The following is a 144,179-nucleotide window of genomic DNA, read 5'->3' as shown; positions in this document are numbered from 1 at the left end:
GCCACGGCAAACTGGCTGACACTGACGGCGGCGGTGCACAAATGCTGCGCAGCTAGCGCCATTCGACGGCCAACACCGCGGTTCCTGGTGTGTCCGCTGAGCCGTGCGTGTGATCATTGCTTGTACAGCCCTCTCGCAGTGTCCGGAGCAAGTATGGTGGGTCTGACACACCGGTTTCAATGTGTTCTTTTTTCCATTTCCAGGAGTGTATATTGTGTTCGAACATTATGAATTACCTAGAAGAAAACAGTCTATTGACACACAGTGAACACGGATTCAGCAAAGATCGTTCTTGTGAAACACAACTAGCTCTTCACTAGCGTTAATTGCTGTTGACAAGGGATATCAAATTGATTCCGTATTTCTAGATTTCCGGAAGGCTTTTGACACTGTGCCATACAAGCGGCCTGTAGTGACCTTGCGTGCCTATGGAATCCCGTCTCAGTTATGTGACTGGATTCGTGATTTCCTGTCAGAGAGATCACAACTCGCAGTAACTGACGGAAACTCATCCAGTGAAACAGAAGTGATTTCAGGGGATCCCCAAGGCAGTGTTATAGGTCCTTTGCTGTTCCTTATTTAGGAGACAATCTGAGCAGCCGTCTTAGGTTGTTTGCAGATGTTGATGTCGTTTATCGACTAGTGAAGTCATCAGAAGGTCAAAACAAATTGCAAAACGATTTAGAAAAGATAACCGTATGGTGCGAAAACTGGCTCTAAATAACGAAAAGTGTGATGTCATCCACATGAGTGCTGAAAGGAATCCGTTAAACTTCGGTTACACGGTAAATCAGTCAAATCTAAAGGCCGTAAATTCAACTGCATACTTAGGAATTACAGATACGAACAACGTAACTCGGAAAGAACACACAGAAAATATTGTGGGGAAGGCTAACCAAAGACAGCGTTTTATTGGAAGAACACTTAGAAAATGTAACAGATTTACTAAAGAGACTGCCTACAATACGCTCGTCCGTCCTCTTTTAGAGCACTGCTGCGCGGTGTGGGAGCCTTACTAGATAGGACTGACGGAGTACATCGAAAAAGTTCAAAGAAGGTCAGAGCGTTTCGTATTATCACGAAATAGGGGAGAGAGTGTCACTGAAATGATACAAGATTTGGGGAGGACATCATTAAAACAAAGACGTTTTTCGTTGTGGTGGAATCTTCTCACGAAATTTCAATCACTAACTTTCTCCTTCGAATGCGAAAATATTTTGTTGACGCTAACCTATGTAGCGAGAAATGATCACCATACGCCGACCTGTGTAGGGAGAAATGATCACCATAACAAAATAAGGGAAATCAGAGCTCGCACGGAAAGATATAGGTGTTCGTTTTTTCCGTGCGCTGTACGAGATTGGACTAATAGAGAATTGTGAAGGTGATTCGATTAACCGTCCGCCACGCTCTTAAATGTGATTTGCAGAGTATCCATGTAGATGTGGATATTGGTAGATGCGCGATACCTACAGCGCAGCGGTACATCGACGATACTCTACGCTCGTTTTGTTGCCCTTCATGGCAAGCTATCCTCACCTTACAGTTCAGCAAGAATAATGCCAGCCTGCACACTGCTTGTCTTCGTGCTTGCAAACTCTACCTTGACCGGTAAGGTCGCCAGACCTGTACCCTATTGAGAACGTCTGGAGCACTATGGGCACAGTCCTCTAACCAGCTCGGGATTTCGAAAATCTAGCGCACAATTGGAGAGACTCTGGCACGATATCCCTCAGGAGGTTATCCTGCAACACTGTCAGTCAGTGCCAAGCCGAATAACTGCTTGTATAAGGGGCAGAGGTGAAGTCAAATTGCCGGCCACGGTGGCCGAGCGGTTCTAGGCGCTTCGGTCCGGAACCGCGCTGCTGCTACGGTCTCAGGTTCGAATCCTGCCTCGGGCATGGATGTGTGTGATATCCGTAGGTTAGTTAGGTTTACGTAGTTCTAAGTTCTAGGGGACTGATGACCTCAGATGTTGAGTCCAATAGTGCTCGGAGCCATTTTTTAGAGTCGAATCGCTATTGGCTCGCTCATTTTTTGAAGCTCTTTCTCTTGAATAACTCATCGAATTTTTCTGAATTTGTTTGTCTGTACGTGTACGTCACATCTACTGTTTTCCGTCACATTCGAATAATTCCTTCGCGGTGCGACCCGATTTTCTTTTTATCTTATAGCGTACATCGTGTCGCAAATAACATACTCGTGACGTGAGAACCTAAATGTCGTCGCACTCGTACTAACCTGTAGAGCTGATGATGCAGCGTGTAGGGTGGAGAGTTTTGTTTTCATTTCCATGTTATTCAAATCTCTGTGAAGTGTACAAAGAGCTTTGATTTTTGGAACACTTGAGAAAAATGGCTACGTCCCGAAAACAGCTGATAATGTCACCAGGAGATAGAGTGTACGAGATCTGCGATTAGACAAACTGCTGTAATATACCTATTTGTAATAGCTGTCTGTAGTGGCCCCGCCCATGTGCGATAGTAATTATCTTCTTACTGCAAGGGCTCGTCTACTCCTCCCGTTCAAAGTACGCGTCTGCTACCAAAGAACCAGTCTCTGTTCTCATACTGGTGGTGACGAAGCGGTTGTTGTTGTTGCGTCTTCAGTCCCAAGACTGATTTCATACAGCTCTGATACTGTACCCTGTGCAGTCCTATCCATCTCCGAATAACTACTGCAACCTACATCCATCTGAACCTACTTACTGTATTCATCCCTTAACCTTTCTCTACACTTATTAAAAAGACACACAGATAGGTATACGCACACTTCTCTCCAATACAATATTGATTTTTCCTTGATTCCTCAGAATGTGTGCTATCAAACAATCCATTCTTTAATTCAAGTTGTGCCACAAATATCTTTTCTCTTCAATTCTATTCAGTACTTCCCCATAAGTCATCTCATTAGTTATTCGATCTGTCCATCTGATGTACCCCCTTATTCTTCTACAGCATAACATTTCGAAAGCTTCTATTCTCTTCTTGTGTGAGTTATTTATCATCCAAGTTTCTCTTCTGTAGAAGGTTACACTCCAAAAAGCCACCTTCAGAAAAGATTTCCTAACACTTTAATTTATATCGATTCTATCAAACTCCTGTTTTTCAGAAATGCTTTCCTTGCTATCCTCCGTCTGAATTTTATATCCTCTCTGCTTCGGTCATAATCAATTATTTTGATGCCCAAATAACAAAACTCTTCTACTAGTTTCAGTGTCTCATTTCCCCAATGTAATTCCCTCACCATCGCCTGATTTAATTCGATTACTTTCCATTATCTTCGTTTTACTTTTGTCGGTGTTCACTTTGTAAGCTCTTCCGCCGGCCTGTGTGGCCGAGTGGTTCTAGGCGCTACAGTCTGGAACCGCGCTGCTGCTACGGTCGCAGGTTCGAATCCTACCTCGGGCATGGATGTGTGTGATGTCCTTAGGTTAGTTAGGTTTAAGTAGTTCTAAGTCCTAGGGGACTGGTGACCTCAGATGTTAAGTGCTCAGAGCCATTTGAGCCATTTTAAGCTCTTCCCGAGACACTACCTATTCCGCTCAACTGACCTTCCAAGTCCTTTGTCGTCTCTGATCAGAACATATCATCGGCAAACTCAAAGTTTCTGTTTATTCTCTCTGGACTTTAATTCCTTCCCCAGATTTTTCTTTTATTTACTTTCCTGCTTGCACAATGTACAGGGTGAATAACGTAACTGATAGGCTGCAACCCAGTCTCATTCTCTTCTCAGCTACTGCTTCCCTTTTGTATCATTCAACTCTTCGAACTGCTGAAAGAGAAATACCGACGTTAGCCGCATGAGAGCTTTGAAACAACTCTTTGACGACAAGCGAAAATTTGCGTCGGACCGGGACACAAAACATGACTTCCAACTTTACGCGAGCGTTCGCCTTAACCGATCCGGCTATCCAGACACGCTCCCCGACCGATCCAAATTCTCAACTTGTCGCTCACTATTTCCGAAGTGCTCTCCTGTCCACCATCCGCATTGCTCACAGAATTTTGAATGTTTCTCGCAAGAGGTCGGCTCTTGAATCCACACTGAAGATTTGTTATGAAATGCCTTCGAGACACATAGACATTACTACTATATGTGTGATGTCCGCTCATTTGCACATGTCCGAAGGAACAGACACCACACATACGAGGGTAATCCCAAAAGTAAGCCTCCAATTTTTTTATAAGTACAGAACTCTGTTTGTGTGGCAGTTGGTCACACTGTTATGAAGAGTGCTTCATGCGCTGTGTGTAGAACATGCGCACGCCGCGCTGAGGCGCTCAGTTTTGGCTTGGCAGCCGTTGAGAATGGAGTTCCCATTGGATGTTGCCACCAAGTGCGAATTGCGCGCAGTTATTCAGTTTTTGAACGCAAAGGGAACTGCGCCAATTGAAATCCATCGCCAATTGACTGAAGTGTATGGTGAGTCGTGCATGGATGTCAAACATGTTCGTAAGTGGTGTAGAGAGTTTGCAGCTGGTCGGACCGAATTCACGACGAACAAAGGAGCGGGAGACCCTCAATTTCTGAGGAGACAGTGTTGGAGGTTGAGCAAAGCATGCGTGAAGATCGGCGGATCACCCTGGACGATCTCTGCACGTTGGTCCCTGAGGTTTCCCGTAGCACTGCTCACAGAATTTTAAGGGAACCATTGAACTACCGGAAGATGTGCGCAAGATGGATGCCACGCATGCTGACTGAGGACCACATGCGGCAACGAGTTGATGCTTTCCGCTCATTTCTTCACCGCCTTGCAGCCGAACAGGACAACTTTCTGGACAGCCGAACAGGACAACTTTCTGGACTCAATTGTCATAGGTGACGAAACCTGGGCATACCACTTTACACCTGAGACCAAGCAACAATCACGCCAGTGGCGGCATCCCTCTTTGCCAAAGCCGCGGATATTCAAACAAACACAATCTGCAGGTAAAGTCATGACAACCGTTTTTTGGGATCGGAAAGGGGTATTGTTGGTCGACTTTATGTCCACTGGGACCACAGTTAACACTGACAGGTACTGTGAGACTCTGAAAATCCTCAGACGGGCAATTCAGAACCGGAGAAGAGGAATGTTGAGCAAGGGCGTACATATTCACCATGACAACGCTCACCCACACGTCACTCGGCAAACCGTTGCTCTCCTGCAACAGTTTCAGAGGAACATAATCACCCACCTACCCTATAGTCCTGACCTGGCGCCCTGTGACTATCATCTGTTCCCTAGGTTAAAAGAACATTTGGCCGGAAAGTGATTCAGCTCCGACGACGAGGTGAAAGAAGAGGTTCATAACTTTCTGAACAGCATGGCAGCGATCTGGTATGACATGGGCGTACAAAAACTGCCACAACGTCTACAAAAATACATCGACAGAAATGGTGATTATGTCGAAAAATAGCTGAATGTTCAAGCTGTAAACTTATGTAAACCATTGTAGAAATAAACAGGTCTATGTACTTGTAAAAAAAATTGGAGACCTTACTTTTGGGATTACCCTCATATAATAGTCATATAAATGGGGTCTGGTTTCTCTGCAAACTGTGTATAATCTTTCGCTCTCTATACTTTATCCCTACCACCTTCAAAATTTCAATGAATGTATCTAATGAACACTCTCAAAAGAGTTCTCTAAGTCAACATATGCTATAAATGTAGTTTTGCGTTGCTTTAACCCATCTTTAAGGTAAGTCGTAGGGTCAGTATTGTCTCGCGTGTTCCTACAAGACCCTGAAACCAAAATTAATCTTCCTCGATGTTGGCAATTATCAATTTTTCCATTATTCTGTAAATAATTCGTGTCAGTATTTTGCAACTATGACTTATAAAAGTGACAGTTCGATAATATTAGCCCCTGCTTTCTTTAGATTTGGAATTATTAGATTCTTCGTGAAGCCTGAGGGTATTTCGCCTGTCTCATATGTCATCCACACCAGGTGGAGTAGTTTGCCATGGCTGACTCTCCAAGTGACTTCAATAAATCTGACGTGTTGTCATCTACACTCAAGGCCTTCTTTCGACTTACATATTTCTGTGCTTTGTCAAATTCTTCTCGAAATACCGTATCTCCCATTTTATCTTCATATACTTCCTCTTTCCTTTCTATAATATTTTCTCTAAGTTCATATTCCTTATAGAGTCTCTCTACATATTCCTGCCACCTTCCAGCTTTCATTTCCGTGCTTAGTACTGGCGTGCCGTCTGAGCTCTTGATATTCATACAGTTTCTTCCCTTTTCTCGAAAGATCTCTTCAATCTTCCACAAGTTTCTCCTAGTTATAGATGCTTCTGCTTAACCATTTTTCACTTTCTGCCAGCCTCACTTTTTCGTCGTCTGTATTCCCTTTCGTCTGCTTCGTTTGCTGCATTTTTATGTAATGTCAAATAAAGTCAGTATCTCTTGTGCTGTCCAAATATTTCTCATATGCCTTATCTTTTTATTAATTTGATCCTCTGCTGCCTTCGTCTCTGAAAGCTTGCCATTCGTCTTCTGCTATGTTCATTTCTTCTCTTTCAGTGAAGCGTTGTCTAACTATTCCTCTGAAACTCTCAATAATATCTGGTTCTTTTAACTTATCCAGATACCATCTCCTCATTTTCATTCCTTCTGGAATTTTCTTAAGTTTTAACCTAATGTCCATGGCCAGAGCTCACATCCACCCTGAAAACATCTTACAGTTTACAATTTAGTTTCGAAATCTGTTTTATTATCATATAATCTGTTCATATCTTCCAGTATCCCTATGTCTCGTCCACGTATACAGCCCTCTTATATGATTTTTAAACGAAGTGTTAGCAATGATTAAAATACAGTGTGTTCAAAATCCTACCAGGCGGCTTCGTTTGTCATTCCTTTTCCCCAGTCCATCGGCACTCCAGCAATATTTTTCTAAGCGGATCTTGAAAGGAGTCTTGTCTGGTTTCCCCCCCCCCCCCCCCCTTTAATCATTTTGCATGTCTTTACAGCTGACAAGCTTCGATGCTGGGTCAGTTTACTCCTTGCTACGCTATGCGGCAAAAACAAGGAGTTGACCGTTACTACACTACTGGCCATTAAAATTGCTACATCAAGAAGAAATGCAGATGATAAACGGTTATTCATTGGACAAATATATTATACTAGAACTGACATGTAATTACATTTTCAACCAATTTGGGTGCATAGATCCTGAGAAATCAGTACCCAGAACAACCACGTCTAGCCGTATTAACGGCCTTGATACGCCTGGGCATTGATTCAAACTGAGCTTGGATGGCGAGTACAGGTACAGCTGCCTATGTAGCTTCAACACGATACCACAGTTCATCAAGAGTAGGGACTGGCGTATTGCAACGAGCCAGTTGCTCGGCCACCATTGACCAGACTTTTCAATTGGTGAGAGATCTGGATAATGTGCTGGCCAGGGCAGCAGTCGAACATTTTCTGTATCCAGAAAGGCCCGTACAGGACCTGCAACATGTGGTCGTGCATTATCCTGCTGAAATGTAGGGTCTCGCAGGGATCGAATGAAGGGTAGAGCTACGGGTCGTAACACATTTGAAATGTAACGTCCACTGTTCAAAGTGCCGTCAATGCGAACAAGAGGTGACCGAGACGTGTAACCAATGGCACCCCATACCATCACGCCGGGTGATACGCCAGTATGGCGATGATGACGAATACACGCTTCCAATGTGCGTTCACCGCGATGTCGCCAAACACGGATGCGACCATAATGATGCTGTAAACAGAACCTGGAGTCATCCGGAAAAATGACATTTTGCCATTCGTGCATCCAGGTTCGTCGTTGAGTACACCATCGCAGGCGCTCCTGTCTGTGATGCAGCGTCAAGGGTAACCGCAGCCATGGTCTCCGAACTGATAGTCCATGCTGCTGCAAACGTCGTCGAACTGTTCGTGCAGATGGTTGTTGTCTTGCAAACGTCCCCCTCTGTTCACTCAGGAATCGAGACGTGGCCGCACGATCCGTTACAGACATGCGGATAAGACGCCTGTCATCTCGACTGCTAGTGATACGAGGCCATTGGGATCCAGCACGGCGTTCCGTATTACCCTCCTGAACCCACCGATTCCTTATTCTGCTAACAGTCATTGGATCTCGACCAACGCGAGCTGCAATGTCGCGATACGATAAACCGCAATCGCGGTAGGCTACAGTCCGACCTTTATCAAAGTCGTAAACGTGATGGTACGCATTTCTCCTCCTTACAAGAGGCATCACAACAACGTTTCACCAGGCAACGCCGTTCAACTGCTGTTTGTGTATGGGAAATCGGTTGGAAACTTTCCTCATGTCAGCACGTTGAAGGTATCCCCACCGGCGCCAACCTTGTGTGAATGCTCTGAAAAGCTAATCATTTGCATATCGCAGCATCTTCTTCCTATCGGTTAAATTTCGCGTCTGTAGCACGTCATCTTCGTGGTGTAGCAAATTTTAATGGCCAGCAGCGTATTGCATTACTGTTACAGTCTGTCGTAACCCGCCGTGGGTTGCGATTTACATTAGAAGCTCAGATCAAAGGTGAAACAGGGTTTTTGGTCATCTGCTCCTTGATACACGAGTGGTTGCGTACAGGAGTGAAACAGTAGTGGGTTGAAGCTAAAATTTTTCAGGTCCCTGTGGGTGGAGACAGAACAGAATGACTTGAATGGTAAGCTAAGAAGGTAGATATGGAGATGATAGGAGAAATGAGATCCTGGGTTGGCTTACTGGTTTGCCTCTTATTGCTTCTTCACGTGTCAGCAAGGGACATGCGGAATGGCACAGACACTGTTTTTATAAGAACGTAGATGATGCTTACTAGATTCTCAAATCAGTTAGCAGAACGAATGGCCACCCCGGCTTATAACTTAGTTAAGGATCGGTTATACACAGTAGTGCATGGCACTGTAGCCATCAACCATGGAAGTGCTGCATTCTATTGTTCTAATCGAACCCCTTTAGATTCAAGTACTCGTCACAATCTAGGAGACATTCAGACAGAGGTCCATGAAGTCAAATGTACGACGGAAACCAATACGCACAGGAAAGCTTTGCAAGTTCTCCTTAGTGCACAATGTTAACTGAGCTGTCTGCTAACTTACGTAGCATCTGCTGCAAGCTCGTCCATTCGAGGCCGCTGTCGCTCACTGGAACTCCCGAACTCTACTGAACTCTGTCTTGCTTGGCGTTTGTGGGTCTCTAGACACGGCATCTGGGATTGTTTGCTTATACAGTGTGATTCAATATTAACTGTACACACTTCGTGGTTTGCGTGTCGCGTTCGCCTGCATATCGACTGATGTTTTGTCGACGGTGTCCTGTGCATTTCAGTCGGGAGGCAAGAGACTACCTCAAAGGATAAGTGGACCGGTCCTGGAGGACCAGTTGCTCGGCCTGCCAGATCTCCGGATCTTAACCCACAGACTTCTACCTTTTGGGCTCTCTCAAGGAGCTCGCGTATGGTGTTGAAACTGAGAATGTAGCTCAACCACATCAGCGAACTGAAAGCGTGCAGAATGAGATGGACGGAGCATGCATCGTTCCGAGAGCGGTAAGAAGTCGAGCACGCCTCTGTCTTCTACTACATGGACATCATTTTGAACCTGTCGTGGGGTAAACGTACGGTACGTAGCTAAGTTGAATTTCGGGTCCCTTCGTGTCATTGCTTTCTGAGAAGAATTGATTTTGTGTTGTTTGTGTTGCTCTTGTGGTCTACTGCAAGACCCCGAAATAAAGCAATTTCAGACAAAACTTTATTAACGTTTTACTCTTATTTTGACTCATGCATTACACTAACGAAGTGCGTACAGTCATTTTTGAATCACACTATATACGATATGTGATTGCGTCGCTTTTTACCTCCAATTCACAATCGGAGCGCGTGAAATCATCAGTTACTCTATGTGTATGGCTTCTTGTTGGACTGACGAAAGCGGCTTGCACCGTGCCCCTCTACATAAGTTACAAGGCTTACAGCTAATATTCGTACTTTGGTGATTTTTTTTCCCTGGAAATCTATCATGATTAAGTCATTGAAAGTCTTCTAGGATTCATGGACGAGACTTGGTAGATAAAGTGTAGATGAGGAACCCATATGCAACATGTACCTTTCGAATATGAAATAAGTTTGGAGGTAGGATCACTTTCAAGTTTCCCGCCTCATGTTACGCACACAGCAGAGACAATGAGCTCTAGCTGTTGTGGTCTTCGGAGATCGTTGTCTTGGTCTCTTCTGCGTGATTAAAGACGTCCCCTTCAAAGAAGAGAGTGCGACTTGTTCACAGAACACCGCAGTTAACCATCCTAAGATGCGAACGTATTTGTTTCTCATAGTGCTACATCTCCCACGAGGAGATACTTGATAAGAAATAATAAGACACAGGTAAAGAAGAACAGGGGTTTTATTACGACGGTAGTAGAGAGACTTAACAACCAAGTAAAACTCTTCTCAGTCAAAAATAATACAGCTTCTCAGAGACTAACAGGCATACGCCTGGAACACGTAGTGAATAAACGTAGTGGGACGTGAAAACTATGCCAGTGATAATTCCTAACGATGGAAGTTGAGTGCCTTGTACACATGCAAACCTGTGATGCTTTACTGTCTGAGGGGTTGCTGACGCCTTTAGGCGAATTGTGTGTACAAGGCACACAACAGTTGTAGTGGGACGAAAATGGCATGTGATGTCATAATTTTCTACAGAAGCTCGAAATTTAACGTGGAATTCAATGCGAGATGCTTTTAATAGTTTCCACAAGAAAACTCTGTCTCAAAAACTGGCAGAAATTCGAAAAAGATTCTAGTCGTATATAAACTACACTGGGCGATAGCAATGGCAATGTTACCCATGACAGTGCCACTAAAGTGGAGTTACTGCACACTGTTTTCCGAAATTCTTTCACCAAAGAAGATGCAGTAAATATTCTAGATTTAGAGTCAAGAACAGTAACCACCATGAGTAACTTACAAGTAGAAAGCCTCTTTGTAGCTAAGCAACTTAGGTCACTCAATAAAGACAAGTCTTCTGGTCCAAATCGTATACTCATTAGTTTCCTTTCGGAGTATGCTACCGAAATGGTTCCATTTTTAGCAATTATAATCAACAGTTCGCGCGACGAAACATCCATACGTAAGGACTGGAAAGTTGCATAGGTCACACAAGAAAGGAAACAGAAGTAATCCGCTGAATCATGGGCCCATATCACAGAAGTCGATTTTCAGTAGGATTTTGGAACATGGGGAGTCGGCAGGCCGTAGCCGCCAGCCATCTCTCATTTTACTTTTACTCACAAGATTGTCGTACAGGTTAATTTTCGTTTTATTTTCTACTTCGTTCGATTTATCAACTTGAATGACCACAAGATGAACATACTGAGGATTTAGATTAACGATTCCTTACTTTACTTTACTTTCTCATAATACAGGGTGCCTCTAAAGTCACTATCAATTTCCATTAAAACCCTAATTCTTTTTTCTTGTCCCTTCAGATACAGCTACCTCAGTGTGTGTGTCTCGTCGCTATCCATTTCCATTAAACGCTAATTTGTTTTTCTTTACTCTACAATACTGGTACGGTCGTGCAAGATGTTTTGCACAGAAGAACGGATTGCCACTGCTTGTGCACAGGTACACAGAATGTCATATGAAGACGCCAGAGTGGAATTTACACGTTAATTCCACAAACCAGCCCCATCAAGGGCACACATTCGTCTGCTTGAGAAGAAATTTTAACGTACCGTCAGTGTGTGTGATGAGGCACGTTATGGAAGATCACGCGTATCGGCATAAACGGTGCAGCAGGTTCAAATTGCCAGTGATAGGAGTCCGAAGGCATCAACTAGACCCCTCTGTAGGAAACTGAATGTCCCTCGCAACACAGTGTGGAAAATCCTTCCCTTCACTCTGCGGAAACGTTCTTATCACATTCGGGTTCTGCACCATCTCGCAGACGAGGCTTTCGCCTGTCGTCGGGCAATGTTTTATGACCTCCTGGAATCTGTAGAGAACGAGAATTTAATTGGTAACATTTCATTCTCCGATGAAGCCATATTCCACGTTTCTGTCAACATCCATAGGCACAACAGCTGAATATGGGCATATGAAGAGCCACATGATATATCGGAATGGGAACGTCATACACCGAACGTCCATGTTTGGTTGGGTAGACAAAAAAAAAATTGTATGGCCCATTTTTCTTTCCAGAAAGATCAATAACAGGTAAAGCTACCTCGACATGTTAGAACTGTTCCTTGAACCGCAGCTTCAGGATGATGGCATACGGTATACAGTTGTGTTTCAGCATAATGGTACGCCTCCACATTTTGCACACATCGTCTGTGATTACCTGAACAGAACCTTTCCAGGGAGGTGGATAGGCAAAGGGTCACCTCCGCTGTGGGTTCCCCGTCCACCAGACCTTACTCCTTTAGACTTTTTTGCATGGGGTACATCAAGTCCAAAGTGTACGCTAGCAAAGTGAATGGTCCGTCTACGGAATCGTATCAGGAAAACAGTAGGCTACATTACGCCTGAAATGTTAAGGCCTACATTTCGTTCACCTACTGAAAAATGGAGTATGTGTTTTGACACAGATGGCGGTCATGTAGAAGAGCAGTACAATGTGTGTACAACTTCACAATAAAATTGATTTTTCAATCGGTGTCTTCATTCACTGACATGGATAGTGACTTTAGAGACACCATGAACAATCAGACTTACTACAGTCATTACGTTCACATTATTTACCCTTAACTCTACTGTGGGGAAACAAATACGCGATGCGGTTCTGCACGCAAGCCTCTTGGGAAGTCCTCGCGTGCCCTCTGCTATGTCGAGAACCGAAGCTACCGTTTGTGGTGATCAAACTAATGCTCGCACAGCGGTCAAACGACTCGGAGGCCAACAGTGTACGGTAGTGCCTGTGAGTAGCCCAGCTCTACGGCTGGACGTTCCGTTAGGCAGCAGCTGTTTCGAAACGCCTGGGAAGTGGTTATCTGGAGGATACGATACTATCTTTCAAAACATTCTTGGGAATCACAGCCCAAAGTTTCCTGTTACCTCTTACACACCTTTTGCGGCGCACTCGGGATATTCCGTAGCGTGTCAGAACAAAGTTTCGGGGCTCTTTCCACTTCACCTAGCTTCTGGATTGGCCTGTGCATATTTTACAAACCTGATGGGAGCGAAAAGTTACTATTACAAATCTGCCATTTCAGAGACGTTCGCACCATGCTCTGCAATTGGGCATAGCAACAGGGAGAGAATGTCTCAACAAAGTTTAGGAGGGAAGTTTTAAGGGAAATTCGGGAAGGCACTCTTCATTCAGTCTCGGCTCAGTGAACACACAACTATTTCACACGTACTTGCGCTGGTTCCAGAGGGGCGAATTTCGCTGATGAGTCGTGGAGGCATAGCGTACATTAGTCCTGCTGCCACGAATGTGACGCGAGTGTTTGGTAAGGCTGCGGAGCGATGGTAACAATACCAGCGAACTTTCTGACAGTTCATTTAGGACAAGTAGACAAATTTCACGTTGTCGGGTCATCTGAGATGTACCACAGGCAGGGGAATCGCTCACACAACCTGCCACATTCTTCTTTCACTGGGTAATTATTCAGGTGGTCGTCCACGTTGTCTCTTAACCTAAATGCGCTTGTGATCATGTTTCGTAACAATCTTTCGATCTGTCGAATCTAACGCATTTCGGTTTGTCTCTGATATTCTCCCCGTTTTCTTTTCGCTTTTACTCTTTTTTATTTTTTTATGCAGCTCCAGTTGCCCTCTTTTGTTAATTCAAGTGGAATTCTATGTCATCTTCACTGGAAACGACGGAATGCGTTATCTCACTGGTGGTGACCCAAATGTTATTCTTCTTATTCTTTCTTCTTTTTATCGTACAAGCTTAAAATCAATCCAGTGTCAATTGTGTTTTTCAGTAATCAGTCCCATCGGATTAGCGTTAGTAAATACATTTGTGCCAGATCAACCCATATCATATAACACCCAGAAGTTTCACCTTGTCAAATCTTAGCAACGTGTTATCTCAGCCAGACTCCGATGTGTTATGGCGAAACAGATGTTATCCAACGCTCAAACAGTGTGCAATCGCACATCATCACATTCGTGGGAACGCCCTGCTGTTTCACTAGATCTGGAGTGGCACTGATTAGCACAAGTTCTCTTGTACGTCCACGAGACATCTCGTAGGGAAGCTGACGAGTCAACCAGCATTAGGCATAGTTTCACCATTCTCTTACACACACGCGTCCCTGACTCTCGCAACATGTGTTGTGTTCGAACATTGTGAAAAACCTCGAAGAAAGCGATCTACAGTGTGACAATTACTGAACTATATAAAATAAAATCGCCATAACTTCTGAACGGTTTGCGTTAGGACGTTCAAACTGCACAGTTGGCTGCGGGGCATGTGGGAATTAGTATGCGCATTATGGTTCGGTTTAGAGACGAAGACCACTTTCATTTGAGTGGGTTCGTCAATAAGCAAAATTTGCGCATTTTGAGGACTGAGAATCCGCATTTCGCGATGGAGGAGCCTCTTCTCCCTCAAAGGGGGAGTGTGTGGTGTGCAAGTCCAGTCACAGAATAATCGGTGCGATATTCCCTGATAGCACGGTCACTACGAACGATCCCATCAAAGCAGAAGAGTGTTCGATGTCCTGGAGGAGCACTTTGGGGACGGCATTCTGGCTCTGGGGTATCCAGAGGCCACTGGCATGGACCTCGACTGGCTGTCATATTCTGCGAATCTGAACATGCGACTCCTTTTTGTGGGGCTGTATTAAAGACAAGATGTACAGCAATAACAAAACCATTGTTGAGTTGAAAACAGCCGTTCAAGAGGCCACCAACACCATCGATATTCCGACACTTCAGCGGGCCGTGGAGAATTTCGCTATTCGTCTGCGCCTCATCATCGCCAATGATGGCAAGCATAGAAAACATGTCGTAATCTAAATGCGAACATCTGTAGCGGCATTTACATGGTGAATAAAGTGTGTTCATGCTGTAGTTTCACATATTTAAATAATTTCACCCTGTATTAACACACAGAAAATATCGTTCTTCTGAAACACAACTGGCTCTGCATTAAGACGAAGTGGATCTCAAGTCGATTCGATATTTCTAGATTTCCTCACAAGCGACTTTTAATCAAACTGCGTACCTATTGATGAGTATCGTCTAAGTGCTGCAACTGCACTCGTGATTTCCCACCAGAAAGATCACAGTTCGTAATAACTGAAGGGAAGACATCGAGTCGAGTGAAATAGATGTATATGTGATGTTCCCAGGGAAGTGTTATACGCACTCAGCTCTTCATAACGGTTTAGGAACCAATCTCAACAGCCGTTTTAGATTGTTTGCAGATGATGACGTCGTTTGCAGTCTAGTAAAGTCATTAGAAGATCAAAACTAATTGCGATATGACTTAGACAGGCCATCTGTATGGGGTGCGAAAAATGGTAATTGAATCCTAAACAACAAAAAGTCTGACGTCCTGCACATGAGCACTAAAAAAATCCATTAAATTTCAGTTATACAGAGAATTACGCAAATTTAAAGGTTGTAGATTCAACTAAATATTAAAGGATTACAATAAAGTACACTTCAAATTTGAATCGTCACACAGAAAATACAATTCAAAGAACAATTCAAATTTGAATCGTCACACAGAAAATATTGTGGGAAGACGAACCAAATGTTGCACTTTATTGGCAGAACACTTCGAAGATGCAACAAATGTGAGAAAAAGGCTCGTCCTCTTCTGGAGTATTGCTGCGCAGTATGGGATTCTTACCAGGTAGAATTGACGGTGGACATCGAAAAAGTTGGAAGAAGGGCGGCTTGTTCCGTATTATTGGGGAATACGTACGAGAGTGCCACGGATATGATACATGAGATGGGGTGGCAATCAGTAAAACAATGTGTTTTTCGTTGCGGCGATATCTCATCACGAATTTTCAACCACAAACTTTCTCCTCCGGAAGCGGAAATATTTTGTTGACTCTCAGCTACATTACCTAATCAAAAGTATCCGAACACCTATTAGTGGCCTTTAATATGGGGTGAGTCCAACCTACGCCTTTACGACACCTTGGACCCTGCTGGGAACACTTTCAGTTAAATGTCTAAATGTGAGGAGGAACGACAGCCCATTCTTACTGAAGAACCGAAACCAGAGAAGAAGGCGCTGGGGCCTGGAGCGTAGTTGACATTCTAACCCATCCCAAAAGTGTTCCATAAGGTTCAGTTCGCAACTCTGCGCTGGTTCAAAAATGGTTCAAATGGCTCTGAGCACCATGGGACTCAATATCTGAGGTCATCAGTCCCCTTCTGCGCTGGTCCATTTCAGGAATACTGCCTCACAGGTGCTGCCTGTGGCAGGGTGCATTGACATGCAAAAACAACTATTGTCTCGAAACTGTTTCTCTACCGTACGCAGTACACAACGCTGTTACAGCCACCCTCCGCAATGCTCGTCTTGTGTGAGGTCTGTCCGGTCTTGATTTAGCTGAGGTTGGTCCTTCGCGTTTCCACTTCACAATTACATCACCAACGCTCAGCGTGGGCGGGTATTGAAGGATTGGAACGTGCCTGATGGATGTGTCATTCAAAGTAACTCTCATGACATCACTTGTCAACACCACATTATATAGGTTCTATATTCTGACATAACTGTCTGAAGGAGTGTGACCAAAATATAACTTAAATGTTTATTTGACACTAAAATAGTGAAGCCATAGTCCCAATATATAACATTTTTTTCTTAAAAAGGAAGGAGTTACATTGTCGGTTTCGGCGAACTAGGGTCGTCATTTTCAAATGTAAAGCATCAGTTGGAGAATATATAATGGGAATTACGACTATACATCTGACAAAAATTACGAGAAATAGTGAGACCAGGCAACCGAGGCAATGGTGGCACAACCAAGTCACTACAAGTTATGCCCAAGCTTGCCCAAACGTTCATTCCATGTCCTAATGTAGAATAGATATTTTCGTATTACGGAAGTATAATTACGAATTCCACCAAACACAGCACGTTAGTTTCCGAAGCACTAAACTCCAGATTGCGATCTGCTTCTGTCAGCCAGTCATAGCTCACGTCTTGTTATCTACCCAGCAAATGAAAACAGATATTCAGAACATAGGACACCTGGCGTAGTCAGCCAATAGCTACATCACTGTTAAGTAGAGCGGAAACACAAATAGGAAAAGTTTATGGTTTACTTTAATATACATGTAGTATAGCTACAACAAAAGCTAAGCTTTCACATACAATACTTTTTTTTGTGTGTGTTACACTTTCAGATGTATCAAACACAAACATGCCAGTAAAATTTTAAATGACGATATAATTTTTTTGTCTTCTGGGTCCGAAATTCTGCTAACAGTAAGTAACTGGTCCTCAAAGTGTTAAGTTTTGAATGAGAGTCAATCGCTCTGTGATATAGGAAATTCATCGCACATTCTCACACGTAAAATAATTCATCTTGCGTAAAAGGAAATTTACTTTGAAAGTAACGCTTCCCAAACCACAATTTTTCCGCGACCTGTCAGAAATGTTAAGTTTTGTGACGTCACGCTCATCGAAAGCAGTTGTTATGAAGTATTGCGTGGTCTTCGTCCTCAAGCGTTTGATACATTTTGCTGTTGGTGAACACTTACGTGCGCACTACGTTTTGTTGCAAGTTTTACATTGTTGTTTCTTCCTCGTTTATCTTTTATTGCCGCAGTATTATTCTACAGTAGCAGGCTAAAGGAAGATTCTTTGTTAGAGTATCGGTTCTTACCAGTCAAAATTACAAAAATTTAACTCAAGAGGAAGACAATGAAAACTTCCTGGAATTTTAAAAAATTCCCGGGTTTTCCTGGTTTTCTCCCGGATTAAAAAATTCCCGGGTTTTTCCTGGATTTCTCGGTTGTCCCGGGGCGTGATAGGGGGAGAGGAAATAGAGCAATAGAATAACTTCAATTACTTGGGAAGTGTAATAATGGGTGATATGTATTGCTCAACAGAATTTAGGAAAAGAATTGCAATGGCAAAAGAAGGATTCAAGAGGAAACAGAAATTACTTTGTGGACCACTAAACAAAGATCTCGGGAAAATACTTGCCAAATGTTACACCTGGAGCGTTGCACTATATGGTGCGGAGACCGGACATTGAGGAAGAAAGATGAAAGAAGATTGGAGGCACTAGAGATGTGGATATGGAGAAGAATGGAAAAAATGAAATGGGAAGACCGAGTAAGGAATGAAGAAGTATTAAGAAGAGTTGGAGAAGAAAGAAACATGCTGAAAGTCTTCAGAAAGAGAAAACAGAACTGGATTGGACATTGTTTGAGGACGGTCTGTTTATTGAAGGAAGGAATAGAAGGAATGATGGAGCGAAAAAGGGGAAGAGGAAAAAGAAGATATCAAATGCTGGACAATATCAAAGGAGACAAATATTCAGAAATGAAAAGACTGGCTATGGACAGACAAAAGTGGAAGAGGCTTAACCTATGACAAGATCTGCCGTAAAGCAGAATATCATACTACTACTACTACTACTGCACTGCAATTTCCGTTGAGTTGCGCTTTTGCTAAAACTTTGTTGAATGACCAATGGGGACCTGCGTGTCTAGCTGGGGATTGATCACAGACACATAGAGTACAGGGAGAAACACACTCACATCGAACTGTGTTGAATTAAAGCTTTTTCTATTTCGATCTGACGATTTTCTCTAAACAAATGCCACTTTTGTACTCAATGTGATTCCTTTTTCTACTGTTCTGTAACTAATCACTTCTTCAGACCAATGAAGCACTTGGTAGGAACTCATGTGTTTTCCACCGGTTCTTGCCCTCATATTGTTGTGAGAGGTAGTGTAAGATAACTTGGTCCGTGTACAGAAATGCATTCTCGTTCTCATCGCTCGGCGAGTCCACCCTTCTGTTCCGAAAGCGTGGCCGCCTTCTGTGCTGTGTGCTCCATCCGTTATGAACGAACATTGTCTGCAGGATTCGCCGATACTGCGGAAATGGAGGTAAGCGCATGCCTGCTGTTCTACAATCTTTATCAAACGGTTTTAAAAAAACTATTTGATAAAAAAATGATTCTCTCTCATTTAATAGGCGCATTCATAAGATGCATGATTACCTGCCTATCGCTTAGTTAATGGTCATATTTATTTCGATATTTGGCATTATGTAAGGTACTGCGAGAAACGCGAATAGTTTGCAGTGCAAAATAGGAGTCGCTATGGGTTAGCATTTGTCGCATATTATGTCATGTATTACCGCGTACGAATTGGAGTTAACGTACTGAATTGTAGTTTTAAGTTGATACTAGCACTGTGTCTATCTCCAGTGTCCAGAAAATAAATTGTATGTAGTGCACTCACTTCCGATCGTGTTCGTAAAAGATGGAGTGAAAGTGAAGTATTCATATGATCACTCATATCTCATAAACGATTCGAGGTACCGAAAAGAACTCTTTGGCAAATGATAGCATGCAAAGTGGACAGTATTTTGCATAGAGTTAACATGTGAAACTTTCTCTACTGCGATACAGAATGAATACAGATTTCTTCACTGAAATAATGTAATTATTTCAAGGACCGTCTACAGCTGGTAAAATAATAATTGGTTGGTAACATTATAATTACAGTTGGACTCTCTCGTAACGACATCGATTACAGCGGCGACTCGGCTATAACGTAGTGATTTCTGAGGTACGGCCATATTCCTCGTAAGGAACATACTTCTCATCCTTGATTAATACGGCAAATGAACTACATCTACATCTACATTTATACTCCGCAAGCCACCCAACGGTGTGTAGCGGAGGGCATTTTACGTGCCACTGTCATTACCTCCCTTTCCTGTTCCAGTCGCGTATGGTTTGCGGGAAGAACGACTGCCGGAAAGCCTCCGTGCGCGCTCGAATCTCTCTAATTTTGCATTCGTGATCTCCTCGGGAGGTAGAAGTAGGGGGAAGCAATATACTCGATACCTCATCCAGAAACGCACCCTCTCGAAACCTAGACAGCAAGCTACACCGCGATGCAGAGCGCCTCTCTTGCAGAGTCTGCCACTTGAGTTTGCTAAACATCTCCGTAACGCTATCACGCTTACCAAATAACCCTGTAACGAAACGAGCCGCTCTTCTTTGGATCTTCTCTATCTCCTCCGTCAACCCGATCTGGTACGTATCCCACACTGATGAGCAATACTCAAGTATAGGTCGAACGGGTGTTTTGTAAGCCACCTCCTTTGTTGATGGACTACAATTTCTAAGGACTCTCCCAATGAATCTCAACTTGGCACCCGCCTTACCAACAATTAATTGTATATGATCATTCCACTTCAAGTCGTTCCGTACGCATACTCGCAGATGTTTTACAGAAGTAACTGCTACAAGTGTCTGTTCTGCTATCATACAATCATACAATAAAGGATCCTTCTTTCTATGTACTCGCAATACATTACATTTGTCTATGTTAAGGGTCAGTTGCCACTCCCTGCACCAAGTGCCTATCCGCTGTAGATCTTCCTGCATTTCGCTGCAATTTTCTAATGCTGAAACTTCTCTGTATACTACAGCATCATCCGCGAAAAGCCGCATGGAACTTCCGACACTATCTATTAGGTCATTTATATACAGTGTGAAAAGCAATGGTCCCATAACACTCCCTTGTGGCACGCCAGAGACCACTTTAACGTCTGTAGACGTCTCTCCATTGAGAACAACATGCTGTGTTCTGTTTGCTAAAAACTCTTCAATCTAGCCACACAGCTGGTCTGATATTCCGTAGGCTCTTACTTACTTTGTTTATCAGGCGACAGTGCGGAACTATATCGAACGCCTTCCGGAAGTCAAGGAAAATGGCATCTACCTGGGAGCCTGTATTTAATACTTTCTGGGTCTCATGAACAAATAAAGCGAGTTGGGTCTCACACGATCGCTGTTTCCGGAATCCATGTTGATTCCTACAGAGTACATTCTGGGTTTCCAGAAATGACATGATACGCGAGCAAAAAACATGTTCTAAAATTCTACAACAGATCGATATCAGAGATATAGGCTTATAGTTTTGCGCATCTGCTCGACGACCCTTCTTGAAAACTGGGACTACCTGTGCTCTTTTCCAATCATTTGGAACCTTCCGTTCCTCTAGAGACTTGCGGTACACGGCTGTTAGAAGGGGGGCAAGTTCTTTCGCGTGCTCTGTGTAGAAGCGAATTGGTATCCCGTCAGGTCCAGTGGACTTTCCTCTGCTGAGTGATTTCAGTTGCTTTTCTATTCCTTGGACACTTATTTCGATGTCAGCCACTTTTCGTTCGTGCGAGGATTTAGAGAAGGAACTGCAGTGCGGTCTCCCTCTGTGAAACTACATGCGTGTGCCTCGAATATAACGTCATTTTCAGCCTCAATTAGCAACAAGATGTTACAAGAATCAATGTACTATGGAAGGAAATCTGTTGTTGTAATATGACAGCCTGGCGTATTCTTCTCTATGTCCTCCGTCAACAATAGGTGTATTATAGACTCCTCACTTCATTGTTACCCTAGCGCATTCATACTACAGTAAGGCTGACAGTCACAGAAGTCGTAAATACTACACGTAATGTCAGTTTCCACGATAATTTGTTACGAGGTGCATGCATGTTAGAACAGCATGGCCAGTAACGGAAAAGTTTTAACGGTGGAAGAGAAGGTTAAAGTGATTCTTGAAATCGAGAATGGAGCTAGAAAGGTACGTGTGTCGTCAATTTGGCTTCGTAAATTCCACAGTCCAAACGATTTGGAAGAACAAGCATAAATTTTTTACAGCGTTTGAACAAAATGGATCTTAAACGAAGCGGTTACGAAAATCTGGACGGAGCGACGTGGATGAAGCGCTGCTTAAGTGGGTTAAGCAACAGAGAAATATCATTGTACCCATTAGTGAACTTCTCCTTATGGTGAAAGCAGAATAATTCTTCAAGAAATTAAAAGATGAGGAACCTCAGTTGTTTAATAATACACTGTTTCGAACCTGTCGCAATTGCAGTACATTATCGTGTTAGTGAGGATGAACTGTGTAAACCCCACTCTATCTTGGAAAAAGAAGCTAATTTTAACACGGCAACAAGAGAAAGAAAATTAGGTGTATATTACAGAGTGAAAATAAGTCGGTCCTTCTGCTGCAAATTCAGCATAATTGTGTAACCCATTTTGATCTTAATAATAATCAGTTGAGTTGCATCTTAATAACAAACTGTTGAGTTGCTGAGTTATTGGTTGTACTAGCATAACATGTTGATACGAATGTTTGCAGACACTCTACCTGTAGCTTAGGAGTTCTGCGTGATAGGCGTTCAGTCGAAGAACCTTTACCGCTGTCTCCCCCGCGAGAGTCCCCGCAACACTCTGATTCCCTATAGCGCTGTCATCACAGCTAGCGACCAAGTAATATTATACGCACTCTATACGAGAATAAAAATATTTCATACAGTTTTGAACTATTGTGGCACAGCTCTGTATTATAAGTAATTGGTTCTCAATTTGTCAGTCAGACAAGAAGCGGCATGCTCACGATGCTCATCTGTCAAATAACACAATAAACTTGCAACGTATTTTACACCTCGTATCGTCTTACTATCCCTATTTATGTACATTACCTCCTTTGAGTTTCCATCATTTCGAAGTGACTTTATGTAAAGCAAAGTAACTACAGCTATATATACAATTCGTGATGAGGTCTGGTGCAGAGGCTCCCTCCTATACTCTAAGAAAAAGCTAAAAATAGATAAAGCAGGATAGTTTCAATCTACAAGAAAAACCATGGAATTGAATTTTCCATTACGGTAGAATCTTCGAAGATCAACCACGTTTACAGATATCTCTATGGCTTCGTCGTTGTCGTACGGGGCAACGCCCAATCATTACGTACCGCCTCTTGTGAGTGTCCGATCCTCATCCGCGTGGTGATGTCCGCCACACTTGATCGACCGGCGTTGTGGGCAAGCCGGGTAGTGGTCTACTGCTGCTCAGAATACGCTCCACGTTCAATATATGCTGCTAGCCATTAAAACAACAGAAATAACGATGTTTTACTCGTTGTTCGTGCACAGTATAGTAGGAAGAGTAAGTGATTGACTTTGTAGGGCTGTAGATGACGCGGGGAGAAAACAGGGTGCGAACTTATTTAGTACACAGTGCTACCACCATTGGCAGCGCCAGTGACTCTAAGCGGCCGAGTGTCTATAGGACAACCCAAAAATTCGTTAACATTTGAAAATGCAATAATTCGCGGAATAATGTAGTAGAGAGGTAAAAATTGACAACGCATGCCTAAAATAACATTGGGTTTATTGAAAACAAAAAGAGTGCAAAAACTGGCCAACAGATGGTGCTGGACAGCAACACGACAGGCGCCGCATGGGAATCGTGTATAACATGTGCTATGGTGAGAGGGGGTCAGATCATACTTCGCCTGGCTGATAAACGCCTGCTGGAAGGAATGACTGTTATGCAGGATGGCGCTCCAGCTCCAGCCACATGTGAAATATATCCTGTGCACATCGTTTGGTGATAATTGCATGGTGAGCCGCCACGTCCATCACGCTTGGCCTCCCAGGTCCCCAGACAACTATTGCTAGTGGAGTTACCTGAAGTTGCAAGTCTACGGCGTTCCTCAGATCTGATTAGGGATGCTAAAAGACAACATCCGACGGAAATTTCTCATCGTATCTACCCGTGTGATAGTATCTTGTAACAGCTCCTTCCTAAGACTGCAGTGAAGACCTCAACGATAGTGAAGGCGGAGGGAATAGTCCTCGGTACGGCGGAACTAGCGAAGGAGGCAACCAAAGAAAAAACTCCTCTTGGTGGCTAAGTGGTCAGCGTCTGTCCACCAGTGGTGCGGCTGGAAACCGTTCCTCGGAGCTAACAACTTCGAGTAGAATCCTTAGGGGACTTGTTCCCCGAACCCAACAAAAAAAAATCAACAATGGATACGCACCTTGTAAGAGATTTTACCCCAGGGAGTAACCAATCTCCAATTTCTAAAGAAATTAAAAGTAGGCATTCGGATTCTGGGGGCCTACAGCAATGTGCAAAGGATGAGTCTGAGCATCCTGAAACCTGCCTTAAGCAAGCAACAAATAAAATTAAACACAAAAATATAAACTACTTTGGCAACTTTCAACGTAAACTCACTTCTAAAAACAGGAAAACTTAAAACGTTAAAAAATTTATAAAACAGAAAAATATAATGATAACAGCACTCCAAGAAACAAGGTGTAATGATGAACATTCATTGGATTCAGAGGGATTCAGAATCTTCAAACGGAAGCCGGGGAAAAGAGTTATGAAGAATATACCCCAATTTGGAACAGGATTCATTGTAAATCAAAATATATTAAACTCAATAGTAGAATTTAAATCTATCAGTGAAAGACTTTCAACATTAACCTACAAATCAGTAAACAAACTGCATACCATTGTGAATACACATGCACAAACAAATGAGAAAAACAGAACACAAAAAGAACAAACAGAATTTTTTTTGGCAGGAACAGTCAAACACCTTAGACCACATTTCATCCAAAAACACAATAATATTGCTGGGAGACTTTAATGCTCAAATCGGCAAAGAACATCATCACTGATCCATAGTAGGCAAATTCCATGCACATAAAAGAACCAGTGCAAATGGTGAAATACTTATTAGTTTATGCAGAGAACATGACATAGCTCTAAAATATACATTTTTCAAAAAACTCTATAGGAAAAAGCTACAAGAGTATCCCCGAATCCAGTCTGTGGAGAAAAACACCTTGACCATGTTGCTATAAGCAGGCAGTCTACATCAGAGATGCTCAATTTAAAAGTTGCTAAGAGTGCAGGTTTAGAATCAGATCACTATCTATTTATCGTTAAATTCAAAATTAGGCCAGTACATAAAAGAAAGAGCCAATATCAACCTAAAAAGTTTGACACTCGGATTTAACTAAGGAAGATAATTTCAGGACACTTTTGGAAAAGAGAACACCTAAAACATGGGAACAACTTCAAAAAGACATAGCACAGACAGCAGAAGAAATCATTCTCCTTACCAAAAAAATGGAAAATTACCTGGTGGAATGATGTGTGTGACGAACTAATCCTAACAAGACAACGAGCTTGGAACATATGAAATGCAAATAAAAATGATAAAAATAGGAACTCCTTAAAGAAGCCCGGTAGCAAGCATCAAAGGGCCTTAAAAAGGTCAAAGCACTATACATGAAAGACCAACTAGCATCAATAGACTACAATTTCAAACAGAACAATGCTAGAGACTTTTACAAAACTTTCAAAAGTAGCTTAAAGAAATACACTCCGCCTAGTCTATTTTTCACGGACCCAAAAACGCAGAAAACTGCGATCAATAGCATAGAGAACGGTAGAATACTTGCCGAATGCTTTGAAGAACTACATAACTGTGATCCACCGAAAGAAAAAGTTAATTTCGATATTGTATTCGATATTGTAAATCCAACACCACCGGACTAAAAGCCGCCAACCACAGAAGAAATAAAAGAAATCATGAGACGTTAAAAATAATAAAGCATCTGGAGAGGATAATATATTTGCTGAACTATGGCAGTACTCTAGATACAACATGATACAATGTCTATCAGAAATACTCAAAGAAATCTGGACAACACACAGCTTACCACCAGAATAGACATCTGCACTAATACACCCACTACATAAAAAAGGGAAGAAAACAGACTGTAGCAATTATAGGGAATCTCCCTCTTACCAGTGACCTATAAGATCTTGTCTAAGGCGCTTTTAAAAAGAGCAGAAGAAATACTTGACAAGCAACTAGGAGAGTATCAGGCTGGATTTAGGAAGGGAAGGTCATGTGCAGAACAAATATTAAACTTGAAGAACATAATAGATACGAGGAAAATCAGGAACTTAAAACATGTAATTACTTTTGTGGATTTTAAAAAAGCCTATGATTCAACTGACAGAAATACACTGCTTGATATCTTAAAAGCATTGGGACTCGATACTAAAACAACTGAAATAATAAAAGCAACTTTGACAAATACAAAATCGAAAGTACAATTTAGGGGACAGTTTTCAAAATCGTTTGAAATAAAGTCAGGTGTCCGACTGGGAGACGGTTTGTCATCTCTGCTTTTCGATTGTGTGTTACAGAAGTGTAGTTCGAGAATGGAGGAAGGCCATCAACACTAAAGGAATTCAACTAGGAAGAAATCCAAACCAGATCACTGTCTACTGTTTAGCCTTCGCAGATGACATGACATTGATTACAGATTCGCTAGATAATGCCCAAGAACAAATAAGAGAACTGCAAAACAAGCAGCTAAAGTAGGACTACAAATATCCTTTGTAAAAACAAAGCTCATGACAAACATTGTGATGCTCCTCAAAATATTGCAGTTGACAACAATACAATACACAAAAATGATTCCTTTAAATACCTAGGAGAGTGAATTACACACAATGCAAAAGAAAAGACAGCTATAGAAACTAGAGTGCCACAAAATGGAAAGAGTGTTTCATATGACCAAAAACGTTTATTACAAAAAAAGCCTTGTCCTGGAACACGAAATTAAGACACTACCAAACAGTGGCCAGACCTGAAGCTCTGTATGTGGCAGAAACACTTAAAGTAACAAGAAATCGAGATCTTGAGAAACTAAAGAAGGCTCTTAAGAAGAATTTTAAGGAAAATACTGTGAGGTAAAAGAAACGATGATGCTGAATACTGGTTAAGAGCTATACTTGAAAACTGAAAAACTAACTGATGTAATAAGGAAGAGAAGACTACAGTTTTTTGGGCATACATTCAGAATGGATAACAACAGACTAACCAAGCGGATATTCACATTACTCAATAGCTACAAATCGAAGCCCGCATGGTTCATAGGGACTGAAAAGGACATGGAAAACGCTGTAATTACAATAGACACAATAGAAAACAGAACACATTTCAGAAAGGCAGTTAAAAAGGCAAAATTTCAGGAGAGAAAGAAAACAACTAGACGAAAGTGGTCTCAAGAAGAAAGGGAACAACACTCTAAAAGGATGAAGGATATTTGGAAACTACGGAAATCTAATACAATGAAGAGTAGTCAAAGTTGATTCATTGTACCCTCCACATGGGTTATTCGAAAGAAGAAGAATGCTAATTATTACTTCTGTATCATGCGAAAAACCATCTGTTGGTCATCTTGTGCACTTATTTTGGTTTCAGTAAAACCCCACGTCATTTCAAGCACATGTGACTATTTTTACCTCCCTACTTACATTATTCTGTAAAGTACTGAAATTTTCAAATGCTAACGGAGTTTTGGATCACTCTGCATATTACTAAACGACTCCACCGGAACCTGGGGTACAGTACCATAACCTATTTGCAGATTGTCTTTCAACGGCTTCCAGGGGCAAAAAAAAATTGATTTTCAATATTAAGCGCACGAAAATGTTGTCACAATCTGTTCATTAAGAGGGATAATCTTAGGTTAAAAGTTTAACACAATTAACCAAGTATAACAGTTAGAAACTATGTTTGTGTCGAGGCAACTTAACTGACGATGAGCAAAAGCTGGGACATTACTCATCCATTATTTGAGAACGAGGGCACTTACCAACTTCCAACAAACTTTACACATAATTTAAAACCTTTTCGAAACTTTATCTCGCTGACACTTCTCACAAAATGATGAGAGGAAAAAAAAAAAAAGATTATGGCGTCCTGCATTTTCGCTTTTCATGCAGTAAAACGGCAGAATAATTTATTACTTCTTTAATACCAACTCTACTTGCAACACATTTTGCAAAAAGTATCCACATACACCATGCAAAACTACATCATTGTACGACATATCGTCCAGGAGATCATCATCATCATCTTGGACTGTTTCCAGCCTCTGGCCGAGTCTGTATGGAGCAAAGGCCTCTCCATCTTCTGTCTTGCCACCATCTCTCCGTCTTCACCTTGCTCCAGTCTCCCACAAGTCCAGCACCTCGTCCAAGTCAAGGTAGATGGGCAACGGCATAAAGTAGGGGATTGCCTGTAGGAGCGAGGTACAGTGGGGACTGTGTGTGCCCCAGGACTGCTATGGTAGCTGTGAAGGTCCTACAGGAACACTGAAAAGTGATGGCTAACGGGGCTCTGGTGAAGCTACGATAGGCCCAGCGAGCCATTAGTGGATTATGATATCTGCTTTCAAACACAGGACGGGCCTTGGGAAGGACGGATTTAATCGACGACGAACTGACTATAAACAAGGACTAGGTTCAGGAGATATGACGTCATAAACACTGAGTTGCCTGATAAACTAGCTTTTTCTCAAAATGTAGCGCAAAATACTCAGTCCAGTATTTCTTAATGAGTGCATTTAGCGATTTATAACAAACTTTACGCATAATTTCAAACCTTTCCTAAACTCCTTCATGCTTGAAGTAAATATTTCATTTCATGCTGCTTCAGCTCAACGTTAGGAGTTCCTCAGTCATAATGACTGGCGAGTGGTTTTGTTCCAGCCTCTCCGAAACCCATGGGCAGACGTTTTCTCAGCGGGTGAAAGGTGAGGAGATCGTGGGGGTGAGAGCAACACTTAAACATGCACTGTATGTAGTTAGGTCAAGACGGCACAGGAAACATGTGGTCTTCCTTTATTTAGTTGAAAGACAAGTCACATAGACCTCGGTAATAGGACACGACCACCCACCTTAACACGTTTGAATGTGAAGTCTGCAGTCCAACTGATCGGTTATGCCGGTGATCACCAAACTCACTAGTCAAAAGAGATAAATATTAACAGTACAACGATTGAAATTTCTTTTCAGAGCAAAGCTTTTAAAAATTTAAACTAGATTAGTGGTTGCATCATTATTTACATAGTTAGGGCCTTTCATGAAACGTCGACAAACTGAATGAGGTACTTTTGCTGAGGTCGATCCATTCCAGACCTCCCATGAAACACTCGTATGCTTGTTTTTATCTCCTTTTATTCATCCTTTCTAAACGTCCAAAACATCTCAACATGCCTTTCTCATCACTCCACAACTCCCCCTAAAATTAACTTAATGAACTTTATGTAAACTTTTAAGTCTCGTTAAACTTTACGCACATTGACTAAAAGTTGATATTATTTATTGATAAAATTAAATTGCAAGTTACCCATAAAATTAAATCATAACAATAACTGACAAACGGTAGTGTGACAATGGCGTTGCATCTCCATGATTTTCGTACGTTGTTTTTAATTTTAGGCACGGTTCCAGGTTCTCATTAGTAAGATGACTTCTCCATTTACTCCAGATGAGGTTCATGCTTGAAAATGATTGTTGCTGTTGTGGTCTTCAGTCCTGAGACTGGTTTGATGCACCTCTCCATGCTACTCTATCCCGTGCAAGCTTCTTCATCTCCCAATACCTACCGCAACCTACATCCTTCTGAATCTGCTTAGTGTATTCATCTCTTGGTCTCTCTCTACGATTTTTACCCTCCACGCTGCCCTCCAATACTAAATTGGTGAACCCTTGATGCCTCAGAACATGTCCTACCAACCGATCCCTTCTTCTAGTCAAGTTGTGCCACAAACTTCTCTTCTCCCCAATCCTATTCAATACTTCCTCATTAGTTATGTGATCTACCCATCTAATCTTCAGCATTCTTCTGTAGCATCACATTTCGAAAGCTTCTATTCTCTTTTTGTCCAAACTATTTGTCGTCCATGTTTCACTTCCATACATGGCTACACACCATACAAATACTTTCAAAAATGACTTCCTGACACTAAATCTATACTCGATGTTAACAAATTTCTCTTCTTCAGAAACGCTTTCCTTGCCATTGCCAGTCTACATTTTATATCCTCTCTACTTCGACCATCATCAGTTACTTTGCTCCCCAAATAGCAAAACTCCTTTACTACTTTAAGTGTCTCATTTCCTAATCTAATTCCCTCAGCATCACCCGACTTAATTCGACTACATTCCATTATCCTCGTTTTCTTTTGTTGATGTTCTTCTTATATCCTCCTTTCAAGACACTATCCATTCCGTTCAACTACTCTTCCAAGTCCTTTGCTGTCTCTGACAGAATTACAATGTCGTCGGCGAACCTCAAATTTTTTATTTCTTCTCCATGGATTTTAATACCTACTCCGAATTTTTCTTTTGTTTCCTTCACTGCTTGCTCAATATATAGATTGAATAACATCGGGGAGAGACTACAACCCTGTCTCACTCCCTTCACAACCACTGCTGAAAATGATTGTTCGCGTGAATATGTAGGCTTGAATAAGGAAAGAACATCAAACGCAAATTTTTCAGCTGATTATGAGACAGGAACACTATTCTTGGTGTTAAAAACCTTATCTTCGTTTCAGAGCACTCGCCTAAAGATAAAGCCACACCAACTAAATGCGTAAAACTGCAAATAAGAAAGGCAGTAATATCTACAAGTAATTTTATTTCTTATTACACATCCTTATATTTCTTTGTCACTATCATCGTCTGTTTCACTTATACAATAAAAATCATCGCATTTTGTTAATTTAACATACAGCTGGAAATGTTGCAACTGCTGTTATTCGATTCATGTAAGTAGATTGGCCAGATATTGTTTTTATCACACGAAATTACATCAGCTACGCTTTTCACAGTTTTGTTAATTAGAAGCTAAATAATTTAGATAAAGCAGCCCTATCATGTTTCCCATGTTTGGATAAACAGATCTTTTATCAGTATTAGCAGAAGTTATGACAGGTAAATGGAAGTTTTAGTCGTTTTTTTATAGTTCATTACACAATAATTCGTAACATGTCATAACTACTCCGATAGTTAGTGCCGCCAAATAGCTGTACACAAAATAAGCTAACCTTTGCCTGAAGTATTTTGGCTTATTTCATAATCTGCTAGTTACAACAGAATGTGGCAATTTCAGATGTTCCTTCCAATTACCGAGTTCCATAGATTTAGTGCATTGCTGTTTCAAGATCATATACAGCTTGACAATTATTGAACTATATGAAAAAAACGTAAATTAGTTACAAACTACGGCGTGCACTTACTTTATTCAACATGTAAACGTCTCTACAGATATTCGGATTTAGGTTATGACGTGTTCGATATGCCTGCCATCATTGACGATGATGTGGCACAGACGAATAGCGATATTCTGCATGATCAGCTGAAGTGTCGGAACATAAATACTGTCGATGTCCTCCTGAATGGCCTCTTTCAGCTCAGCAATGGTTTTGGGGCTGTTGCTGTACAACTTGTCTTTAATACAGTCCCACAAAAAGAAGTCGCATGTGTTCAGATCCGGAGAATATGGCGGCCAATCGAGGTCGATAAAAGTGGCCTCAGGGTACCCCCAGAGCCAGAATTCGGTCCTCAAATTGCTCCTCCAGGACATCAAACACTTTCCTTCTTCGATGGGGTCGAGGTCCGTCTTGCATGAACCACATCATGTCGAAAACAGGGACACTTTGGAAAATGGGGATGAAATCATGTTACAAAACCCTCGCATACCATTCGGTAGTCACCGTGCAATCAAGGAACGTCGGACCGATTATTCCGTGACTGGACATTGCATACCACACAGTCACCCGTTGAGGGTACAGAGACTTCTCGATCGCGAAATGCGGATTCTCAGTCCCGCAAACGCGCCAATCTTGCTTATTGACGAACCCATCCAAATGAAAGTGGGCTTCGTCAGCAACCAACCATATTCACATACTAACTCCAATCATGCAAGTTTGAATGTCCTAACATAAACCGTTTAAAAGTTATGACGACTTTATTTCATATAGTTTAATAGTTGTCACCCTTTGAATTATTATCATTCACGAGGTAGGGATTACTGGAACGAGCATTGTACTTACACTATAATTATACTCTTAATTGGAATCTGGGTGATTACACACCCTAAATGAACTAAGGGTTGTTTTATCGATTGGTGCAGTAAGCCTCCTAAACTGGTCTGTTACTTATGGAGTGGCAAACGCACATGGTCTGAGTCACGTATACCCCGCCTAACGCCACTTCTTCAAAATGGACCCGCACAGGCCGAAAACTGAGTTCAGCGCATGGGCCACCAAGTTTCTTTCGCAATGTGGGAGCTATTTTCTGGAAGAGCCACACTCATGGGTCCAAAGAGCCGCACGTGGCTCGCAAGGCGCGGTTTGCTTACCACTGGATTACGCGAACCAAAGGTGATCTTCTAATGTACCTAATGGAAATTGGAAATTTGTGGTGAGTTCTATGGGACCAAACTACCGAGGTCATCGGTCCCTAGGCTTACAAAGTTTACGCTAAGGAAACACACACACACACACACACACACACACACGCACACACACACACACACACACACACACACACACACACACACACACACACATGCCCAAGGGAGGACTCGAACCTCCGACGGGGGAAGCCGCGTGAACCGTGGCAAGGCGCCCTAGACCGCACAGCTACCCCGCGCGGCATGTACCTAATGGCACGCCACATCATCGCTCTGAATCTGGGCCATGGTTCCAACGTCCATCGTGATATACGCATAACTGGAACTTATCTGAAAAGACAACGTGGTGCCACTCCTCTGTCCAGCGTAGTCATTGGGTCCACCTATCGGTACGCCTCAGTATGATGCCGCGATAATCATGGTGGTGTTTTTTGTCACTGCATGAAGCCCTGAGTGTCGCCGTCATTGGTATTAGGTCGATACATTCCGAGCTATCCTTGTTAATTTGGCTCTACTGGTTTGTTTTACGAGGGTTGCTCAATTAGTAATGCAACACATTGTTTTCCTGAAAGCAGGTTGGTTTTATTCAGGATTCCTTTGGCTACAAAACTGTTTTTCAACATAATCTCCATTCAGTGAGACGACCTTACGCCACCTTACGTGGAGGAACTGTATGCTCGCGTGGTACCACTCTACTGTTCGAAGTCGGAGCCAGCGTCTTGCTGCATCACTATTCTCCCAATCATCCACGAACTGCTTGCTGTGGAGTGCCTCCTTCATTGGGTAAAAAAAAAAAAAAAAAAAAAAAAAATGGAAATCGGAAAACGAGGAAATCAGTGGACACACACATTTGAGTAGTCCAGCTGTGGACGAGAGTGACAGAGCTACCAACACAGACTTCCAGTTGAACAACAGAGTGTTTGACTGTGATCCGTCAGTCACCTCGAATGAGAGTGTCCACGCGTTCCAACATTGCAGGAGGTTACATGTGTGTACGGCCGGCCCGGCCAACACGCCGGAGCTATAGTCTATTCACCGAGAGCTGGGACGAAACATAAACAGTGTCACGTGAGCGACTACGCTCGTTTCCAGAGAAAGCATTCGGTGTTCACGTGATACGTAGGGGGTGTGGAAAATCCTTGGCGCACGCTTTGCAGCTGGCGGCGTTCGGCTGGCTGCCGAGCTGTCACAGCGGACCGTGAGAAACCTGGTCAACAATGTACGAAATAAATTTAACAGTACCGTTAAAATAATGTGAAACTGAGCTCATTCTGTCGAAGCAGATTTATTTTCATTCAGGTTGCTAACAAAACGCTCCATTCAAACACAATTAATTGTTAATTTTATTAACGATACCAGTAATAATAATGATAATGGACGAAACAAGGTTCACTCTGTCGAACTTGAACTGTTTTCATTGAGTTTTATAACAAACCGCTCCTCTCTCCCCTCTATAATGCAGTCTAATTTGCACATTTGAGTTTACACTTTTTCTACGACATGGAGGACGCACTTGCTCCAATCCTCTGCAGTCACTGTTCTTACTGCTTCTTCTAGCAGTACTTTAACTTCCGCCATATTGTATGTTTTGTTTTTCGCTGCAACATAACCTTTGATTCTGGCCCACACTAACTCGATGGCGTTTAATTCACAGTGGTACGGAGGAATTCTGAGAACAGTTTTCCCTGCATTCTTCGCCATTTCATCTATTGCGTATTCGTTGTGCGCTGTTCTGTGATTTTTAACTATATCTGAAAGTTCTTTCTTCAACATACCGTCTTCGAAATCGATGTTTTTAGATTTTAGCCGCTCTGATATTTCTTGCTTATTGCAATTCGCATTGGGAACTTTTTCTTTTCTCCGAGAATGGTTAGGCGCGTTATTAAGAACAATAACTGCATTTTCCCGAAGCTCAGGAAGAACATCTTGAAACCACTTCTCGAAGGTTTCGGCGCACATCTCCTCATGATAATCTCCACTTTTCTTGGATTCGAAAGTCTACAAACATCCTTCAACGAACACTGTTTTGCTGCCAATGTGTGCGATAGTCAGACCTTTCCCTTTACCTGATGGGCCCTCGCTTCCGGTGGTTAATCCAGACAGAAACGCTTGTTTTGAGGAATTTATAGTGTCATCTACCCAGACGTAACTGCGGGTATGTCCTGCGTTCACCCACGTCTCGTCCAAATAGTAAATGGGTCTGCCTTCATCTCTCAACGGTTTAATGGTTCGAAGATAACGCCGCCTCCATAAAATGATGTCATTCCTGTCTATTAGCATGCTACCGCGCTCACGCCGGACATATTTGAAATTCATTTCTCTCAATAACTTATAAAATGTAGCTTTCCGAAAATTGCCCAGATCCGCATCTTCGTTCACGACTGTAAGCACTTTGTCAATTGTTGGCAATTCGTTACGAAAAAAAAAATTCGTGTGCTTTCCTCGTATCGCAGTTCTATCGAAGTCATCAACACTTTCAGAAAGTTTCTGTCGTAATTTTCCTTTCTTGGGGACTTCCACGAGTGTGTGGCCTTGTACTCACTTATCACACGATACACTGAAGAACGTCCAGCACCTGCAGCTGCAGCTGTTTTCGAAACAATGTCACTCATCGACTGCTCTGGATGTAACAGTCCCGTTTTATACACATTAAGCACCATGTGCTTCTCAGAAGAACTAATGATTTCTTCTTTGCTCGCTTCTTTGGTGGACTCAGAACTAACACGTCGACCTCGCTCGCTGAATCCGTGGATGACATAATGAAGACAGCCGTATGTGATGCTAATGAAAGAAGTGAATATATAAAGTAAGAAACCATGCGATGCTATTGGATGCGCACATAAACAGTGAATGCTCAGCGTGACTACAAGCACATATACTTACTCTAATAATCAACAACTAGTCTTTCAAGCGTCTTTACAGATAAGATATCCTGAAATCGCCGCTGTACAACACCCACTAACGAGCTCACACCTGCAACTGAGACAGCCACACTGGCTGAGCGCCGCGCCTGCGAACCGCACAATGTATCGCTCATAAAGGACAAACGGTTGCACCCACCACATTCGAACATACTACAAAATTAAATTCAAACCTTTCTGAAACTTTTCTCGCTTACACCCTCACAAAAAATTTAAAGGGGAAAAGTTTGTCGCTTACTATATTTCGGATGATGATTTGGTAAAAGTCCTGCATCAGACGTGAGATTTTAATTTATTACTTCACTATCACTGACTCTACTGGGCAGAAAATTTGCAGACGTCATCAACATATAGTACTGAAGGTAATTACAAAATTATTTTGCTGTGCGACACACAGTTTAGGAGATATGGCGTGATAAATTTAGAGTAACGCGAAAAACAACTTTTCCTGAAGGCTTAAATATTTGTCTTTTTCAGTGACAATAAATTTTAATGTAATATAAGAAAAGGTGTCGGAAGGTAGTTCTCGGATCACTTTATCATGTTCAGGTGCCAAATTATAAAAAACGCGACTTTCATTTTTTAATTTCTGACGCTCCTGCCTTGTACACCCCTCGACGGCAGCGCTGTGGTCACGCACCTTGCCGTGTTTACAGAACGTCTCTTGTTTCGGTGAATGGAGTGAACAGGTTTGTGCGACCTTGTCGCCTCGTAAGACGACTCATCGTGCTTTTGTTCACGGCCACGTCTCTGGAGACATTCTGCGAGCACCTATGAAAATCTGCGATGCTGTGGTTTTCCGCCAAAAGAAAGTCAGTGCCAGCTCTGTCCTTGGAATGCACCTCTGTTACAGACGTCTTAATTTTTAAGGCTACGTACGGTGCCGTCATCTACCGGAACTTCATGAAAATTTAGGAGCTGGAGAGAGAACATTGCACCAACAAATTCCACATCTTTTTCAACGGAAATAAGTGGGGGAAAATAATGTGTAGCATTACTGAACGCTCCTCGTATATTCGTCGAGTATGAAGCTGCGCTGATTTCAACATTTAAAATTAGACTGAGGTTATCCGCGTATGTCTTTACTGCTACCTTCATCTCATGAGTAGCAGCATCCGAGCAGAACAATCTGAGTGATACAGATTCTCCTGCTATCGAACAGACGGAAGCCAACGATGAGCAACTCTGACGGAGAGCTTCCCGTGATTATTGTATCTGCTTCAAAAGATTATAATTAATCTTGATTCGAGTGCGTGCATTGCAAACGCATACAAAGACGATCTCGGCAAATTTTCTGTTATAATCCCTATTATTCGTAATTATTTCTAGGTAATCATTTTTCTATTTCATCATATAATTTATGGAAATAGAGAAATACAATCCGCTCCGCAAAGCTAGACACACTTCCCAAGAAATATGGATGAGGTCTCGATAGTTCTTCAGTGTAACAGTCTTCCACAGTCCAACACCGCAGTGTTTTTTTGTATACTGTCTTGAAAGACTCCTGACACTAGTCTCACCAGTAACTTGAAATGCAGACGGTCCTTTGTAGTTACTATTTACTAGACCTTATTAAATAAAGATGTAAAAACAATCAGCACTCACTAAGGCAATCAGTCGTTTATTACCGGATGCAGTGGTTTAGATTTTTCGAGAGAGAGAGGGGGAGGGGGAGAGAGAGAGAGAGAGAGAGAGAGAGAGAGAGAGAGAGAGAGAGAGAGAGAGAGTGAGAGAGAGAGGGGGGGGGGACTATTACAAAATTTGTGAATTCCAGCAGTGGTTCTTACGCCTCGCAATATTTTATTGTATGTTTTCTCTAATGTTGCCCCAAATAAGTATCAGAACTCGCTACAAAATTCTACCGGAAAACCATGAGACCAGCCGATTAATGCTTTGACGACTTTTCAAGTACGTCATAAATCTCGACCATATGGTACGCGTCCATTTGATTCCTATTCTGCTATTCGGTAATCTTAGATATTGCTGCAGTAATAATGCTTCATTAAGTGGGAGTACTACATTTTCAGTAGAATACAAGAAGGTGAAATATGGCTCTGTAGCCAGTTTGGTGCTCTGTCGTACAAAACAACTCCATCATCCGTCCGAACATTTTTTTCAAGATGCCTGTGCGCTGATTTGAGCTCTTGAGCCTGATGTGTGCGGTTTCTAATGTTGGCACATATCATTTTCTTCCCTGGCCTTGACGAAATAACCTGTTGAGCACCCCTTTATCAAGCTAATAATTTTGACCTTAATGCATCTTATCGTGACAATGTTATCTTGTGTGGGCGTGCTTGCCTCGCGTAACTGTCGCTTTGTTTTTTGCCAGGTAACCTTTTCCTTAACATACGAGAGGCTATACTAACAGAAGTCTGGGTTAGATTGTTTTCCGATCTTGAAGTGAGCTGCAATTAAGCTGCCATATCCCTTTACCCTGTGGACCTTCTGTGGTACATAAGCAATGATGACATTATATGCAGAATTATTTGAAACGGCTGTGTTGCCAGAATTATGCCGGATATATTTCGTTTATTAGTTACTGTGATAAGAAAGTAGTCTATCCGACTTGTGGCTTTAAACCGCCTTATATTGGTACTTAAACCTTCAGGCTTCAGAAAACTGAAAGAGGTTGTACCTCGCTCTAACATGCCTGAATTAAATAACAAAAAAAAAACCTACGAGTCTGATTTGAGGGCGAGTACATCTTGAAAATCCGGCTATATCTGTGGTGAGCTGCTTGTATTTTTGATTAGCGCTATGTTAATAATCTGGATATCTAAAATGTCATCTGTGATGCCGCACCCCGATTCGATAACCGTGGGCGAGCATGGTAGCCCTTCTCGTACTAATACTGCCAGAAATTCAATATCGCGTCATATCCAGAATACCCACTAATTTAGAGGCTGTAATTTCTTACATTATAATAATATCAGCGTATGCACCACTGATATGACTGTTGAAAACTTGTTATCTTAGTCGCTGGTTCGATTCCGCTAAACTTGATTCGTCCAGTTTGGGCTTTGATCGAGATCAGGTGGGTGCTTATCTCATTTTTGATCCCTGTTTTTCCCTGGTTTGCTTGGTGACATTGGTATCCTTTTCCCTGTTCGGCTTACTGGTCAGTCTACTTAGAATATCGCTTAAACTGTAACTGCCAGGATGCATACTCATGGCGAGTTTGGTTTCACGTGTTCTGACTGTCTCGTTATAATCAGCCTCTGTCGTCCCTTTTAGAGACGTTGTCTGCGATAGTCCCTGTAACTGTTCGGATTCGTTTGGATCTCCAATTACTCGAAAGCCTCTTCATCTCTGCTGCATCCTTCTTACTACAGTTAAGCCTTCGTTTCCCTCTACACTTTTTACCTGCACACTTCATTATCAGATCGACTGTTCACCAGGATGAACCCTGTTAATCAGTCCCTTCTTTTTAGACACCTTCAGATAAGATATATTTTTTCTGATTTTCTCGTCGTGTTAATTTCCGAAATGTATGTGAAAGGAAGTAACATGTTGCCGGACTCTTCGTGGGCGTCTGCTCTCAAAATTTTAAGAGTAACCCTCTCTGTAATACACAAACGCCTTTCTCGTTGTCTCTGCCATTTCGATGCGCGATGTATAGGGGGTAGACAAAATAATACGAACGCCTGCACTTACTTCAAAAAAGGTTCAAATAGCTCTAAGCACTATGGGACTTAACATCTGAGGTCATCAGTCCCCCAGACTTAGAACTACTTAAACCTAACTAACCTAAGGACATCACACACATCCATGCCCGAGGCAGGATTCGAACCTGTGACCGGAGCAGCAACGCGGTTCCGGACTGAAAGTACTTACTTGGGAATGGATTATTAATAAGGGGTTGAACCCCTATTTGCCCGTAATACAGCTGCGATTCTTCTTGAAATACTGGCATTTAAGGATTGTATAGTCTCCAGTGGAGACTTCTAAATCCCGTAGCAACGAGGGAGGACGAAATCTGCTCTGGAGCCTGCGCTCCAATAACGCCCACAAGGGTTCGATTATGTTCAAGTCCGGTGATCGTGCTGGCCAGGGAAGAAGCTGCAGTTCAGTTGCATGCTCCTCATATCACGATTGTACTGCCCTGGCTGTGTGAATGGGTGCATTATCATCCTGAAATGCGGCATCATTGTTGGGGAACAACATTTGAATCATGGGGTGCACCTGATCACCTAAAATGTTCACATAATCGTTGGCTGTAACATGGTCTTTGAGAGTAATGATCGGACCAGCAGAATATCATGACATGTCTGCCCACACCATCACACTTCCACCTCCATGCTTAGCCGTTGGAATGAAGCAATCAGGATTGTAGGCTTCTTTTGGCGTTCTCCAGACGTAAACCCGGCCCGATGCTGCAAATAACGAAAACGTTGACTCGTCGGACCATGTGACGTGTTTCCACTGATCAGCCGTCCAGGATTTATGCTCCTCACACCATATTTTACGCTTCCATGCGTTGGTTGTCGTCGCTAATAGTTTCGGTATAGCAGCTCGTACATGAATATTCGCTTTGTGGAGTTCTTGGCGGACGGTGGCTATTGAGCTCTGCAGTCCTTAAGCCGCCGTAGTTTTGTGTTGTTTTGACACAATTCGTTTCAGCGTACTTCGATCTCTGTCATTTAGTTTTGATTTGCGCCCACTATTACGTTTACACGATGATGTCTTTCCACGATTTGTTAAGGCTGTCATGATTGTTGAAACAGTTGCTCTTGAAACATTTAATAAGTTGGCTGTTTTGGTTACTGACGCTCCAGGTAATCGGGCCCCCACAATCTGCCCTATTTGGAATTCTGTTAGGTCTTTCATTGTACGTCGACATCGGCCTCTGAATGCAAATACGAAGTGTGTACTACTGGTAAACAACCTGCACTGATGCCTAGTTCGTACTGAACACGCACAGTACAGCGCGATACGTGCCTTACCTGCGTTGTTGACCCATTACTACCACTGTTCATGTTATTTTGCCTATCACCTGTAGTTTCAATCAATGCAATTTGCTGAGCATCTCCGTAACGCTCTCGCGCGTGCTAAACGAACCCGCGACGAATTGCGACGCTCATTGTTGTATTTTCCCTATCTCTTCTATTAATCTAACTGGGTAAGGATCCATGACTGGCGAACAGTCCTCAAAAATCGATCGGACAAGTGTTTTGTAAGCCACTACTCAATGGATGAATTAATTTTCTTAAGATTCTTTCAATGAACTCCTTGTACAATACCTGAAAAAAAAAAACGCAACGCCCTCAAGGACTCTGTTCAGTGACACCAGCGTATAATATATGCGTAAAGAGAGGCTGTAGCGTTACTATTCATTTGTCACGGTACTGGACATCAGGTGGCGCTAAAGAGGCCTGCTGTGCACTCAGTTTTGATATTGCAGTTAATTACTATGCTGAGTTTATGGTACAACCATGCCCCGCCGACGAGTAGGCTACAAACCGCTGTTGAACAACTTCAGCCATTCGAACAGGGACGCATTGCGGGCTTCAAGAAGCTGAATGGATGTATCGACGGATGTCATATGTGTGCACAATGTATCGGTGGTATGCCTCTGCTTTCGCTAGTCATCTGTGGAGCGTTCCAACGTCTGTAGAACAGGTTTTGGACGTTCGTTTAGTACAGACGCATGTTGAGATGGAAGCATTTTGCGATTAGCGGTGACCGACCGAATATCGTCTAGGGATGAAACCTAGTCAAATGTCGTACTTGCTGCGTCATAGGGACCACTTCGCGCCGTCTGCTTGCAGCAGGACTAAGAACACGTGTGAATCTGATCAGACTACCAGTGACAAAACGATACAGCCAATCGTGGCTACTCATGTGTCGTGAAAGAGTTAACTGGAGAGTGGATTGGTGCTCTGTTGTCTTCAGTGCTGAGAGTAGGTTCTGTCTGTATGCGAGTGGTGAATGCACGAGTGTATGGTGTAGAATTGTTGAGCTGCTTATTTCGGAGTGCATCCGCCTGCGACATACAGATCCAATCCCAGGTTTCATGATGGGGGGGGGGGGGCCTTTAGTTACAACTCGCCGTCACATCTGGTGTTTCTGTAGGGTAAAGTAACCAGTTCCCTCTACACTGCACAGGCTGTTATCCCCGTGCTACTGCCGTTTAATCGACAGGGGGTGATGCGCTTTTTCAGCATTACAATGCACATCCACAAACGACTGCTGCAATGCTACTGCCCTTCGCCGCGTTCAACAGCTTCCTTGGCCAACAAGATCACCAGAACTCTCACCGACTGAACATGTATTGGTATTACACTTAAAACGCTTTCCTAATACCACTTTCAGTATTTTGACCCTGTCTTTGTTGCCATCCAATTTGATGCCCATATGACCACTTATTGACTAAATAGTTGATTTTGATTGGCTTACTGACTTTACTTAGGACCAAAATTTATGAAGATATTTGTTCACATTGATTGCCAAAATTTTGTTTTCGAATTAATTGAAAGCCTCTCACATTGCTCTCCTTATGTTCATTTTGGTTTCGCTCAGCTTTTGTTTGTCAATAAGCCTTTGACTTCACCTAACTCTGTGCTGAGGCTATCTGTGCTATCGTTGGAACATTCCAGCATGGCTGTTGACTCACAGTCCAGGCAGGCAGCTGCTAAAGAGGTCCAAAACTCACAAGATTCTCACATCAGGAAAGCAAATAATAATGTTACCGTATTTAACCAAAACATTGGTGGATTAATGAAAAAAGGAGATTCTCACAAAAGTAAAGTAAAAAATTATGTTACTATTTTTCACCAAAATATTCCGGGATTGAAGAATAAAGTAGATGAGCTCCTGGTTTGTTTAGATGACATTGAGTCTGATAATGTAATAGATGTACTATGCCTCTCTGAGCATCACATTGTGTCTGATATGGAAAAGATAAATATCAGTGGTTATAAACTATCTGCACATGTGAGTTGAGAGGATAAGGTGTGAGGAGGAGTTGCCATATATGTTAAAAGTTTTCACTGTGTAAAAATCTTAGATACAAAAAAGTTTAGTCTAGAGCAACATATAGAAGCATATGCCTGTCAACTTAAACTGAAGAAGAGCTCTTTTATAATTGTAACAGTATATAGGTCCCCTTCAGGAAACTTTCATTTATTCCCAGAAAACTTGGATGTTTTGTTGTGCTATCTGTCAGAGAGGGGAAAGCAAATTTTTATTTGTGGGGACTTCACTGTTGATTCACTGAAAGAGTGTAATAGGAAGAATGACCTGGAAGTCTTGCTCAGTTCTTTCAATTTGACATCTGTCATTAATTTATTTACTCGGGTAGTAAAGGACAGCAGCACATTGATAGATAATACTTTTATAGACCAAGATAAGTTTAAAAAACATAAATTCTTGTCCTGTTGAGAATGGCCTTTCTGATCATGGTGCTCAACTAGTTACAGTATATGACATAGCTCCATTCAGTAATTCAAATCTATCTGCCAAAGTTGTGTGTTCAATTAATGACTGAACAATTAGAAATTTCAGAGAAAATCTTCAGCAGTTAGACTGGGATGAGGTGTACAAGGAACCCGATGCTAATTTAAAATATAACTTATTTAATTATACACTTGTAAGAGAATTTGAAAACTGTTTCCCCAAGAAAGTAGTTAAATCTAATTATAAGAAACCATGCAAGAAACCTTGGCTTACTAAAGGAATAAAAATATCTTGCACCCACAAAAGGGAACTGTATCTAACAACAAGAATGAGAAATGATCCAAAAACAGCCAAATATTATAAAAATAACTGTGCTACATTAAGAAAGGTTATTAAAAAGTCCACAAGCATGTGCATCATGTCTGAGATTAATACCTCTGATACCAAAATCAAAACAATTTGGAATATTATTACAAGGGAGACAGGGCAACCAAGAGTACAGGATGACGGATTTACCATGAAAATGAATGGAAACTTGACAAACAACAAGCTGGAAGTCGAAATTATTTTGAATAATCATTTTTTAAATGTTGTACAGAAAATAGGATCTACATGTTCATTAGAATAAGCAAGGCAGTTAATTGGAAGAGGCCTTACCCACACCATTTGATACAACTGAAATTCCACCCACCTCTCCTTCTGAAATTAGGAAGATAATAAACTCTCTCAAGAATAAAAGCTCACATGGAACTGATGGCATTTCCAGCAGGATAATAAAAGCTTGTTCCCAAGAGATAAGTGGGATTCTTAGCTCTCTGAAGCAGGATATTTTCCCAGATAGACTGATGTATGACATTGTTGAACCACTGCATAAAAAAGGGGATACGTCTGATGTCAACAACTACCACCCAATCTCTCTTCTGACTGCCTTATCCAAAATTCTTGAAAAAGTAATGTATTGTAGAGTAGCTTCACACCTTTGTAAAAATAAAGTTTGAACAAAATGTCAGTTTGGTTTCCCAAAAGGTTTTTCAACGGAAAATGTTATATATACTTTCACTAATGAAATATTAAATGCTCTGAGCAACTGGAAGTCACTCGTTCGGATTTTTTGTGGTCTCTCAAAGGCTTTTGATTGTGTAAATCATGGAATACTTCTAGATAACCTCAAGTACTGTGGTATGAATGGGACAGTGCTCAAACGGTTTAAATCATACCCAACTGGAAGAGTGCAGAAAGTTGAACTAAGCAGTTCACATAATATGCAAAAAACTGGTGATTTCTCAAACTGGCGAACAATCAAGAATGGAGTGCCGCAAGGTTCGGTCTTAGGTCCTCTGCTGTTCTTAATATATATTAATGACTTGCCAGTCTATATTTACGAAGATGCAAAGCTGGTACTTTTTGCCGATGATACAAGTATAACTATCACACCCAACAGACAAGAATTAACTGGTGAAATTGTAAACGATGTTTTTCAGAAAATCATTAAGTGGTTCTCTGCAAATGGGCTCTCATTAAACTTTCACAAAACACAGTACATATAGTTCCACACAGCAAATGGAATGACACCATTAATAAATATAGACTTCGATCAGAAATCGGTAGCTAAGGTCGAATATTCAAAATTTCTAGGTGCATGCATTGATGAGGAGTTGAACTGGAAAAAAAACACTGAAGATCTGTTGAAACGTTTGAGTTCAGCTGCTTATGCTATTGCGTCATTGCAAATTTTGGCGATATACATCTCAGTAAATTAGTTTACCATGCCTATTTTCATTCTCTGCTTTCGTATGGCATCATATTCTGGGGTAACTCATCATTGAGTAGACGAGTGTTCATTGCGCAAAAGCGTGTAATCAGAATAATTGCTGGAGCTCACCCAAGATCATCCTGCAGATACTTATTTAAAGAGCTAGAGATCTTCACTGTAGCCTTACAATACATATATATACACTCCTGGAAATGGAAAAAAGAACACATTGACACCGGTGTGTCAGACCCACCATACTTGCTCCGGACACTGCGAGAGGGCTGTACAAGCAATGATCACACGCACGGCACAGCGGACACACCAGGAACCGTGGTGTTGGCCGTTGAATGGCGCTAGCTGCGCAGCATTTGTGCACCGCCGCCGTCAGTGTCAGCCAGTTTGCCGTGGCATACGGAGCTCCATCGCAGTCTTTAACACTGGTAGCATGCCGCGACAGCATGGACGTGAACCGTATGTGCAGCTGATGGACTTTGAGCGAGGGCGTATAGTGGGCATGCGGGAGGCCGGGTGGACGTACCGCCGAATTGCTCAACACGTGGGGCGTGAGGTCTCCACAGTACATCGATGTTGTCGCCAGTGGTTGGCGGAAGGTGCACGTGCCCGTCAACCTGGGACCGGACCGCAGCGAAGCACGGATGCACGCCAAGACCGTAGGATCCTACGCAGTGCCGTAGGGGACCGCACCGCCACTTCCCAGCAAATTAGGGACACTGTTGCTCCTGGGGTATCGCGAGGACCATTCGCAACCATCTCCATGAAGCTGGGCTACGGTCCCGCACACCGTTAGGCCGTCTTCCGCTCACGCCCCAACATCGTGCAGCCCCCCTCCAGTGGTGTCGCGACAGGCGTGAATGGAGGGACGAATGGAGACGTGTCGTCTTCAGCGATGAGAGTCGCTTCTGCCTTGGTGCCAATGATGGTCGTATGCGTGTTTGGCGCCGTGCAGGTGAGCGCCACAATCAGGACTGCATACGACCGAGGCACACAGGGCCAACACCCGGCATCATGGTGTGGGGAGCGATCTCCTACACTGGCCGTACACCACTGGTGATCGTCGAGGGGACACTGAATAGTGCACGGTACATCCAAACCGTCATCGAACCCATCGTTCTACCATTCCTAGACCGGCAAGGGAACTTGCTGTTCCAACAGGACAATGCACGTCCGCATGTATCCCGTGCCACCCAACGTGCTCTAGAAGGTGTAAGTCAACTACCCTGGCCAGCAAGATCTCCGGATCTGTCCCCCATTGAGCATGTTTGGGACTGGATGAAGCGTCGTCTCACGCGGTCTGCACGTCCAGCACGAACGCTGGTCCAACTGAGGCGCCAGGTGGAAATGGCATGGCAAGCCGTTCCACAGGACTACATCCAGCATCTCTACGATCGTCTCCATGGGAGAATAGCAGCCTGCATTGCTGCGAAAGGTGGATATACACTGTACTAGTGCCGACATTGTGCATGCTCTGTTGCCTGTGTCTATGTGCCTGTGGTTCTGTCAGTGTGATCATATGATGTATCTGACCCCAGGAATGTGTCAATAAAGTTTCCCCTTCCTGGGACAATGAGTTCACGGTGTTCTTATTTCAATTTCCAGGAGTGTGTATATATATATATATATATATATATATATATATATATATATTTATTCACTTATGAAATTTGTTATCAACAATCCGAACGAATTCAAAAGTAATAGCTGTGTACGTGGCTACAACACTAGGAGAAAGGATGATCTTCACTACTCAAAGTTAAATCTAACTTTGGCTCAGAAGAGGGTAAATTATGCTGCCACAGAAGTCTTTGGTCACTTACCTAATAACATCAAAAGTCTGACAGATAGCCATACAGCATTTAAAAGGAAATTAAAAGAATTTCTTAATGGCAACTCCTTCTACTCATTAGGTGAATTTTTGGATATAGTAAGTGGATAGTTTCCCCAACCCCACCAAAAAAAATAAGTGTCATGTAATATTTTGTGTAATGTAATATTTTGTAGAGACACCTTTTATTAACCTGACACATTCCACATCATTACAAAGTGTCGTATTCATGATCTATGGAACAAGTAGTAATCTAATCTAATCTAAACAGTGTGTTTTCTCATCCCTTACAATCTTGCACAGCGCATGTTGGTCTAAAACATTTTGTAAAATTCTGTTGAAATTTATCTATTTGTGCTCCAAATCTTCATATGCAGAGCTGAATGTATTATCTTGGTTGCCTAGATATCCTGTAAATTTATGTCCTGTCAGTCAAGCAAAGCATGGATATTTTCTGATCATTTTTCACTTTTCTTGTATTCACCTGTAGTCATTAAGCTATTACCGTTTTAAGTGCAATGATGCCCATCTCACATTAACTGATTCGAAAAGCTCATGTACATTTGCTGTTAGAAGCTGTAAGAAGTCCCCTCATGAAGCGGTTTTAACTAACTGCTGGAAGTAGTTTTCAGAAAAAAAAAACGTTCGAACTGTCTCACGCGCATTATTTGCTGTGACACACTTAACTTCATGCCTTTTGCATTCTATAGCTAGCAAATTATTCTCCCCTACTACAGTAGCTTAATCATGAAACATATCTATAATACCTCATAGTTTTTTTCTGAAGAGTTCTGGTAATTCAGGTTCTGAGACACGTGGTCTATAAAAACATCCAACTGCATAGTCATTAAGTTCTCCAACATGTCAATACTTGTTGATGCAGAATGTGACAAATGGTTGGTATGGCAAGATAAAAGATATTATCCTATAATGTTTCCCTATAATGACAGCATATCTGTAATCGATCATAAAATAAGGGAGATCTAGCCGCTGATACCCACTGTCAAGTTATGGGACAGTCGCAGCCACTGGCGTTAAAATATAGTTTTAAGATATAGTAGCTGACATCACCTGTCAGGTTATGGAGCACACACCGTCAGCTTCTGGTGTTATGATACTATTTCAGTACTGAACGTCTATTTGTTTGTTACAACTATCACTGCTTAGCATGTTATTTTGTTTAAAATTTTCAGTTATCCACTGTAACTTGACATGGGGAAGGAAAAGGAAAAGGAGAGTCTCAAGTAAGAAAATTAAATTCTTCACGCTTTGAAAAGTGTAAAAAGTTGAATACCCATAGCAGATGCTAGTAAAGTGTACAAAGCTCCCAGAAGAACTGTGACATATAAAAATTCTGAAGAATAACTTGTTTGAAGATAGATAGGCCCTCCTGTAGAATGAGCGAAAATTTTGAAGCTTAGTCAGTTAAGAGGATCTTGAAGAGTTAAAAGAATAGATTCCTTATTAGTAGATGTCAACTCATTGAAGACGTCCACAAACTAGTTTCATAGTTGAAGATGGACATTCCACTCAAAGATGGGACACTTGGCAACAAATGGATGGAATTATTTTTGCCTCAATATTCATACATTATACAAAGATTCCAGAGATAATTACTCCATCAAGATGTAGTGTTACTTAAAAAAGCGCAAGGAGAGAGCATGTACCATATCTTATAAGTGCTTACAAAGATGATCAGCAAAAGAAGGATACTACTGGGGATCTACGAAAAATCACGAAAAATAAAAAATATTGCACTATTATTTGCGTAAATGTATATGCACTAATCAATAAAAATAAATCACTTTAAAGATAGTAAGTGTAACCCACGCCTGTTTGGTACTGTCTCCAAGAAATTTTTGCATATTTTGATAAATAACATAGATAATTTTTTGATTTCTTGAAAGTGTAGTACAATGATTGAACTACTCACATTGGCAAATTAATTTTAAAAGAGTATGTGTATTTTGCACTGCTATAGAAGAAAGCTCATTGCATCTTGATAATTAATACAAACAATTTATTTGTTTCCTTAAGAATGGAACTATTCTTGTTGGCAAGCACACTGCAGGATGTAAGTTAGATTGGCAAGAGTGCAAGACTGTTCAGTAATATTACAAAAGAAACGTTTACATTTTTTGATAAATAATACAATCAATTTTTCGTTTCTTTAAACAATGGTACAAAGATCCAACTAAGCATGTCGACATGTGCAGCTTAACCTGTAAGTTGTATCGGTAGTGTCAACATGGAAGACTTGTGTATTTTTTATATCTCATAGAACAATTAAGTTACGACAGTAGTGTCACGTGTCCTGAGCTCAAAAACGTTACACATTTTGATAAATAATAAGACAATATTAATTTGATGCGAAGATTGAATTTTTATTCACGGTCAACGATCTGTAGTTACACTTGTGTATTACAATACGCAACCTGAGTGAGTTTTGCACTCATAATCTTTACATACCAAGATCGTATTTTCGAGATATCGAACTTTCCTCTCAGTGTAGAACCTTGTTCCATCATTGTCTTGGATGACATTGTGTTTACATTTCGTGTGTGGTGCGTTATGAAGCTAACTTTTGTATTACGAAAATATGTAGTTTAAGTGATACAAAGCAATGGTGGACTAAGGAAGGAGGGCGGAGGGAGCAGCCCACCCTAGGCATCTGGTCCTGGGAAGTCTCCAAATTTCAAGGGCCTTGAGATTGGGAGGCCTCCAGGACCAGACACTTTTTAATCACACACTGATAAGGTCAAAATATATTCAATAACTAAGAGGCAGATTGGAGTTCCAAGGCCCCAAACAAATGCAAAATATGAACATAGGTACCTACTTATCTGTTATCAGACCATGCCAGTTGTCAGTGGGTGTGTTTAGAGTTTTTAGATTTTTTGTAAAATGTTGCATGAAACTTAAAAACTGTTGAATTATAACCAACTTTCTGTTAAAAAGCTGCATTTATTCAACAGGTGTGCTATAGGTACAGTTTCAAAATATGTGCATAAGTGCTGTGAAGAGCTTACCAATGATTTATTAATTTTTTTAAAAACGTATTACATTGTAAAATTACTTTTTTAAAGATTATACACATTTATCATGTAGTTTATCTTATGAATACGATTATCCAACTAGATGAACTAGAGAATATGTCAAAAGATATTCAACAGCAGCTGGAAAAATGGGCCGCATATTATGTTCATTAGGGCCAAAGGCTATGGAAATGCCGTGTCAATATCAGGTGTATCTGGAAGAGTGCTACAAAACATTCGAGAAGTTTATCCGAAAGCTTTGTTCAGTCCCTGTACTAGACATTCCTTAAATCTTTGTGGAGTTCACGCATTGTTATGCATTCCCTCTAACGTTACCTATTTTGGAATGGTGGATATGTTAAAGCCATTCTTCTAATTTTCTACATATATATGGAAACTAGGGAACGCATCACAATTGTTAAAAATGAATGGGAATTGCATATACATCCTAAATACCTGGCATCCTCTCTCTCTCTCTCTGCCAACTTTTTTCATCCCCTTCTCTCTCTCCACACATCTCCTCATCTCTCTGTGCATAACATCCCCTCTATCTCTATCCATCCCCACTTCCCCTTCTCTATGTCCATTTCTACCCCAAAGTTCAGCAGAGTATAATATAAAATTCTGAAGTGAATCCGTCAAGATATTTTCGAGAATTTTGGTAGGAACGTTTCCCCTTTACATTTTTCATATGTTATATATAATATATTACAAAAATATGTAGCCTATATATGTCTGAGTTATCACTGAAGTATCATATAATAACAGGAAGTAAATCAGTCACGAACTTTTCGAAATCTGTAGTAACAATGCTTTCCCACTATGTATTTCATAGATAAGAATGTATTACATATATTACAAAAATGTGTAGTCTATATTCGGTTGTATCTTAGTTCGATCCTTGTGTAAAAATCTGAGGTAAATCAGTCAAGAACTTTTCGAGATTTGTAGTAACTATACTTTGCTTTTATGTATTATGTATATATTATATACAGTAGAAAAATATAAAGCCTACATCTGTCCAAAAATTCACCAGAGTGTAGCGTAAAAATTTGTAGTAAACTGATCATGAACTTTTCGAGATTATCGGTGGCGCTTTCCCTTTTGTATTACATTTGTAGTTATATATGATATATATATAGCTGTCAAACTGATTTTTTGTTGAGAAAAATGTGATGGCAGAACTGTCAAAATGAATGCAAAATTTTTTTACCATCCACAATTACAAAAAAAAGAATGAAAAGAAAAGAAAGAAATCAGGCAAATCGGCCAAGCCGTTTTCAAGTGACGATCTTTCAGATGTGATTTTAATTTTCGAATTTTTCTGGTCGATTTTGCAAAAAATTTCTTTAATATAAACCTAGTCCTGGCAGTTATAAACATGACAAAGGCCAAAATCAACCAAATCTGTCGAGTCATTCTTAACTGGCGAAATTTCATACAAGTGGCAATTGATGTTAATTTTCGACTTTCCCACTGAATTTTCCACAAATTTTCTTTTATACAAATCTTGTACTGACAATAACGAACACAACAAAAAAATCAACCAAACTGGTCACGCCATTCACAGGTGATGTCTTGCACACATGCAGCAACTGATTTTTATTTATGTAGATTACTTGTGGAAAAAATAGGAACTAGTTTGAAATGATTGTCTAATAGTCGCCGGAGTGCTCATTACAATTCAGTCAAAGCTACAAAAGAAAATGTGGAAACAATTGTGAGCACTATGCACTATGAAAGATATGCACGATCCAGCCAAGGCAAACCTTGATACAAGATCTGGAGCAAGCTTTGTTCTTTCCAGCTGTATGCTATTTTACCTTTTTGGTCCACTTCAACTTTTGGCACATGATACTGGAGGATGTAAATTTAGTTCAACAATAATTGCAGTATGCAGTTAAATGAATGTGGATTGAGGACTCGCGAAATTAAAAACACTGACTGTGTTTTTGTGACAGAATGAACTACACTTATAGACAATGCTGTTACTTTTGGCACTAAAAAATACAATGATATGGACATTAACACTGACCAACAAGGAAAACGGAGGGTAAATAAAACAATGCCAAGTGAAGCAGCTTATGATGACAGATTGTCGAGTCAGGAAGTAGTTTATTGATCAGTGTTTGAATCCATAGACTGATTTATATCAGAACTGTCGCACTGATACTTGGCCCTGAAAGTAATTACCAAAACTTTCAAGTCGTTGAAACAAAATTTGTGCTTGAAGCTTCTGATGATGCTCTGGCTATAGAAACGGCGAATCTGGTAGAAATTTACGATGAGTCTGATAAGAAGTATGTGCCGCAAGAAATAGGAAGGTATCATAGCTGTCTATGTGCAACTGATACGAATACAGACGCTGCAGAAAAGAAATCCTTCAGTTTATAATTAAATGGAACTTCAGAGAATCATTACCCTGTACATCACTTATAATCCAATACTTCTTAATCTCTTGTGTCTCTGTTACATGATGCAAGGGAAGTTTTTCTAGACTGAAACTAACAAAAAATTATCCTTCCTCGACAATGAATCAAGAATGACTAGCCAGTGTGTCCATTTTATCAATTGAAAGAAATTTTGCAAATGAAACAGATTTCAGTGACATTATTGAGAATTTCAGCAAAATAAAGAGTCGAAAAGACTTAATGTAATAATATTAATAATAAATAGTATTTTGTACTAAGGTTACAAAACTGATATTATAATTGTACACGCTTTGTTTCCAGAGATACAAAATGAAAAGTAATTTTTTTATTCTATTCTTCATTAATTCTATGCACTTATCTGAGGGTTGCTGTGCTAAGTGCTGATTTGTATACTAAGCTGCTCACCTATATCTTTAGGATATGTATTACAATTACTAGAGTGTGGAGACACACATTACATATACTCGAATTTTTGGCAGCCATTTCATCTACATTATTCATTTTTTATGAAATGCGCACTTCAAATTCCTCAGTTTCTAAACAGACTGTGGACCTCATTCAGTTTCGCTTCCTGGGGCCCCTTTTGGGCTTGGTCTGCCGCTGATACAACACATTGAAGATCTCGTTAAAAAAACAGCATTTTGTATGGTTTGTTTTGTTAGAGTGACGGAAAAGTTGACTTGGTGTATAAATATGCTAACACAAAAATGTTCAGAACCAAAAGTAATAAAAATAAAGCTATATTATCCAGTCAGTAAAATTGTTCGCCCCCCCCCCCCTAAAATGGTTCCTGGTCAAGTTTGTTTTTCTGTATGGCCTCATTTAGGCCTAAGATGGAATTTCAACTGCTTGCTTAGCATATTATTTTAGCAGAGCAATAGCACTGAAGCACATAATTTGAGATGCCACAGTGATGTTTTAGGCATCAAGTGTACAAATGCACTCTTCCAGTAGCTGGCACATTATTGTAGCTAACATTAGTTTTATTGAACAATAACACCAACATTTTAGAAATGATAACATTGGCATAATCATTTTGTATATGGGTGTGCTTACATAATTTTGATAAATAATACATTTGTTTATGTACTACCAGAACATAGCCGCATTTAGGCCTATGGGGAACTGTCAAGTATTACCACACCATGTTATTTTAGTCATCTGTATTTTTTACTATTATAGAACAATTTGGACACGGAAATATTTAGTCTAAGGGTCCATTTGGACCTTACACTAAATGTGGTACAGTAATCAAACTATGTCTGTTGACAAATGCAACTCAACTTGTTTTTTAGATCAGCAGTAGTGTCCTCTGTATTCTGATAAACAATACAGACATTTTAGACACGGAAATATTTAATTTTAGAGCCCTATGTTCCTTGCATTAAATGTAGTACAAAGACCAAACTACGCTCATGACAAATGCAACTTAGCCCGTTAGTTACACCCTTTATGTATTTTTGAGAAATAATACAGGTCGTTAGAAAAATATTTGAACATGTCGTCCAATTCAGCTTGTGTGGATACTTCTATATGTGCTCAAGAAGGCGGCTCTGGAGCTACATTGTGACTGTCTTTTTCATTGTAATGACCAGTAAATTATTGGGATGATTGACTGTTTCATTTTAATGGCTGATAAAATATTGGGCTATGATTGCAAGATCTAAATGTGGGTGCGGAAGTTCTCTGATTGCCCTATTTCTAAGGAAGTGGAGCACCGTTTAGGAGAAGGGGTCGTGGCTTATAGCTACCTTGGAATGTGAAATCATTGCCCTGCCCCTTCATGTAGGCAACCTAGAGATCAATTTGTATTTCGAATCCCCACTGCAATTCTACTAACTTTCCAGTTCCTGAAGCATCACAACAAGACGTGAAAATATCCGTCAGGAAGGTGGTTCTTGGTATGACATCACTCTCTGTAGAGTTCCTCTGCCTGAGTAACATTACACCTAGCTTCTGTCGTAACAAAAGAAAATTTATGATGCGGTTTTTAATCAAGGAACGCCTTTACTGTACACAAAATATCGATTAAAACTACTGCAGTACTATACTACGCGTTCCAATAATGTAATTATGAAAGCATTACTGCAATTACTGTCCTGCTGACCTACATTCTCTACAAATGAGTAGCATTTCTACCGTCTCTTCGTTAGTGTACATTGTACTCACGCAAACTTTCAACTGAGGACGTTTGACTGAATGATGGTGTGCATTTTCCTTGCCTTTCCATTTGCTTACTGTCAGCTCCACCAAGGGGACAAGTTATCTACAGTGTGTGCTAGCTAGTATTGGAGAGTCAAATGGTACATTGTGATTCGTTTTTGAACAGATATTGAGGAGGAGAAGTGGATTACTGAATAAAAACTTCTGGGCTTTATTTAAAAAAAAAAGATTTATTGCTGTTCATATCTTCATAACGAACAAAGTTATGAAAAAGATAGTCATGCTAGTTAATGCCTCCTGGTAGCTAAACGACATTTACTCGATTCATTTTTTAGTTTGCTTCTGGAGAAAAAGTTATTTAGCATCGTCAAGACATCGGACACACTGCATACATACTTGCTGCATTAGAAAAATTGTACTGATTGACAACAATACTATATTCTGCATAACTGGCTAATGTGTAAACTGCCAAAGCCACTCTCTCTTTTAGTGGCAGAGACTCTTGGATATAATCAATGATTGTGTACGGCATGAATGTGAATGTTTCTCAGATGGAGAAGCCACTTCAAGTTTCCAGAACGTTGGAGTACAATTATCTTCCATCAGTGATCGTTCATACTGTTTACCACAAAATGCATAAGTGAGGTGGTTTAGGAAGACAGTTTCGAACACATTAGTTGGTGTGGATAAGATTTTTTAATGTCTTTTCTTGAACATTCCGTCGACGTCCTCCTCATGAGTTCACTGACTTTCATAAGAAAATTCTACCCTCTCTCTTTTAAAAATATTATTTGTTTACGCCACTTCACGGTGAAGGTGAAATCAGAAAGTTGATTTACAGAAACTTCTTCCTTTCCTAGCGTTTATCCATTCGTGTGGGGTCCATTATTACACTCCTGGGAAAAATTAGTACATCCTTTTAGAGGTTTCCAATTCACTCAAGATTTACTGTTGCAACAGTGCACATGGCATGGATTATATGAAATGATTACCCATACAGATCAATCGCGCAGGTGGTTCTGAGGTATCAGGTACCGAGCAAAGCTGAAACACTCATATTAGCAAGTGGTGTAGCCTCCATAGGCATCCAGTCGTTCGAATAGATGGCGAATACCGTCCTGTTACATGTTATGCCACGCTTGTTGACTTTTTCACGTAGTTCTGTAAGAGTTACCAGTCGCACGAGTCACTTCTCGTCCCATCACATCTCACACGTGCTCGATTCATTACAAGTCCAGAGATTGTGACGACCAGGAACGTTGATGCAAGTCTTGCAGTGCACATTGAGTTTCACAGGCAGTATGTGTGTGAGCATTATCCTGTTGAAACAGCACATCACCTTCCTGTTGCAAGAACGACAAAAGAATGTGTCTCAACATTCTGCACGTACCAAGCGATTGTTAGCGTCCCCTGAAGAACCACCAATGGTGAATGAGAGGTGTGGCTTATCGCACCCCAGACCACAAGGCCTGGGATGGAGCCAGTATGTCTTGGACAAATGCACTGTATGAGACATCGCTCTCCAGGTCTACATAGTACATTCAAACGACCATCACTTACGTGAAGGAAGAATCTGCTTTCATCGCTGAAGACCATGTCGCGCCATTCCATCGCTCAAGTGATCCTCTGACGACCCCATTCGAGCCGCGTACGTCTATGCGGTGGCGTGAGTGGAAGACGAGCTAGAGGTCTGCATGCCCATAGTTCCATTACTAGTAACTGGCTCGCAACAGTTCTTGTTGACACGTCCAGGATCACAAGCCCTCTTACCTGTGCTGTGATAGCTGTAAGATCTGCTACTGCTGCCCTTACAATACGACGACCTTGCGAGCATCTGTGCTCTGTGGACGTCCAGAACCTCGTCTATGGGTGTGAGAATGTTTATGTGACCACTGATACATCATTCCAGAACTGACGCAGCACATCCAACTTGGGTGGCAATTCTTCGAAAGACCTTGCCATCGCTCGGAAGGCCACAATTTGACCCCTTTCAGACTAGCTTAGTTGGCTGTATGAAGCATGAAAGCATCTCTGTGCATGGTTGCCTGCTTGCTTCACACGTTTGCACAACACTGAGCCTTCTGGCTGTGAGCATTCCCTATTAAATGGTAGATACAGATGGGGATCTGGTAGCTATGCCGCTATCTGTCGGTGGATGACGTTGAAACCATTATCAGTACATCTACTGTCCCCCAGGTGGCATATGCTGTCACCAAGTATTTTCGTAGATGTAAATTGGTGATCAGCCCAGCATTTGCCTAAACGAGATTGGAAAACCACATAAACTGCAAACACAGGTGGCGTATGTACCACACCAACGGTCGTTATTCAACCATGTGGATTCAATACTGATCTCACTCACCTCCCTGTCTCAGAAGCCAATGTGCTGTGCATAAGTTGTACGGTAGACACAGGTGTCAGCAGAGGGGAGAAGGGGCAAGAGGGGGCGCTTTTTAAATATTTTTTTCTTTAGTCTTCAGCCATCAACAATTACACTGTTTTTCCTTCAACGATTGCACTATTCGGCCATCAACAATTACAAAAATAATTTTTTGAAAACATATAATTGTACAAGTTACTTAAAAGATTGGCCCCTCTTGGAACCTGATTCAACACTGCTGAGTGTGCTGTAAAATACTGTTATTTTTAAAGTTTATTTCTGTTTCTGCACTTAGAGGGGTAATAACTTGTCATTTTATCTGATTAGTTTTGCTGTTAACCGAAAGGATGTACTCAGACTTAACTATTTTTTTCTTTTTCAGATTTTCAGTTATCAATTAAAACATAGCGCAATTGGTACATAAACAAAAAAATTTCTTGTGAATAACTCGTTGAGTACTATGGATATCACAAAATGGTGATGGCATGTTCGATATGCCTGCCATCATTGGCGATGATGTGGTGTAGACAAACAGCGATATTCTGCATGACCCACTGAAGTGTCAGAACATCGATGCTGTTGATGACCTCCTGAATGGCTGCTTTCAGTTGAGCAATGGTTTTGGGATTATTGCTGTACACCTTGTCTTTAATATAGCCACACAAAAAGGAGTCGCATGTGTTCAGATCCAGAAAACGTACCGGCTAATTGAGGCCCATGCCAGTGACCTCCGGGTACCTGAGAGCCAGAATTCGGTCCTCAAAGTGCCCCTCCAGAACATAAAACACTCTCCTGCTTCGAAGGGGTAGAGCTCCATCTTGCACGAATCACATCTTGTCGAATTTAGGGCCACTTTGGATAATGGGGATGAAATCATCTACCAAAACCTTCATGTTCTTTACGGTAATCACTGTGCTTTCAAGGAATATTGCACTGATGATTCTGTGACTGGACATTACACACCCCAAAGTCACCTGTTGAGGGTGAAGAGACTTCTCGATCGCGAAATGCGGATTCTCAGTCCCCTAAATGCACAAATTTTGCTTATTGATGGACTCATCCAAATGAAAGTGGACTTTGTCGCTAAACGAAACCACACAGACCCTACTAATTCCCATCATTCCCCGCAGCCAACAACCAAGCAGTTTGAATGTCCTAACGCAAACCTTTCAGAAGTTACGACGATTTTATATCATATAATTCAATAATTGTCACCCTGTATGAATGAAATATACCAACCATTTCAGTATCAAAGTGATATATTAAAAAAATAAAATCATTAATTGGATACCTGTGAATCATTTGAGATACTATAAGTTTTGTGTAAATTTAACTTCTGGGTCACTATTCACCCATTAAACCACCAAATCAATTACAGTGTCTACAAATATTAATGTACCAATTGCCATAATCTGAATAAACACCTTGGACCCACTACAAAACTTGCTGGAAGAGTGTCAATGAGGTCCTGGAAGGTATCGACATGCTTGTGAAGCTATGTTGACTCCAGTGCCAAGGCCAGGTGCACTAGCCTTCCCGGCTGAGAGTCCATGGCGCATACAGCCTGATTGAGGTGGTCCAACAGGTTCTCGATTGTGTTTAAATCTGAGTAGTTTGGTGGCCAGGAGAGTATAGTCCTGTTGCTCTTCAAACCACACACATACACTGTGACATGGTTGAAATGTTCGGCTGTCTCACTGGTAGATGCCATCGTGACGAGGAAAAACAAATTGCATCTATGGGTGGACATGGTGCCCAACGATAGATGCATACTTGTGTTGATCTACTGTGCCTTCCACAATGAAGAGGTCATCAATTCCCCAGACCACAGCGATCCCTCCTTCGTCCTGAACCCTTCCAACGATTGTTGCAGGGTGTTTGCTTTCAGGTGTTTCATGCTGTACTTGCCAGCGACCATCTGTCCGATGGAGCATAAAACATGATTCATCTGAAAAGGCCACCTGTCGCCACTCATTGGGCGTCCAGTTGCACTAATGGCACGCAAATTCCAGCCTTTGTTGCCAATGAACAGCAGTCAGCATGGGAGCACGAACCAGACACCTGCTGCGGAGGCCCATGTGCACCAACATATGCTCAACAGTCGTCGTGGAGACACTGCTGGTAGCCCCTTGGTCTTGGCGCTCAGGTGCTCAACAGTTGCACGCCTGTTTGCCAGTACACATCTCCGCAGCCATTATTCACCGATCATCCATGACCCCTGGCACACCCAAGTTGGCTCGCCGCCAGTTCTTGATAGCGCCATTTTGGCATGAACGGTATACTTTAACCACAGTGGCATGCGAACAGTTTACAGAATTAGCCATTTTGGAAATGCTTCCACCCTTGGCACAAAAGCCAATGATCATGTTCTTTTGGACTTCAGATAAATCACTCCATTTCCACATTACGACAACAGCTGCACTTTTTTCCGTGTCCCACCGGCAAGCTTCATTCACCCTCGCTAGTGCTACCAATCTGTGAGTGGTTACTGCACGTTGGCATCAAACATAGATGGTGTCACATTAATATGACAGGTCTGTGTATTTAAAAAACGGCAATCCTCTTGGATAAATTTACGAGGGCACCCTTGGGGGTTGGTCAGTTAATTCACTGAAACTATTTGTGTAAACAACTGAAGTTAGCAAAACCGAGATTTGATCACGCTAGCAAAATCGATTAGGCCTAACAGTGAAACATGGCAGTGAATAACAGTTCCTGGAATCCGTTTTCGTTCTCTGGAAGTTTCTTACCTTGTAAACATGATGTCAGATCCAAAAATGAAGCTGAAGAACCTCTTCATTAATTGATTTATTAAGCATTGTCTAGTATACACAGAAGAAACATCAAGAGGTTGGAATCCATAATTTAAATTATACTATTTATAGAACAAAATCTGAGTTGCAACAGGCAACGGAAATGACACAGCGAATGTTCAGGCCTTGAGCTTCTTCTTGGGGCGGAGGTCGGCGTTGTGGCCGCACATCCTGTTGCGGCAGTTGGTAGCCCTGGGGTGGAGGCGCGCGTAGCACTTGCGGCAGATGAGCTTGTCGCAGTTGTACTTCTGCGCCAGTAGCCGCAGCGAGGGTTCGATCACGCCGCCTCGCAGGCGCAACACCATGTGCAGGGTCGACTCTGCCAAATTACAAAGACCTCTCCGATTTCCCAGCACCAGTGTTTGTCCGGGTAGTCTAGTCTACGCTGGGGTGACAAAAGTCGCGGGATAGCGATGTGTACATATACAGACGCCGGTAGTATTGCGTACACGAGGTATAAAACGACAGTGCTTTGGCGGAGCTATTCAAATGGCTCTGAGTACTATGGGACTTAACATCTGAGGTCATCAATCCCCTAGAACTTAGAACTACTTAAACCTAACTAACCTAAGGACATCACACACATCCATGCCCGAGGCAGGATTCGAACCTGCGACCGTAGCGGTCCAGACTGAAGCGCCTAGAACCGCTCGGCCACCAAAGGCCGGCGGCGGAGCTGTCATTTATACTTACGTGATTTGTGTTTCCGACGTGATTAACCCGCACGACGGGAACTAAGAGACGTTAAACACGGAATTGTTGTTGGTAGTTCCATTTCGGAAATCGTTAGGGAATTCAATATTAAGGGTTTTGACAGTGTCAAGAGTGAGCCGAGAATACCAAATTTCCTACCTCTCACCATGGACAAAGCAGAGGCCGATGGCCATCTCTTAACGACCGAGAGCAGCGGCGTTTACGTAGAATTGTCAGTGCTAACAGATAAGTAACATTGCGTGAATAACGTATGACGAACGTATCCGTTAGGACAGTGTGCCGGAATCTGGCGTTAATGGGCTATGGTAGCAGACGACAGACGTGAGTGCCTTTGCTAACAGCACGACATCACTTTCAGCAACATCACCTGCAGCACCTCTCCTGGGCTCATGACCATATCGGTTGGACCCTAGACGACTAGAAAACCGTGGCCTTGTCAGACGAGTCCCGATTTCAGTTGGTAAGAGCTGATGGTAGGGTTCCGAGTGTAGTGCAGACCCCCCGAAGCCAGTACCCAGGTTGTCAATAAGGCACTGTGGACGATGGTGGAGGCTCCATAACGGTGTGGGCTGTTTTTAGATGGAAGGGACTGGGTCCTCTGATCCAACTGAACCTCTTGGAGACCATTTTCAGCAATTCATGGGCTTCAAACGACGATGGAATTTTTATGGATGAAAATGTGCTATGTCGCCAGGCACACAGATCTTCGCGACTGGTTTGAAGAACATTCTCGACAATTCGAGCGAATGATTTAGCCATCCAGATGGCCCGACATGAATCCCATCGAACATTTATGGGGCGTAATCGAGTGGTCAATTCGTCAACAAAATCCTGCACCAGCAACACTCTCGCAATTATAGACAGCTACAGGGGCTGTAAGGCTCAACAATTCTGCAGGGGGCTTCCAACAACTTGTTGACTCTGGTTGCTGCAATACGCCGGCCAAAAGGATGTTCGACACGATGTTAGGAGGTATCCCCCGACTTTTGCCACCTCAGTGTATAGTTTGTTGACAACGTTCTGAGTGAATTCTCAGGGAGATTACGGATTGCAGAAGATACAAGCGCCTCCCACCGACTCCCTGCACATTACCAGCCAAAGGCGGTGATACAACACGGGAGAACAAGCCGCGCAATCGTCAGGCAGTGCTGGCACTACACTCTTGTGCTTTTTTGTTTGGCATGGCACGGCAAGATAATCACTTCGAAAGGCCTGAAGTAAAGACTGCTTGTGGCTGGACACAAAATACGCTACTGGCCATTAAAATTGCTACACCAAGAAGAAATGCAGATGAAAAACGGGTATTCATTGGACAAATATATTATACTAGAACTGACATGTGATTACATTTTCACGCAATTTGGGTGCATAATTCCTGAGAAAACAGTACCCAGAACAACCATCTCCGGCTGTAATAATGGCCTCGATACGCCTGGGCATTGAGTCAATCAGAGATTGGATGGCGTGTACAGGTACACCTGCCCATGCAGCTTCAACATGGTACCACAGTTCGTCAGCAGTAGTGACTGGCGTATTGTGACGAGCCAGTTGCTCGGCCACCGTTGACCAGATGTTTTCAATTGGTGAGAGATCTGGAGAATGTGCTGGCCAGGGCAGCAGTCGATCATTTTCTGTATCCAGAAAGGCCCGTACAGGACCTGCAACATGCGGTCGTGCATTTTCCTGCTGAAATGTAGGGTTTCACAGGGATCGAATGAAGGGTAGAGCCACGGGTCGTAACACATGTGAAATGTAACGTCCACTGTTCAAAGTGCCGTCAATGCGAACAAGAGGTGACCGAGATGCGTAACCAAGGGCACCCTATAACATCACCCCGGGTGAAACGCCTACTAGTATGGCGATGACGAATACACGCTTCCAATGTGTGTTCACCGCGATGTCGCCAAACACGGTTGCGACCATCATGATGGTGTAAATAGAACCTGGATTCATCCGAAAAAATGACGTTCTGCCATACGTGCACCCAGGTTCGTCGTAGAGTACACCATCGCAGGCGCTCCTGCCTGTGGTGCAGCGTCAAGGGTAACCGCAGCCATGGTCTCCGAGCTGATAGTCCATGCTGCTGCAAACGTCGTTGAACTGTTCGAGCAGATGGTTGTTGTCTTGCAAACGTCCCCATCTGTTGACTCAGGGATCGAGACGTGGCTGCACGATCCGTTACAGCCATGCGGATAACATGCCAGTCATCTCGACTGCTAGTGATACGAGGCCGTTGGGATCTAGCACGGCGTTCCGTATTACCCTCCTGAAACCACCGATTCCATATTCTGCTAAAAGTCACTGAATCGAGACCAATGCGAGCAGCAATGTCGCGATACGATAAACCGCAATCGCAATAGGCTACAATCCTACCTTTATCAAAGCCGGAAACGTGATGGTACGCATTTCTCCTCTCCGACCTTTATCAAAGCTGGAAACGTGATGGTACGCATTTCGCCTCCTTACACGAGGCATCACAACAGCGTTTCACCAGGCAAAGCCGGTCAACTGCTGTTTGTGTATGAGAAATCGGTTGGAAATGTTCCTCATGTCAGCACGTTGTAGGTGTCGCCACCGGCTCCAACCTTGCGTGAATGCTCTGAAAAGCTAATCATTTGCATCTCACAGCATCTTCTTCCTGTCGGTTAAATTTCGCGTCTGTAGCACGTCATCTTCGTGGTGTAGCAATTTTAACGGCCAGTAGTATATTAACGAGCCGAAGTTGACCGATTTCTGCAGACTTCTGCCGATCCAGAACTAGGCACCTGCTTCAGGACGCTCCAAACTTGCACTCAGTAATGTATAAATATTTCCACCACTTTTTCACTAGATGAAGTGCAACGTACGGGGTGACGTGGTTTAGACAGGCGTTCAAGAAACGCGTCCACAACGAGTAAATACGTCGAGTGTCGTTTTCGCTAGCTGCAAATTACACATTCACAGAAAAAGCTAAAAAAAAACACTAAAAACAATAGGCACAGGAACGCAAAAATACAGCGAATTCATGAAGAGCTTTTGGGAAGAGAAGAAGTTCAGTCGAGCTCTTTAATTGGCATTACGAAGAAAAAAGAAATGCCGATGGGAGATGAGCAGTAGAAAAGTGATAAAAAGAAGCACATACTCGCAAATTAAAGAAGTCAAGGGAACGCAACGTAATAAGAGTAAGCTGCCATAGCAACCTTCCGCGTGTGTCACTACTAGGATTGCCGTACCTACACTATGTGATCAAAAGTATCTGAACACCCCCAAAAACGTACGTTTTTCATATTAGATGCATTGTGCTGTCACCTACTGCTAGGTACTCCATATCGGCGGCCTCAGTAGTCATTAGACATCGTGAGAGACCAGAATCGGGCGCTCCGCGGAACTCACGGACTTCGAACGTGGTCAGGTGATTGGATGTAACTTGTGTCTACGTCCGTACGCGAGATTTCCACACTCCTAAACATCTCTAGGTCCACTGTTTCCAAAGTGATGCTCTGTTGACTGACACAGACCGTCGACAGTTGAAGAGGGTCGTAATGTGTAATAGACAGACATCATCTATCCAGACCATCACACAGGAATTCCAAACTGCATCAGGATCCACTGCAAGTACTATGACAGTTTGGCGGGAGGTGACAAAACTCAGATTTCATGGTCGAGCGGCTGCTCATAAGCCGCACATCACGCCAGTAAATGCCAAACGATGCCTCGCTTGGTGTAAGGAGCGTAAACATTGGACGATTGAACAGTGGATAAACGTTGTGTGGAGTGACGAATCACGGTACACAATGTGGCGATCCGATGGCAGGGTGTGGGTATGGCGAATACCTGGTGAACGTCGTCTGCCAGCGTTTGTAGTGCCCACAGTAAAACTAGGAGGCGGTGGTGTTATAGTGTGGTCGTGTTTTTCGTGGAGGGGGCTTGCACCCCGTGTTGCTTAGCATGGCACTATCGCAGCACTGATCTACATTATTGTTTTAAGCACCTTCTTGGTTTCCACTGTTGAAGAGCAATTCGGGGATGGTGACTGCATCTTTCACCACGATCAAGCACTTGTTAATAATGCACGGCCTGTGATGGAGTGGTTACATGACAATAACATCCCTGTAATGGACTGGCCTGCACAGAGTCCTGACCTGAATCCTATAGAACACCTTTGGGATGTTTTGGAACGCCGACATCGTGCCAGGCCTCACCAACCGACAGCGATACCTCTCCTCAGTGCAACACTTTGTGAAGAATGGGCTGCCATTCCCCAAGAAACCTTCCAGTACCTGATTGAACGTATGCCTGCGAGAGTGGTAGTCTAAAACACCCTGTGTAAGAAAGGTGGATCTAGTTTGTTAAGGAAACCGTAAATTCTGAACGAAATGGCAGCTGCTAAATTTATGCGAGTATTTGTTTCCTATTCCCGCACAAAACGCCACCGTAGAAAGAGTATTTTCGTTGATGCCGAGAGCCAGTGGACTAATGAAAGAAATCGGCTTTCGCAAGCGACTGTGGAATGAATCTTATAGTGGCAGTTTAACTACAAGCAACTACTTTCTGTTTAGAACACAATTACATGGAACTTGTTGCGACAGAAGTAGTTAGTACACCACATCTTTAGGAAGATTTCACCACTTTCAGCAAGTTGTTTCCCCCTTTTACGTATTTATAAAACTCCATGCAGGTACATTGAGTTTTATAAACACGTAAAAAGAAAAAAAGACCTGCTGAAAAGATGAAATCTTCCTAAAAATATGGTGTACCAACACGTTCCACGTAATTTTGTTCTAAATAAAAATTAATTATATTAAACAAATCTTTTATTGCATTTCTACAACCCCATCCCAGAGTGTCCTGACGAGGTCCCAGCTACACTATGTCATCAAAAGTATCCGGACACCTGGCTGAAATGACTTACAAGTTCGTGGTGCCCTCCATCGGTAATACTGGAATTCAATATGGTGTTGGCCTACCCTTAGCCTTGATGACAGCTTCCAATCTCGCAGACATACGTTCAATCAGGTACTGGAAGGTATCTTAGGGAATGGCAGCCCATTCTTCACGGAGTGCTGCACTGAGGACAGGTATCGATGTCGGTCCATGAGGCATGGGACAAAGTCGGCGTTCCAAAACATCCAAAAGGTGTTCTATAGGATTCAGGTCAGGACTCTGTGCAGGTCAGTCCATTACAGGGATGTTATTGTCATGTAACCACTCCGCCATAGGCCGTGCATTATGAACAGGTGCTCAATCGTGTTGAAAGATGCAATCACTATCCTCGAATTGGGAACCAAGAAGGTGCTTAAAACATCAATGTAGACCTGTGCTGTGATAGTGCCACGCAGAACAACAAGGGGTAGAGGCCCTGTCCACGAAAAACACGACCACACCATAACACCACCGCCTCCGAGTTTTACTATTGGCACTCCACACGCTCACAGATGACGTCCACCAGGTATTCGCTATACCCACACCCTGCCATCGGATCGCCACTTTGTATACCGTGATTCGTCGCTCCACACAACGTATATCCACTGTTCAGTCGTCCAATTTTTACGCTCCTTACACCGAGTGAGGCGTCGTTTGGTATTTACTGGCGTGATGTGTGGCTTACAAGCAGCCACTAGACCATGAAATCCAAGTTTTCTCACCTCCTGCCTAACTGTCATAGTAGTTGCAGTGGGTCCTGACGCAGTTTGGAATTCCTGTGTGATGTTCTGGATAGATGTCTGCCTATTATACGTTACTGCCCTCTTCAACTGTTGGCAGTCTCTGTCAGTTAACAGACCAGGTCGGCCTGTGCGCTTTTGTGCTGTACATGTCCCTTCACGTTTCCACTTCATTATCACATCGGAAACAGTGGACCTGGGGATGTTTAGGTGTGTGGAAATCTCGCGTAAGGACTTATGTCACAAGTGACACCCAATCACCTGACCACGTTCGAAGTCCGTGAGTTCCGCGGAGCGCTCCATTCTGATCTCTCACGATGTCTAATACCTAATGAGGTCGCTAACATGGAGTACCTAGCAGTAGGTGGCAGCAAAATGTACCTAATATGAAAAACGTGTTTTTTGGGGTGTCCAGATACTTTTGATCACATAGTGTATCTCCTAGACCTACAGAGAGTGGATCTGAAAACTCTTTGAAAAGAAGTTGTCTCCGTATTATCGGAGTAAGACAGATGACTTACCCAAACATTAATCACCAACGTTTATAAGAGCAAAGTAATCACAGCCTTCATACGATTGCCTGGTTTGAAAAAAAATCATCATCAATGAACTTCTTAAAGCAATCAATTCTTGAACTAACATCATTCTGGCGAACGTCTGTTAGGCTGCCCGCAAGATGAGACGCAGGTCCGTGAGGTGGCGCAGGGTGACTCACGGTGAGTTTTTGCGAACCACACAACTGAATGGTCCCGCGCACGTTAGAGCGCAGCGTGACGTGACGCAGTTCCTGCACTTGGTGACCCTGCGGACCCCACTCTCCTGTACGCAGTTTACTGCGAGGCTCATGGTGGTTCTGGCTGTTGGTAGTTCGAAATGGAGAAAAAGCTAATTGAAGCCGTACGTGTTCGAAAAGTTCTGTATGATACAAGCCATGAAGATTACTTGAAAACGAAGCTGAAAGCTGAGAAGTGGGAGGAAGTGGCCAAGGAAACGGACATACGAAATGGTAAGTTGCATTGTAATTCGTTGTTAACATTCTACATTGACATTGTTAAAACTCTGTAGCATATTTTCGTGATGTGCTCTGTCCCGGTTAAATGTTTATCAAAAAGATGCCTAGGTTCCTTACAATATCATTCCTTACTGGCGTGTAGCCCTCCATATCTACCAGTGAAAACGGAATAGATGGATTTAATCACGTCTTTGATATCAATATAGAATCGAAACTATCGTCCGAGTATATATATATATATATATATCACACCGTTTCGCACTCAAACTCGGAATCCGATTCTGAACTTATATCTATTAACATAGCAGAAGTAGTTGCCATCTCTGCCAGAGCCAAAGTTCCTCAGCAAACTGCGACCCAACTTGCGATGATTGTCGCCGTGACACACGCTGCCGTGAGGAATTTGGCGTGAGCCCCCCCTGCGTCACCTCACGGGCCTGCGTCTCATCTTGCAGCCCGCCTTACTCAAACGTCAATGAGCATGAGACTGTGGCGGGAATCACACACGACCAGAAACAGCATCGAGTTAATGTTTTTCCAATAACTCTGCACAAAGTCAGCTGTCTTGACAACACCTACATGTTTACCATTTGCAGCCGCTACATTGTAGGGTATATTGGCGGCCTAGAAAAGCTTTAACTAAACTTCCTTCCAGAAACAGTGGCATCCAGGGTTTACTTTTCAATTGCACTTTTTCATTTTCCTATTCAGTCAGAGAAGTCATTAATATGGTAGACACTATGACGAAATCGAAACATGGCGCGTCTGCAGCAGCGGATCAGAAGGGGCGCAGCGCTACGAAAAAGGAACCGCTATTTTTTCCAGTAGCGCCCTGTGGATGTTCGGTAAGGCTTAAACGGATCGGTAATGACACCACTAAATACACTGACAGAAAAGCAATCGCAATACCAAGAAGGAGTTGTGCGACATAAAGGAAAGTTGGTAGACGTATTTCTATTTCCGAAAGATGATGTCTGTTCAAATTTCGTGCCAGTAACATAAGAGTGGCGCTAATAGCGCCACTATGAGGTGAAAAGCAAATTTCCGTTAAATTCACGCTGCAATGGTTATGAAAGTTTGTTACCTTTGTCCTTGTACGTAGTGAGTTTATGGTGGTCAAGCATTTAAGGCGACAGAGACGCCATTATTAACACCACACTGAGCGCCGATACACGATCCACGATGGATCAACGGGGTTTGAACGAGGTCGTGCAGCAGGGCTACGAGAAGCGCGATGTTCCTTCTGCGATATTGCAGAAAGACTTGGCAGAAATGTAGCCACTGTACTTGATTGCTGGCAGTGGTGGTCACGCGAATGTACGGCAGCAAGAAGACTGGGCCATGGACGGCCACGTGAAAGTACCAAGAGGGAAGACCATCCTGTTCAGCGTATGGTTCTGTCACATCGTACTGCATCTGCAGCGCCAATTTGAGCAGCAGCTGGCCCCACAGTAACACAACGACCTATTACAAATCAGTTACTTTAAGGACAGGTCCGAGCCAGACTAAACCGAAACCACTGCAATTTGCGCCTTCAGTGGTGTCCAACGAGAACTCATTGGAGGGCAGAGTGGAGATCTGTTGTGTTTTCTGATGAAAGCTGGTTCTACCGCAGTGCTAGTGGTGGCCACGTGTTAGAAGGATACCGTTTGAAGCCCTGCAACCAACCGGTCTTCATGCTAGACAAACTGGACCTACACCTGGGGTTATGGTTTTTGGGTGCGATTTCGTGATAGTAGGAGCACTCGCATGGTTATTCCACAAACCTTGACTGCAAACCTGTGGGTCAATCTGGTGATTCGACCTGTTGTGCTGCCATTCCTGGACAGCATCCAGGAGAGTTTTTCAACACGATGACGTTCGCCCACATACCGCTGTTGTCAACTAACATGCTCTACAGATTGTCGACATGTTGCCTTGGCCTGCTCAATCACGAGATCTCTCTCCAATCGAGCACGTATGGGACATCATCGGCTACAACTCCAGCGTCATCTACAGACAGCATTAATCGTCCCTTTACTGACCGACTAAGTGGAACAGGCGTGGAGCTCAGTTCCACAAACTGACGTCCAGTACCTGTACAACACAACGAACACACGTTTGCACGCTTGCATCCAACATTCTGGCGGTCAAACTGCTTATTAATGTACCAGTATTTCACATTTGCAGCGGCTTATCTCGCGCTTATCTATGATCTCGTTATGTTAATCACTTAAATACGTTACCCAGACAAATATATTCCGGAAATTTCATTACCCTACATTAGTTATTTTCTGATGTTGCGATTTTTTTCCAGAAGTCTATCAAGATATCCCATGGAGGTCAGGATGTTTGGCAATGCTATGTTACGTTTGTCGGAGGATTTAACCCTGTGTGTGATTTGTGATTTGTCCTTTTAACATCGGGGAGGGGGGGGTGGTAGGATTCCTAGTCCGTTAGTGTTTTATGCCCCCCCTCCCCGATAGTATATATATATATATATATATATATATATATATATATATATATATATATATATATATATATATATATATATACCAGATGGCGTACGCAAGCCGTATTCTTTAGTTCTATGTTTCCCATGCACTTTAGAGAGAGCAAGAAGAGTTGCCCCGTCACTGCTGTTCAAAGGAGAAATGCGCATACCGGCGAACCTCCATCGAGCTGTGCCGCCATGTGCGCGCGTTTTCCTCCTGTTTCCGTTCTGATAAGGTCGCGTGGCCGTCTGTTTTGTAGATCGAGTCAGGTCTTACAGTCAGACAGGTAACAGCTACAATGTACTCCACCGAAGACTACACCGATATGATACTGATCTATCGGGAGACGCACCGCAATGCACCTCAAGCCCGAAGGTGTCTGCACAACCTTCTCCAACGCTACGTCATTATTTTAGACGTACAGAAATGCGTTTAAAAACCGAGGAAGATTTCCAGGTACAATGCATCTTGGAAATACGAATCTGTGACACATCCGATTTTGTCCGGAATGTTACTGAGCATTTTGGAGCTCATCCCACGCACGGTAAGCATAGCTTAAATGAAAATAAGGTGTACATACAATGCTATATAAACGAAAGTGTTACAATGCTAATGCATTTAGATGCAGTATTATTTGTACCTATAATAATAATAGTAATAATAATAATAATAATAATAATATTAATAAAACCCGTGGAGGCCCGGGAAAAGAATAGGCCTCCGGTATGTTCTGCCAGTCCTAAAAGGCGACGAAAAGAACAAACCACTAATAGGGCTAACCCCCCTTTTAGTGTGATTAGTTTGTTCAGGACAGAACTAATGAAGCCTCGGACAAGCGCTGTCATGGTCGGGGACGACGCTTCAACCCTATGCCCGTCCACAATGGTAATGACACTGCTAGCCACATGGAAAATGATTTAAATCCAAATAGAGGTGTTTTGCAGGATATGCTTCCTGCAACCGCCCTAGAAGGAAAACAAAGACAGAGGATGAGATGGTCAGATGAAGTTAACCGACACCTCATGTTCTGTTATTACCAAGCAACAAACTTAGGAACCAACACAACTGGATACAGATCATATGTATACACAACATCTATTGCCAGATACCCAGAATTAAAATTCTTAACAGAACAACAACTAGCTGATCAGATCCGTGTAATAATAAAAAATAACAGGATACCCCAGTCAGAATTAGAAAACATCAAACAACAAGTACAACAAATACTGGAACAAAATAATGTGCAATCAGAGGAAGAAGAAAATACAGTAATGGACTCAAACATCCCAGAGCATACAAACAAAGAACAACACGCATCAATTAAACAATCAGAGGAAAACGAAATTTTAAGACAGCCACCAGAACAAGCACAAATAGAACACGAAGTGACACACATGTTAGATATAGAAGAAAAATTTCAGCTGACATATATAGAATACAAAGACACCAATACAGACATTAGACCATTCTTGCATAGACCACCAAATAACCCACAAGTCGAAACAACAATAACAACTATCAACACAATCATACACAACAAAATAAATGAAAATACAACTATGGAAGAGTTACAAGTACTGGTTTATATAGGAGCACTCACTACACTAAATATACACACTAGGCAGAGATCAGAACCAACCAACACACAGAAGAAACCCACAAAACCAGCAAGGCAACACAGGCTACAGATCAGAATAGAAAAACTGAGAAAAGACATCGGACAGCTAACGCAATTTATAAGAAATGAAATGTCAGACAAAAAACGAAAAAGGTTAGGTAAAATCTCACAACAAGAAGCGATAGAGCAATTAGATGAAAAGAAGCAGAAATTACAAACATTGGCCAAACGACTTAGAAGATACAAAAAAAGTGAAAATAGAAGGAAACAAAACCAAACATTCAACACAAACCAAAAGAAATTTTACCAGACAATAGATAACACACACATTAAAATAGACAATCCACCAAACATAACAGACATGGAACACTTCTGGAGCAACATATGGTCAAACCCAGTACAGCATAACAGGCATGCACGGTGGACACAAGCAGAAACAGACACATACAAGACGATACCACAAATGCCTGAAGTGATAATTTTGCAACATAAAGTCACCCAAGCAACTAATTCTACTCACAATTGGAAAGCCCCTGGAAAAGATAAAAGAGCAAATTTCTGGTTAAAGAAGTTCACCTCAACACATTCACATTTAACTAAATTATTTAACAGTTACATTGCAGACCCATACACACTCCCTGATACACTTGCACATGGAATAACTTATCTGAAACCTAAAGGTCAAGCAGACACAGCAAACCCAGCTAAATATCGCCCCATAACATGCCTACCAACAATATACAAAATATTAACTTCAGTCATTACACAGAAATTAATGACAGATACAACACAGAACAAAATTATAAATGAAGAACAAAAAGGCTGTTGCAAAGGAGCACGAGGATGTAAAGAGCAGCTGATAATAGATGCAGAGGTGACATATCAAGCTAAAACTAAACAAAGGTCGCTACACTACGCATACATTGATTACCAAGAAGCTTTTGATAGTATACCCCACTCATGGTTACTGCAAATATTGGAAATATACAAAGTAGATCCTAAATTGATACAGTTCCTAAACATAGTAATGAAAAATTGGAAAACCACACTTAATATCCAAAGAAATTCAAATAATACCACATCACAACCAATACAGATTAAGCGTGGAATATACCAAGGAGACTCATTAAGTCCTTTCTGGTTCTGCCTTGCTCTGAACCCACTATCCAACATGCTAAATAATACAAATTATGGATACAATATTACTGGAACATACCAACACAAAATCACACATTTGCTATACATGGATGATCTAAAACTACTGGCAGCAACAAATCAACAACTCAACCAATTACTCAAGATAACAGAAGTATTCAGCAATGATATAAATATGGCTTTTGGAACAGACAAATGTAGGAAAAATAGCATAGTCAAGGGAAAACACACTAAACTAGAAGATTACATATTGGCTAACCACAGCAACTGCATAGAAGCGATGGAAGAAACAGATGCCTATAAATATTTAGGATACAGACAAAAAATAGGAATAGATAATACAAAATATTAAAGAAGAACTAAAAGAAAAATATAGAGAAAGACTAACAAAAATACTGAAAACAGAATTGACAGCAAGAAACAGGACAAAAGCCATAAATACTTATGCTATACCAATATTGACCTACTCATTTGGAGTAGTGAAATGGAGTAACACAGACCTAGAAGCACTCAATACACTTACACGATCACAATGCCACAAATATAGAATACGTCACATACATTCAGCAACAGAAAGATTCACATTAAGCAGGAAGGAAGGAAGAAGGGGATTTATCGATATAAAAACCTACATTATGGACAGGTAGACAATTTAAGAAAATTCTTTCTAGAACGAGCAGAAACTAGCAAAATACATAAAGCAATCACTCATATAAATACATCGGCTACACCACTGCAATTTCATAACCACTTCTACAAACCTTTAGATCAAATAACATCAACAGATACAAAGAAAGTAATTTGGAAAAAGAAAACACTACATGGCAAGCACCCGTATCATCTAACACAGCCACACATCGATCAAGACGCATCCAACACATGGATAAGAAAAGGCAATATATACAGTGAGACGGAAGGATTCATGATTGCAATACAGGATCAAACAATAAACACCAGATATTACAAGCAAGCATATTATTAAAGATCCCAATACCACAACAGATAAATGCAGACTTTGCGAACAACAAATAGAAACAGTAGATCACATCACAAGCGGATGTACAATGCTAGCAAATACAGAATACCCCAGAAGACATGACAATGTAGCAAAAATAATACATCAACAACTTGCCATACAACATAAACTAATAAAACAACACGTTCCCACATACAAGTATGCACCACAAAATGTACTGGAGAATGATGAATACAATTTATACTGGAACAGAACCATTATAACAGATAAAACACCACATAACAAACCTGACACCATACCCACCAATAAAAAGAAGAAATTAACACAACTAATCGAAATACCCATACCCAATACAACGAATATACAGAAGAAAACAGGAAAAAAAAATTGAAAAATACATCCAACTGGCTGAGGAAGTCAAGGGCATGTGGCATCAGGATAAAGTTGACATTATACCAATTATACTATCAACTACAGGAGTCATATCACACAATATCCACCAGTACATCAACGCAATACAGCCACATCCAAACATATATATACAACTACAGAAATCTGTAATTATTGATACATGTTCAATTACCCGAAAGTTCCTAAATGCAATGTAACATATACTGTACAGTTAAAAGGAAGTCACGCTTGATCAAGGTCCGCGTCACTTTCCATTTTTAACCAGACATAAGGTCTGAGAAAGGAAAGAAATAATACTATTATGCTCATTATTATTATGATGAAACTCATTAGATCTCGCCCAGTAATTCCAATTTCTCATCGTAATTAGGACAAAGAAGAGCTGCAGCGGACCTGGGGATATCGAGGTCTTCAGTACAAAGGATTGTGGAGGAACGGAAGTGGCATCCCTTTAAGGTGCACCTATACCAGAAACTATATGGAAACGGTTTGCAAAATCAGGTGTCTTTCTGTGGACGTCTCGTAAATAAAGTAACCGTAAATCCGGGTTTCATCAGGCAGATTTAATAGGGAGATGAATGCTATTTCGCCAATGACGCCACTGTCAATAGGCACAATCTACGAGGGCTATTCGGAAAGTAAGGAACAATACGTCGTGAAATGGAAACCACAGTGAAAATCAAAACTGCTTTATTTGCAACGGTTAGCTACACCTTCCAACTACTTCTCTGCACAGTGGCCGCTCAGACTTAGACATCTGTGGTAGCGTTGCACCAACTTTTCACCTCCCTCGTTATAGAAGATAGACGCCAGTGCTTTTCGACAATTTTCTACTCTGCACTGCAGCTCGCTGTCTGTGTCAAAATACTGTCTTCATAGCCAGCGGTTCATTTGAGCAGAGATGAACCTCAGGGGTAGTCAATTAAGGGCTGTATTGTGGGTGATCAAACACTTTCCATCGAAAACGCTGCAGGAGCATCTTCACTGCCACTGCAGAGTGCGGCTGAGAATTGTCGTGTAGAACGAACTGCATGACAGTTATGTTATGTGGATTGCATAGCTTCAGGCGAAATCTTTCGCCAGGCCCTCATACTTGGTGGGAGGCGCTAATTTCTAGCCATCTTCACATTCTCACTGTGAGCTCAGAACTTATCCCCAAACGGTGGATAAGTCGTGATGTTTTATTCTATGGCCAGAGAGATCGCCTCATGTAACACCCTTGGATTTTTTCTTATGGGGTTATATCAAAACCAGGATTTACGAGACAGAAACGGAAAATTCACATGTGTTTAAGGAAGAATACATCATGCTTGCACTTCAGTATCTGCAGAAATTCGCATTCGGGAGGACGACGGTTCAATTCCATCTCTGGCCATCCTGATTTAGGTTTTCCATGATTTCCCTAAATCGCTTCAGGCAAATGCCGGGATGGTTCCTTTGAAAGGGCACGGCCGATTTCCTTCCCAATCCTTCCCTCACCCGAGCTTGCGCTCCGTCTCTAATGACCTCGTTGTCGACGGGACGTTGAGCACTAATCTCCTTCTCCTCCTCCTCCTCCTCCTCTGCAGAAATGTTAAGAGGTGCCATGCTAATTACTGAGAGGCGCTTCTTACATCAATGCCCCCAACAAGGGGGACATGCATTTGAACGTTTGTATTATGAAGAATGCAATTATAAAGACGTCAGTTCATAACATAGGTTTAAAGGAACATAATTTATGATATTCATTATATTCATCGTTCTTTATTGCAATCAAAGATGTTACACCGTTTATGCTATACTGCCAACTGTGAAGCACGCATTGATGCATTATGTATTGTTAACAAATTAGCTGTCATATGTTGATATGACTTTAAACAGGTGATTAATACGCTTCGGCCCTTGTGCGTATTGTTTTGGTAAAGAACAATCACTCTTCTACAGAGACACATTTCTTGAGCCCAGGAATCCTTCCTACGCAAGCAAGTTTTCGAGCGACGAGCTATAGGACCTGTTATAGCTGTAAAGCGTTTGTTTTCGAGCACTGATCGTAAATTTCGCTGGGTCTGCTCCCTGTCGGTGTGGCACCCCCTTTAATGTTCTACTTAGGCAAATCTTTCGGTGTCTGTGGTATCCGGGATTGACTAATGGCAACAATTCGTGGCGAGTTATTTGTTTTCGTGTTTCAAAAGCTTTTGTATACTCGTCAGTTTCTTGTTTTGCTTTGAGAAATCAAGAACATTGCACTACAATTAAGTCCTTGTATAAATAATTACGCAGAAGAGCGACAGCACATTTGTAAGATGCAAGCTTGTTGATGCACGATCTGTTGCGATAGTACAAGATGGTTTAATGTTATATTTTTCGAGAATTACTAGCAGTGTACTGAAAATACCTTTTCCTAACCAAATTTCTAATTCAGTAATATAGAGAAAAAATAATTGCAAGTAACTCTCTCGAAGAACAGACATACATATAAACGGTGATTCAAAAAGAAAGAACAGATTTCAGTTGTTTTTTACGACCACCTATAAAAGACAGAAACATATTGCCCATATCACTGGATATGCAGTCGTTTCAGCGAAAAGTCCCCTCTGCACAGGCAGATATATGACTGGCACAAAACGTTCTTGGAAGTTTGTTGCATAGACAGAGGGAAGAGCATTGGTCGGCCAAACACGTCTGATGAAAATGTCGAGTGCATCCCAGATGCTTTCACACGGAGCCCTCAAAATTCCACAAGACTGGTAGGCCAGGAACTTCGACTTCCTCAAATAACGGTGCTTATGAAGTCCTACAAGTTGTAGTTACTGCAGTAATTGCGTCCCGGCGACCATAACAGAAGGTACGAATTTCCCATTCCAGTTCTCCAGGATATGGCAGAGGATACTTTTTCTGTACGTCTCATGTTTTCGGACGAATCGGCGTTTCATCCATCGGGTAAAGTAAACACCCATAATGTAAGAATTTCGGGGTCACAGTATCCTGATGCCGTCGTCGAGCATGAAAGAGAGTCACCGACACTGAATGTGTTTTGTGCCGTTTCTGTTCACAAAGTTTATGGACTTTCCTCTTTTGTGGAGAAAACTGTGACAGGAATGTCATACTTTTCGGATGTGCTGCAAAATTTGTTGTTACCTCAACTGGACAAAGATTCCAATGATTACACTTTTATGCATGATGGCACCCCACCATGCATGATGGCATCCCACCTCATTTTCACCTTAAGGTGTGGCGTTATCTTAACAACACCGCCCCACATCGTTGGAATGGAAGAGTTGGACAACAAGACCTTGTTCATTGCTTTTGGACTTTGGGTTACCAGAACTCACATCTTGCAATTTTTCTGTAGGTGTATATACAAGACAAAGTCTTTGTCCCACCTGAGACAGCTACTCTGTTCCTGGTTCTGAGAAATCGAATCATTGAAGCTGTTGATTCAATAAACAGGGACCTGTTGAGATGTGTGTAGAATGAAATGGGGTTCCGGTTTGATGTTTCTCGAGCAACACACATGTTGACTGTATAGTATAGTGTCTGTGCGAACATAAGACTTTGAGCCTTCCTCTATCCAGTGACAGGCGTAATGTGTTTCTATCTTTCACAGTTTGTCTATAATAAAGAATTGAAATTTGTTCTCTCTTTTTGAATCACCCTGTATTGTGAAACAGGTTTTATTGGAAATCATTGCACTTTCCTCCATCATGATACTATTGTCTGTACTTGATTGTAAAAACTAAAAACAAAAAGTCAGTAGGCTTAGATGAAGTACCAAAGTGTGTACTGAAACAATGCATAGAGTTTATACAAGGCCCCTTAACAAATATAATAAATGAATCCTTCACATCAGGGACATTTCCACAGCAGTTAAAACAGGCAAGAGTTGTATCTTTGCTTAAGAAAGATAATGTAGAAGACGTAGAAAATTATCGGCCCAATTCCCTGCTGTCACCATTCTCAAAAATAATAGAAGCAATTATGAAAGACAGATTAATGAATTAACTGAATAAATACAATCTTTTAAGCAAACCACAGCTTGGATTCTGAAGTGGCAAAAATACGGAGTCACCCATAGTAGAATTCACAAAAGTTGAACTTAATGCTCTTGACAAAGATGTGTGTGTGTCACACACACATTTTTGGATCTCTCTGAGGCCTTTGATACACTCTACCACAAGATTCTATTAAATAAATTAGAAGCATTACGAATAAGAGGTATAGCTAATGACTTGTTTCGATCATACCTAGCAGACAGGGTACAAAGAGATAACACATGCTTCAAATAGATCTAAACATTCAGTAAAACACTTATCGGAACCAAAATACATTAATATAGGGGTTCTGCAAGGTAGCATATTACTACCAATACTGTTCCTGATATACATCAATGACTTTCCCAGTAGGCCCATATAAAAAGATACTCGTCAGAACTGAGCTTCTTCTTTCTTCTTGTAGACAAAGTGAACGGCTTGTCTGGCACCAAAGTACCATATGGAACCTAAGCAAGAAGTCTCTCATGGTGAAAAAATTCTCTTCATTGATGGCAGCAGTATAACAGTCACTGAGAAAACAAGAGAATTCCTTGCAGAGAAAGCAAATGAAACTCTCAAGGAAGTTTACGATTGGTCAATAAGCAATAAAATGACATTGAACCTAAAGAAAACTAATGCCATGAATTTCAGTTTGAAGAGGGGAAATGACAACGTTAAATTAAATGTAGATGGCACCTCTATAGATTGTGTAACATATGCAAAATTTCTAGGAATCAATGTTGATTCTGAGTTGAAGTGGTGTGAACACACAAAGGTACTTGCAAACAGAATGTCTTCAGCATGTTATGCCCTTGGAATCCTATCATCAGTGTGTGACATGCAGTGTCTTTTAGTTACATACTATCCATATGTACACTCAATTCTTAGCTGTGGAATTCTTTTTTGGGGAATAAATGCACAAAATATGAACACAATTTTCAAACTCCAGAAAAGACCCATGTGAATAATAACTAAAATAGTACTTGAGATCATTGTAAAGATCTGTTCAAAACACAGAGGATTTAAACTGCTCCATGTGATTACATTCACCAGTCAGTTGTACACATCAAAAATAACATTGGTAATCACTGCACAAACAAATCTGTCTGTGACCATGGAACAAGAGCTAGACTCAACTTACATTTACCAAGAAAAAATAAACACAAAATTCAAAACAGCATTTTCTACCAAGGAATAAAACTGTACAAAAAATTACCATAAGAGATTAAATAAATCGTAAAAATACACTTATTTAGAAAGGCAGCTAAAAAGTACCTGATGTGCAATACATTTTAGACATTGAAGTATTACTTGGATAAAACAGAGTAGGGATTTGGTAAAAAATGTTATACAGGTAAATAATAATAATGATTATAAAACATCCAACATTCCACATAACACCTTCACAATATGTTATTTCCTTCTTTCTTCCTTTTCTAGAAAAACTTATCCCCAAGCTATGGATAGCACAACACTAACACCTCTTCCTCTTCTTGAGCTCAACATTTCACTCATTATCGAGGGATGCTGACTCAGTTTTTCAGGATAGCAAACGGGAAGTTTCATACAGAAACTGGCCCAGAAATCACCAGTGTGTGTTGTGTGTGAAGTGTTATGAAACAATGTGTATATAGTACGTGCAGTGACTGATGGTGAGATATGAGTGAACAGTGTGGCATTACATTATTTAATAAGTTATTTGTAAAAAAAGTATTGTATACCAGTAGTAAATCTAATGATTGTCTCTAACTAGGAGTCTGTAAATGTATGCTTCTATGAATTAGCTTATTTTAAAATGATCTAAGCTTGTAAATACTTTGACATGTCCTATATCCTTGTAAAAAGAGATCTACTGATGAATAAAGCTACTACTACTACTACTACTACTACTATTACTAAGTAAATGAGTGAGATTCTATCTCATTTCTTCTCCTATCAACATAAGATATTTCGTCATGCATTGTTAGATTGAAGCATATTACCGATTAATAAATCATTAAAGTTTTGTAGCTTGATTACTGTGATATGATTTGAATGATTATTTCTGTTTAGCTATCAAATATGCAGATTTGAACAACAAAGAAGTTGTGATTCCTTTTTTTATGTTGCTTTCTCCACAAATTTTCACTTTCACTCATGAATTTTTCTAAACTTTGTCTTTCTTCGCTACGAATGATTTCTATGCGTTTCATGGGTGATATGCACTTCGTATGAGCACCAATTTTATAATTTATTTTTTTGGTACAATTAGCAGAAACACCAACTAAACTCGTGTAATCAATAAACAAACGTCCCTTGCTTTTCACCTTGAGTTCACAAACTTATGAACACACTGTGCATATTAGCAAGTTTTTGTCATTTGCAGACAGCTGCGGCTAAGCCTTTTGACAGTTTTGAAAATGTAATAAAGCAATGGAATTTTCCCACTATAATTTTAAGCCCACTGTTACTCCCATTTCTACCTTGTAGACTTCTTATAGTTTTTAGTCTCCGAAGATTCACTATATGTTTCTTTGTTAGCACCAGGCCCTGATCTAGGGATTGGGGGCGGAGGGGCGGGGGGGGGGGGGGGTATCTGCCTCGGGCGGCAAATACAGGGGCCGCCATATTCGCATTCTTGATACAACCTTGTTTCACAAAGCGCCTAGCATCCAGCGTACGTTGGTCTATCGATTAGTCATATGATTTTAAAAGGCATCCTTGTTGGTTTCTGAACATTTTTGAACATATTCTAAGTTGATTTCTGAATGAATCATAAGTTAATTTTTGAAAGCATGCATAGTGTACGTGATGTCTCTGCTAGGGGAATCCCCGTCACATCTAGAAATAAAAAAACTTTCCCGCAGACAAAAGGGGATGAGGCTATACGAGATGAGCCCAATAAACCCAAAAGGGTTGACTGAATGTGCGAATGATCGGTCTTGTTATAATTATTAGCGGAATCAACAGATTCAGACTACCAGAGTGAAAGTAAACGGCTAACAGGAATAACAGGTAAGAATGATAACATATTATCTGCTCGGTGTATCCAAGAAAATGAAATTTTGACAGATTATTTTTGCCAGAAGGCTACACTACTATGGGCCAGTTGTACAGTCAAACAGACTGACTGGGAGCAGCAAAGGCACCACAGGACATTTTAATTTCCACTTTCCTTAATATAGGTTTGATAGCTTTCATTACAAAATATACTTGTTTAATTCCTCAGAGCGAAATACAGTGACGTGCAATAGAAGAATGCTTTTTGTGAAGAGGTGTGACACTGCACTTTGGCACGCTTAAGACCAAATAACATGTCTTGCACTTCCTCAAACATATATGTTTTATGTATCAAACTCCTCAGAAAGATATGTGCTACAAAATGAACTTATTTCTGAAAAATGTTTTTTTTTAATTTTTTACCATCCTATCTCAAACACTCGAGGGTTTTTTGCCCCGGTTCGGAAATATCGTGGATCCGGGACTGTCTAGCATCATCATTACGTTTTTTTTATTCATTGTCTATTTTAAAACTTTAGCACCAATGCTAGTATGCTGTCAAAGTCTGCATACGTTTTCGGTAATGCTCTGCTCTTGAGGAATAACGAAATTATGCTTAGTTTGAAAGAAATGTTGGAATTTTGTAGTCCTTACAGGCCTGCACGCATCCAACTTGCTAATAATGCTACTTCCTAACTAATGTCGCGAGCTTAGATTAAAGCACCAACGGCACCACGAGAACGAAGGTTCAGCCTGAAATGTTTTGAAATGTTTATCGGTGTACGGCTTCACAAATTTAAATAAAAAATTTATTTTTACACATCCAGTGAGCGGAAAACAAATTCTGTGGTTGGGATGGGTAATTTACAGTCAGGGTATGGGATGGTCTGATACAGAGGCGGGGAGGGGGGTCACCCGTCGCATCTTCCCCCTGCAAATCACACACTGGTTTAACCAGACGCAGGATTAATGTCACATTGCTCAGCACCAACATCTACCCTCAGATCTAAGACTAAACTATTTTATCGTAAGACGGTTTTTACTCAATAAAAATTTATTAATCCTGTTCTCAGGAGAAGCAACATAATAACATACTGTTATGTTGTGGCTATGGTCCTAGTGTTCAATTGGAAATCACACAGTACCAGAAATTGGCGGATCAAAAAACATAAATAATTTTTTGTTGAGTAAAAACTGTCTTGCAGGAAAAAAGATTTAATTTTATAACTTTGTCATGGCTGTGGACCTATGCATAAAGGAAAATGTTTCTGCAAAAAGGGTTATTTAAAAACCACATTCTATTGCACATAGATCCCATAAATAACAACAGAAAGCCATTTGGAAACGGCCAAATATTTATAGTAACGGAAACATACCATTCTGAATATTATAGTCCGACAATGTAGAACCTTCCTCCAGTTCTCTTCCCCCAAACAGCAGCCTCAGTTGATCCAGAGGTACACCATCCTTGTACTGGATCTTTGTTTTCACACCTTCTATCGTGTCTGAATCACTCAGGTCAAGTGTAATGGTTCTTCCATTTAGCGTCTTCACAAAAACCTGCATTACGAAGAATCTGAAATGATAAAAAAATACACTGTTATTAGTTCATTTCTGTACATAAAAAAGAACACTTCACTGTTGCTGATTTTTAAAAATGTCGTATACTTATGACCACCAACAGTGAGCAACATTGATTAGGGTAAAAGTATCTTCTCGAACGACCTTACTGGGTTCGGATTTTAGTAGATAATTATATCACAAAAGACTGCCGATAAAAAGTAATACGGGAATGAGCCATCTCGTAAAAATCTAACTGGCTTGCAAATAATAAACAAGGATCGCTTTTTAAGGAAAGAGATTACTTAGAACTGTTATCTTTCAAAAGCATCAAGTGGTTCAAACGGCTCTAAACGCTATGGGACTTAACATCTGAGGTCATCAGTCCCCTAGTCTTAGAACTACTTAAACCTAACTAACTTAAGGATGTCACAACATCCACGCCCGTGGCAGCAGTCGAACCTGCAACCGTAGCAGCCGCGTGGTTCCGGACTGAAGTGCCTAGAACCGCTCGGCAACACCGGTCGGCTCAAAAGCATCATTGAATTTTCTTGATACGCCTTCATTTGCTACATTGAAGATTTAATTTGAAGACGATGTGTGATTCTAAACAATAACATTTTTCGGGTTATCAGTCTTGACGGGTGATTAGAATACCTTTATATACAAATGACCTAGCAGTGGATAACGTCGTAAGCTTCATGAGGCTGTTCGAGAATGGTGCTGTGTGTAGAGAAGTCATAAATGCAGGAAGACCTGCAATGGGTCGATGCTTGGTGCATGAACTGGTGATGATCCTCGTTACAAACAAATGTAACTTATTAGGTATAAATAGGAGGAAAGACCCATTACAGTTTGATGACACGATAGTCGAACAATCACACATCCATTAAATACCTGGAAGTATGCTTATGGAGCGATTTAAAGTAAAGCTAACCATACCACATAGAGACTCATTGGTAGAATCCTCAGGGAACGCCATCAACCCATGTAGGAGATATCTTACAATACTTGAGAACTGCTTCTCAGTGTGGTACTACTACCAGGTAGGGCCGATGGAAGAAACAGCAAAATTAGTTTGTTTGAAAGCCAAAAACTTTATGAGGAAATTTGCAGGGAAATGATCTGAAACTCCAGCAAAGGGCTACTTTTACTCATATTAGCTTTATATAAGCTTTTCACGCTATTAAAGCGTCAAATACGTGGCCGCCACAGGTACTGCCAGCACTGAGGTTGACCTCTCACCCATGGTCGAGCAGGAGGTTGTTTCAAGATGTGGCTGGCAGCGAAAGATTTACCAGAGGACGATAGGAGAGCCTCCCTGATCCGTCTAATGAACAGGTTTCGGGTGCTGGCTGCGGCTGAGAAAGTCCGTGAGCCAAATGAAGTAGATCGCCCTGTTCCAGAGGCAGCCTCTAGGCACATAAGGTCTGGGCTTCATATAGGATGGGATTACTGTTAGTTGGGAGCGCAAATGTTATCTGCATAGAGGGGCCGCTTAGCGATGTGGCTCTGAAGGAAGGGAAGGAATCCAGTGTGCAGTCTGCATGCATACCGGGAGGAGTCATTCCAAATGTGGAATGGGTGCTCCTGGGTACCATGAAGAGCACAGGGTGAAGCCCATTGCAGGTGGTAGTTTATACAGGTGTCGCTCCCGACTGGAAGAGATTCTCTCTGGTTTCGGGCGGCTAGCTGAAGTGGTAAAGACTGCCAGTCTTGCTTGGTAGATGAAGGCAGAGGTCACCATCTGTAGCATCGTCGACAGAACCGACTATGGTACAAAGCCTAGCAGAGAGTCTGAATCAGAGGCTCAGGCACTTCTGTGTCCTTGTGTATTGCAGCAGATTCCTCGACTTGTACCATAGGATGGTGGGTATCTGGCTTCCTCCAAATAGTCACGGTTCCACTACACACAGGAAGTGGCTACGCGGATAGTGGGGATCTTGTGATGAGGACTGGTCGGTCTTTTAGGTTAGAAGGTCTTGGGAAAGTGCATAAAGTGCTTCAGTTTCAAAGCGTGCAGGACAAACACTGGTAGAGGTTACACATGGCAACAATCAATATTGTAGTTGTAAACTGTCCTATCTCTGTTGGGAAAGAACCAGAGCTCGAAGCACTAATAGAAAGCACTGAATCTCAAATCGTTATAGGTAAGTAAATCTGGCTAAAGCAAGAATCTTTTACCAATGATCTAACTGTGTGCAGAAAGAACAGATTAAATACAGTTGGTGGTGGAGTGTTTATTGCTATCAGAAGTAGTTCAGCTCATAGTGAAGTTGAAGCAGGTAGTTCCTGTGAGTTAACACGGGCAGAGGTTATACTTAAAACTTAACTCCGTCCGAACAGGCCTTGGAACGTCCAGCGGTACCGACCACCCGCCATGTCATCCACAGCCCACAGGCGTCACTGGATGCAGACATAGAGGGGCATGTGGTCAGCACATCGCTCTCCCGGCCGTATGTCAGATTAAGAGGCCGCAGCCGCTACTTCTCAGTCAAGTAGCTCCTCAGTTTGCCTCACAGGGGCTGAGTCCACCTCGCTTGCCATGCGGGATGGTAACCCATCCACGTGCTAGCCCAGCCCGACAGCGCTTAACTTCGGTGATCTGACGGGAACCGGTGTTACTACTGCGACAAGGCCGCTGGATCAAAGTTTATACTTGACAGCCGGAATAAATAAATAATTGGTTCCTTTTATCGACTCCCCAACTCAGATGGTTCAGTTGCTTAACAGTTCAAAGAAAACTCGAGTCTCATTCCAAATACGTACGCCGTTCATATAATTATAGTTGTGATGAATTCATACCCTCGTCGTGTTGTCGAAAAAGTCGATGGTAGGCATAAAACGACGCCCGGCCTCGTACTGAATGCTTTCTTAGAAAATTATTTTGAACAATTATTTTAGGAGCCTACTCAAAGTGTAAATGGTTTCAAAAACATACTTGACCTCTTAGCAACAAATAATCCTGACTAAATAGGGAGCATCATGGCAGAAACAGGGACTACTGGCCACAAAGGGGTTGTAGCTAGACTGAATACCGTGACATCCAATCCCACTAAATATTAACGCAAAATACATATATTTTTAAAAAAATCAGGTAAAGATTTGCTTTCCACATTTCTAAGAGACAGATTCCATTCCTTCTGATCTGACTATGTAAGCGCAGACCAGATGTGGTTTGAATACGAAGAAATGGTATCGACGACAACTAATTGATATATACCCGATCAATTAATAAGATATGGTAGTGATACCTTATGTTACAAATAATAGGTTAGAACAATGTTGTAAGAGCAACGAAAAAAGCATGCCAAATTTAAAATTACACAAAATCCCGAATATTGACGAAGTTTCACAGAAGTTCGAAATTTAGCACGAACTTCAATGAGAGATGCTTTTAATAGTTTCCATTAAGAATCTCTCTCTCGAAATCTGACAGAAAACCCAAAGTGATTCTGGTCGTACGTAAATTACACCAGCGCAAAGACGCAATCATTACGTTCACTGAGCGAGAACGATGGTCATATTATTGATAACAGCGCCACTAAAGCAGAGTTACTAAATACGGTTTTACGAAATTCCTTCACAAAAGGAGACCAGGTAAATATTCCAGAATTCGAATCAAGAACAATTGCCAACATGAGAATGTAGATTTCCTCGGTGTATCGAAACAGCTTTAAACAATAACGGCCAGGCCTCGGCCCAGACTGCATACCAGTCAGGTTCCTTTCGGATTATGCTGATACAATAGCATCGTACTTAGCAAACACATTCAACCGCTTGCTCGCAGAAAGATCCGTACCCAAAGAGCGGGAAGTTGCACAAGTCATGCCAATAGCCAAGAAACGAAATACGAGTAACCCGCTGAATCACAGACTCATATCACTAATGTCAATTTGCACTAGGATTTTGGAACATATACCGTGCTCGAACATTATTAATAACTCAAAAAAACTACTTATTGACAAATAGCCAACACGGATTCAGAAAACATTGTTCTTGTGGAACACAACTAGCTCTTTATTCTCCCGAAGTAATGAATGATATCGACAGGGGACGACAAGTTGATTCCACATTTTTAGATTTCCAGAAGGCTTTTGACATTATTCCTCACGACAGACTTCTAATAACATAGAGTGCCCATGAGAAATCATGTCATTTGTGTGACTGGATTCGTGAGTTCCTGTCGGAAAGGTCACAGTTCGTAGTAATTGACGGAAAGTCATCAAGTGAAACAGAGGTAATATCTGGCGTTTCCCAGGGAAGTGTTATAGGCTTCTGCTGTTCCTGATCTATACAAACGATTTAGGAGACAATCTCAGCAGCCCTCTTAGATTGTTTGCATATGATGCTGTCATTTACCGTCTCGTGAAGTTATCAGATGATCAAAACTAATTGCAAAGATATTGAGACAAGATATCTGTTTGATGTCAAAAAAGGCAATTGACTCTAAACAAAGAAAAGTGTGAAGTCATCCGCATGAGTACTAAAAGAAATCCGATAAATCACGCAAAATTATTGTAAATTTAACTAAATACTTAGGAGTTACAATTACGAATAAATTTAATTGGAACGATCACATAGTTAATATTGTGGGGGAAAGCAAACCAAAGACTACAATTGATTGGCAGAAGACTTAGAATGCGCAACAGGTTTACTAAAGAGACAGCTTACACTACGCTTGTCCGCCCTTTTCTGGAGTACTGCTGTGCGGAGTGGGATCCATATCGGATAGGATTGGCGGAGGACATCGAAAAACTTCAAAGAAGGTCACCTCGTTTTATATTATCGAGAAATAGGGGAGAGAGTGTCTCGGATATGATACACGAATTGGGTTGGCAGTCATTAAAACAAAGGCGCTTTTCTCTGTGGCATGAAATTTCAATCACTAACTTTCTCCTCAGAGTTTGAAAATATTTTGTTGGCACCCACCTACATAGGGAAAAATGATCATCATAATAAAATAAGACAAATCAAAGCTCGCACAGGCAGATTTAAGTGTTCGTTTTTTCCAGCACGCTGTTCGACAGAGGAACGATGCAGAAGTAGCCTGAGGGTGGTTTGATGAATGCTCTGCTAGATACTTAATTGCGAATTGCAGAGTAATCATGTAGCTGTACATGTAGAATGCATAGCATTTTGGTACACTGCTGTATACAATTTTTTCAATAACATATTCTACATCTACATCTACATGGATACTCTGCAAATCACATTCAAGTGCCTGGCAGAGGGTTCATCGAACCACCTCACAATTCTCTATTATTCCAATCTCGTATAGCGCGTGGAAAGAATGAACACCTGTATCTTTCTGTACGAGCTCTGATTTCCCTTATTTTATCGTGGTGATCGTTCCTCCCTATGTAGGTCGGTGGAAACAAAATATTTTCGCATTCGGAGGAGAGGGTTGGTGATTGGAATTTCGTGAGAAGATTCCGTCGCAACGAAAAACGCCTTTCTTTTAATGATTTCCAGCCCAAATCCTGTATTATTTCTGACACACTGTCTCCCATATTTCGCGATAATACAAAACGTGCTGCCTTTCTTTGAACTTTTTCGATGTACTGCGTCAGTCTTCCCACATCACGCATCAGTATTCTAAAAGAGGAAGGACAAGCGTAGTGTAGGCGGTCTCCTTTGTAGCTCTGTTACATTTTCTAAGTGTCCTGCCAACAAAACGCAGTCTTTGGTTAGCCTTCTCCACAACATTTTCTGTGTGTTCCTTCCAATTTAAGTTGTTCGTAATTGTAATACCTAGGTATTTAGTTGAATTTACGGCTTTTAGATTAGACTGATTTATCCCGTAACCGAAGTTCAACGAATTCCTTTTAGCACTCATGTGGATGACCTCACACTTTTCGTTATTTAGGATCAAATTGCCACTTTTCGCGCCACTCAGATATTCTTTCTAAATCGTTTTGGAGTTTGTTTTGATCTTCTGCTGATTTTATTAGTCGATAAACGACAGCGTCATCTGCAAACAACGGCTGCTCAGATTGCCTCTAAAATCGTTTATATAGATAAGGAACAGCAAAGGGCCTATAACACTACCTTGGGGAACGCCAGAAAACACTTCTGTTTTACTCGATGACTTTCCGTCAATTAGTACGAACTGTGACCTCTCTGACAGGAAATCACAAATCCAGTCACATAACTGAGACAATATTCCATAAGCACGCAATTTCACTACGAGCCGCTTGTGTGGTACAGTGTCAAAATCCTTCCGGAAATCCAGAAATATGGAATCGATCTGAAATCCCTTGTCAATAGCACTCAACACTTCATGTGAATAAAGAGCTAGTTGCGTTTCACAGGAACGATGCTTTCTAAACCCATGTTGACTGTGTGTCAATAGACCTTTTTCTTCGAGGTAATTCATAATGTTCGAACACAATATATGTTCTAGAATCCTGCTGCATATCAACGTTAACGATATGAGCCTGTAATTTAGTGGATTACTCCTACTACCTTTCTTGAATATTGGTGCGACCTGTGCAACTTTCCAGTCTTTGGGTACGGATCTTTCGGCGAGCGAACGGTTATATATGATCGTTAAGTATGGGTCTACTGCATCAGCATACTTCGAAAGGAACCTAATTGGTATACAGTCTGGACCGGAAGACTTGCTTTTATGAAGTGATTTAAGTTGCTTCACTACTCCGGGGATATTTACTTCTACGTTACTCACGTTGGCAGCTGTTCTCGATTCGAATTCTGGAATATTTACTTCGTCTTCTTTGGTGAAGTAATTTCGGAACGCTGTGTTTAGTAACTCTGCTTTGGAAATACTGTCTTCGATAGTATCTCCATTGCTATCGCGCAGAGGAGGTATTGATTGTTTCTTGCCGCTAACATACTTCACATACGACCAGAATCTAAATGGTTCAAATGGCTCTGAGCACTATGCGACTTAACTTCTGAGGTCATCAGTCGCCTAGAACTTAGAACTAATTAAACCTAACTAACCTAAGGACATCACACACATCCATGCCCGAGGCAGGATTCGAACCTGCGACCGTACGACCAGAATCTCTTTGGATTTTCTGCCAGGTTTCGAGACAAACTTTCGTTGTGGAAACTGTTATAGGCATCTCGCATTGAAGTCCGTGCTAAATTTCGAGCTTCTGTAAATGATCACCAATCTTGGGGATTTTGCGTCTGTTTAAATTTGGTATGTTTGTTTCGTTGTTTCTGCAAAGTGTTCTAACCCGTTTTGTGTACCAAGGAGGATCAGTTCCGTCGTTTGTTAATTTATTTGGTATAAATCTCTCAATTGCTGCCGATACTATTTCTTTGAATTTAAGCCACATCTGGTCTACACTTATATTATTAATTTGAAATGAGTGGAGATTGTCTCTTAGGAAGGCTTCAAGTGAATTTTTATATGCGTTTTTGATAGGTATATTTTTCGCTTGTTTTTCAAGGACTTGTGAATTACAATGTTCAGTCTCGCTACGACAACTCTGTGTTCACTGAACCCTGAATCGGTTTTGATGCTCGTTATTAACTCAGTATTATTTGTTGCTAAGAGGTCAAGTGTGTTATCACAACAGTTTACTATTCGCGTGGGCTCATGAACTAACTGTTCCAAATAATTTTCAGAGAATGCGTTTAGGACAATTTCGGATGATATTTTATGCGTACATCAGGAATTAAACATGTATTTTCGCCAACATATTGAGGGTAAATTAAAGTCACCACCAACTATTATCGTATGAGTCGGGTATGTGTTTGAAATCAAACTCAAGTTTTCTTTGAACCTTTCAGCAACTGTATCATCTGAATTGGGAAGTCAGTAAAAGGATCCAATTATTATTTTATTCCGGTTGCCACCAATGACCTCTGCCCATACTAACTGACAGGAAGTTTCTACTTCAATTTGTTGACAAGATAAACTACTTCTGACAGCAACTGCCGGCCGCGGTGGTCTAGCGGTTCTAGGCGCTCAGTCCGGAGCCGCGCGACTGCTACGGTCGCAGGTGCGCTCAGTCCGGAGCCGCGCGACTGCTACGGTCGCAGGTTCGAATCCTGCCTAGGGCATGGATGTGTGTGATGTCCTTAGGTTAGTTAGGTTTAAGTAGTTCTAAGTTCTAGGGGACTGATGACCATAGATGTTAAGTCCCATAGTGCTCAGAGCCATTTGAACCATTTTTTTGACAGCAACAAACACGCCACCGCCAACCGTGTTTAGCCTATCCTTTCGGAACACCGTTAGGTTATTCGCAAAAATTTCGGCTGTGCTTATATCCAGCTTTCAGTGCCTATAACGATTTGAGCATCAGTGCTTTCTATTAGCGCTTGGAGCTCTGGTACTTTCCCAACACAGCTACGGCAATTTACAACTGTTATACCAATGGTTTCTGTATCTACGTTCTTCCTGCGTTCAGCCTGCTTCCTTTGTGACTGAAGCCCTTCTTGTGTTTTTCTGAGACCCTCTAACCTAAAAAAACCGCCCAGTCCACGCCACACAGCCCCTGCTACCCGTGTAGCCGCCTCATGCGCATAGTGGACACCTGACCTATTCAGCGGAACCCGAAACCCAACCACCCTTTGGCGCATCTCGAGGAATCTGCAGCCTACACGGTCGCAGAACCGTCTGAGCCTCTGATTCAGACCCTCCACTCGGCTCTGTATCAGAGGTCCGCAATATTGATCTCGAAATTGTAGGTGAATAGGTGTCCAACATGGAGAAACACGTAGGCGTAATGTATTGTTTTCTGACGACCATGTTGTCTTAGCTGAAGACCGAGAAGGTATTGACAATATTGCGAGGAAACGTATGGAAGAACATACAAGTTTTAGTCTGGAAATAAACATCGGATAAACAAAATACTGGGCCGTTGGAGACCTGGGAGAATATTTGATAACAAGCATACGAGAAATAAATAAACGAGTTGAGAACTGGGGATCACAACAATAACAATGGGAACTGATGAAAAAGACGTGCTCTACAAAGTGGGACTAACATAAACGATAACACAAGAGCTGAACTCTGCCTTGTTGAATATTAGCATAAGATACCTATGGATTAGAAGTGTGAGTTCTCAACAAAAAAACGTTAAAATTAAAAATAGGCCTACGCATTTTAGAAACCTGATTTGGAGCATGATGCTGGGGAATTTCTTTATGGGATAAAATTAGAATGACAGAAATTAAGATAAACATGGGAACTGATAAAAACCTATGTATGGTCACAAAAGGAGGTTATTGGAGGAGATACTATCCAGTGAACAGATAGGAATGAGATAGACCAAGCATAAGATGAATCGAGGTATTAGCATAAGCAGAAGTTTATTCAACAGGGGGGAGCTATACTCTCAAAATCTCATTTTTGTATAACTGAGTTGAAGAGTTCTGATACGAGTCATTCCACAAGCAGTAAATTTTATTTTCATTGTTACTATCTTCTTGGAGATATGGTTCATCTAAGCAACTAAACAGAAGCCTTTCTGTTTTTTATACCATATGCGTTTCGTTTCCTTTTGTTACTGCCCACTGAGGAAATGTAAATAAAATGGATCAAAACGTGTAATTAGAAATTTTTAAGTGTGAATGTAAGAAAAGCTGGCCTTAATGAGAGTTTCATTTTACAGGATACCATTTTCTCTATTGGAATGAGTGGTGCACAGGTTTCGCTCCTTTATGATTCATTCTCCCTGCCATGATTTTGAACTCGGTGCTTTGTTTCTGTGCCACGAACACAGGGAGGCGAGGAAAAAAGCCGTTCTTTTGTGCCGTGATTGTCATTTCCAACATGCTGTTGCCAAGTTAACTACGAGGTGTAGCCTGAATGTTGGGGTAATCAATTCCCCTTACAGTACACCGACAAATCAATTTGTAGAATATAGCATAGGACCTGCACCCTATGTGTTTTTTCTAAACTGTGAGTTTTTTACACACTCAAAGAAGACCCTCGGCAAGTTGGCTGACGAGGAGAAATAGGACTGCAGTGGCATCGAATCAGTGGACCACTTACTTGGATGTGAAATGCATGGCTATGAGCGTTAACTGACAGACATCCACAGACATTTTGATTGAGTCATAGAGGAACTAAAGAATATTTACATATAGTATATAATTATAAGGACATTTCTGGGGAATACAGTAAATCCAAGATGTATTCGTCTAGCTACATATTTGGAAAAAAAGGGTCTATGACACATGAAAAAAAGTGAATACAAAATCCGGAGCCAATCCTGTGGAAAGTACCTTAGTAAATCATTTTTACTCAAAAACCGTGAACAAGCTCAAAAAATGTGATAACAAGGTTAAAAAAACGGAACATTTCATGCAAGAGTTTCCTCATAAAGTAATCGTCCACTATTTGAAGATATCTAAAATTCGCACTCCGGGACGAAACTTTAATACTGACCTACAGCACACTCTAGCGTCAACCGTCCGCAACCACAGTCTGCCTGCCACCTGTTGTTTTGAGCGGCGCCCAGCGAGTGCAGTTTGTAACATGGGCCGTAAGGGTAGTGAGACGACCATAAATGAAATAAAACGCTTGCATAATCAGTGCAATATTGCTAAAGTAGTTGGTAGGCCTAGATCAACAGTTCGGTCGACAACACACTGACGTAACATAAGTCATGGGTTAGCGAAATGCACATATACAGATGACAGTAGCATCGCGAACACAGGGTAAAAATACCAGTGCATTGGTGGAGCATTTCCAATCCAAAGCCCACAACCGCCTCCAACTCCTCAAACTCTTCTCTGGCCAGACATGGGGTTGCACCCCTCTACAATCCTCCACACCTACAAATCCTTAATCAGCCCCATCCTCTGTTATGCCAGTTCCACCTGGATATCTGCCCTCCCCCCAAATTCTATAAGTCCCTCCAGATCCTTGAGCGTCATGCACTCCGCCTCGCCTTCCGTATATGCCTCTCGTCCCCCACGCAGATCCTCTATGACCTCATTCCTTTCCCCCATCTGCTCCTATTCCTCGAACATATCCGCATCCTCTACACCTCCCGCCGCCTTGATTCCCCTCACCCCCTGGTTGCTCCTCTCCTCTACCATCCCTGCCCCCTGCCACGTCTTCACTGTTGTGTCCCCCCTACCCTCCATCTCTACACCCTTCATCTCCTTTCCCAAGATGGCTTCCATCAACTCCCCCTCCTGGATGATTCCCTCTCTCCCTCAATTCATCCCTCCTATCAACTCTGATCCTCACCCTCCCTCCTTTCCTCCATCCTTTCCCTGGGCTCCCACTTCCCCCCCTTCCATCCTGTGTTTTCTCCCCACCTAACCTCTCCCTACCTCCCTTCTCCCCCCCCCCCCCCACAAGTCCTTTTGTATTCCCTCCTCTGCCTTCCCCGCTCCCTGTCGCGTCTGCTCAGCACTCCCCACCCCTCTTATGGGTCCTCATCCTCCATTGGCTCCTTTCCCCCTCCCCCCTTCGCTTTTCCTCTCCTTCCCCCCTTTTTTATTTTCCCATCATCTGTCCAGTTTTCCCCCACCTGCTCTCGGCTGTGGTATGTTATATTTGTGCCAACTTTTTAGTGCAGTGTTTAAGTGAGTGTTCAGTGTTGTGCGTCTATCCAAAGTGTTGCGAACAGAAATCATGCTGTCGCTGGATGTGAATTTTATATCTCTTGTGAAGAGACACCAGACTGTCGCCGATTTTTCTTAATTGTCTGTCTATTATTTTTCTGCTTCCTGTGTGTTTTATTATCACCATCAACTCTTTGTTTTATGTTTTACGTTCCACAATTTTCCGCCATTGTACCTTTAAGTCACCGATTTTATCGCCAACTTTTCTTATTTATTATCTTCATCTTTTTAAAACAAATTCTGTAGGCTGAAGAGCGGCGTAATAAGCTCCTGCCAGCCCGCCTCCTTCAGGGGGAATCAAAACTCAATAAAGAAAAAAAAAAAGCGGGGGCAGTCATTGGAACTCAGGTAATTCATGTGAAAAGGTGTTCGACATGATTATGGCCGCACGATGGGACTCTGAACGTGGAATAGTATTTGGAGCTAGATGCATGAGTCATTCCATTTCAGAAATCGTTAGGGAATTCAGTATTATGAAATCCACAGTGTCAAGAGTGAGCCGAGAATAACAAATTTCAGACATCACCTCTCACCACAGACAAGGCAGTGACCGACGGCCTTCACTTCATGACTGAGAGCAGCGGCTTTTCCGTAGCGCAAAAATCAACGTGCAACGTATGACGAACGCTTCCATTAGGACAGTGCGCCGAAATTTGGCGTTAATGGATTATAGCAGCGGATGACCGACGGAAATGGCTTTGCTACCAGCACGACACCGCCCGCAGCGCCTTGCTTGGGCTCATGACCATTTCTATTGGACCCTACACGACTGGAAAACTGTGGCCCGGTCAGATGAGTCCTGATTTCAGTTGGTAAGAGTTAATGGTAGGGTTTGAGTGTGACGCAGATCCCACAAAGCCATGGACCCAAGTGGTCAACAAGGCACTGTTCAAACTGGTGGTGGTTCCATAATGATGTCGGGTTTGTTTAAGTGGAATGGCCTTGATCCTCTGGTTCAGCTGAACCGATCATTGATCATCTGCAGCTATTCATGGACTTCATATTCCCAAATATCGATGGAATTTTTATGAATGACAATGCGTCATGTTACCAGGCCACAGTTGTTCGTGATTGGTATTAGGAATATTCTGGACAATTCAAGCGGACGATTTGGCCATGTAGATCGCCTGATATGAATCCCATCGAACATTTATGGGACATAATCTAGAGGTCAGTTCGTGCACAAAATCCTGCGCCGGCAACACTTCCGCAATTATGGACGGCTGTAGCGGCAGCATGGCTCAATATTTCTACAGGGGACTTCCGACTTGTTGAATCAATGCCACGCCGAGTTGCTGCACTATAACTGAGAAAAGGAGGTCCGACACGACATTAGAATGAATCCCATGACTTCTGTCATCTCAGTGTATATCTCTTCTGTGTAACCAAAACGCTGAGAAACCAGCCACAGACTGGACATGCTCGCTCACAGACTGATGCGGGCGTGGGTTTATCATGAGGGAAATCATGAAAAATCCTAAAATCAGCACTCCCAATTTGGCTTTTGAATTAGAGTCGAGCAAACGGCAGGCATCTGCCTTCATGGTCACAAATACCTCAAGAAGTACAGATATACATATATATACATATAGATATGTATTGGCAGGATAGCTCGGAAGAAATTCTGGGTCAGTGGACAGAATCGAAGGAGTCGTCTTGATTTTGCCCAGGAACATAGATTCAAGAAGGACGAGTTCTGTAAGGGAGTTATCATAAAAGTAAACATAGCATATGGAAGGCGAATGGTGTGATGTAAGAAAAACATGGAGATGCTGCCGCAGAACTTTGTGCCCACAGTGAAACATGGTGGGATTCCCTGATAGTGTGGAGGTTTATGAGTGCAGGTGTTGAAAAACTACATTTTATAGAGGTTAAGATGGATGACAAATTATATATCAAATTGCTAGTGTTGAAAAATTAGGTCTCCAAGGAAATTACATCTTTCAACAGGTCAACGACTCGAAGAATACGGCTAGAAATACGAACTCTTCAAGAAGAATGGGACGAAATTCATTCTATCTGACAGCAAACTTAGCTCTATGTCCAGACGACTGCAAGAAGTAATAACTCCACAGGGAAACACCACTAAATACTGATGCTTGTAATTTAAAGCATGTTTCCAAGCTCTAAATGTCAAGAAACTTGGGTGGACTAGTACTTCATGAAGTAGCGTTTGTATGAAATTTTCTATTTTGTTAACCTTGTTATCGCTATGAATTTATTTTGTTCCTTGGTTTTCAGTGAATATAGTTTCTGAGGTACTTCCCATAGGATTAGCTCTTGAGATTTTGTATTCGCTTCTTTTCACGTGCCACGGGCTCACTTGTTTAAAAAATATACTGATGGACGAATACTTTTTGGACTCACTGCTTTGTAATTTAGTACAGAGCTATAAAAATATTGTAGTTAACACATTCCGTTAATCATTTGATATAATGATTGCCTTTCTAAATGCCGAACGAGTAAATACATAAATAAATGACTTCAACTGTTCTTAACTGATTTCTGACCACTGCTTAAGTGAACTAGTACACATCGTTAGGTGATCTACGTGTACGAAAGCAGAAGTGACATGCTGATTTAACAATCGATGAAATGTTGTGTGTAACTGATTATGGATCATCTACTTCATTGACATGTTAGACTCACAAAACACATGTTTTCGGCTCTCTAAAGATGGTCGGAAAGGAGTCAATACCAATTACTAGCATTTAATTCAATCGATGCAGCTACATCCATCAGTCACCAGGGTGTTCAAGTACTATGTTCGTATACTACTGATATACGAAAATGACATGTTGTCGTGGTTTTCAGTCCAAAGACTGGTCTGATGCAGCACTCCATGCTACTCTATCCTGTGCAAGCCTTTACATCTCCAAGTAACTACTGCAGCCTACATCCTTTTAAATCTGCTTACTGTATTCATCTCTTGGTCTTATCCTATACACCTCCCTCCAATACTAAATTGGTGATCTCTTGACGTCTCAGAATGTGTCCTATCAACTGATCCCTTCCTTTAGTCAAGTTGTGCCGCAAATTTCTTCTCCCCAAATTCAGTATTTGCTCATTAGTTGCATGGTTTGTCCATATAATCTTCAGCATTCATCTATAGCACCACACTGCAAAGGCTTCTGTTCTTGACTTCTGTTCTTGACTGTTCTGTTTATTTCCCACGTTTCACTTCTGTACAAGACTGCAAGCCAGACAAGTACCTTCAGTGAAGACTTCCTAACACTTAAATTCAAATAAGACGTTACCAATTGCTGTTTTCAAAAATGCGTTCCTTCCTATAGCCCGTCTGCATTTGATATCCTATCTACTTATGGCATCACCATTTATTTTCCAGCCCAAACAGCAGAACTCAACAACAACTTTTAGTTTTTCATTTCCTACCCCAATTTCCCTTAGCACCACCTGATTTAATTCGATTGTACAACATTACTCGTGATTTACTTTCGTTGATATTCATCTTTTAATCTCCTTTCAGGACACTATCCTTTCTGTTCAACAGTTTTTTCCACTTCCTTTGCCATCTCTTGACAGAATTACAATGTCATTGGCAAGCCACAACGTTTTTATTTTTTCTCTCTGAACTAATTCCCTCTCCAGAGCTGTCTTGGATTCCTTTACTGCTAGCTCAATGTACACACGGAATAACGTTGGGAATAGGCTGCAGCCCTGTCTGACATACTTCTCAACCACTATTTTCCTTTCATGCCATTCCCTTCGACTCTTTTATTACCAATATCTGATTTCTGCGTGAGTACTTAAATCAGATACTATGACGTAATAAAACAGAATTTCTTTTGCTGAAGTATTGCTTCGAACCCACTTTCAGGACTTCAGAATAGATTAACGAAGATGCAAGGTACTAGCAGTGCCCATTCAAGTCAGAGGCCAAGACGAGACCTAATCCTTAGGCTCTGTATGAACTGGCCTGTATAAACCACTACATAGAGCATAAAAAACATTTACTAAAAAACTGCAATAAACTATTTACAACATTTATAAGGTGGCGTGGTCTCCCGACCTTCATTTCTTACACATTCCGATCTCACCATCGTATTCTGCGTATCAAGACGTTTCATTCGAGCCCAAACTAGACAGGTTAGAGTCAATTTTAATATTTCCATTTAATCGATATGCATACTAATATATGAATCGCAAGTGCGCACCGAGATTAAAAAGTCGAGGCTGGCGTACACAAATATTCAAGACACGACAGCCACAGGAGTTTTTGTTCAGCAGAGGCAACCAGCCCGCTGGAAAGTCTCTAGGAAAGTGAGTTAGCACGCAGCTGCGCCGGCCAGCCGACCGCTCAGGGACCAAAAGAGTTTTTGGCAGAGAAAAGGGATAGTGGCCTGCGTGCTCCCCTTAAAAGCAAAACCCGCTGTATTGTTTGGGAGAGCCCCAGCATACGCATTTGTGACGGACCTAGTATGCAGTTTCAGAGTTATCACAGGTGGACAGTAAACGCCTAACGCAGATGCTGTATACACTACTGGCCATTAAAATTGCTACACCAAGAAGAAATGCAGATGAAAAACGGGTATTCATTGGACAAATATATTATACTATAACTGACATGTGATTACATTTTCACGCAATTTGGGTGCATAGATCCTGAGAAATCAGTACCCAGAACAACCACCTCTGGCCGCAATAACGGCCTTGATACGCCTGGGCATTGAGTCAAACAGAGCTTGGATGGCGTGTACAAGTACAGCTGCCCATGCAGCTTCAACACGATACCACAGTTCATCAGTAGTAGTGACTAGCGTATTGTGACGAGCCAGTTGCTCGGCCACCATTGACCAGACGTTTTCAATTGGTGAGAGATCTGTAGAATGTGCTGGCCAGGGAAGCAGTCGAACATTTTCTGTATCCAGAAAGACCCGTACAGGACCTGCAAAATGCGGTCGAGCATTATCCTGCTAAATGTAGGGTTTCACAGGGATTGAAAGAAGGGTAGAGCCACGGGTCGTAACACATCTGAAATGTAACGTCCACTGTTCAAAGTGCCGTCAATGCGAACAAGAGGTGACCGAGACGTGTAACCAATGGCACCCGATACCATCACGCCGGGTGATACACCAGTATGGCGATGACAAATACACACTTCCAATGTGCGTTCACCGCGATGTCGCCAAACACAGATGCGACCATCGTGATGCTGTAAACAGACCCTGGATTCATCCAAAAAAACTGACGTTTTGCCATTCGTGCACCCAGGTTCTTCATTGAGTACACCATCGCAGGTGCTCCTGTCTGTGATGCAGCGCCAAGGGTAACCGCAGCCATGGTCTCCGAGCTGATAGTCCATGCTGCTGCAAACGTCATCAAACTGTTCGTGCAGATGGTTGTTGTCTTGCAAACGTCCCCATCTGTTGACTCAGGGATCGAGACGTGGCTGCACTATCCATTACAGCCATGCGGATAAGATGCCTGTCATCTCGACTGCTAGTGATACGAGGCCGTTGGGATCCAGCACGGCATTCCGTATTACCCTCCTGAACCCACCGAGTCCATATTCTGCTAACAGTCATTGGATCTCGACCAACGCGAGCAGCAATGTCGCGATACGATAAACATCAATCGTGATAGGCTACAATCCGACCTTTATCAAAGTCGGAAACGTAGTGGTACGCATTTGTCCACCTTACACGAGGCATCACAACAACGTTTCACCAGGCAACGTCGGTCAACTGCTGTTTGTGTATGAAAAATCGGTTGGAAACTTTCCTCATGTCAGCACGTTGTAGGTGTCGCCACCGGCGCCAACCTTGCGTGAATGCTCTGAAAAGCTAATCATTTGCACATCACAGCATCTTCTTCCTGTCGGTTACATTTCGCGTCTGTAGCACGTCATCTTCGTGGTGTAGCAATTTTAATGGCCAGTAGTATATTAGCGAGCCGAAGTTGACCGATTTCTGCAGACTTCTGCCGATCCAGAACTAGGCACCTGCTTCAGGACGCTGCAAACTTGCACTCAGTAATGTATAAATATATATATATGTAGAATGTGCTAGCCAGGGAAGCAGGCGAACATTTTCTGTATCCAGAAAGACCCGTACAGGACCTGCAAAATGCGGTCGTGCATTATCCTGCTAAATGTAGGGTTTCACAGGGATTGAAAGAAGGGTAGAGCCACGGGTCGTAACACATCTGAAATGTAACGTCCACTGTTCAAAGTGCCGTCAATGCGAACAAGAGGTGACCGAGACGTGTAACCAATGGCACCCCATACCATCACGCCGGGTGATACACCAGTATGGCGATCACAAATACACACTTCCAATGTGCGTTCACCGCGATGTCGCCAAACACAGATGCGACCATCATGATGCTGTAAACAGACCCTGGATTCATCCAAAAAGCTGACGTTTTGCCATTCGTGCACCCAGGTTCTTCATTGAGTACACCATCGCAGGTGCTCCTGTCTGTGATTCAGCGCCAAGGGTAACCGCAGCCATGGTCTCCGAGCTGATAGTCCATGCTGCTGCAAACGTCATCAAACTGTTCGTGCAGATGTTTGTTGTCTTGCAAACGTCCCCATCTGTTGACTCAGGGATCGAGACGTGGCTGCACTATCCATTACAGCCATGCGGATAAGATGCCTGTCATCTCGACTGCTAGTGATACGAGGCCGTTGGGATCTAGCACGGCGTTCCGTATTACCCTCTTGAAACCACCGATTCCATATTCTGCTAAAAGTCACTGAATCGAGACCAATGCGAGCAGCAATGTCGCGATACGATAAACCGCAATCGCAATAGGCTACAATCCGACCTTTATCAAAGCCGGAAACGTGATGGTACGCATTTCTCCTCCTTACACGAGGCATCACAACAACGTTTCACCAGGCAAAGCCGGTCAACTGCTGTTTGTGTATGAGAAATCGGTTGGAAATGTTCCTCATGTCAGCACGTTGTAGGTGTCGCCACCGGCTCCAACCTTGCGTGAATGCTCTGAAAAGCTAATCATTTGCATATCACAGCATCTTCTTCCTGTCGGTTAAATTTCGCGTCTGTAGCACGTAATTTTTGTGGTGTAGCAATTTTAATGGCCAGTAGTGTATTTCCCGATTGATCGGTTTAGCCATTCTCCCGTTTGTAAGAGTAACGCTGATTGGTGGACTATTTCTGATGCAATGAGCCGGAGGAGTGTGGGAAAGACAGAGGATGGTATATCCTTTCGCTTTTTGCATGGAGAGGGGTCGTTCCTGTGACGCTGTCGAAGTGGGAACACATAGCAGGAGTGAGTGCGCTCATGCGTGTACGCAGAGAGCGAGGAACAAAGTCTCTCCTCAGTACTGCACTGAGAGAGCACCTCTGGCGCTAGCAAATCGTTGTGATACTCTATATTGAGTCGCTCGGGATAAAGCGTTTGTTCCCTGTGTTGGCCATGACACTTAATGTGTGGTGTGAACACAGACAGGGTATTAGTTAGCGCCTGCGAGTGAACATTGAGTGGCATCATGGTGGACTGGTTATCTGACCGGTGTACCACGCCAATAGTTAGACTAGGGGCAGATAGGAGTCCCTGACCTCATCAAGGCGTAGTGAGAGTTCGATTGGCGAAGGTCAATCCAGATAGAAAGAGATAGTTTTGTTATTTTTCAGTGGCAAACGACACTGGCAGCAGTCGTCGCAGTTCACGGTATTGTGCACTACAGCGTAGGCGAGCCCCATCTTTCCTCCATTAGAAATAACATACTTCATTCACGTCACTCCATTACATTTCTCATGCGTCAGCCTCGACCGTACTTAGAAAAATTCAATCGGATAATTATACAAGTTGAGTAGGCGCAGCTCTCAGCCAATCTGCCGAGTAACTAACATTCTTAAAGAAAAGGGATAAAAGAGCTTTCCCACACTTTGTATATAAATTTCATTAACAGGATTCCTATCCATAAGAGGTAACCTCCTATTCCGAAAAGAACCCGGAAATTTGTGCATCAGTTTATAAATAAAAGCTTCACTTGATTTTCTCAGATTTTTCAATAAATAATATTTTTCGTTTGTTTAATGTTTTTCTTACACTAACTAGCAATACGCCAGTACCCAAGTATCCCAACAGTTACGTAAGAAAATAGAATATTTTTGTGTCTTTTCCTTACAGCGGACGACTCCAGAAGATACTTATTGCTGAAAGTTTTTCAGGCATTTCTTTTTGGCACGTTAGGAGCGTCTGTCTGACTTCTGTAGTAGTGTGGGGTGGAAATTGCTTCTTGCAGGAGCCAAAGGGTACTTGTCAGATCAATCCGTTGCGCAATTCGTCAACATAACACCCACATACGGACACATTCTATAAATGCATGATTTTTCTGAAACAGAAAAATTAGCGCTTTCGTACAAAATCGGCAATGTCGTGAAAACTATTGACGATTAACCAGCCAAACACTGAGGGGGGAAAGTCATGAGACAGCGATATGCACGTATGCAGATGCAGTAGTATTGCGTACACAAGGTACAAAAGGATAGTGCATTCGCGTAGCTGTCATTTTTACTCAAGTTATTCATGTGAAAAGGTGTCCGACGTGATTACGAACGCGGACTTCGAACGCGGAATGGCAGTTGGAACTAGGTGCATGGGTCATTCCATTTCAGAAATTGTTAGGAGACTCAATACTCATAGATCCACAGTGTCAAGAGTGAGCCGAGAATACCAAATTTCAAGAATTAGCTCTCACCATGGACAACGCAGTGACCGACGGCCTTCACTTCACGACTGAGAGCGCAAAAATCAACGTGCAACGTAAGACGAATGCTTCCGTGAGGACAGTGCGGCGAAATTTGGCGTTAATGGACGACGATTGACGGAAGTGGCTTTGCTACCAGCAGCACCTCTCCTGGGCTCGTGACCATTTCCGTTGGACCCTAGACGAATGGAACCCGTACTATAGTCAGATGAGTCCGTGTTTTAGCCGGTATAGTAAATGGTAGAGCTAAGAGTGTAGCGCACATCACAGGAAGCCATGGATCCAGGCTGTCAAAAAAGCACTTTGCAAGCTAGAGCTACTTAAACCTAACTAACCTAAGGACATCACACACATCCATGCCTGAGGCAGGATTCGAACCTGCGACCGTAGCAGCCGCGTGGTTCCGGGCTGAAGCGCCTAGAACCGCTCGGCCACCGCGGCCGGTGCCTTCATGTTCCCCAAACATGTCACTGGGCCACAAGTGTTCGCGATTGGTTTGAAGAACATTCTGGACAATTCGACCGACTGATTTGGCCACCCAGATCGCCCAGTATGAATCCCATCGAACATTTACGGGACATAAATCAAGATGGCGGTTCGACCATAAAAATGCTGCACCGCCAACACTTTCGCAATTATGGACGGCTATAGAGGCAGCATGTCTCATTATTTCTGCTGGTGACTTCCACGATATGTTGAGTCCACACCACGTCGAGTTGCTGCACTCACCGGGCAAAAGGATGTACGACAAGTTATTAAGAGGTCTCTCATGATTTTGTCCCTTCAGGGCCGGCCGGTGTGACCGTGCGGTTCTAGGCGCTTCAGTCTGGAACCGCGTGACCGCTACGGTCGCAGGTTCGAATCCTGCCTCGGGCATGGATGTGTGTGATGTCCTTAGGTTAGTTAGGTTTAAGTAGTTCTAAGTTCTAGGGGACTGATGACCACAGATGTTAAGTCCCATAGTGCTCAGAGCCATTTGAACCACTTGTTCCTTCAGTGTAGGGCTACCAGATGTTCATGTTTCTCGGATTTGTCCTAGTTTTGAGGGCATTCGGGAGCATCCTGGTGGAGGGGGAGAAAGGTATACAACTGTTTGAGGGAAAGCCGTATCTTTGTTTTCCGTCTGGAGACATTCTACTTCTTGTAAGTAAACAGATATTGATAAATCTTAGTTAAATTTCACTAAATGAGAACAGGCGTGTAGATAGTTTCATTCGTTTTACATTTAACAGCCAGTGACTAGCTTGGTTAGACGCTCACCTATACACACATTTTTCCGTTCTTGTTTACTGAGAACAATGGAAATGGAAATACCGAATGGCTATGGCCTCCCGGCGGGTAGACCGTTCACCTGGTGCAAGTCTTTCGAGTTGAAGCCACTTCGGCGACTTGCGTGTCGATGGGGATGAAATGTTCATGACAAGGACAACTCAACACCCAGTCCCTGAATGGAGAAAATCTCCGACACAGCCGGGAATCGAACCCGGGCCGTTAGGTATGACATTCAGTCGCGCTGACCACTCAGCTACGAGGGGTGGGGGGGGGGGGGGGGGGGGGGGACGGGCATTGAGAACAATGAGAAGCCGCCGACATTCTACAATCGCATGCACCACGCCGCCGCTCCTCCAGCCAGACAGTTTTGCACAGGCAAGGTATTGTGCAGGTGGATGTTTCACTCCACACGTTTGTGACCCAAACATAATATCTCGATACCGCAGTACACTGACTTACGTAAGTTTGTATCATTTATATTCGTTAAGGTTTTTTAACTCGCCGCGTCTGTACCCAACATTAGCGGGTAATGGCAATCGGTAGAAAATGATTTGAAGGCTCCGTTTTAGGAGTTCTGCGAAGTTTCGCATCCACATGTTTGGCCACCCAGATCGCCCGACATGAATATGGGACATAAATCAAGAGGGCAGTTAGTGCACAAAATTCTGCATCCCCAACACTTACGCAATTTAGGTCAGCGCAAACGTGTTGCTGTTCCCCTGTACAAAGTGAAAAATAAACAATCATAAATTTTGCAGCAACTGATAAAGGCATAGTATTTTTCATTGGGGGTATCCAAGTTATGCTAGAGTTACATCGTCGCTTTATCGGAATCGTAGACAATCAGATCCAAAAGTGTGTAGAACTCTGTAATGAATAAAAAGTTTACCCTCCAGAAGTGTCACTAAATAGCTATCCAAGTTGATTAGTTGAATCTATGAGGCTGGAGACATAACATCAGGCTCGGGAAAAAATTTCATCCACACAATCCCGAAGATAGCATGCAGGTGCGTACTTTGGCAAAATCAGCTTATCAGCTCATGCCTCCCAGTTACTGTCATGAATAATGTACAGAAGAATGGAAAAGAAAATTGAAGATCTGTTAGATGACGATCAGTTTGGTATTACGAAAGGCTACGACACCAGAGAGGCATTTCTGACGCGCTTGATAACGGAAGCAAGCCAAGACAACACCGTGAAGTCAACAACAAGTCGATGGGGTAAGTTATTCATGAAACAACTAGACGCACTAATAAACTTTTAAACAGGATGAGGCAATATTATGTCGAGGTTTTAGTTTAAATTTTTTAGTATACCTATTCTGGAGCTAGGTAGGGCTCTTGTTCCCTTGAATTTTTCGTAGTTGATGTATGATGTACTTTACCTTGCATTTCGTATGACTGTATCCTCCACATACAATTTACAACCTCCGCCATGCACCTTGTGGTGGCTTGCATGTATGTCCCTGTAGGTGCAGACAATGAGAAATGGGGACAGTTTTCGTAAGACTCAATTAACTACAAACTTTGCAAAAATGAGTTATAGGTATTCGTGTATTTCTGAATGAGACATCAATTGCAATATTTCGATTTTGTGAAACCTTGCTATTTGCCTATTTAATATACAGGGTGTGTCAGGAGTAAAGTTATATGCTTTGAGAGGTGATAGTGTTAGTGATTCTGAACAAAAAACTTCATCTGGGCGTATGCCCATTCCGAATAGTTTCCGAGATAGAACACATTTAATATCACTTTTGTACGTTTTTCTTGAATAAGTCAAAAACCGCACCCTCCAACGAAGAGGTGACGCAGTACAAAATTAAACTATATTAAATTTCCTACGAAAAAGGTCCTATTCATTTTTGCTCTAGAACTAATGGTTTGTGCGAAGAGAGCGCGACAATGTTGAAAAACTCGCTCGACGCGCATGCGCTGTACCGTAGTTTTTGTAGGCCAATTTGAGGTAGCAAGGTTAGACGAACAGTTCGATACAGGACACTTTTGGTCTATCAAGTCGGGAACCTACACATCAGAAGAAGCCTGAGAGTTGTCTCGGAAGCCCCTAGACTAGTGTGTTGAGATGAACATGAGAATGAAAATAATGAAGTAGAGTACCTTAACGAATCAATTTATTAAATTATTTGTTCAGTAGGTTAAAATAAAATAGAACAGTACAGTTAAAAAATAATTAATCGGTTAATATTCAGTTTTGGAAAAAAATCATGATTATTATATATTTTTTACTTGCAACTGAACTCTCTTAAAAAACATTTCCACCATTTTATTATTTATCTAGAGTTCATTTGTGAAATATAATTTTGTAAGACACTGGCAATGCATACTGTTCAACTAAATCAATAAAATGTGTTTCCTGACAATGTCTTTAGTAAATTTTGACTTGTTGAAAACATCCTCAATTGACAGAAGCCAAAGATATCGCAAAAGCCTACTTACGAAGTTTCAAAAACCAGTATTAAGTAAAAAATCTAGAAATATACTACAGCGCCCCATGTATCGCTTCGTAGGGACCGAAACCACAAGATTTGCGCTTTTTACGTAAACGGAGCGGGCAGAATTACTAAAGCAACCCGTACATTTGGTCAAATTCGCTCTTTACTATCCACGTTTGTCCAACAAGGACGTACATATGGCAGCATAGTTTGACAACTTAACCTCATTTTTGAAGCAGACGCTGTCCGTGTCGTAAAGTATTTTTTTGTGGGAAGGGCTACCAGACAAAACGTTTCTTGGATTGACTTTATCACTGTGTAACAGGAGAAGAAGAAAACAAGATGTTGGTTAGGAAATGACAGAAGCTGTGAGAGAAATATATCCATGAAAACCTCCGAAAGAAATACGGTATTACACTCAGAAACTGATGATTACATCAACTTTCTCGAAAGGACAGTCAAACTTTTTAATAACTGTGTTACTTCACCCTCACACTGAAAAGGAAAACACAAGTATGCGAAAATTTATCCTCTTCTACTTGGTCCTCAAGACAGTGCATTACAACACCACAATGTGGGAACATAAACATCGTGTATGTAGAATACTAATTTTGTAACCTCTTCCTGCATAACATACAGGGTGATTCAAAATTCCTATTACAGGCTTCTAGGGATTGTAGAGCAGACTTAGTAGATGAAGTTTTGGTGAGGAACCCATGCCCGGTAATCTACCATTTGGACGTAAGATCAGTTTGAGGATCGGGTGGTCTCCCGACTCACGTTACGCACACAGTGTAGACAATGAGCTCTGACTAGGATTGCCATGATATATCGGGACCGTCACCGTTATGGACCTTCTCGTCCCTGCAAGACCGAATTTTGCCCTGATTTTGCAAAATACTTTTACAAGCGTGGCTCAAGTATTGAAGTAACGCCAGGTGTTAGAACAACATGTAAATGCAGGCTCAATTAGTTTTATTTATGTTGACAAGGTCACCTCACGGATGACGTTGCATGTCGCGCATACTATATCGACAATGCAAGCACCTTCTAGATCTAGCGCCATCATAGGAGAAAATACCTGAACGCAAAAGTCAATTGATAAAACGATGTGACTCTTTGTTTTCTATTTCCAACACAACGCCACTGTGGAAAGAGTATTCTCGCTGATGCCGACTAAGAGGACAGATGAAAAAAATTGATTGCTGCCAGGAACAGTGGAATCAATCTTACGGTGCCAGTGTAACTACAAACTGACTTGCGTGGAGTTTTATAAATACGTAAAAGGGAAAATAAGTCTTGCTGAAGAAGGTGAAAGCTTCCGAAAAATATGGTGTACCAACTAACTATTTCTGCCGCATCAAGCTCCATGTAACTGTGTTCTAAATAAAAAGCAATTATATTAAAACATTTTTTACTTCATTTCTACGCCCCTATTTCAGAGAGCCCCGACGTAAATATCACCACACACCTGGTGTAAATGGCAAATATAGCGTACACTGTAACATGATCATAGGCTATTTTGAAAAAAGCTGCTGGCAAAAAAAAAAAAAAAAAAAAAAAAATAGGAAAGTTGCCTGTGGTAAGTATAACAGAATGAAAATGGGCAAATTAAGCATTAAGCAAATTAATTGATTACAGAATTAAATCACATTACATAAAATTGTAAGCAAAATCTGCTGAGAATCAAAAGGATTGCTATTTATTAAAAAGAGAAAAGAATCATTTGGAAGATGATAAAAAACTAAGACACTTAAAATGAATAAAGAAAGAGAGAAAACTTCCTTAAACATAAAAACGAACTGATTACAATTAGCCCCAAAATTGTAGGCGCTTTCAATAATTCTTTTTATGTAAATAGCTGACAACTTGTGTCTGAATACTTCGTTACTATGACCACACTTACATAAGTGCAAATGGAGATGCTGCTCTGAGCGAGTGAACGCAAGTGTTCTCTAGGGAATCTGCGAATAGAATGCTAGTTTAGTCCCGATACACAGCTGAAAATTCTGCTATTTTCGTATGTCCCTATTAAATTTGTTCACGAAATTAAGAGTATATAACTGTCTGCTCTCGTCATTCCAGTGATTACATAAGTATTAATTAGTTATTAGATAATGTCATTCCGCTACACACGTACTGAATATCAGTAGATGGTACGTGTCATGTAGCCATTGCTACATAACAGTGTTTCGCTAATAACTACCATACGACGGTCGCGGTTTAAAGAAAATAAAGTCTATCTAACGTTAAAGAAGAATATACCGTAGCTCAAACTCTCGAAGATAATTTTAGAGTGCACCAAGAGCAAGTAAAGAAGACTAATTGACGGGCTACTATAAAATCGACAGCTTTGCTCTGTGCTAACGACATTGTTACGAAGTTTCATATAAACAATTAGCGCGAATTTTCATAATGTTTTCAGAATAAATGAAATTATTGTACAAAATCAACTCTTGTTTGCTGATGTGTCCTATACAAAGAAAAAATAAATCCGAGTCACTTACTTCTTAACACAGCTTTGAACAGCAAGTCGTGAAATTCCTTTTCATTCGCAACAACAATCGAAAAGAGGAGCGCAACAACTGTAGAAGAAAGCAGGTTTTGCAGTGATCTCTGTATTCTGTATCCTCCTGTCAATGCAAAGAGATAATTTACACTTTCACCCACGCCGGTTGGAGAGTCGTATTTTTCACGCTGTGCCATAAACCGAGGAATTCACAGTTCAACACGAAGTATTTCATGTGAAAACATTTCGTAGAAACTGCGGAAATCTAATAGCCATTTTCTGAAACAAAAACACTTTTTGTAAATATTGTGATTGACATGATATTGTGTATTTAATGCGAGTACGATAATAACTTTCATAGTTTCCCTCAACAAAAGAAATCTAATAGCCATTTTCTGAAACAAAAACACTTTTTGTAAATATTGTGATTGACATGATATTGTGTATTTAATGCGAGTACGATAATAACTTTCATAGTTTCCCTCAACAACAAATTCGACTCATTATTAGAATCAGAAACTAAACTTTTTTATGTCCATCTGTAATTTGACTGAGAGTGGTGTTGTTGTATGATGAAGAGTGCAGGTGCAAATATAGCTACCTTTCCTGTACTGCATTGTGTATTTACGTTAAATATTACTTCTCGCTGTCCCTTGTGAGGCAGGCAGAGAGGATCGAGCGCCGAGGGTCTGTCCATTGCCACCCACACAACCCCGACCAACAGATCAATAAACATATACAGTATAATCAGAAGGATGTGTCTGATGAACTTTGAGTCAACAATGATAAGTCGGTGATATTGGTTCCTGGTAATATTGATTCATTTTCACTCGATTTTAGAAAAAACTTTTGTACGTTTCGATGTCATTTTTTTCACAATTTGACAAAATCACGCCGCGATAACAATAAAAAAAAACACCTGAATGGCGCATTCTATTGTTTTCGATTGGGCAAACCCTACATCAAAGCCCCTATGTACAGCAGCTTGGCGCGCGCCCGCGCAAACCGCGCTCTTACCCGAAGTACCACACGCGATCCCGGCGCAAGCGGACGGGTGGCAGTGGTAGCGAGGCATGGGAGTGGCTGCATCTCGAATAAGTCCGCGTACGGATTAAAAACTCGTCACGTGAACACGTTCTTATAGCAAATTAAACTTGGAAAACAAACTGTTGTTACTTCAAGTAGATTTACCAACGGTAAATGATGAAAGATTGTGCTGTATGTGGTAGAGTAGTAACAAGGGAACCTTCCCATCGCACCACCCTCAGATTTAGCTATAAGTTGGCACAGTGGATAGGCCTTGAAAAATTGAACACAGTTCAATCGAGAAAACAGGAAGAAGTTGTGTGGAACTATGAAAAAAATAACCAAAATATACAAACTGAGTAGTCCATGTGCAACACAGGCAACATCACAGCAAATTATGAGCTCAGAAGCACCGTGGTCCCATGGATAGCCGGCACGGTAGCTCAGCGTGTTCAGTCAGAGAGCCGGTTGGCCTCTGTAATAAAAAAAACTGAGTGGAAGAATCAATAAACGAACTTGAACGGTTGTCATGTGATGTCCGCAAAAACCAAACACAACAATCAACAACGAACAAAATGGTAAAAAAAAATGGATAGCGTGAGCAACTGAGGTGCGAGAGGTCCTTGGTTCAAGTCTTCCCTCGAGTGAAAAATTTTTCTTTCTTTATTTTCGCAAAGTTTTGATCTGTCCGTGCCGACCGCGGTGGTCTCGCGGTTCTCGGCGCGCAGTCCGGAACCGTGCGACTGCTACGGTCGCAGGTTCGAATCCTGCCTCGGGCATGGATGTGTGTGATGTCCTTGGGTTAGGTAGGTTTAAGTAGTTCTAAGTTCTAGGGGACTGCTGACCACAGCAGTTGAGTCCCATAGTGCTGAGAGCCATTTGAACCATTTGATCTGTCCGTTCGTTCATTGACGTCTCTGTTCACTGTAGTAAGTTTAGTGTCTGTGTTTTGCGACCGCACCGCAAAACCGTGCGATTAGTAGACGAAAGGACGTGCGTCTCCAATGGGAATCGAAAACATTTGATCGCAAGGTCATAGGTCAACCGATTCCTCCACGGGAAAACACGTCTGATATATTCTATACGACACTGGTGACGGCATGTGCGTCACATGACAGGAATATGTTGTCGACCCACCTAACGTGTACACTTGGCGAATGGGTAAAAAGATTCTTCTACCTTGCCCGATTTAGGTTTTCTTGTGGATGTGATAATCACTCCCAAAAAAAGTGAAGAAAACATAAGAGTTTGTCACATAAACTGCAACAAATGAATGCAACAGTTTCACAGTCGCACAGTTTTCCCTGTGTTCTGTCAAAACATATGTTTTTAACGTTTTCAAATATTTCCGTGCGTAGACCGCCAAATCCTGCATATGTTCAAGCAAATCTGAACATGTCCTGGAATTCTGAAGAGCGAAATTGATTATGCGTGAGTGCCTGAACTTTGATAATTGTCTGAAAATAAAAAATTAAACTTTTCACTAGAAGGAAGACTTGAACTACGAACCTCTCGTACCTCAGCTGCTCACGCTAACCACGGGACCATGGCGCTCCTGACGTCACAATCTCCTGTTATGTTGCATATGTGCGCATGGACTACTCAATTTGTATATTTTGCTTATTTTTTTCATAGTTCCACACAACTTCTTCCTGTTTTCTCGATTGATGTGTGTTCAGTTTTTCAAGGCCTATCCACTGTGCCAACTTATAACTAAATCTGAGGGGGGTGCGATGGGGAGGTTCCCTTGTAAGAAAGTAGGATAATATCTGGTTTGACATTTGTCAGGGGTGGACCCAGATACTTTTGAGGGAGGGGGATGGTCTTTAGCCCCTTAGGCCCCCTCTAGATTCGCTACTGGCTAAAACCCAAGATATATTCAATGGCCAAATCAATATTTACACACAGAAAATTGGTATACTCCTACATAAGCTAAAATGTAATGTATTGTAAAACCATCAAATGATTAAGTCAGAGCCACTAAAGATACTGGCATGAAAGATAGATTCTACTGCAATGATTTACATGCCAGAAGGATGTACAGAAAACAAGTAGATAAGCCAAACAAGGAAAGCAATGCCAGATTTATTGAAGAGGCACTGAGGGACCTGCTTGCTGTCCCGGTGCATTTAATGAATATTTCTAAACATAGGGAAAAGCACAGTGGATGAAATTCCCGACTTTGGAACAGATCCTGCATTCCAGAATGAGATTTTCATTCTCCAGCGGAGTGTGCACTGATATGAAACTTCCTGGAAGATTAAAACTGTGTGCCGGACCGAGACTCGAACTCGGGACCTTTGCCTTTCGCGGGCAAGTGCTCTACCGTCTGAGCTACCCAAGCATGACTCACGCCCCGTCCTCACAGCTTCACTTCTGCCAGTACCTCGTCTCATACCTTCTAAACTTTACAGAAGCTCTCCTCTCCTGTAAAGTTTGGAAGGTAGGAGACGAGGTACTGGCAGAAGTGAAGCTGTGAGGACGAGGCGTGAGTCGTGCTTGGGTAGCTCAGATGACGCCGGCACGGTAGTTCAGCGTGTTCGGTGGAGACGGTTTAGCTACCGTCTGGTAATAAGACAACTGAGTAAACGGATAAACGAACAACCTGAACGAGTGTCATCGGACGTCCGCCACGAACAAATCCAACGAACAATATAGAACAAAATAAGATTTAAAAAAAAAAAGATGGCAGAGCAATTGCCCGCGAAAGGCAAAGGTCCCAAGTTCGAGTCTCGGTTAGGCATACAGTTTTAATCTGCCGGGAAGTTTCAGATCCTGCATTTTCTGTGAAATCTGGAAGTAAATGCAGCACGGTAATGTGGAAGTAAGTGTAACTGAAAAACAAGACAAAAATACTAAAAAACCTACAAACGATTAGGGAGCCCTGATATTTGTGGCATTTCCTGTACTATATTAAAAACTATAATCTGCGAAATTGCTCAACCACTGACTTCCTCAATGTAGCATGCACAGTACCAGATTATAAAAAAAAACGTAATCTACATGAAGTATCAAGTTCCATGCCTATATCTGTAACATCAGTACTAACTAAAGTGATGGAGTCCATAATAAAAGATCAGCTATTAAGTTATTTTGAAGGAAATAACGTCTTTTATGATACACAGCACGGATTTCAGAGGGGCAAATCAACTCAACAGAAGTACTCTGGCAACACTGTAACCATATGTATGGTAAATATCCCTGTTGGGATAGATAAATTGTGCAGTATAGATGGTGCAATAGATAGAGTTTCGTGTTAGCATGCAGGAGGTCGAGGGTTCGATCCTGCGTTGAATGGGCCTTTTCTTTTATTCGCTAATTTCATTCTGACATTTCTTGTTGTAATATAAAGCGTTTCTTAGGTCATATGTATCCTAAATTTACGACGTTTTGTAGTGCTGAACATAACAAATACGTAGTTAGACAAATAAGAAATGGACAACTGAAACAAATAACCTGTAATACGACAGAATAACTACAAAATCGGTATCAGTTTCGAGATGTTAAAGATAATAGCACAATACAGTAACACAACATCTACTTGTCATTTATACTTCTTGTAATATGAGCGCTCAGATGTCGTACATTAGCAACCAGTGACAATAATAAAGTCCATATTAACGACCGTATGACATCCACAACAGAATACGTTGTCCTCAGAACAACAGATACTCAAAGCGACCTCCCTGCACGTCCAAACATTGCGCAACCAGCTAGATCGTACAGCTCTGGACCCTTTGCAGCAAAGCTGCGTCCACAGTAACAAAGGCAGCATGAACACGCCCTTCCAATTCTTCCACATTCGTAGGCGGAGTGGAGTGCATGTGCTCGTTCAGGTGTCCCCACAGCAAGAAACCCAGGGATTTAGATCATGTGAAAGTGGTGGTCATACAAGTGGATCTCCACGCCTGAGCCATTTTCTGGAAATGTTCTGTCCAAATACTATCACACATTAATTCCAGAGTGTGGAGGTGCACCATCATGTTGGAACCATATCCTCTACCGAAAATTTAGTTTAACATCTTCCAGTGCATTAGACAGATAGTTTGAGACGAATGCATGATACCTTCGTGCAGTCAACCAGTCAGGCAACATGTAGGGTCCCAAACACCTATTGCCCAATATTCCAGCCCAGATGTTGATACCAAATCAAACTTGATATCCACGGTTGCGGGTGACCTGCGGGTTAACCTCACACCAATGGTGGGCATTGTGATTGTGAAGACACCCTCACAAATGAATGCTACTTCATCCGACCATATTAAGGTGTTCACAAAGTCATCGTCAGCTTCCTGTTGTTGTTGGAACCATTCACAGAATTGCATTGGCTGATGGCGATCTGCAGGAAAGCATAATGATAGGGGTGCAGCCCATGCTCATGCAGCATGTTAATGACCATGCATTGTGAGACACACAGCTGCCTTGCTATGCTCCGTGTACTTTCTTGAGGTTCTTGGTGTATGACCTCCAGAATAGCTTCCTCAGTAGCTGGAATATGGATAGTCCGTGGATGACCTTTGTCACACAATGATGGAAGGAGAGAACCTAACACCCGAAGGCACAGCTCCAGACGACGAAACACATTTTTATTTGGATGGCATCGACTAGGATATCTAGCAGCATATTCACGAGTGTCAACACCAGCTGGGTTATCAGAAGCACCAAGGATCAGAAACATATCCACATATTCATTGTTTGTGCATGCCATATGTCTGCCACACTGGTTTGGAGGTTTACAATGAGAAAATTCGATACGTGTACGCATGTACGTTGCAATCTATCATGGGTGCATTACTTCACTCGCAACTAGTCCCTGTCTGGTGGACAGCACATACAGTATAAACACACTGTCAGTCCTGCGCATTGTTCCATCCATCGGCATTACCCCTCTGACAGACATTGTTCTGTATTATTCATCCTGACACCGCTAATTGTGAAATGTTAAGCTTTGAATTACACTGTATCCCTAATGGTAACAGACATGATGATTCCACAATCCCATCGATAGAATAATAATAATAATAATAATAATAATAATAATAATAACAATAATAATAATAATAATAATAATGCATTGAGAAATGTACTAAACAGGATGCAGTTACCAGACTCAGTGTTGAAAGGCTTAATTAGTGGAACCATGGTGGCAACACATTCAAACAGTAATTGAGATTGGACATTATTCACAAAGTGTGTTGCTAGTCCTACTGGTAACGTAAGGCCCTAATGAAATGTAATGTACCTGAACGAGGCAAGAATAATAGTTGGTACTAATCTGTGGTATCACTGGAGGAGGGTACAAAGAAAACAGTTTAACATCTAGTAAATGAAGTGGTGTGAATAAATTCAAGCCCACCACATGGAAAGAGCTTGTTTCAAAGCTGACCAATCTTCCGTTTCTACGATTGTAGTATGTAAGTACAAATGTTTTGTAGAGGACCTGCTGCAATCACTGTTGACAATTAAGATACCAGATACCATACAACCTGGACTACATTTACCAAATTAAAAACATATGCCTCGACCCAGGATTGAACCATTGACATCCTACATACTATCCCAAAACTCTATCCACTGCATGAACTGTAGTGTACAACTAAAATGTGCTGTCAGAGGTAGTTATGATACTGTAGTGACAGTGTGCTCTTTAATGTTCTTTTTCTACCGGATGTACTCACCAGACGAAATTTTGTGAAAGACATTTTTTATCGCTGGCATGTAAGGAGTCCTGCTGTGAATCCCAAGTACGTGAATTTCGCTTCACCATGTATAAGTCAGGGTTTTGAAGACAAGGAGTCAATAGCACTGGTACTCTGTGACCTTAGTAAGGCATTCAATTGTATCGTCCATAAGGCCCTGCTCATTAAGCTAAAATTAAATGGTATTGGGAGAGCTGTTCTACAAAATCTCAAATCCTACCTAAATAATAGACAGCATGTTGTATCAGTGCAAGGAGCAGACACAGGTGAAATGAAGTTACAGTACAGTGTGCCACAGTGATCTGCAATAGGGCCTGTGTTGTTCTTAATTTTGATTAATGACAAAGGCTCCAATGGGAGCAGCTTGCAGTTTGTGGATGATACAACTTTGTTGTCAAAAGGGGAGAATGAAGATAAGGCTGTTCAACAAGCAGAGGTCCTATTCAGTGGGGTCAAGGCCTCATTAATCACCAACAAGATGAAAATCAATGTAGGCAAAACACGGAGCCTCAGTGTTAGTGGAGCACTGATGGCACAACTGCTGTTAAGTTAAGCTTCTGGGATTTTTCATTGATACCAAATTAACCTGGCAACACTACACATTTATGTTCCACACTCTCATGGGTTCTGTACCTCTTGAGGAAAATAAAATGTCATATCAGAACAGTATCTGTTAACAATGCCATTTGAGTTATGGACCATTACTGTGGGCCTGTTCTACAGTCTACAAGAATGTGCTCTGATTGCAAGAGAAAGCAATGTGGCTCATTACCTCAAGCAAAAACCTGACAACTGTAAACCAGTTTTTTCTAGATTAAGAATCCTGATTGTTTTCAGCCAATATATTTTCACTTGTGTTGTTCATGAAGACAATCATGAGACCTACAGAAAGAGAAATGAAGTTCATCAACACAGCACTTGTTATAAAGACAGTATCGACAGGCCAAGATGTTGGTTAACTAAGGCACAGAAAAGCTTCCCAATGGTGGCTCTAAAATTCTTTAATGCTCAAATTATGAATATTCTGTCATTACCAATAGAATAATTTAGAACTAAAACTTTGTGTACATTAAAAGAGCAACCTTTGTGTGGTACTGAAGAATGCTTGTCTGGTGATAGCTGAGCTGTAACTCAGTACTAATGAAGACAGCATCAACTCTATCATTTTACTACAATGTGTTCTAATACTGAACGTCTTTTTACTGTAAATAATGTTGTAATTTAGTTCTTAACTTTATTTAATAGTATCCATTTCAATATTATAGTTTAAATTGCAATATTGTACTCATTTTATTGTAGTAACATTATTGTAAGCTTGATGCAGTCTGTCCAGCCATGGCTGGTGAATGACATATAACTGGTAATAAATGGTATTATTTTAACCCTGCAACCTTCACTATTTTAAAGACTGTATTCCAGTCAACACTGTCTAAAGCTTCGCCAATGTCTAAAAATGCTATAAACATAGGTTTGCTCTTCTGTAACCTATCTTCTAAGGTAAATTGTAGGGCTGGTATTGCCTTGCTCATTCCCACATTTCTCTGTTTTTCCAAACTGATCTTCCCTGAAGTTGGTATCTACCTTTTTCCTCTAAATAATTCATGTCAGTATTTGAAGTCATAACTTATTATACTGATAGTTTAGTAATATTCACACCTATGGGCACCTGGAATTGGAATAATTACATTCATCTTGGAGTGAAAGGGTATTTCACCTGTCTCACATATGTAGCACATCAGGTGAAATAATTTTCTCATGACTGGCTCTCCCAGGGAAATCATTAGTTCTGAGAGAATGTTGTCTATTCCAGGGGCCTTGTTTCAACTTAGGTCCTTCAGTGCTTTTTCAAATTCTTCTCCTATGTTGTCTTCATCTACTTCTTTTTCTTATTCTATAACACTTTCTTCATGTTCCTTCACCTTGTGAAGCCTGTGTATGTATTCCTTCTACCTTTCAACTTTCCCTTCTTTGCTGATTAATGGTATACCACCTGAGTTCTTGATATTCACAAACTGCTTCTCTTTTCTCAAAAGGCCTCTTAATTTTTCCTATAGGTAGTGTTTGTCTTTCCCCTAGTTACACATGTTTCTACAGCCTTGCTTTTGCCCTGTAACCATACCTACTTAACTGTTCTGCACTTTCAGTCAATCTCATTTTTTAGACATCTTTATTCCGATCTGCCTGCTTCATTTGCTAAATTTTTACGTTTTCTCCTTTCATCAGTTAAATCAACATGTCCAGTGATATCCCGGCCTTGCCTTTTTACTTATTTCACACTCGGCTGCCTTAATCATTTCACCTCTCAAGGCTACTCATTCATTCCATTTATCTTACACCATATTCATCTCCCCTGATACAGTCAATTATGGCCTAATGCTCTCTCTCAAACTCCTTACAACCCCTGATCCTTTCAAGTCCCAGCTCCTTAATTCCCTACCTTTTTGCAATTTTAATCTGCAGTTCATAACCAGTCAATCTGTATCTGCCTCTGGAAATGTCTTACAATTTAAGATCTGGTTATGAAATCTGTGTCTTACCATTAAATAATCATCTCCAGATCTCTTCCAGTCCACATTCTCCCACTATTTTCCTTCCCTTCCTTTTCCTATTATTGAATTCTAGTCCCTATCACAATTAAATTTTCCTCTCCTTTAATTATCTGAATAATTTTCTTTGTCTCATACATTCTCTCTATCTCTTCATCATCTGCAGAGCTAGTTGGCATATAAACCCGTATTACTGACTTGAGTGTTGGCATCATGTCTATCTTGGCTACAATAATGCCTTCAGTATGTTATATTCCTATTTTCCTAGACCTACTTCTGCATTACCCATATTTTATTACTGTACTCACCGACCAAAAATCCTGTTAATCCTGCCAACAAATTTCACTAATTTCCACTATATTTAACTTCAGCCTATCCCTTTCCCTTTTTAAATTCTCTCATTTACCTACCCAATTAAGGAATCTAACATTTCACACTCCGACCCATAGATTGCTAGTTGTTTCTCTTGATAACAGCATCTTCCTGAGTATGTGCTGCCCAGGGATCTGAACTGGGGACTATTTTACCTCTGGAATATTTTACCCAAGAGGATGCTAGCATCACTTAGTCATACAGTAAAGCAGCAGGTTTTCAGGAACAATAACAGCAGTAATTACCCCTGGCTTTCAGTCATTTGCAGTACCAGCACAGCAATGTCATGTATGCTGAAGCTACCAGGCCAGATCAGTCATCACCTAGATAGATGCTCTTGCAGCTACTCAAAATACTGCTACCCCTCTTCAATAACCACATTTGCCTGGCCTTTCCACAGGTATTGCTCTGTTGTGGTTGTGTCTACAATGTCACTATTGCAACTCCACACGTAACTGCATCAGTGTACCAGCTGGTTTATCGCAACAAAAAATGGTGGTCTAGCACACAATCATGTAATAAATTTTTAGTGACTCATCTGCTCATAGGTATCTGGTTGTGCCCGCTTAATAACTTTTTAGCCGCTCATCTGCTACAGTAGGATTCTGGTTGTGGGCTATTGCACCATGTCTATAAGAAATTCTTTAAGTAAGGGTCAGGTGACATTACACACAATTAATTAAAATAGAACACAAATAAATACAGCATATAACATCAAATAAATGAAATGGGAATGGCCATAGGGTAAAGATGTACCCTGACAGTAGACTCATGTTCAGTATTGGCTTTTATTTAACTCAAAAAAACCAATTTTCTGAAACAGTCATTCTACAGATCTGCTAATATACGATGATTAAATATGAATCAAAATAGTAGCGCAGTTGGAGAAACCAGAACATACACAGGCACCGTTTAATTCTTTGTCAGTGGACTGATTCAATAATCTAAACGAATTCCCATATCTAATCAGTTCACAGAAGTTTGTTAATAATTGATTCTCAAAATAAAGATCAACACAACCATTTATGGTAACACTCTATCAAACACTCTTCCCAAATTGTACTGAAAGTCCAACTACAAGCACACCATGCTAGTGTAAATAGCTCCTAGGCCACACATGACATACCCCTTCAAGTGACAGCAAAGGAAAGGCCATAAACATGTTCTGCTCCCTCTGTCCTTAACTATGTCATGTGAATACAACCATAATCGCAATAACTCTTAACTTCTTTATCACTCTTGTTAATTTTCTCCAATGTTTTCACATTAGATGTACTATAAACATTGTGACATATCGCATACACTCTATTGACACAAAGATTGAATTTATATATTTTTGAATATAATAGAGGGAAACATTTCACGTGGTAAAAATATATCTAAAAACAAAGATGCTGTAACTTACCAAACGAAAGCATTGGTACGTTGATAGAGACAATAAAAAACATACAAACACACATACAAATTTCAAGCTTTCGCAACCCAAGGTTGCTTCATCAGGAAAGAGGGAAGGAGAGGGGAGGCGAAAGGATGTGGGTTTTAAGGGAGAGGGTAAGGAGTCATTCCAATCCCGGGAGCGGAAAAACTTACTGTAGGGGGAAAAAAGGACAAGTATACACTCACACACACACACATATCCATCCGCACATATACAGACACAGGCAGACATATGTAAATGCAAAGAGGTTGGGCAGAGATTGTCAGTCGAGGCGGAAGTGGGAGGCAAAGATGTTGTTGAATGACAGGTGAGGTACGAGTGGCGGCAACTTGAAATTAGCGGAGGTTGAGGCCTGGTGGGTAACGGGCAGAGAGAATATATTAAAGGGCAAGTTCCCACCTCCGGAGTTCTGACAGGTTGGTGTCAGTGGGAAATATCCAGATAATCCCAATGGTGTAACACTGTGCCAAGATGTGCTGGCCGTGCACCAAGGCATGTTTAGCCACAGGGTGATCCTCATTACCAACAAACACTGTCTGCCTTAATGGAAATAGGATTCCAACTTGTTTCACATGCCCCCTATTCTCCAGACTTGGCTCCCTCGGACTGCTTTTTGTTCCCCAATTTGAAGAAATGGCTGATGGAACAAAGATTTTATTCAACGTGATTGCTGCAACTGATAGCTATTTTGCAGACCTGGACAATTCCTATTATTCGGAAGGGATCAATAAATTAGAACAATGTTGGACGAATTGTATAAGTCTAAAAAGAGTCTATGTTGAAAAATAAAAAAGGATTACCCCAAACAAGTAAGTAATTTTTATTTTTGCATGGACTTTTCAAACGCCCCTTGTATAACTTTTTAGGCTGTATATAGAGTACTGCAATACTGAATCTAGTTATTGCATCAGACACTACATTACTGCTTGCTCTGTGTTGGGTACTTCAATAGAAGTTTGCATGCTCAAATGTTGGTACACAAGACTCGTTAATGAAGACTTCAATGTAACTATACCATCTCGATTTAATTGGATAGATAAAAAGTCTACTCACCAAGCAGCAGCAGAACACACACACAAAAAATGCTTGTAATTGGCAAGCTTTTAGAGCCAGTGGCTCCTCCTTCAGGCAGAAGGGATGAAGGGGAAGGAAGAGGGGTGGAGAAAAAGGACTGGAGAGGTCTAGGAAAAGGGGTAGGTTTTGGGAAGGTCACACAGAACCGCGGATCAGGGGAGACTTACTGTACGGGATGAGATGGAAAGACTGATTGTTGGGGACTGCATCTGAGGAGATTTGAAAATCTGAGAGCTTAATGGTGGAAGACAGGGTTATATGCAGACAGATTACTGCTTAAACATAATGCATGAGTTAATAAAAGGGGAAAGCTAAGTGCATTGTATGTAACACAGGTGGGAGGGGGGTGGTGAAAAAGAGAGAGGAAAGACAATGAAAAATATAGAAAACTAAAATGGAGTGAAGCAAAAAGTAGTTATAGTGAAGAAATGTTGAGACAGATGAAATTAAAGTAAATTAAGGCCAGGCAGGTGGCAAAAACTAAGGACATGTTGTAGTGCTAGTTCCCACCTGCCGAGTTCTGAGAATCTGGTGTCTGGGAGAAAAATCCAGAAGATGTATGTGGTGAAACTGGAGCCGCCGTCACGAATGTCATATTGTAGAGCATGCTCTGCAACAGGATATTGCGAGTTGCCAGTATACATTCTCTGCCTGTGCCCATTCATCGTAATTGATAATTTGGTGATAGTCATGCCGATGTAGAAAGCTGAACAGTGTTTACATAACAGGTGGCTCTCCTTTTGATTGCATATGTTTTGCCACTTACAGGGCTGGAATAGATGGTGGTAGGAGGGTGCATAGGGCAAGTCTTGCAGTGGGGATCATTATGGGGGTAGGAGCCATAGGGTAGGGAGATGGCTGCAGAAGGAGCATAGGGTCTTACAAGAATATTGCAGAGATTGGGAATGTGCCAGAAAGCTATTCTAGGTGTGGTGGGCAAAATTTCACACAGAATGGATCTCATTTCAGGGCATGATTTTAGGACGTCATGGCCCTGTCAAAGTAGCTTATTAACAAAATGCAGACCAGGATAACACTGAGTCACCAATGGTGTGCTCAAAAGCTGATTTTTGGAGCAGCAGTACCAGGATTGGATGTCATCACCTGGGAAATCTGCGTTTTAAATAGGCTGGTGAGGTAACTACATGGAGTGAAGGCCGAGGTGAGAATGGTGGTGCATTGCTGTTAAGAGTCTGCATCCAAACAAATACATTTGCCACAGATGCCAAGACTATAAGGGAGGGAACGTTTGACATGGAAAGGACGACAACTTTCAAAATGTAAATACTGTTGTTTGTTGGTAGGCTTAATGTGGATGGAATTGTGTAGCTGGCCTTTGGTGAGGATGAGATCAACATCAAGGAAAGTGGCATGAGATTTGGAATAGGGCCATGTGAAATTTAACTGGGAGAAGGTATTCTGAGATTCCAGAAATTTTAGGTCAGCCTCACCATGAGTCAATAGTGTAAAGATGTCTAAACCAAGCCATGGGCTGAAGACTTGTGGATCCCAGGAAAGTCTCCTCCAAACGACCCATGAAATGGTTGGCAGAGGAAGGAGCTATCCCGGTTCCCATGGCCATACCCCTGATCTGTTTGTATGTCTGTCCCTGAAAGGTGAAGTGGTTGTTGGTAAGCATAAATTCAATTAAGGTGATTAGGAAGGATGTCACAGGTTTGGAATAAGGTGGGTGCTGACTGAGGAAATGTTCAGCAGCAGACAGACAATGCATGTGGGGGATGTTGGTATAGAGGGAGGTGCCACCAAAGGTTGCAAGCAAGGTATGTGGTGGGAGTGGGATGGGCACGGATTTCAGACAGTCCAGGAAATGGTTGGTATCTTTGATGTAGGAGGGGAGTCTTTGTACCTCAGGCTGCAGGTGTTGATCAACTAAGGCAGATATACGTTTGGTGAATGCTTTGAAGCCAGCAACTACAGGACAGCAAGGATGATTGGGTTTGTGCGGATCTTAGCGTACATTTACACTGCCTGTGATGTGATGAGACGTGATGCGAGGCATAATGGCCAAAGCTATGCAATGCAATGGAGCGTTTACATTGCACACGATACAGCGCGCGCGCGATCTGGCCAGCAGTTATTGAGCAGTCTCGGCACGAAGTCATTTTTCCTCGAACCAGTAATTTTTTTTTTATTAGAAAACAGTGCTCTGAGAATTCAATGCAGTCGTGAATGGGTGCATGAAATCAACAATGAGAGGAGGGCTTTAGGAGAATTTCATAATTTGTACATCGACTTGAGAAAAGATGAGGATAAATTTTGGAATTATTTCAGAATGAGTACAGAGACATTTGATTATATGGTGTTGCCTGTTTCAAATAGATTACAGAAGCAAAACACAAATTTCAGAATGGCTATTACCCCTGAAGAGAAAGTTATGGTCACCATCAGGTAAGTACACAATATTAAGTTTACAGCAATCATTTTATTATGAAAAATTTACAAATTGTGATAGATTCAAACTTTCTTTTAATACATTTTGACGTAGTTGACAATGAGAAATAAAATACATCACAGTTCACTCACTTAAGTATAAAAGTTTTCAGAATCTTGGTGGCTTGAAATAACAATGTGATCAGGTTGAATTTCAGAATTGACTATTTCATTTTGCGGATTTCCAGCACTTACGCGATTTCAACTGGATTTTCAGGTGCATAGGGTGATATCAACGAATGTGCAGTGGAAGTGGTTGGTTGTTCCAATTCTTCCAAAAGAACCTGCTTAACTTTTATCCTGGCTCTCAACTGAGCTGCTGGCGATAGTTTACGCATTTCTGGCAGCAAACTCACTACAAAATGATAACTGTCATCTTGTGTTTCTGATTTCGAAATTTTTGCTGCTCAATTAGCTTCAACTTTTGCTTTGTTTTGGTTTGTGTGTAGGGTGGGTCAGGGAGGAGGCATCGAAACGCTACCCTCTGAACTTACAGACAGTCTAGAAGAGCTGGCCTTCGTTGGTTTCATCGGGTGAAACTAACTAACTAACTAACTCTCTCTCTCTTCCATTTATTCTTCAGTACCTCGCCTGAAAATACAGACGTGAAAATATTCATAAATAATTAAGTACACTGTACACTTAATACATTTTTTGTCCTTAGCACATTAACTGCAAATCCTACCAAGGTCCTACACATCCTTCAATTACACTCATTTCATTCTTTTTCAGATATTTGTCGGTTGGGATGTCTTGCCATGCACTGTCACAGTCGTTTCGGATGGGTCTAACCACAGTCGCACAATGTGTGCATGAAATGTGCGCCACAATATGTGAAATTCTGAGCCCTGTGCATCTGCCTTCTTGTACTATACCACTTCTTCAAACCGCTGCAAAACACATGTATGCCAACTGGAAATTTCCTAATTGTGTGGGGGCCATTGATGGTAAGCATGTTAAGGTTAAATGTCGCCCTCATTCTGGGACAATGTATTACAATTACAAAAAATATTTTTCGCTTGCTTTACGAGCTGTAGCCGATGCTAACTGCAGATTAATAGCAGTCTACATTTGAGGCTATGGCAAGCAATCAGATGGTGACACATTTAGAGCAAGTAACGTGTACAATAATATTTTGAACAAAACCGAAAACTTGCCTCCACTGAAAGAACTACCAAGTACTTCAGTAAACGCCCCATTAGTGTTGGTTGGAGATGAAGCCTTTCCACTACTGGAAAACTTAATGTGCCCTTTCCCTGGGCTGTCACTGGCTGAGGAAGAGAGGTTATTTAACAGGAGGCTATAGAGGGCTAGAACGGTGGTGGAACCCACTTTTGGAATTATGGCCAGCAAGTGGCGTCTTCTCCAAAAGGAAATTGAAACTTCTGTAGAACATACAGACATTATTATTCAGTGCATCTGCGTCTTGCACAACATAATAATCCATAAAGATGGGCCTGACATATCCCTTCAATTGTCTACTGACCAGGACATAACAGAACACAGTGCTTTAGCAGCATGCTTCCAAAATGACAGAGCAAACAGTAGTGGTTCAAGAAGAGTGAGGCGTGTCAGAGAGGCCTTCAAAAACTATATCAACAGTCATTAATGCAACTACATTTCATGTCAAAATTTATCAAATACTGTAACTATTGTAAACGTCATTTCATTATCAAAATACTGTAATAGTATCTATACACAATTAAAATTAGAAAATAAACGAAGTTGTTTGTGTTACTTATTTCTTGGAGTCTTGTAGCTGTTTATTTTACTTTTTTGTACTTTCCACAATCTTCAGCTATTTCCTTCCATGCTTGACGAACAAAATCCCTATTGTGGTAATATTTATTTTTCTGGTCCCACAACACAGGGCGTTCACGCACATTGTTAGTCTTTCGACGTCCATCGCAAGCAAGCAACTACTCCAGACGCAAGTGTAAACAAGCCATTGCTCCAAACATTTGTGCGAAACACAAAGTCGGTTGCGACTACAGCGGAGTCATCACATCACACCGCATCACATTGCTCGGCCCAGCCTGCAGTCTAAATGCGCACCGCTCTGTTGCCACTGTTAAACCAAGCCTCCCCGTTGTCACGCGATTTCAGTGCATCATCACTCCGCTCGGCTCGCCATCGCGGGCAGTGTAAATTTAGCCTTAGGAAGAAGGTGAAAGGTGGGGGTGAGTGGTTTGAGGGGGGTGAGAAGTGCTATGGGTTGAGGTGTTAGTCCTTGTGAGTGGCCTGAGGTTTTAAGGAGGGACTGCAGGTCAGTTTGAATCGCAGGGATGGGATCTTGATGGCAGACACTGCATGCAGGTGTCAGACAGCTGGTGTAGACCTTCACTAACCTACTCCTTTGTCTGCTGAGAGGATAATGATTGAGTCATCAGCTTTTAGGGAATGTAGAGCCTGGAGTTCTGCAGAGGACAGGTTAGGGTGATGTTGAAGGGACCTGAGGAAGGGTTGTGAAGCAATGCTGTAATGATTATGAGCTTTAGTTGCCTTTGAGATTGGACGTCTTGAGTTGATATTAGTCAAGAATGCCTTTTAAGTCAACAAAGACGCCATTATCAACACCTCACTGAGTTTGTACGAGGTTTTGTAATAAGGCTATGTAAAGCTGCAGGAATGTAGCCACTGTACATACTTGTGACTGGTGTCACGAGAATGTACTGTCGCAAGGAGATTGGGCTTCAGATGGTCACGTGGCATTACTGAGATGGAAGACCACAGTGTGTGGCATATGGCTCCACAGTGATAAACTGTTGCAGATCTGTTACTTCAAGGACAGTTGCGAGCCAGACGCCCTGTAGCACGCATTCCACTGACCCCAAACCACCACCATTTGCGCATTCAGTAGTGTCAAGCAAGAGCTTATTGGAGGGCAGGATGGTGGTCTGTTTTGTTTTCTGATGAAAACTGCTTCTGCCTTGGTGCCAGTGATGGCCATGTGTAGGAAGGAGGCCAGTTGTGGAACTCAATCCAACCGCCTGTGTGCTAGACACACTGGACCCACACCTGAAGTTATGGTCTAGGGTGCAATTTCTTGTGACAGTAGGAGCACTCATGTGGTCATTCCGTGCATCCTGAGCGCGACATTGTATGTCAAACTGGTGATTCAACCTGTTATTGTGCCATTCATCAACAGTATTCCAGGAGGTGTTTTCCAACAGGATAATGCTCGCCCACACACAGCTGTTGTAACTCAACATGCACTGCAGTGTGTCAACATGTTGCCTTGGCCTGCTTGATCACCAGATTTGTCATCAATCGAGCACGTAGGGACACCATTGCACAGTAACTACTGCATCATCTCCCAATAACTTTAACCATTCCTGTATTGACCGACCACATGCAAAAGGCGTGGAACTCCCATCGACAAACTGACATCTGTACAACTCAATGCATGCATGTCTACATGCTTGCATTCAACATTCTGGCGGCTACCCAAGTTGTTAATCTACCAGCATTTCACAATTGCAATGATTTATCTTGTCCTTACATTAACCTGTGATCTTGCAATGTTAGTCAATCATGTTACCTAGTCAAATGTATTTCTGAAATTTCATAACAATATTTATTATGTTTTGGTGTTGAAATTTTTTTTGTCTCCGTGTATTTTGTTCATTTCTTTTTACCTAATGGTCAGAATCTATAGCAAATGTGTTTTGGGCAATCACTGAATAATGTCCCATTTTGCAATCCATCAATGTACAGCACATCATAGCCTTAGTGCAACTGCTGAATGTGACTGTCATGATGTACTTATGTTTCAGTACTCTAACAGAGAAATGAGTGATGACACATATGCTAGTCCATTGCAGGCATGCATCACCTATAAGTTGGTTTTTGGAAAATGTAGCCTACATTTCAAAGAAATGACAAAACTAATAGAAAAAGTTGTTGAATTTTGCCAAATTGAGACAGTTACTTTTCCCATAGTTCCACACAATAAATAATGCTCATGTTTCTACAAAGGAAAGTCTTGCCACCAAAGAAGTGTGACAACTGTAGAAAAGTCACTCCCTAATCTTCAGAGACTCCCATCCAGATGACACGAAATTCCAAACTCTGAACTCTCATCAATGTGATGATTCAGCAACAAATGTTGGCAAAATACTTTACGTCTAAACACGGCTACATATAGTAAATACTATTCACTATTCCACATGATCAGTCCATATAATTTAAAATACAGAGCCGTAACAATTAGTTTCTATAGCTCGTCTTCACATTTACAATAAGAACTTGCAGGTAAATGAAGGCTGATGGTTTCAAATAAGCAAGTCTAATAGGTGAAACCTTTCATATAATATAGAAAGCTGTATTTAGCTTGTGGAAATTTATGTCTGCGTCTCCACATTGCATGGTAGTGAATGAAGGCATTCACAGATGGCAAAAAAATTACCCAGGTGAGTTTTGGACAGATAGTAATCTTATGGAAAACATTGGCTAGGAAAGGACAATGCAGTTACAATGCATTTAGCACATAAGCTTCTCCAGGACAATTAGGATTGTCAATATTAGCTACAGGAGCAGTTTTGTCTACGATTCCAACTGATGTTTCAAGTGACATCAACCCAGATGGTAACCAATGGCAACTGAAATCAAATTTCAAGAAGGGATTAGAAGGAAGTGTTCCAGAATCTTCCATCGAAATTAGTAACTGTTCCAGGTAGTACTCAATTCCAGGATACAGCAACATAGAACATCTCAAATGAAAAACTCAATTCAGAAAACTGTTAAATTACAAAGATGAAGAATGGCTGGTCACTGCTTGCTTGGACAAGGCAAGATTTCAACTGCCAATACATACATTTGAAAGAAGAAAAAATTATTCTTTACTTTTGCAATTTTATGTTCCTAGAGGAACAAAGTGGCTGGAAACAGTTGGAAAGCTTTTTTAGAATCTACAGCCAGTTACCCTTTATGCTTTACCTAACCTAACCATTGGTTTGCTGCCAGATAATTCATCTATTACTCAGCGTCGTTTTCTAACTGAATTCCGTCAGCATCACCAGATCAATTTCAACTACATTCCCACCCTTGTTTTACTTTCATGACATTCCTCTTATAACCTCTTTACAAGATACCATGCATTCTGTTCTCCCAAGACAGAATTACACTGTCATCAGCAAACCTCAAAGAGATCTTTTCTCTGAGCTGATTCCCTTTCCAAATTTATCTTTGGTTTCCCTCACAGCTTGTTCAATGAACAGAGTTAATAACATCAGGGACACACTACAACCTCCTCAACTACAGTTTTCCTTTCATGTCCAGCTCATAACTGCAGCCTGGTTTCCATACAAGTTACAATCATCTGCAGCCTGTATTTTATTCCTGCTACCCTCAGAATTTCAAGTAGTGCAGTGCCGTCATCAATGTTCTCTATATCTAAAAATTCCATAAACAGGTTTGACTTTCTTGTATCTATCTTCCAATTAGTTGTAGAGTAAATATTTTATTACACGTACCTACACATCCCTAACCCAAACTGCTCTCTTAAGGTTTGCCCATACCTGTTCCATTCTTCTGTAAATAACAGTCAATATTTGTAATCATCAAACTGAATTTTTTTAAAGTATTACAGGAAGTAGTTGTGAACAGCAGCAAAATATTAAATACAAATCATTGACCTTTACACCCAGTTAATTCTAAAGTGGCAGAAAATGCAGTGATGACAAAAACAATAGAAAGAACAACCACCAAATTTTCTCAGACATTTAATGCAAGCAGAACATTTTTCCCAACTCAACTGTTTCAATGTCACTGAAAAAACATGATTCTTTACGCCTTTCACTCAAAGAGACAAAAATGTGCTGACTGTACAAATCACGAATTTATTTCTAACCATAATCTAATTACAGGTACATCATTTTTTATTAGAATCAGTAGCCTGTAAAAGATTATTGAACTATTTTCAAATGACCTTTTAACAGTTGCTAAATTTGGCTTCATAAAGCCCTTATTACACTTAGTCCTTCAAAAAATCACTTATAAAAGCTAGGACCAGCAAAAAAAAATGATAAAACTACCCTAGTACACTGCCAAATCCAGAATATTGGAATAGTCAACAATTCAATTAACTCATTGAGAAATTGCAAACATATACTGACAGGTACTACAAGTACATATACTAGATTAAATTCAATGTGTGAAGCTTCTAACCACACAGACAGGTAATAAATGAATATTTCAGTGGGGTTGGAAGAGTAATGTAAAATGAGATGATGTAGATTAGAATGTACACTGAAGCAATGGAGACCATACAGTTAACATTATGACATTTTACTATAGAGGACCAGTGCTGGAGTAAATACAAGTGCAGCCACAATTTTACACAAAGAAAGATGTTTAACATGTTGATTGTCATGTGGTCACTGCAGAGGTTTTCAGCTAACATCATGCACCAACCAGTGTCCACATGCTCAACTTTTAGCACAGTTTTGTGCATTAATATGAAGTACCATTGTGTGTATCGAAATAATGCAGAGAGATTATACAAGGCCCCTAAACAAGTATAATGGATCCTTCACATCAGGGACATTTCCAGAGCAGTTAAACCAAGCAAGAGTTGTACCTTTGCTTAACCCAGATAACCCTGACGTCCTTCTGGAAGGACGACGTCACTCACTGTTGAAATTATTTATTTTTGCGAATAACGCATTGTTGCAACGGACTGTGACACATTGTTATATGAAGTAGGCAGAGCCAGTTGCGCCCTGCGACAGTCAGTTTGACGGTGTCGTTAATAGTGAGTGAGAAACTGTGCCTTGAAGATAGGGGCGATTTTACCATGGACGAACTGACTGACCTCGTCATCGATGGGTATGTATATTTTCTTTCATATTGCGTCAGTAATTCTGAAACTTGTCATATAATATCTTAAAGAATTAACCTATATTATTTATGGGCTTATATTACGATTGAAAGTTTTCGTCAGTTGTAATTCAATTATGTTTTCAACCGTCCTTCCAGAAGGACGTCAGGATAATATGTTGTCATTTTGTATTCACAGAAAACGAAGTACACTGATGGAACTTTTGGACATGTTAGAATCAAAAGATGAGGGAATACCTAACACTGGTGTGAATGTAACATTACACCCTCCTCTAAATTTAACTGATGACGTAACAGATGAAGATTCTGGTGCTGAAGAAAATCCAAGTGTAGATAAATTACCAGCAAGTCAGCTCAATGCTACTGCGCTTTGTGATTTGGCCATATTTACCAATGGTAATGCTGTGAATGCAACAAGGAAACAATCCTTCACCTCTGATGATGTTCCAGGACCCTCCAGCAGTACAAAAACAGCAACAATAACAACAACAACAACCACAAACAAACCAGCAAGGCTATCGAAGAATAAAGATCTAAACCTCAAGAAATATAACTGGAAAAGTGGTGAAATTGTTAATCCAACACCTGTATAGCCTCTAATGTTCACAGTTGAAATGAAGAAAGGGCGAACACCACTTGAATATTTCCAACAGTTTTTTGATAACGAAGTGCTTCTAATGATGGTCACATGCACAAATCAGTACGCAGCCAAGAGAAATAGACTAGGTGATTGTTCAGAAGATGAGATGTTGGTGTTTATTGCAATACTTCTGCTAAGTGGATATGTAACAGTGTCACGCAGAAAGATGTACTGACAATCAGATAAAGGCAGTCACAACGACCTCGTAACAAATGCCATGTTCAGAGATCGATTTGACTTCATCTTTTCCAATTTGCATGTATGCAACAATGACAATTTAGATAAATCAGACCGTTTTGGGAAAATCCGCCCATTACTGTGTATGCTGAATGATAGATTCAAACAATTTGCGCCTCACGTGCGGCATCATTCTGTCGATGAATCGATGGTCCCACACTTCGGCAATCACGGGTGCAAACAATTCATAAAAAGGAAATCAATCCGATACGGATTCAAATTTTGGTGTGGAGGCACATGTGGTGGATATATTATTTGGCTCGAACCCTACCAAGGAGCTGGCACGTGTAGTAAGGATTATGAAACGAAAGGTATGGGGTACGGTGTGGTAATGACTTATGTTGACCAGTTACTTCCACGTGTTCCATATCGAATATACTTTGATAACCTCTTCACCAGCGTTGAACTTCTACATGACCTAAAAGAGAGGGGCGTGGAAGCAACAGGAACAATAAGAGGAAACAGAGTTAAGAATTGTACTCTATCACCTGTAGAAAAAATGATAAAAGAAAATAGAGGATCATATGAAGTTTGTTCTGACTCAGCATCCGGGATTTCCATTGTACGTTGGAACGATAACAATGTTGTTACTGTAGCCACCAACTTTGACAGAGTGCAACCACTACGCTCTGTAGCAAGATTTTCCAGGGAACAAAAGAAAAGGATTAGCGTGCCTCAACTTAACTTATTACACTCCTACAATACTCATATGGGAGGTATAGATCGAGCTGAGCACAATGTATCCCTACATAGTGCTCTATAAGAGAAAAAGTGGTATTTCCCGATCATTGCACATTTTATAGACATTGCACAGCAAAATGCCTGGGATCTCTACAAGCACAACGAAGAACCCATTGATCATCTGACATTTCGTCGTCGAATTGTCACTGCAATTCTTGAAAGTCACAAAAGAGTCACTACCAGCAGAGGACGTCCTAGTAAGAGGGCAGAACTAGATTCTAGATTTGATGGAAGAGAACATTATGTTGCTGAATTACCAACGGATGAGGTAACAAAAAAGAAGAAGCAGCTGAAATGCCGAAGTTGCCACAAAAAAACTACTACTATGTGCATAAAATTTGATGAACCACTTCATGTTTGTTGCTTTTTGTCTTATCATACTAGTGCATAAAATATGTGTATAGGTTATTTTCTTTGTTTTTTGTATTTGTTAGTTGTTTTAGCATATAATTCAAATTTATTTATGTTTATTTGGAAGTATAAAAACCGAAACAAGTTAATTGCGCAATGTCATATACTTTAAAAACACGTTCCCTTATTGCCCTGATGTCCTTCTGGAAGGACGCCCATTTTTGGAAATACTAAATAAAAATAAATACTCAAAATTGTTTTTACTTTCTCCCTTACAACCCTGTGAATGAATGTAGATAAGATATAACTCAATTTTTTATGAAAAAAAAAAAAATCAGGACTATCTGGGTTAAGAACAGTAATACAGAAGACCTAGAAATTACTGGCCCATTTCTCTGCTGTCACCATTCTCAAAAATAGAAGCAATTATGAAAAACAGATTAATGAATAATCTGAATAAAGACAATCTTCTAAGCAAATCACAGTTTGGTTTCTGAAGTGACAAAAATACGGAATCAGCTATAGTACAATTCACGAGTTATACTGAATGCTCTTGACAAAGGTGTGTGTGTGTCACAGGCATATTTTTGAATCTCTCTAAGGCCTTTGATACAGTTGACCACAAGATTCTATTAAATAAATTAGAAACATTACAAATAAGATGGGTAGCTAATGACTTGTTTCAATCATACCTAGCAGATAGGGTACAAAGAGATAACACATACCTCAAATAGATCTGAACATTTAGTAAAACACTTATCAGAACTAAACTACATTAATATAGGGGTTCCACCAGGTAGTATATTATGACCAATACTATTCCTGATATACATCAATGACTTTCCCAGTGGTGTCACTCACGGTGAAAAAAATTCTCTCCAATGATAACAGCAACATTATAGCCGCTGAGAGAACAAGAGAACTACTTGCAGAGCAAGTAAATTAAACTCTCAAGGAAGTTTACGATTGGTCAATAAGTAATAAAATGACATTGAACATAAAGGAAACTAATGCCATGAATTTCAGTTTGAAGAGGGAAAATTAATGTTAAATGTAAACGCCACCTCTATGACTGTTAAATGCAAAATTTCTAGGTATGAATATTAATTCTCAGCTGAAGTGGTGTGAACACACAAAGTCATCAGCATGTTACACCCTTAGAATCCTATCATCAGTGTGTAACATGCCGGTGTTAGTTACGTACTATTCATATGTACACTATTCTCAACTATGGCATTCTCTCTCTCTCTCTTTTTTTTGGGGGGGGGGGGGGAATGAACAAAATTTTCAAACTCTAGAAAAAAGCCATAAGAATAATAACCAAAAATAGTAGTCAAGCTCATTGCAAATATCTGTTTAAAACACTGGAAATTTTAACTGTTCAGTATGAATACATTTACCAGTCAATTGCACACATCAAAAATAAAATTGGTAATTACTGTACAAACAGCTCTGTCCATGACCAAGGAACAAGAGCTAGACTCACATTTACCAGGAAAAAATAAGACTCAAAACAGCATTTTCTACCAAGGAATAAAACTGCACAATAAATTACCAAAAGAGATTAAATTGCAAAAATACACTTATTTAAAAATGTAGCTAAAAAGGACCAGTTACGAAATACATTTCAGACATCGAATGATTACTTAGATAAAACACAGTAGGGGTAAAAATGTACAAATAAATAATGATTAAAACATCCAGCATTCCACATAACCACCTTCCCGTTTATTTTCCTTTTCGAGAAAAACTTACCCCCAAGCTATGCATACCACAATACTAACAACTGATAGGGAGATACGAGTGAACTGTGTGGCATTACATTATCAATTATTTGTAAAAAAAAAAGTATTGTACACCAGGAGTAAATCTAATGATTGTCTAACTAGAAGTCTGTAAATGTATGTGCATACAAATTAGCTTATCTCAAATTTGTCTAACTTTTAAATACTGTGACATATCGCTGTAAACAATGTGCAAATAAAGCAGTAGCTGCTGCTACTACTGATACACTGTACTGAAAAGAGTGGAGCAGCTGGCCAAGCGGTTCTAGGCACTTCAGTCTGGAACTGCACAACAGCTACAGTCGCAGGTTCGAATCCTGCTCAGGCATGGATGTGTGTGATGTCCTTAGGTTAGTTAGGTTTAAGTAGTTGTAGGTTCTAGGGGGCTGATGACCTCAGATGTTAAGTCCCATTGTGCTCAGTGCCATATGAACAATTTTTTTTAGGCTGGAGCAAGTGGACCCCAGCAGGCAAATGTCAAAGTGTGAACCTCTGCTGTGTCCACAAGAAGTCCTTGTTAAACAATCTCAGAACATAAGTTTGTTTTAAAAATGAAGAGAATATTGCAAATCAGACCACCAAATTAACCAAAAATACTTGTTTGCTTAGCAGACAAACTGTTAGTAGATAAATACTGTCCTTTGGCACAACCTGCCTTTAGACAAGGTCAAGTATGAACATTAAGTACATGTCATGTCTTGCAGAAGCCTCTTCAGGGATCTTTAAGTCTTACACTTACATTCAGTAAAGAGACTGAATTTAGGATGAACTCAAATCCACCAACACAACATTGGAAGTATAGGTAATTTCTGTATGGGGTATGTCATCAAAAGTGTAAAATGAAGTTTTTTATTGCAATCAGATATTTAAAAATTCCCATCCTGTGGCAGCTTTTCATCTCGTGAACAGGAATTCGTGGCAATCCATATAAAACTGTTCTGAAGACTGTACCCACATGAAGTGTACCATATACGCCACTCCAAAATTTATAGTAATATTTTGACGCAGGCATGTAAGCTTCATACCTATGCCCATGTTAAAATGGTTCCAAATTTTCCAGTACTAAAATTCCTTATTCCCAACAAAGCAGCTGAATGGAGACAGCATAAACCAAAAAAGTCAGTGTTGAACTATTGTGTAGCACTCAATGCTATTCAGACAACATTTAGTGCACAAATTATAATGCATATTGCATGTAGACTGAAGATGAAAGAGCATCAAAGACAAACTATCTTTCACAAAGTAAATGATTAACGTATCTTAGCAAGACAACTGATAGGCAAACTGCTGCTGCTGTACTCTTCTGCAGATACAGTATATTATACTGCAAAAATATTAAGCCCCCACCAAATGCAAAATAGTAACAAGCTTACTAAGTAAAAAACTGACACCTAACCCTGAAAAGGCTTACAAAATTGAAGAGTGGATGACCCCCATATACATATGCAGAAGAATATTCTGGTGTAATAACTTATCAAGATTTGAACTAACCTTTCAAGTAATGCAACGTTCTTTACCAACTATTTCAGTGATGGGCCATAATATTTCACACATGTTAATTCATTTCAGTCCACAATCATTTTTAAGACATAAGTACATCCAATTGTTCACCCCAACAATCTAGGTTTTTGCCTTAATCTTATAAGCAATAGAATGTGCAAGGAAGGAAAAGCTGTATGCACTACTAAAGCACAGTAACTGAAAAAGTGGGTGAAAGTTTTATTCATTCATTTTTTAATACATGAACTGCAAATTTTGCAAGTGGTCTGTCCAAGACATAGCAATTACATGTAACATGTTGAGATTAGTTCCTGATCTTCTTCTTGGGGCGAATGTTGTTGGTATGTCCACATTTCTTCTTGCGGCAGTTAGTAGCTCTTGGATGTAGCCGGGCATAGCACTTTCGACAAATCATTTTGTCGCAATTGTACTTCTGAGCCAAAATACGGAGTGTAGGTTCAATTACACCCCCACGAAGACGAAGCACCAAGTGTAAAGTGGATTCTACAATTTAAAAGAAACATTCTGATGTGTTTAAATGGTTTTTAAGTAGACCTTAATGTAAACATTTACATGGATGCAATCTCTCAGAGATATTGGTGGTATAGGTTTGTCAGCATACCTATCAGATAGCAAATACTAAGTCATCATTAGATTGCCTTAAGTACAAGAAAGCTGTGGCTGTTTTAGACACTACCTATTCAGCTCAGCCCACCAACACATCACATTACACCAAATTACATAAGTTTACTTTCAAAAACTTATCAGGTTCCCACTGTGGCATAGTAATGCGGGAAAGATTACAACTGCATGAAGACTGCACAATGATCAAGCAAGTGCTAAAATTTAATTATGTAAATCAGTCAACTCTTAAAAGAGCATCACGTGACAGCAATCCAATAACAGACTACATCCTCATTATGAAAATGAACCCCCCCCCCCTCCAACCAACCTTCATAGATAACACACAACACCTGCAGAAATTAAAAACCACTATCATCACTAATCTGATTTCACAATTTTTGTGTAAGGGCTTTGGGCATGTCATCCCTCTTTACGAAAAATTTAAATTTGTAATCAAGAGTATAACCAGCACAGCAAAAATGACTGACAAATATTAAATGACATAGTTATTACACACAGTAATAATTCAACCATGGTCGACTAAAGATAATTACACTAAGTGCCTACAAAAACAGGGTATGACCACATGGTCACAACGGATTTGAGCAAAATCTTAGAACTAAAAAGAAGTTATACAGTTCCTTAAGAATGCAATGCTAATGCCTGTCACTCTCCCAAGTATCAGCAACAGCTTTTGGCAACTACAACATTATGAAAGCAATTACCTTATAATACACCAAGCATGTCATACAATAGATCAGACCAAAGTCTAGACTGTGCTTACTTGCTTACACTAACCAAACAAAACTAATTTAGGAATTAACACAAATTCCACAGTAGCTTTTCAATACATGCGAGTCTAAACAAAAGATGCAACAATTAAGCAGAAAATGGAAGGAGACCTTACCCTTTTGAATGTTGTAATCTGAGAGTGTCCTCCCATCTTCCAACTGTTTGCCAGCAAATATCAATCTTTGCTGATCTGGAGGAATACCTTCCTTATCTTGAATCTTCGCCTTTACATTTTCAATTGTGTCAGAGGCTTCTACCTCCAAAGTAATGGTCTTCCCAGTAAGGGTCTTAACGAAAATTTGCATCTTGAATTACAGTCTGTAAGAAAAGAAAAAAAAATTACAGAACCTGAAAATACAATTAAAAACTACGAGTTATTTTAGCAGACATCAGAGATCTTGGTGGTAAAAATGAGTCGTCAGTAACAACTCAGAGTAGCAAATAATAAGTCATCATTCTTTAAAATGCACAGTAGTAGCTAAATGTAGTTTGAATAAGAATGTATTCAGCGACCACCTCATAGCGACACGAGTAAACATACCATCGCCTGTACATGAAAACTTCTCGAACTTACTTTCAAGGAAACTAACTACACGTGGCACTATTATCACAAGTATTAAATAGATCTAATAATGTAACCACACAAATACTTTAAGGTAATTCAAATATCTAACAGCTTTCACAAAAACCATTACAAATTTCATTACAATTAAACACATCTACACAAAACACTTACTCCTCGACCATCCAAATGAGAGAACAAATCCGAACGGAAACCACAGAAGATATGGGCAACGAGGGAGGTTGCCAAAGATATCCCAAAGTTGCGAAATCACATTGAAAACCAAAGACAGATCTGGTGCAGATCTGTGTAGAGTGTAGCCAATCGTGCAGAAGACCCATACTGCATCACTGTCGAAACATATTTTGGTCTAACTAATTTTATAATTTTTTTCAAGAAGGAAGTTGAATCTAGGCCACTCCACATGCGACAAGCTATCTGCAGACATCAGATCTGCGTCAACTGATCGTTCTGTTGGCCAGAATGGAGTTAGAGGTTTGCCCAAAATTGCTATATTTCGGGGGCAAAATTCACATCTGCGCAGAAAAAATCTGCAGCACGAAACGTGTTTGAGTCAACTAATTGTTCAGTGTCTTGTTTCTCGTCTCTGCGTGCACAATGAATTATAAAATGCTTGATATGCGTCAGTGCCATTGAAACACATAGGAGAAACACATATTTGTGGAGCGTAAAGAACATGAATTACAGAGCTTGAGTTAAGAAGGGACCTCTTATAATTCTTTTGAAAGCGTAAACAACAGCTGTTGACCCTACAACGAACAGGGAAATTGTTATTTCAGAAAAAAAGATCATTTTAGACTTACCCAAAATAATTAGTTCTGTAGAGATCTCTCACATCACAGTCACTTTCATAGAAGATCGCTGACATACATTCACTCAGTACTGTCCTAAGTTGCAATTTTTCAGCAACATAGATAAAATGAAAAAAAGTATTATTGTGCAGAAGAGTATAGTCCAGACATCGTGTTAAGTTTATGAAGAACATTATGCAGCAACGCCTTCAGGAGCATAGGGATTCTTCTACTTCACCCTTAATGTCGCAGGTACGCTCTCACAGACTACTACCATTTATTGTTACTCTGTTGCTAAGGCGTAGTGGAGTAGGAAATTACAGCGTCGTCGTGTAATTGTTCTTTCCCGAATCTGCTGTGGTTTCCTTTGCCAGTAGCCGCTTGAATATGACGTCGTCATTTACTATTACTGCTTCTTTCGTGCCAGCGGCCTCTGAGACCACACCTGAGACTTTCTCTTATGGACTCAGTAACCAGGTACAGGTCTACTCTTCATGTTGTGGACCCTGACTTTGAGGATGTTGTTGTTGTGATCTTCAGTCCTGAGACTGGTTTGATGCAGCTCTCCATGCTACTCTATACTGTGCAAGCTTCTTCATCTCCCAGTTCTTACTGCAACCTACATCCTTCTGAATCTGCTTAGTGTATTCATCTCTTGGTCTCCCTCTACGATTTTTACCGTCCACACTGCCCTACAATGCTAAATTTGTGATCCCTTGATGCCTCTGAACATTTCCTACCAACCGGTCCCTTCTTCTTGTCAAGTTGTGCCACAAACTCCTCTTCTCCCCAATTCTATTCAATACCTCCTCATTAGTTATGTGACCTACCCATTTAATCTTCAGCATTCCTCTGTAGCACCACATTTCGAAACCTTCTATTCTCTTCTTGTCCAAACTATTTATCGTCCATGTTTCACTTCCATACATGGCTACACTCATTACAAATACTTTCAGAAACGGCTTCCTGACACTTAAATCTATACTCGATGTTAACAAATTTCTCTTCTTCAGAAACGCTTTTCTTGCCACTGCCAGTCTACATTTTATATCCTCTCTACTTCGACCATCATCAGTTATTTTGCTCCCCAAATAGCAAAACTTCTTTACTACTTTAAGTGTCTCATTTCCTAATCTAATTCCCTCAGCATCACCCGACTTAATTCGACTACATTCCATTATCCTCGTTTTGCTTTTGTTGATGTTCATCTTATATCCTCCTTTCAAGACACTGTCCATCCCATTCAACTGCTCTTCCAAGTCCTTTGCTCTGTCTGACAGAATTACAATGTCGTCGGCGAACCTCAAAGTTTTTATTTCTTCTCCATGGACTTTAATACCTACTCCGAATTTTTCTTTCGTTTCCTTTACTGTTGCTCAATATACAGATTGAATAACTTCGGGGAGAGGCTACAACCCTGTCTCACTCCCTTCCCAGCCGCTGCTTCCCTTTTATGTCCCTCAACTCTTATAACTGCCATCTAGTTTCTGCACAAATTGTAAATAGCCTTTCGCTCCCTGTATTTTACCCCTGCCAACTTTAGAATTTGAAAGAGAGTATTCCAGTCAACATTGTCAAAAGCTTTCTTCAAGTCTACTTTGATGATACTGCTTTAAAATGGTTTCAGAACAGTTTAGGAAACGATTTTAGATGAGATAATAACAACGAAACTGAAAGTGAAGATAATACAGTACAGGAAGAATGCGAAAGTGAGGGAGAATTTATTTTGCTACCTATGAATTCCTTGAATGAAACAAGTGAATCTTTAGTTGAAGATTCTACTAGAAATACTTTAGATGAAAATAAATAACGTTGGTCGTCGAAGCCTCTTCCAATGATGACCAATGGTATTATTTTTCCGCATGTTGGACATAAGTGGTGTGAACGCGTTTGTCCTTCTCAATTCCTACAAAGACGATACTCAGGTAAATAGTTTAAATTGTTGAAAAAGTTTATAAACTCGCTGGTGACACCATAGATAGATAGCGAGTCATTATGTATCATCTACTCCGTGAACCTCATACATCTTCCACTGTGTTTTAGGTGTGGCAGTACCAAGACTACAGGTCGTTGTAGAACGACTGGAAAACTGCAGAACATGCTCCACATGTGGCCCAAAAAAAGAAGACAAAGACATCTTATATTAGCCTTTGTTGCAAGAAGCCAGTCTGACTTGAAAACTGTAAAAAAATTTCCAGCAAATGCATAGAATATCTTTGACAAGAAAACTACATACCTAAAAAGCATTAGTGTAATTTTCATTTTTTTAATGTTCTGTGTGAGTTTTTTATTGTTTTTGTTATTACGTGAATAATAAATAGTAAAAATATAGCAAAAAGTAAAATTTGGAGTGCAGGGTATTTCAGTTTTCTTGCATTAACATTATCATGTAATATTATGTTCATTTTGTACAGTTTTCTGTTTAAATACTTTTTTTAGTAAAAATTAACTTTAAAATTTGTTTGAATATATTTTTTGTGTGGCATTAATGCAACCTTTTCCATAAAATCCGAACCGTTCTACAGAAACTACTGAACTCAATTTTTATGGCCATTTAAATATAGCGATCACTCAGACCACACCAGGGACAGTGTTTGACAACAAAAGGACCTGGGAAGCTAAGGATCAAGAGTCAGTAGATTTACTTGTAATGGAATATGTGCTTCAAAACGAGAGTAAATTTGATGTGAAATGTACTATTCAGTATCACAATTTATTTATTTATTTGTTTGATTAACCCTTTTATGGTGTATGTTAATTCAGTGTTTCAGTTCTTGCTGCATGCATTCTTCTTCCTTTTCAGCCACATTCGTTTTATGTTTTCTGATTTCTTGTTCTAGAAGTGTTCGGTGTTATCAGATTATTTTCTTTTTCTCTCTTTTTCATGCCTGCAGATCAGATTTTAAATTTTGCTACTAAATAAACTCCTGTTACGTTATCCATTAAATTGATGTTTACTTCCTTAAAGTCATATAGTTTCTGAATAGAACATGGTAGTTCTCCTCCGAACTTCACAATTTTACTAAAAACTTGCTTCAGCAGATTCTCGTCATCCGTTCTTATGGAATGTCCAATTTCCCTTTGCACACAGTGTGTACTGGAGATCTGCAGGTTGGGGATTTTACTCACTTGTACTTGCTTGAGCACACTGCATGGGCGTGGCTTGCTTGACAATCAATACTCAGAGGAGACAGGCTGTGCTCGAATGAGTTGCTGTGGGGCACAGATCGCCCAGTCTGGCGTGCTCACCACTCTGATGTTGTGACTGTCACAGCACCTCTGTGTGTGCAGGCTGGTGTTGCTCTTGCCGTGTTCCCTCCAGCTCATGGAACTGCACTCATATCAGTTTAGTTACACCTACAAGTATTTTCCTGCATTGTAGCGTCTATTGTCTTAGACAACAAATAATAGTGGAAACACTTAAAAGTTTCATGGACAACATCAGTTTTTCTGTGAAATCCACATGTCAGTTCATTGGCCCATGTGATTCTAGTCAACAAAAACAGGATTTCAACCATCTTAAAACTTTCAGAGGTATACATTCATAATTTTTTGATACAGCATCCATGTTTTCAACCAGTCTTCTCTCTAGAACACAGCGTTAAGAATAATATTATCTTTTCGAATATATTTATGTTGTTTTCCATTGTTTTGTGATTAATCTAAAAATTTTGTACTAGAAATGGTCTAAATTCAGGTCATTACATATGGCCAGATTTTGGACCACTTTGCAATACAACTAACCTGTGCCATTTTCACTCTGCAATGCCAAGGACAAAGCCAAAATACAGGCTGCAGGGAAAAAGGAAGAAATGGACGAAAACAAATATGACTGAGGCAATTCATACAATCAGAAACAGAACTACATAGACACTAAAGTCTGCTAGATATTTAACGTGGCATGGTCATATAAGCATTTACTGAGGCTGCAGTTTCCCCCCCAGTTTTAATATATTAGAAAAGTGAAAAAAACTTGTATAAAGTGCAGAATTGCTAAAAAGCCAGTGTCTTACGTACTTCATATAGGAGGTAAACTTTATGGGTTCGCTTATGGTGATCTACATCGAATGGCTCACCATTTATTGCTAACATACATTCTTCAACATCCGTTTAAGAAGGGACAGTCAAGAAGAGCTTGAGTAGATCTGTTTTTGCATCATTAGAAATGGACAATAATTAATTGATTTTATGATGTAACCAGCGCTGTATTTACACATGGGCAATATGAGCCCATACAGGGCAGCAAATTCTTAGGGTTGGCAAACTTTTTAGCAAAAAAATTTACTTGCACAAAAAAGCAGCAATGGATGTGGGAATTGTTATTAGTGAGAGGGAAGTCTTAGGTAGATGGATGGCGATGCACACTTCATAGAACTGCCAAAAGTGGCTCTGCGATATTTTTGTGTGGCGAGATAGAGACACATCAGATGTTGAAGCAGAAGCTTTGATACAATGTGGTATACAATAAGGAGTAACGCTGAGTCTTATGGCAACAGACAGGTCTGTGGGGACTATATTCGACAGTTGAATACTGATGCCGTAAATGCTATAACTTTATTACTTTAGTGCACAGCTAAAATCAAGGAACAAAATACTCCAAAACGAAAACAGAGAGATCTTATAAACACTTTTATTATTGGTTGTGTGCATCCCCCCCCCCCCCGCCCTTTATTAACGTGGTGAATTTCTGATATAAAGTAAATATCAACATCGATGAAATGAACGTCTCGTGGAGGAGGCTATAGAAAATTTGTTGAACAAAAGATGAGGAGGGGAAAAAGAAAGTGTTAAATTAGATGCCAAGATTACAGACTTTTTCTGTCAGTAAACGATTAGATTCTGTAGGTGCAAGCTGTTCCCCTCCTGAGAACTTGAAACCTACAAATGATTCACAGTGCAATGGCACTTACGGTGAAAAGCTTAACGTTAGTGAATCTGAAACTGATAACAAATTTACGAACAATTCCACAGCAAGCGAACCAGTGTTAGGCCTAGGGGAAGTTTTCAGAACTGACATCAGCGGTTCAGCAGCAGTAATGGTGTACAGCGAATCCCTGATAATTCTGTCGGATTTTAATCCACACAACAAGGAAATCAACCTGAAGATCCTTGCTCACTGGTGCTACAAATGAGGAACTACATTGCAAATTTCTGATCTTGAACGGCATCTCTCTATACAAACCCACCTATTTTGGTGCATAAAGACCTCACTCAATGTACCCATGTCATGCTCTGTACAGATGTAGCTAGAGCACCGTTGTAACCACTTTACACTAGCCTGTGCAATAGCAGCCTCTCCTGCAGCCAATGCTTGGTCCTAGACCTTCCTCTAGTGACTAGGCCCCCGCACTGCAGTGTTGAGATATTCATACACGTCTGTGGTTATTGTTTTAGCTTTTCTAAATCCATCCTGCTGCTCTGATATTAAAGAGAGTCTGTTAATAAAACTTTCCAATCTGGTGTAAAACAATCTCTCAAATATTTTTGAAAATGTGCTGAGTTGTGCTACTGGCCTGTAATTAACTACGCCATTTTCTGGTGGAGTGGGGTAACTTTAGCAACCTTTAGAAGATCAGGGAAAAGTCCATTACTAAAGGATGCATTAATTATAACAGTTAATATTCCTACAGTGTATTCCCCACAATTCTTTTCAATAAAATATGGTATGTTGTCACTGCCACAGCAATATTTTTTTTTTTATCCTTTAATAACCATGAGCACTTCAGTGTTTGAGGCTTTGTGGAGAGACATTGATGCTTTTATGGTCTGCACATGTGTTGAGTATTTGGTCAATGGTAGTTCTTCTTTATCATGTATTGAGCTATTGTACTGGAATAGTCATTAGAAGCATTTACGATTTTTACTGGTTCTGATGGAACTCATCTTTTAGATTCAGTCTCAAAGTTTTTTTATAGCAAAGTGTATGTTGTTAGTTTCATTTTTCACAACTTTCCAAATGTCTTTAATTTTACTTTTAGATTCTGTTGTTAATTTATTATTATATAATTTTTCGCTTACTGAATTACTTTATTGTAGAGAGTAAGGTAAGACTTCAAGTATAATCCAACTCATGGTGATTCATGAAGTTCTTCACATAGCGCTTTTTTTGGCTAGAGGTTTTAATCCCTTTTGTTGCTCATGAATTTGTACCTTTGTTTCTAATTCTTCTTGAATTAATGGAAATGCAATACTGAAATAGTGAAGAAATGTTTTATGAAAGCAATTAAACATACTATTACCATTCTTTTTTTCATATACCTCTGACCAATTCTCAGCCCCTAGAAGATAATTAGAAACCATCATGTTTCCTTCATCAAACTGCCTTTGCACCTTAGTTTTCATAGAACATTGTTTCTTGTAGTTTAAATTCACTGTTAACATTTGGGCTTCATGATCGCTGTAACCTGTATTAATGACATCAGTTGAGTAATATTGCCTATTTACATTTCTAAAGATATGATCAAGCGCTGATTTTGGGTTTTCAGTGAACCTGGTTGGGGTTTCAACAGTTGGGGATAAGTGGAATGAATTACTGATATTTAGCAATTCATCGTTGCTTTTTCCAGGTTTAAAGAAGTCGATATTAAAATCTCCACATATTAGAAAATTTTTTTGATTGCATAAAGTTTATTAAGTAGTGCTTCACGA

At 41.1% G+C, this 144,179-nt stretch overlaps 1 protein-coding gene and 2 non-coding genes across 3 annotated transcripts; all 3 read right to left on the bottom strand.

Annotated features, from left to right (window-relative positions):
• Positions 1-59,114: 59,114 nt before the first annotated feature.
• LOC124619244 (polyubiquitin) lies at positions 59,115-136,993 on the bottom strand. The gene is made up of 6 exons (XM_047145489.1): positions 136,894-136,993; positions 136,273-136,475; positions 135,208-135,245; positions 105,328-105,333; positions 81,366-81,549; positions 59,115-59,314 (listed from the first exon to the last, which is right to left on the bottom strand). Exons 2-6 carry the CDS (start codon positions 136,460-136,462, stop codon positions 59,115-59,117), a joined length of 618 nt encoding a protein of 205 aa, XP_047001445.1. The 5' UTR covers positions 136,463-136,475; positions 136,894-136,993.
• LOC124620920 lies at positions 135,324-135,397 on the bottom strand. Its single transcript, XR_006980425.1, has one exon. It is a non-coding gene; the product is annotated as a small nucleolar RNA SNORD24 (small nucleolar RNA).
• On the bottom strand, positions 136,543-136,618 carry LOC124620921. The gene has a single exon (XR_006980426.1). It is a non-coding gene; the product is annotated as a small nucleolar RNA SNORD24 (small nucleolar RNA).
• Positions 136,994-144,179: the final 7,186 nt, after the last annotated feature.

The sequence above is a fragment of the Schistocerca americana genome, chromosome 6, assembly GCF_021461395.2.
Source record: "Schistocerca americana isolate TAMUIC-IGC-003095 chromosome 6, iqSchAmer2.1, whole genome shotgun sequence".
In the NCBI taxonomy this organism is placed as follows: Eukaryota; Metazoa; Arthropoda; class Insecta; order Orthoptera; family Acrididae; genus Schistocerca; species Schistocerca americana.
Note: the sequence above shows the minus strand (reverse complement) of the source record. Positions and strands in the feature narration are given on the sequence as shown.

Coding starts and splice junctions, on each gene's coding strand:
- LOC124619244 (XM_047145489.1), bottom strand. CDS start 136,462: ATGCAAATTTTCGTTAAGACCCTTACTGGGAAGACCATTACTTTGGAG. Junction 135,246..136,272: donor AGATTACAACATTCAAAAGG/GTAAGGTCTCCT, acceptor TTTAAATTGTAG/AATCCACTTTACACTTGGTG. Junction 59,315..81,365: donor GGACTATAATATTCAGAATG/GTATGTTTCCGT, acceptor GTAATTTGGCAG/AGTCGACCCTGCACATGGTG.